Below are 107,872 nucleotides of genomic sequence, written 5' to 3'. Positions count from 1 at the left end.
TTGTACAGTCCAAACCTCCAATTCCCCATCTTGCATCCTAAGAATAAATAATTTATCTATATTGGCTATGTACTGAAAGTTCAGGACATCCGTTTAAATTTTTTAAACAAGTATGAATGTTTCATATCTTTCTTCACGTCAGCAGAACATGGGGAATTCTAAAAATGTACATATGGCTTTTACAGAGAGAGCAAGTGCAAAAGAAAAGAGAGAGAGAGGCAGATTAGCCATGACTTATTTACATGTTCATATCAATGTTGATACAGGCCTTTCCTCTCAAGCCTCTCAGAATTTAATGGCTCTGGCTTTGGGTAAAGAGGAGCTGAAACAGACTTAATTTCAGTTCATATCTGGACTGGAATGAAACTTATTTTTGATTGTCTGCCATCTGATGTAACATCTGTCAGACCATGAAGGATGCAGAGGAGAGAGGGAATGAGCGCTGTTGTTTTGCTGCTCAGAGCAGGTCAGTACATAAGTGCTCATCAGCCTCTCGCAGCCCGACGGTCAGTCTGGCCTCTGCTGAGGAGCCTCGGATGTTGTGGGATGAGGGAACATGTTTGATGGTTCTGATGTATAGTCTATCTGATGGAGAGGGAAGGGTCTCCCGAGGGATGGCTCTGAGCTCGGTGTGCTGTCTCTCAGAATATCATGGCTTGTCACAAGTTCCTGTATAAGGAGGAGTGCCTTCTTCTCCAGCTTTCATGTTTTATTTAAAATGCTGTCTTAGTCAGAGAGTGCTGCTAACTCATTGAATGTGATCTGTCTCAGCATTGCTTTTCTCTGTCTTTTTGGGTCTCTCTTTCCCCCTCTCCGTCTGTGGCTGTTTGATCATCATTGCTGTGGTGTGTGCACATGGTCTTCACATGGAGTGTTTCAGCAGTTTAATTTGAACAAGGTGTCAGTCAAAAATGCATAATCCATGTGCAGCAGTTTGATGAGGATTAACCACAGAATGAACAGCACTTTAGGTGCATCAGAGCCACGTAATTAACTTCTCTCATTGAGGAGGAACTAATCCTGCGCCCAAAAACTTACTCACTGTCATAGCTGCAACCGTTCTCATGTGCTGGATAGGTGACTCATTCTGTTGTTTCTGTTTCCTTTCTAAAAAATGCATTGAGCAGTCAAAAAAAAAGTCTTTCCCTGACAAAGTAAACACGAGGTGATACTGCAGTCTATGTGGAAAACACAGCAGTCCAGTCAAACTGGCTCAACGGGAACATCTGCAGTTTTTTTTGGAGAGTTGCATGTGTGTGTACGTTTGCAGACACCTCATCTTTTATGCACGTGAGCTGTCCACACCCATTACCTGGCAGAGAGAATCCATACCAAAAGAGTGATATGTTGAAGTCTCACAGTGTGTTGTCACTCCAAGCCAACTCCATGACAGCCTGAGAACCTGGGAATGTAATTTAGGGCTCAAATGTATGCAGAGCACTAAGCAGTCCTCCACCAGATGCTTTTTTTAAACATCCATCCATAAAGCAACTTTGCGATTCTTCCACCCACAGTTTGTTCTGCCTGGTCCTCCTCTGCCAGCAGATTGAATCCTATAAATATTTCATATTTGATAAATAAATGAAACAACCTCTTTTCTTACTTCTGGGTTGCGCACTAAGTTGCTCCCCTACCTACATATGCAGGAGCTTATTATCACAGTGTTGACACTATTTTAGTCATTGCCTGAATTAGGTTTGGCTCAGGGACATTTTCATTTATTTTTGAAATAAGCCTCAGATCCATTGATTCTGCTGGTAACACCTCAAAACATTTTTTTTTTTTTTTTTAATTCAGTAATGTTTCCTCTAATTGAGCTTTGAGCCATTCTGTAGGCAGTTGAGAAATGACTGAAGATGTTCCAAAGCATGTCATGAATTTAATTTTTTTTTTACCGAAACAGCATCAAATCACTTCTTTGTTTGTTCACAAAATCGGTAAAAGTACTATCCCACCTTTCTTCTGCATCCTATGAAAGAAACACACTGTATTTGTGCGGTTGTTTGTGGATAGCAGAGTGACATCTTAGCCAGACATGTCATTATTGACCTCCTTTGACTGCTCTCTCAGCTCCCATACGTTACTCACATGGGACATGGCTATTTACAGCTGCCTTACTTGTCAGGCTTAAGGCGGGGTGCATCAGCAGCACTCTGGGTCATGTGACTTCACGCTACACCTCACCTTGGTGTTCATGTGTAAAAGTAATTCAAACGCAACCTGAGGGAAGCAGCACTGAGGGGGCAGAACTTTTCCCCCTCTCAGCCGATTACAGTTGAAACACCTGAGCCGGTAAAGTCAAAGCTTTTCTGTTACATTGATTTGTATTTGTCTGCAGGAGATGATGGTGCTCAAGTCTTTTGGTGTGCAAATGTTCCAGCAGCTGTTTGAGTTGGAGATGTGCATGAGGGAAACTAAAAATAGGACACACACACCTCTGAGCCAGCTGCCTCTTCACCGCCTTTGGGACTGCCTTAGCGTCTCCCCTCTCTCTCCTCCTTTCAGTCCTCTTCTCCTCCTCCTCTTCCTCCTCCTCTCAGAGTGGCTGTTGTTTGCCCGCTCACTCCATTTTCCTACTTTTCTCAGTACCTGAATCAGGCCTTGTGTGTCTGACCGGTCTTATACTGGTATGAAAGACCTGAAACAGGACACCGCTTCGCCCCTCTCTGTGGTCCATTATCCAACCTGATGGGAAACTGGAACACTATGATAGTCCCGAAAATGTCTCTGTCCCATGAGTCTGGATCCAATTATTCAAGGAGCACAAAAACATTCATATCAATCCAAACAAAGATATGAAAGGACTTTATTAACAGAAAATATGTGTTTGAAGAGAAACCTACTCCAAACATTTTTGTCTTCCAAGGCTGGCTGTACATCAAGCATGCTGTGGTGCATTTGTTGCAGAATTTCTCTGTCAATTTTGCTGTATAATTATAAAACTTCTCTCTACCTCACGGTAAAAACCCTCCTGGGAGTGACTGTTAGGCGTTTTCCGTATCTAGTATATAAGTAAAAAGGTTGGCTTTTTTCATTTTCAGCTGGATCATATTGCTTTTTTTGTTGCTGCAGTAGACTTTCAACATTGTCCAAAAACAATAATGATGCATCAAAAAGCAACACCTTTGCACTTACCTTTGTAACTGCTTTTTGTCTTTGCCAACTGGCAGAACAAAATGCATATATTTATAATATTTTCCTAATTCAAATAGAAACATTCTTCTTCTTCAAAATATCAGCCTAATTAAGCTTGGATGTAAATACACTGGATGTAATCAAGCTTACAGATGTAAATATATACTGTCTTCTTTCTTTTCACTGACTCAGAAATGTTCTGATATTCAATAATGTTCATGTGATATTAAGCTCAATGAAAACACATTCCTCTGTGCAGTCTTTACACAGATTACATTCAACTCAAGTTTTGTCAGGTTAAAAGACAGAGATTTTTCAGGATTCTAATGTTAGCTGTGCTGTGGTTGAATATTAACATTATAGTTAATGGGTTAGTGTCTTTATTTATATGACATAGTAATGTGAGAGTGTTTGGTTATTAGGTCTGACATCATGGTGCTGTAAAACTCTCTTCTGGGTCCAGTCAGTACAGTTTGTATGCTGTTGACTATAACATCCCTCCTAAATGAGTCATTGATCAAGGTTCAGAAGGGGCTAAATTACTTTATCTAAGTCAAGTAGAACTATCAGTGCCACTTTCCACAGTCAGTGTTTTAGCCACAGTGGTTAGACTGGGAGTTGAAGTGTTGTAAATACTGTTTAAGATCCTGCTCAGTTCACAGCAGTGCATTCCTTCACTTCATGCTCAGTTGTGTATTGACATAAATCTTTATTTTATTTACCTTCCTCTGAACTGGACAGAACATATAAAGAGCCAACAAATAAATAACCAAGTGTGAAGATGTAAAGCACCCTGTAAGTGTCTTATTCTGTGTCAAGATTCAAGACTTTTCAAGATTTTTATTTGCCATCAATGCACAAACAAACAGTCCAGACACATTGGAATTCTTGTACAGGGTTCTCTGCATCAAGTGAAGAGCTTAAACACCGAGGAAAATAGCAGTCTTAAATAAAAAGCACTTAGCAAACACTGTGCAAGAATTATAAAAATAAAATAACAAAAAATACTAAATAAATTAGAAATGCTGCAACTGACCCCCCCCCCCCCCCCCCCGCCCCCCAAAAAAAAAAAAATGCATCAGTTTCATTGATGAAAATGTAACCATAGCAAACTAATCAGTGGTAATGAAGATAGTTGAAATTTTCCAGAAACAGCAAATATTGCACATAATATTGCATGAGGGGTGGAGTTGGGTAGTGAGGGGTTATTGCACAGATTATTTTGTTTTTGCCATCAATCTCACTGACAGGGTAATTGATAAAGATCTACTGTGACAGATGCAGTGGGAGCTAATGTTAATTACCTGATGTGCACACATTAGCCAGAGCCAAGTTTATTTTTTTCTCCTTTTATTAAGACTTGTAACTTTATTTATCACCTTAATTAATGTCCTCTACTCTTTATCATCACATGTAAATTAGTACAATGACAAATAGGTGGTGTTTTATGGACTCAGAGACACTGAAGTCTAGCATATTGAATACAGAGGAATGGACAAGTTTGACCCATAAGTAGGAAATGATGTCTCGACTTAACTGGACACTTGAGAAGACAACATTTGACCTTCAGAGATCAGGGGCAAATGGCTGCTCTGTGAATATGGCCTATGAGAACTTCAAAATGAAAAAAAAAAGTCTTTCTGTGTAAAACAAAAAAAAGAGAGAGACGTTCAAAATATAATGTTTTGAAAGTGGGAAATAATGTCATTTGAGTTTGTTGCTAGTTATGTTACATTAGCTTCATTAACTGACCTTCATCCATTCTATGCATTGGCAGAAAAATACATGTATTCAACATTGGTTTGACAGTGATGGAGTCAGTAAAATATAAAGATGCATTTTATAAATGTTGGTGTTAGGGAGATTTTGTCTTGTCTTGAGCTGAAAAGGTTTAGGAACATCTGCTTTGTAATATTCATCACTACAACTTTTTTTCCATCTCATTCACATATACATTTTACATTCTTATTTGAGCCCTGAAATTCAGGGTTTTCAGTCATTCCCCATAAATAGAAAAACCCTCTTGTTGAGTGATAATTGCTAAAACCTGCAGTGGCTAAAAGGGTAAACTTTATTTTTAGAAGAATTTTTAAAGATTTAAAGTTCTCAGCTGGAGCTTTGAGTAGAAAAGCACCGACAGACTGGAGCATTGTTCGTGTCTGTCTTTGATGAGATTTGTTGACAGTAAGAAGAATGTAGAATAATACCCGTCTTATCCTTTAAGTAGTGAAACAAGATGAAATTGCTGAAGGCCTTTTGTGCGTGTAATTCTCCCTCACATCAATGCAAAGGTGAAGCAGCAGCAGAAACAAAGATTTGGCTCCGCTCCATGAAGGGTGAAAATCAAGCAGGCCTATCGACATGTACGTCGCACAGCCTCTGAATGAGAAAAGAAGTGGCCTCTATTTATTGTCCCTTACGGATTTGTGAACAGGAAAATTCACTTTCACAAAGTAAACACAGTAACGTGATTATTATGGCCTGCCGTATGTGTGCAGATGATGAAAGTCATTCACATATGAAAAGACTGGCTGAGTTTCTTTCACTCATCTCCTGTGGAACAAACCCTTCCAATCACACCCTTTGATGTGCTGTTGTGTGTGTCTAATTCCCATTCTGTAGGCAGATACATGTGTCACACTGTTTGCTTGCTATCAATTTGGAGAAAGACTGGGAGCATTCAAAATAAGTTATGCAACCTCTTCCTTCTTCTTTCTTACATTGTTATTTACGCATACTCACTATAAAGGCATATCAATGATAGAGCACCCCAATTAAATGCTTCTTCAGGAAATTATCTGCTGGGCCAACCTGAAGTCTGTTAGAAGCATTAGGGTTCAAGATGCAATATATATACCACCAGAAATCTAATCTAATGATGGGAAATTATATCTAGCATCAAACAGAAATCCTCTAATTATAATTACACAACATCAGTTCACTTTAATCTTACTTGATTGTCAGGATCTCCAACCCTCTCCATGTTTGGAGTGTCTCCTCAGTTCTTTTTTGTTGGTTGCACTCAAGACCTCCTATAGGAGAGCCTTTTCCCTCTTTGAGTTATTCTCTATTATTGTCCTATTATATTTAATTTTTTCTGTCTACATTTCTTTTGCTCCCTCATGTATTCACCCAGTTTTTTCATGTTTACCAAAAACACACTGTTGCTCATGTTGGAATAATTTTGTTTTGACACACTTTCTTCTTTTTATTCCTGTTTATACACAGTAATCACCTTTGACCAGTTACACTTTATCTATCAAAAATAAATCACATTGTCACAATTGTTTTATTAGAAGAGGTAAAAATATTTTATTCCAGCTTCCAGGGAAACAGCGTATTTTAAAAGGTTCATGTGATATTCATACTTATGTTTTCATCAATGAATAATAATAATCTGAAAATATGAATTGTTGCATCCGTCTTACCTAACATGACACTGGTGGCCTTTTATTATTAACACAGGTGTACTTCAATAACAAAGCCAACAGTCAATGTGGGTCAAACCATGGTTTTGTGAATAAAAATGATCACTAACAATTCAGTGCAACAAAAAATTCAATAAATAGAGAAGTCAGTTTAACTTATATTTCTGTTGTAGTGTGATACACCAATCAGCTAACGGACTCACTGAGAGTGTGGTACCAATAAGTAGCCAAAACTACACACAATGATAGTAAATCACCAAAATTATACACAAAATAAGCCTAACCTAATACTCGTATCTCGTAATCATCAATCATATAGAGAGGCAAAATCCTGCCCTTTTCATTGTCATGTGATGTTTGTTGTTTTAAAAGATAATTTTACAAAATCAAGAAAGTCACTGTTTGTCATGAAGATAATAAAGTAATATCAAAAACACAGAAACAGCCATTACACCCACTTATTAACATATTAACTGCATAAATACAAATGTAGGTATTTTATAAATCAACCACCATATATCAATATTAAATAAATGGATTGAGTGAATTCATCGGATTTGAATCTTGCGGTTTTAAACAAGGTGAAAATGATGAAGTTCATGATGAAGCTGTAATGATACAAGAATCTTCAGCAGCTCTGGACAATTTGTGGAGAGAGATATTACAAACCTGTCACTATTAAATCATTTGGGTGTGTAATTTTTAACCGTAGGTCTGACATTTCAACACTTTCACTACAACCTTCGACTCTCTTGACTTGTAAAATGAACTATTAAATTAACAGATATCATATGTGTAAATGATGGCATAAGTCTATCTGGATTAAAATAATTACATGTCTTTCACCATTGACTGGCATACAATTTTAGTCCCAAATGAGATCCCTGGGGACCCAACCAGAAGTGGGAGGGACTTAGCATCTGTATAATATCACCACAAATTAAAAGAATGAACTCCCACTGCATTGCTATGACTGTTGGCTAACACCAACTGCAGATCGAAACAAAGACAAAACAATATTTATGCAATGAATAACAAAAAAGCAGATTAATAATATGAACTGCAACCAGCACTTTTGAAAATAAAGTTTAAGTTTGATTGAGCCCCCAATAAATTCAGCAATAATTTTACATTGATAAATCATTCCCTCAAAGTACATTTGCAATCATTCATAACTTTAACAATAAACTCATCCTATTAAAACAGCACTATTAAAACAGAGACCTTGGTCCAATCCCTGTTCACCCCTTGGCCCTCCCTCTTACCCTTACCCCACCCCTTGGCCCTTGCATTTGGCATTACCCCTTGAAATGGAGTTGAAACATTCCCCTATGAAATGGGACAACCCTTTGAGACCAGTTACGTCATCAGGAGTCATTGCTGCCTCTATAAACAGATGCGACAACTTTTTTTCCGAAAGAATTCATTATGCCGTCACCAGCTGTAACTGTCTCTGTTGCATGGGCTTTGGGCATCTTTTTGCAGCTATCAACCGCAAACCGCAGAAATGCGATCTATAGCATATTGAAACAGCATTGAACAGTTAATCAAATGATTTAAGTTGTTTACGAAGAAAATACATACATTTGCGTGTTTCTTTCATCACACTGCTGCACTTTTTTGCTGTTTGCCTCCATCTTGCAGATGATTTGAACAGAATTATGGGAGCTTTCTCATACCCCTCCATTTGTAGTGTGGTCTTGAAAAATCTCCTTTTTGCCAAACAGCCCTCCCCCTTAGCCCTTCCCCTCTGACTCATCAAGAATCGGGACAACCCTACCCCTTCACATGTAAGCGCAAAATAGAGGGGTAGGGGTAAGGGGGAGGACCAAGGAGTGAATTGGGATTGGACCCTTGTTTGGCTTATCAAAAGGAGTGATGATCAGAATAGGAATGAAGGTCAACACCTGTGCTTCATGGGCCTTTTAACACTTTTTCTCACCTTGGGTAGCCATATTTTTTTTTGCCTGTGTTTTAATGTTCCCCTGCTACACTAAGAATGAGCCGTTTATATCTACAGAAGGAGCAGGTCACCTTTCACAGAGTCCACCGTGTTCCAACAGGAGTTCAGAACAGACTTCCTCCTCTTCTTTTTTATGACAGATAGCATCCAGCATTAAGTTGCATTATCATCCTCTGCTATTTCTAAGTGTGGACAGGCCTTTATGTCCTCCTCACTAAAAAGCCCAGAACTGAAAAGACAAACACTGGCTCTAACAAGGGATAGGTTTTTGGCAGCTACCATAAATCAGGGTGAGGGCAGAATGGCATGTCTGCTGTGTTGCCAGTAGATACCACTGTTTTACACACTGAACCTCATAGTTAATAATGTAGGGCTGCAACTAGTGATTATAGTTGTTGTTTATTAATCCATTTATTGTTTCTATTGCAGTGTTAAAAGCAGCAAAAATACAAAAAACAAAGTGCAGAAAACAGACTAAAACATTCAAGAGTGAGCATGAAATATAAAAGACAATTTTCTATTTATATTATTTGTATTATACATATTATTTACATAGTTGCATATAGTTGTACATGATGTTGGTACTGATACGATAAAGGGAGATTACTGTGAACTGTTGTATAATCTGATGGCTGTGCTTAGTTATTTCATCAATAAAATGTTAGAAAATGGTGAAAAATGTCAGCACCAATGTTGCAGTTATAAAGCTGCAGTCAAATGTAGTGTTTTTGACATTGTTGGGGAAACATCCAGTAATTAGTGTAGCATGATCACAGATAAACACAACTGGTTCCTCAACACTTGAGTATAAAGGTCACAGGTGTCAAACATGCGGCCCGGAGGCCAAATCCGGCCCACCAAAGGTTCCAGTCTGGCCCGCGGGATGAATTTACAAAGTGCAAAATGCAAAAATTACCCTGAAGATATTAACAGTCAAGGGCATCAAACTCAAAAATAACAGCATAATAACCTAGAAATAATGAGTCCAAATGTTCTTCTTGGTTTAATGTGAGAAAAATCATGATATTTTGCCTCTAAATAATGGCAACACCAATTTTTTGTCTTTGATTTATTGCAAAGAACATTAAATTCTGATATCCTTTAATAATAAAATGTCAATAACCTGAACGAATATGAGCAACCTGAAATGTCTAAAGAAAAATAAGTGTAATTTTAACAGTATTCTGTCTGTTTAGTGTCTTTGTAGATCCAATCCGTAATGCACATGTATAAATCATAAGTTGAGGCATAATATTGATCAAATTGTACTTATTTTTCTTCAGAAATTTCTTCTTTTTTTTTCGGTTATTCACATCTTCTTTGTTTTGGATAGAAATAGTTTCATCATTTTCATTCATCATTTTTTGCAGTAAAAAATTTGGAGTTGTCATTATTTATAGGCTATTATGCTATTATTTTATTGGTCTGGCCCGCTGAAGATCAAATTAGGCTGAATGTGGCCCCTGAACTAAAATGAGTTTGACACCCCTGGTACAGGTGATTGAGTGGGGGTTACATCTGAGTCATGTACACTGATGTACAGAAACTAGATGTTCCCTATCACATGCATATTGGTTCCTAGATAGTTGATGCTAAAAAGTTAAATACTATCTGCTTTGATTCAGTCAGATGTGATTATTTTGCTCCTCTCCATACTTTGACATGGAAGCTTGGCTACGTAGCCTCTTTTTACTGTAACTTGAAACAACATCATGTCATCTGTCATATATTCACACTTTTCATTTGGACTGAGAAGAGAGAGCAGATGAAAAAGGTGTCCTTTTTTTCCAATTCAATAGTTTTTCCCCTTGATGTTAGTTCCTGCAGATTTAAAGGAATATAAAACATTCAACTACAGCAGCTGGAAACAGAGAATTTTGACTACACCTAAACAGATGCTACTGATCTGAAATGTTTAATAACTTTTGAAGCACTAATCCAATCCACACATTTACATAACTCAGGTAAAATGCAGTTTCTCAGCTTTTCATTGTCATCAAATGTTAGCCATTTGGATGTTCAGAGCCTCTGTAGTGAACATGAAAACACCATCATCTTCTGTAACGATTCACCGGTAAAACCCGTGGAGTGGTTGTAGACATTTGCTTTTATGAAGTAATAAAGTATTATGTTGAAGAAGTCACTTTTTCCTCTCTGTCTCATTTAACCCATAAAGACCCAAAGAGCCAAAAGCATCTACTGATCTAAACTGTTTAATACCTGTTGATCCACTAATCCTATCAATACATGTAAATAATTGGTGTAAAATGCAGTTTGTCATCTTTTCATGGTCATCAGATATGACCCATTTGGACATTCAGAGGCGTCGTAGTGAACGTGGAAACACTGTCATCTTCTAGAACATTGATTCACCAGTAAAACCCATGGAGTTGGATCAATGATAGTGGATGGACACATTGGTTTTTACATTCACTTATTGATATCATTGCTGAGAAAATTACTTTTTCTTCATTTTTTTGCCTGTTTCCAATATAATAACCTTTGAATTTACTGTGTGCTTTAATGAACATCTACATGATCAGTGAATTAAATATAGGAAAATATATGATTTACATTGAAAAATGCAAAATACAGAGGATAATATTAACATACATGGTGACAAATCACATAAAATGGTTAAATATAGAGGCAAATTAATTTGGGAACTGCCACAAGTAGCACTAGGTCTTTATGGGATAATACTCTGAATTTATTCTGAGCTTTTATGAACATCTACAATGCTGGAAAATTAAATATAGAAAAATACATGATTGTCACCTTAAAAAACATATAGATTAATTAGTAATATTAATAATATATTCATATTATTATAATAAATGGGGTAAATCACTTAGAAAAGGTGAAACATAGAGCATAAATCATTAGGAAGTCAGCACAAAAATAGTTCTAGATCTTTAAGGGTTAACATCAATATTGATTAATTGATCATCAATACAGCAATTAATTTACTGGCTGACAAGTAAGTGACAGATAAATTATAACAGTTCCATATTCATGTTAGTGAAGCAGCACATTATGTCAGTACCTCTGACTTAGTTGCAGCAAATAAGATAACAGATCCTGAGGTAATCCTGTCATATATTTATTTTAGTAGGAAATAAGATCTCTGGGTTTCAGTTTGTCAGATATGTAAAAATGTTCTTTACTTATGTTAAATATCAATTCAGAGTCAGTTAACACTGAGATCCCTTGGTTGTCGCTTTGCTTATTAGGACAAAATAAAGTACATTTAAAACAGAAAAACCCTGTGTGACGGCATCATTTATTATCCATAACAACACAGTGTAGAAAAATGTACCAAAAAGTCCAATCTAATTTAAAACTGTTAAAATATACACCATGAATCCTGTGTCAGCCAGGCTTCAGTCTCCGGTGACAGTTCTTGTTAGGTGGTGGATGTGGTCATGGCAGTGATGAAAAGTGTGTCAGAAGTGATTAAGGTGACACCGAATGCTGTCTAGAGGCCAGATCACGACTCCTGTTAAACCGTGGATATAATCTGTATGGCGCACAAAACCCCAGAAATGTCACCAGTCCCTTGGAGCAGTTTGTGCATGTGCTTAAGGCACTCATACACATCTCTCATACACATGCCCACTCACACAGAGCTGCTTTTGTCAGAACCTCTTTCTGCCATAGTGTGTATTCTCACAATATTTTGGGAACAGTTCTGCTGAAGTAGCCCAGCACCAGATTGAAACACTGAGTTCTGAACACCCTCTGTGTGTTTTCCTGCTGAATATAACGGATGAGGACATAGTGACCCTGCACACAGTGATCTGTGCTTCATCCTGCATGTAAGCCTCCTCTCTGTTTCCTCAAGGAGCTCTGATCCTGGTTGGCCAGGTCTGTAGTCTCCCTTATCTAAAGTTAATCACACAGCAGACTTGCCCCTGACTCATGGCTGACACCCAAACTGGATTTATCACACACACATACACACTCACAAAGCAGCTCAGTATTACCCACCTAATGCACCCGCCCTTAACACACTTGTCTTTCCTCCTCTTTCACCTTGACTTTACTTTCCTGGCCTGGCCTTCCCTTTCTTAAGTAAAGCCCTGTCCAGATGTTTATATTTTATCCAACAAAATGTGACAATGTCGCACAAATGATGGACAAATGAAAGTTTAATCGGTGTTACTAAGCTCCGGTTCAGCTGTGTAAGAAGCTTGTAGGTTAAAACCACACCAGTAAGCTCTTGATTGTGGACTGTGATAGACTGCGGGCCGTCCTCATGAGGGTGACTAATTAACAGTGCCCTAATTTAGAAATCAGTCATTCTTCAGTGTCGAAGCAGGCTGTGATTTAATGCCACAATCAACATCAAACCAATCACCCAGGCTTTCAGGGTCTGCAGGATTATTTTTGAGTTTGTTTCCATGGCAATCAAGCCCATCCCAACATGGCATTTCCAGAGTGTAGTGAAGGATTAGATGGTGATGTCAGACATCTGTGTCAAATCCCTCTCCAGCTCATTCAGTCGTTTGTCATGTTCTTGGATGACAGATGACAGCCTGACACTTCCAGAGGAAGTGAATGTACAGTTCCATGATGAGTTTCAAACTCTTGTTTATACCCCACTTCCTCCTCCCGTCCATTGGCTTCCAGGCCCCATCCCTCTTGCCTGAGGTAATATGGCCTTTGAGGTAAATATCATTTGTTTTGTGGCTTTCCTATGATGGCTGAATAATGGCTTGAAGTATATGGCTAAATGAGAGTCTGAGGCCAGGGATGGGAGCAATCTCGCTTTTCTTTCTGAACAGTGACACAGTCCAATAGAGATTAACGATAGTGCAGGGGTCTTAACAGTTTCACCACAACGGGAGGAAAAACAGCATCTTTTCAGCTTTTTGTTGTTTAGATTTTTACTCACTAGCAGACAATCACTACAATACTGCACTACAGTAGCATGAATACTACTCGAGAAAACTAGGACACTCAGAGAACACAGACCTCCACCAAGGCTATATGCTCCTTACAACAATGTAAAAAACAAAACATAAATTATGACCTGTTTTCACTGCGTTTGTGAGTTGTTGACACTGGTTAGTTTAACTGACTGTTGCCATGGTAGCAAAGCTCTTACTTCTATTTCTTTTTTTGGTGGTTAGTTTATTTTTATCTCCACCATGGTGGGTTTGTCCATCTGTATATCTGCTTGTCTGCCAGCAAAATTATGCAAAAATGTTTCATGAGTTTTGATGGGATGATGGGCATGGGTCAAGGACGAAGCCTTTTAATTAGCAGATCCAAATATGATCTAATTAAAGGGTAAAGATGTGAAACTTAATGTGTAAACATATCACCACCTTGTTGTCTTCAAAGGGAGACCAGAGTCTGCTCTGTTTGAGTGGAGTCCTGTGGGAAATCATTGCTCAGTTCCCTGCATAAACAAGTACTTTGTGGAAACAGTTGGTCTTGTAACAATCAGACCACCTCTGAGATGAGCTATAACATGTTATTCGTAGACCAGCAAATTATGATGCCACGTGAAAAGAATCCACAATGAACGTGATATTGTTTTATGAGGCGAATGACAGCCTGAGGGTGTTGCAACAAGCAGCATAATGGATACTGCAGTTGTATGCCTCTTTTCCTCATCAAAAATATATTTAAAGCAGTCCAGCACACCAACACAAGGTTCATCCTCATCCTATATCTTACCCACATATAGAATTCACTGATCCATGACCCACCATCCTTTGGTCTTGGAACTCCTGTGTTGAAGCCAGGAGTCTCTGATTTAGCCATCGCCATGTTGACTCCCACCATGCTGACTCTGGAAGTGACAACATTTGGTTAAGGGGGTGGGGTTCCAGGGGTGTGAGAGGTCAGAGCTGACTTCCAGGGATAATGGGCAAAATTATTCAAAACATTAATTTGCTGACTCTGTAAAATGGTACACTTTATTAGGGTTTGAGTGACAAAATCACTTTATTGCCTTGTTAGTGAAATCAGTTAACAACAACTCCAGTGGAGCTGTCTGTTAGAAAAAAATGTGTTTCGTTAAATGAACAGAATCTCTGAAAGTCCAGTAAAGCAGATGAGTTAGGTGTGACTCAGACCTGTCAATCAAAGCCCAACGTGGCAGACACTGAACGTTCTATTCAACCTGAGATCTGATTAATTGAGGAAAAATTGAACGATGGGCTTAGACCATTTACCGCTGTCTATATTTTTACATTTTTCTGTTTCTGGGATAAAATGTGCTAAATCTTATGTCCTCCTGAGACCCAGCAATGCATTTTTGTCTTCTGTAGGGGACAAGAGTTTCACAGCTTTGCTTAGAAAAAAAATCCTGTCCACTGCAAAGGACATTCCATAAATTTTTTTATAAAAATAAAAATTGTATCTTAAAAAGTGTTGTATTATGTTTTTTTCCAATCAAGACGATTATTTAATGTAAAAAAAAAAAAAAAAAGAAAGAAAAGAAAAGAAAAGAAAAAGCCAGAACACTTACTTTCCTGGTTCTCAGGAGGATAAGGTTTGTTATGATGAATTGGAAAACAAGATGAAAAGTGTTGGTTGGCCACTGATTTCAAGATATATTATTACATGCATACATTTATTCCTTCATTTATTAATTGATACAATTGCAAATTTGCACCCAACACTGTGTATTGGAAACTATGGCCAACTAGCACTTTGACTGAATTTGTCTTTGTGAGTGATCAAAATTTGATTAAAAAAAAAATTGCACTATTTTTATTCCGTAAGCATTTTGCTAGTAGACATCTGTTATTAAAAGGTCCAAATAAAATGAATGAGAATGTGTACTGGAAAACAAATGTTGGCTTAGTATTTTTAGAGAGAACTCCTTTGTAAGTCAAAGGGAGCCAGATTTTTTTGGAGCCAACCCCAGCAGTCATCAGTGGAATTACTACCCTAAGATACTTCCACATAAGCTTCGTTTTGGAGCTGAATTCCTTGGCCACTTAGCCCTACCCTGTGCCACGTCTGAAAATCTATGTTTTTGCCTAACCCTGATGCCAAACAAACCTCTGCCATAGCAGGTATAATATGTACAGTTCAAAGATTACCCATTTCTACATTCCCATCTGTAACCCCTTTAAAAAGTCCACAGAAAAACATGAAAACAATGGGCAAAAAATGTTACATATTTGAAGTTTTCAGTTTACCTTAAAGTATAAATTAGACTGAATAGGAGTTCTCCATTCTTGTCAAAATGAACTCTAAATCAGAATCCATTTCGTTTCACTTTGCTGGCATTCCATTTATGTTGAATGTAAAAGTCTCAGAAACGGTTATTAATATTCACAGAATGCAACCGCCTCTAAATTTGTACAAAAACGTTACAGACATGATTAAGTATCCTAAGTGTTACGGTTGGCTCTCGTACCGAAAAACAAAGTAAACAGAAAGCAGTTGATTAAGAGTCTACATAAAAATAGCAGAAGGACTGTATGGCCGTTATTTATCTGAGTCTAACCTGATAAAATGCATGCTTTATTTCAACTCAGCACAGGGAACACTAAATGATAAATGTGCAGAACTTATTCACTGTATGTTTTTTGGCTCGAAAATACTTTAAGTAATCCATGCCGATATGTTGGCTATAATAACAAAGCGGTGGTAGAAGGTCAGTCGATGTAGATACAGCGTGCCCACCATCTGTGTACAACATTTAATCTCTGTAAGGATTAATCTGGCACACCATGGTAATATGAGATGAGTTTTCTTTCTTACAAGCATAATACACTCGGCTTTGCAAAAATGCTCAAATACACCCTTCAAAAATATCCTGCAGGCCTGCATTGGAAGGTGACAATGAGATAATTATTCCTCCAGAGAAAAGAATGCTAGTTAATGAGTGTAGCTGGGACATGAATGTATTTGGCATTAATATGCGGCTTCTGTTGGTACTGCTGTACCCCCCATGCTTTAAAAAACAACAGATTACTGCTGAAAATAGATTGGATTATATTCAAAGAATTGTGACAGACTGAGACAACATCTTTTCCTCCGCCTGCCACTTGATAGACACCTCCGGGTGCTCATGATTGAACCTCCCTCAATACAATTTTCTTTCTTTAAGACAAATCCTTTCACAATACCTTTTGTTCTATTAGTGTGTTGTAAGCTCACATCACACAAGCTGTGTGAAGGATTTGTTTTAATTAAACCTGAACCCGCTCTATCGCCTCAGAGTCAAATTAAATGCCCAAATTTAATACTAAGATTATTTCCCTTATATCGTAATAGTTCTGTAATGCATTCAGAGCAGGGTTTCTCCCAAGGCCCTCATTAAATGAAAGAAATTAACAGCAAGCAGCATCTTTATCTCACTTCTATGCTAAAAAGGGTTACACGTACGGAAGGTCCTCCGAAGCTATTTGAGGATGTTTTATAAAGCAATAACACCTCAAGGTAGGGATTCAGCATGCAATTCTAATTGCACAGCAGAGGGAAAATGTTGGGAGGAATTAAGACAATGTTCCCCCACTGATTATTTAACAGGCCGACACATTAGCTGAGTGCAGCACATTTTGACTCTACAAAATCTGTCTGAATGGAAGTCTGAAGTAAGCTCTTGTACAACATACTTACAAAATCCATCATAAAATTTCAAAGTATGGGTGAGTCTAACCATAATTTTAGGGTCTTAACCAACTGGCTATATATAAGAAGGTGAGCAAGTCCTTGTCCATTCTCCCATAACACCATAACTGTTTATCTGTCCCGCTGTATTCATTGTCGGATATCACAGCTCACAGACAATCAGTGGTTATTTTCCAGATTTATGATAAGGTGTACTACAGTATTTTATCCTCTGCAATATACTCTGCACTCTTCTTTTGATTTATAATAGCTGCTGTCCTGCTCAGCAGCACACTCCACTGCGTGCTCTTTACACTGTGCTGTAGCAGTGCTGATCAGTAGCCCTTGGAGGTGATTTATGAGCAATGGGATTTCCGGTCAGAACAGCTTAATTGAGCCTGTATATTCTCCAGAGCAGTCCTTGAGAAAGGGATAAGGTAATGAGGGAGAAAATGACAAGTAGAAGACACTTTGGCTGTAAATCAGCATCCTTACAGCTGCTGAAAAAAAAAGTAAAAAAATAAAATAAAATGCATACTAAGTACACCTGCACAAATGTTTCAAGTTCACGCAACTGACCTCTTAACAAGGCAGGGGACTGGCATCTCTACTGGATCCTCATTTTTCTCCCCTTCTTCACCCACAATGTACTCTTGGTCTCACAGGGAGTCCAGGTGAGTGTCAACATATATGATTTGTCCCCCCCGTACTCAGGACCCTTCACCTCATTAGGAGCTTTGCACCTGGATTCAGAACCTGTTTTTTTGTGCAGTGCAGGAGGCTGAGGTGGATCCCAGCAGAGTTTGAAGGCATGTCTAAGTGACTGGTGCATCACTGCTAATATAGGCGCAGTAAGTAAGTGTGATGCTGACAGTGGTTGTCTGAGGAGCTGAATGATTGTGTGTCCGTTGCTGTGCCTGAGTGCTGGCGCCAGAGCAGTGAGCTGTGGGAGGAGATAGGGCGCCAAAGAAGTGCAAAAGTAGACTCACAATGGACTCACTGCCTGCTGAAGTCAGCACTATTGACTGACACCTGTCACTGTGTCAATGTGTGTGAGAGGACACATAACATTTTACTGAAGTTAGGAGGAAATGCATTTGTTTACATACACACATTATGGGAAAATGTAGATTCCAAAATGGAAATTATTAAATGCTTAATCTTACAGTTCAGAGAGGGAAAACAAATAAGTTCATGTTAAGCTTATGGTTAAAGCCTTGTGTGTGTATGTGAAGTTGTGTTGGAGTCAGAAGTTTATTCAGAAAGAGGCACAGTGATTTCCTGTATTCACATTATGACCCATTCTTTTGCCCTGTAGTCATCTAAGTGAATATTGGAGCCGTTTTCCCCAAGCTACATATCTTCTAAATATTCTGACATTAAAATGGCATTTCACAGAGAACAGGAGTAAATTGATTTTGCTCGATCTGGCAACACAGATGTTGTTTAAAGGAGATGAAACCATGCATATAAATAAAGCAAATGACATTATGATTTTAACAAAAGTTAACATCCTAAAGAAAAACTATGATATTCATCTATTATAATTAATCTACATTAACCTCTTGAGACCCAGCAATGTGTTTATGTTCTTTGTAGGGGACAAGAATTTAACAGATTTATGCTGTCCACTGCAAAGGACATAAAAAAAAGATCTGAAAAAACTGTTATGTTCTGCTTGGTGAGGTTAATTTAATATATGTTAATTCATCTTCTTGACAGTCTCAACTCATCTGGTCTTAAGGGACAGGAGGTGTACAGTTTCATGTCATTGGTGAGCTGCACTATTCGCCATATTTTCTGAAAGGTTCAGGAGTGACTGTAAGGATTAGCATGGAAAAATGAAATCTAGATGCCATCAATTTACAGGCTGTCATCACCATTAAGCTTGAAAATAGAAGCAAAACATCACAAACTGTATCCCAACACAAGACTCCAACACAAAGTATGAACCTTTAACATTCATTTTTATAGAGGAAATTATTGCTCTTAAATGTGTGAAAATTTTGTGTGACTGATAATAATCCAACAGTTCTGACACATCATCAACATGTTTACTGTTTTTACATGTGTTATAGTTCTGAAAATATATTCTACTTACCTGACTGAACATAATTTTTTTGAGTGTGAGGAAAGTTTTATATGTTATTCACCCTAAGTTACAGAAAGTAAGCTGAAACATACATAAATATCTTACAATGTAGCATTCATCAGTACATATTGTATATTGCAGTGGTATTCTATTAAGCCAATGCTTTACTAGATAAAACAGCTAAAACAGTGACTTGGTGTACCTAATAAACTGGTAATTATCATGTCCTCTAACCTTAAAAAATTGCAAACAAGCAAAGAGATTCTCAGTACTGGGCCAACCAAAGCCAAGCTATCAGCATGACTGACTGCCACTGTAAATAAGAGAAAATATACGTATTTTTGACTTTTCTTCCACATGCAAAAGAAGAGGACAAAATGGTCATGGCAGCGAGTTAAAAAAAAAAAGTAGTGTCCAAAAGCTATTAACAAATGTGCATGTTGTTGGCAGTCATATGCAAAAATGGTTAAGTGTGGATGACATGAAGGGGACTCAAAGACTCAGTGTGTATCTGTATTCACATGTGTTTATATATTTTCATATTTATTTTATTTTATTTCTGGCACTTCCCTTCGAGTCGGCGAAGTCCCACCATGGGTATCACTCCCAATTTTTGCACAGGCTCATGGTGATGACATTCACCGTAATTTTGTCATTTCTTCCCCTGGATTCATTTGTAATCTGTTCCATTGGTATTTCCACGCATTGGATTTGGCAGAATCAGGCCAGAGTAGGACCCCAAATGTACTCTGAGGCTGTAAATTGGATCCTATGTCTCTAACTATGTCCCTGTAGGCAACCCATGAAAGAACACTGTATGTAGGTTTAGTATAATCACAGCTCAGAGCACACTGTGGAATCCAACAGGGAAGTTAACCCTGTTATTGCAAAAAGTTGACTAAATATGTGCTTTTTAACAAATAAATAAAGTGACACTAAGGGGGAAAAGTTGGCCCAAGAGATGAGATGGCAAAGAAATATCATGGTAAGTTATGCGATGATTTCTGAAGCCTTTTTTTAGCGGTACCTGATTGGCCCTTTTTCTTGAATATTAACAGTGTACCAAAGTACAACTCTGGGAATATCCTTTTTGCCATGAAAAATATGCAAATAACTAAGATGTAACTGTCAGGAGGTTAGTCAGCCACATTTCTATTCACTTTCCTAGCTCCTCTAAAACTCCATCAGTCATCTAAAATTAGATGAGTGAGCAGAAAAACACATCTAGGATATTTATGGAGGCATTCTGCTAGCTACAATACCTCTCCCAGTAAAAAGTTCGGATGTTATTTTTTCACAGAGGAAACAGATAAATGACATATTTCATCTTTCTATTACAGATGTCAAGTTTGGCAGAAATTATGAAGCACCGGCTGTGATGTATAGCTCCAGACAATTTCCGTGCTGTAACAATAACAGAGCTATCAAATTTATAATGGAAGGGGATAGTGAATTACTGTCTTGTCCAAGTCTAATCCCTTCTTCCATTGTATGAAAAATTAAATCCTATTTTCTTGGTTTTACATCATGCCTCTATTATTCTATGTGTGAATAACAGTCTTTTCTTGTTACCTAATATCTGATAAGGAGGGTCACTCTCCCACTCTTGCAGCCATTGCAGTAATTTTCTAATTCAAGGGTTGTAATCATGCTGTCAGATCCATCTCAAGCTAAAGAAATCTGGGAAATGCAAGGCCTGCAGGCAACCCTGCTGGATAATTGAGGGCAGTTAGCGGTGGCAGTGATGTTTTTTGATTGAAGATTTAATGTTGCTCTGCATCCTAGAGGAGGATGTTGGTTATCGACCATCTATAAAGATTACAAGGCCGACATTCAGCCAGGGCCAGGATCTGAAGCTATTGATCTGTAAAGAAAGTAGAGTGGCAAAGGCCACTTTCAGGTGGGTCTGTGGGAGAGGCCAGCAAGGTCAGCTGAGCCAGACCAGGCCAGGCCAGGCCACACTTTGACACTGGGTACATTTGATATGCAAAAACAGATAAATTGATTTTTCATTGGGGTATTAGGATTCAGATCATGCTAAGTGTGAGACAAAATGCCATCCAGAACAGATCTGGTTTTCAAAGATGAGGAAAGGGGCATTGGATTTCAAACTGAAAGGTTTCATGCTGTGTTTCTATTGAATGGTGGCTGAGAGGAAGAGATACGGGTCTGAGTGCAGAGCAGAGCAGAGGAAGAGTGGCCACTATACCCCTGACAAATTCATTATGTTACAGTCCTCTTCCAGGTTTCTGCTATTTTATTCTCTGCTGCTGCATTAAGAACCAAATGCTCGTCTTCATGACTTTCTAAGGCCCATGTGTTTTCTTAGTTTGAAGAAAAACACACTTTTAAGATCTGACATCTTAGACCAGTATCATAGGTTTTACTTTAAATGTATTATATAGATACTAGTGCGTTGACCTGTGGGGAACCACAGGTTCTAGATCCTCTGATACAGTTCATTCCTTTACTTTCTTGGTAAATTCCACTGGCATTTTCAGTTCAATATGCTCTCAGCTGGCATGTCTGTTTCTGCATATGAAATTTAACACCATGGCAACATGGCCCTATTGTTGATCTGCTGCTAGGCAACCCACTTCAATGATAATTCTATGATTCTGGGCATAGCAACGTGATTGGCCATTGGGAGGCCATTGTATTCCAAAATTACTAATATACCCAAAATACTGGTCCTATCAACTTGTCGTTTTCACTAGTCTCTTCCTTGACCAAAAATACATTAGTATGCCAAACTGCAGCAGTCAGCTCTTTCTGGATTTTGTGTGATGCCCGAGACACACAGAATCCACATCCCTTTTATAATATGGGATAGGTTTTATCCAATAGCTATAATCAGCTTATTGTTGCATGGTTTTCTATATGTAAAAGGAAAACTGTGTTACCACTCTGTGTTTTCTAAAACCTGAACAAAACTTTATCCTTTGAACTTGTGATGGAGGACACTCGCTGTCCCAAGAGAGAAACAGTTCTTCATTTATCATCACACTGGCTGTTTTTGGGGGGTTGCAGCACTATGGTCCTCAAGCCTCGCTCCTTATGCAGTGTAGCGACACTGCAGAAGTCTGTCGGCTAAAAATAGTGCTCCCTGTGGGGCTTAGGATGCATGGCTATAGTTCTCTTCCTGTTTCTTTGGGATCCTCTTGAGAGAATGGAAGACACATTAAAATGTCAACAAGAAGGGATCTATTTCACTCCTGCACTGAAGCCAGTTTTGTTGGGGGGCGTGGGTAGGTGATGGAGGGCATAACACAAGGCAAAATGGTTTAGTTTTCAGCCCAGCGGAGTGTCTCTTTATAGAACACCCCAGATGATTCAGGGTGAAAATCTGAAACAGCAAAGACTCCTCATTTCTCAGGCTGGAAAAGGGTGTAAAAATGATAAAATTGCTCAACATGAGATTACTTCAAGGTCATAAGAAGGTCCACTAAAAATAAATACAACTCTAATCCATTTATTAGCTTTTTTTGCACACTTACAATCAAGGATTAGTCAAATATTCATTGGCATTATATACTCTACCTACACAACATCATCTATCCAACACATAATGACAACATTGGACGAAAAGTTTTACAATGGCAAACAGATCTAGGCAGTGCTTTCCTCACTGAAGTTTCAGTCAACACACACCATTTTTACCCATCACACAAAACAGTGAATTGAAGTTTGTTTGATATTGCATAATTATGCTAATGGTGAAATGACATGCAGTGCTGTTATCAAAGCCTACTGTAAGTATATGTGTTATCAGTGGAGTATAGTGATAATCCATTGCTAACTCACAGCACCATCTGGGTACATCCATTAAAAAAACAGTTATTGTGGCCGTTCATTTCCACATATGTGATAGTCTGATGACTTGAAACGATGTTGCCCCTGAGGTTACTTTGTTGCTTCAACTAACAATACAGTAACTTTTAGTATGACTGGCTCCCAGCTCTCTGAAGTGAGAACAGGTATAGTGATGTAAGCCCCAACAGGAGTAACCTGATTTACACATGTGCATATCATACACAACACTGTGCTTACTTGACAAATCAATGACTCACGCTGCTTCGAACTGTGTGTGCTCTGCTTGTCATGCTGGCGGGAAAGTGACTTCATTTTCTTTTCTTTCATGTTTTAAATTCTTTTTTTCTCTTACAGTACGTGTCTTTCAGGGTGCAGTTTATAGCCTATCTATCTGATATCCTTTATGGATGGCAACATGATATTACCATCTCTTCTTCTTTTCTCTCAAATTTAGAGACGGTATTTTCTCAGGAGCTCTGATTGCCACATGTATTTCCTCTCCGGAAAGTGATCAGGAATTCTAATGCGACGGAAGTCCTGAATACATTTCTCCAGCTCCTGCTCTGGAGTCATCTTCTCCTTGTTTGCTTTCCTCTTTGCAGCTTCTCTTTCCCGGACCCCAAAGGTTCTCACACGGAGCATGTCTGTTTTGCGTCGCATCTCTGCATGTTGCAGCATGTGAACCGGTCCTTTAGGCATGGGGCGGTCCAGAGTCTGGACGTTGGACTGCCGGCTCACCGGACCACAGATCACAGTTCCATGAGGGGAACTGGCCTCAGACTGGGACTCTGAGCAGGATGTTGAGAGATCGTTGAAGGAAGTGCCGCTCTCCCCCTCGTGCTCACTTTTGTGGCTCTTGCAGCAGCAGTCACAGTGAGAAGACGACCACTTCGAGGGCCCACCTAGAAAACACACACAGGCTTGTTATGACCATGTGCACTGTGTTGCACAAAAAGACCTTCCTTAATGGAGAAACACCATGTAAGCTAACAGCTGTGCTGTCTTTAAAGTAACAGATTCCAGTGGTAATCAAAATGAACAGTTGTACTGATCAAGCAAATGGTGACAAATGCCCACACAGTTATTTTAGTGTCTTACAAATATCTTTAAAGGAATGTGAGATGAGTGTGGGTGGTGATGTATTTGGGTGTGGAGTATTTAGGGGGTACAGATGTAAGAACATCGAAGTTATTGCCTTTGACATTTAATTGCTGATTCTCAAGAGCTGGTGGGTTGTGCATATTGCTTCCTCTGATAAGTAACTCCAGAGCTCAGTGCTTTCCCAGGGCAAAGCTTGTCTCAGAGCCAAACCAATCTGCTTTGAGTTCACAATTTCTTATTAGAACTGTAACCTGGCTGCCTTGTATTAAGAAGGTGGTTTATTATTTTCTGTTTTTAAATCTCCTCGTCAAATAAGTCAGAGAGGTGCGTTCTACCTCCAGGGAGGTAAGCAAGTCTAAAAAGTCTGTAAATATGAAACCTAATTTATCTCAGGTGGTAAAAGGACCTGGTGCCTCCCTGTAGGCATCCTGAGCTCCAATCCTGAAGACTGGATGAGCACCGAAGCCAGTACTAGCAAAAGATTTTGGTATTGTTCGTACTTCCTCCAGTTCTTGTCTCATCTCACATCCTCCTACACTGCTAATTGTGAAGCAGGTATACTGTATTTTTTCTGCCCGCTGGCTTGTGAAGTGTGCAAGTAAGGACAGTCAACGGTGTAGCTGTCTTTTACTTCCAAAAATAACTATGAACTAAGATCTCATTTAGATGTACTACAAGGTAGAACAGTACAGTGTTGAAAACTATGAAGCTGACTGTAGAATAAACAAATAAACTCATGCACACACACTCTAAAAACCTCTTAATGGCTATTTCCAGTATGATGATGCAGACTCAATAGCAATGATATATCAGAGGGAGCAATAACTTGTCCATTACCTCCTTCCAGTGCATGAACCAATTTATACTGAACAGAGTTCAAGGGATTTTAACCTCTCTGCGTTCACTGTAATAATGACCTTATCTCTGGTGTGATGATTGCATTGAGCTGATAGTGAGAGAGTCACTAACAGCTTTTTAATGGCTAATCCATGAGTAAAGAGGCCAATCAGCGCACCAATTTCCCCCCGCAGAAAATGAATCTAGCTGAATCCAGCAGACAAGCAGCACCAGGCAAATGGATGCAGGCGCTTTAGTGAGGAAGATCAAGAAGAGGGAGACTGAGCATTGTTTCTAAATGGATGGATGCTGTAGTCCAGAGGGGCAACCCGTTTAGGAAACTAGCCAACACCCAATAATAGCATCATAAAATTTTCAATCCATGCAGGAAAATGAATTGTATCAAAGCCACTGACAGACTGGAAAATACCTTGGTTTAAGTTTGCTTAATCCAAAATGTGTGTAAATAGAGCCTGGATACTGAAAGGTCTGATACAAGCTGTAGCTGTACTGAATATCCTATTTTTTAAAAAATGCCTCGTTATGTCTTTAAAGATGTAGTGACAAATTCAGGCTTGTGTCGAGCTTTGGTGTCCTCTTCAGAGCTGAGACGGGAAAACTAAGAGCCTTGTCAGGAAACACAGTTACACTCTGAAACATTTAAACAACTGATTGTGTATACACTTTGGTATCTTTTCAGGGAAGCTATTGATTGCTATGTGTTTTTCTCAGATCCATAGAGCCTGTCTAAGAGATCATATTCCAACCACATTAAAACACTGGGGCTGGTCCTCAGAGCAGATTCAGGCTGTGTCTGCACTTCTCATAAATAACACAGAGAGAGGGAGTCGAGTTCTGCTCAGAGCGCAGAGAGAGAACGGCATGTCACATGAGGGTAACTCCTCTCCATCTCTAATGAACGCAGGGATGTTTGTCTTCCTGTCTGAGACTGGTCAGTGTTTTATAGAAATGCAGCTGCCAAAACTTTAGGTTAAAATCTTTACCCATTCAAGTGTTCTAAATGGCAGCAAAGTAGGGCATGTTGAGAACTGAAGGCAGAACTCAAATGCAAATGTCAGTGGGTTTTATGTCAGACATGAGTGTGTTTGTTTTATTTGTGCCTCTAAAGTGACTCATCATTGTGCGATGATTTGTGGTTTAACAGTCATATCGTCACACGCTGAAAGTTCTAGAGAAAAACTTCAAGAAAATAAAGATGGAAGATTTACCTCTAAGAAATATCTCCTTGTTATTGCAGGGCAGTGTTTACCACTTTACATTGTATCTGGACTTGAGACACAAAGCTACTTGTTTTTAAATAATGAATCTAACTAGTGATATCAACTGTGCCCTCAATCTAAATGAATGAAAAAACTTTTGAACACAAATCAGAATTTCAGATGCGTGCTGTCTGGGTCAGAAAAACACACTTTAGAATATCTGCAATGAACACGCTTCACTCACTGGAGTTTTATTACTATCTTGTTATTTGCTCAAACTCAACAATAACCTGTATGGCTGGTGTGAATCATCTTTATTGCTTTAATTCCTATGAGTAAAATAATATTCTTTGTCTTTTTGATGACCTATGTCATGAAACAAATAAAATGGAGAAAAATATCACATCTGGTTTTACTTTTCAGGGGATAAAAGCTAGTATGTGTTGTGCATAAATTTATCTGGCAGGTTAAATATTCAGATTAATGTATTCAGTCAGTCACAAGCTGATCTGAGCAGAGGCGCACTGATCTTAGACACATGCTTGTATTCTCCAGTTCCCATATTCACTTACACAAATCTTTTTTTTTTTTTTTTTTTTTTTTGTCAGCGCCTCAGGAAGAGTGTAGTTTACAGCTTGTTAGTTCACAAATTAGGCCAACACGTCCTTGCAGCAGAAAAAAGGCTTGTCTTGCAAATGCAGTGACCGTCCTTATAGGAAAAGGGAAATCCATTTCATCTAGATAGTTCTATTTGCTGTAAAAGTCTCACTTCAGCAGTTTGTGTCCAGCCTAAGCGATAGCCACAGCTATCCATCCGCCATGTGTAATAATGTCTGTCATATCTGCTTGCATTTGAATTTGTCAATATTGATTATGTCCACCGAACTAGCCCACTTGGGTGAAAAAACTCTTATCAGCATCACCAGTGAGAAAGAGTTGGTGAGGTGAGGATAACCACAAGTTTTACATGTCCCAGTCCAAGGACAAAACACTGCCCTGCTCCTAATGATCTGCTTTCTCTGAGGAAACTGACAACTCCTCTCACTGATTATAAATGACAAACATGAGATTGGTGCTGTCTCCCCCCAGAGTCAGAGGGTATAGCTGCCACTGAGCATCTGCCTGACAGGGAGATGAACAAGCAACACAGACAGATTGAAACGTCTATATCAGCGTCTCCCTGTGGGCCTGTCCTCTGACCTGGAGCCACACCTCTTTCCTGCACAACGATGAAGCAAGACAAGCAGGAAGGAAGGCAGGAAAAAAGACGGGCAAGTCTGGTGACACCTGGAGACTGATGAAGTAAAGTGTACAGTAGAATCAACTCAAGAACAACTTCCTAAAAGCACTGTTCTTTCATTCAGTAACTTTCCTCATAGTTGAAACAATTTATGTTGGCAAAAACAGTGAGGAACATCTCTTGACATTTTCAGCAAATTAAAAGGAGATGAACATTTTCCAATCTGATCAGAATCAAAATATCAGAATATCACTGAAATTTTCATATGATTCCCAATAAGAGGTTGTAATTTGGTAAACTTATGCAAAATAACAAATTTCATTGTATTTCAGTGCTGAAGTTTAGGAATACAGGATACTTTTTATTACCTAAAATCCAGACAAGACTAAAACAGTTCAGCTGACAAAGATATTATAGCTAAATCAAATTTCCCGTTCAAATGCTGCTGTTAAAATACGGACTTAAATAAATCCTGGACATGCTGTTATTTCCTCATGTCAGAAATGCACTTGCCATCACAGTCACCATCCTCCAAAGCCTCCCTCCTGCATGCCAGCACAGGGGATCCCCCTCCATCATCACAGAACTCACTGCCCTGCCCACAGTGAGAGGAGCACCACCATCCAGGTACCCATTAAGAGTCTCTGGAGGGATAATTAAAGTGTTAGATGTCAGATGGCCGGGCCGCTGTAAGGCTACAGGGAGATTACTGCAGAACTACAGGGACAAGAATCAGGGAATTTAAATTACGACCGAAAGAGGCTATTAACTGGGTTGTGGGTTTATCTCCTTCTCTTTTAGAGGAACATGGTCATTCACTGTACATTTAATACATTGTACAGCTTGTTTGTCGAGCCTTACAACAGTCTTTTGGGTTTTCACTGTGAAGTTTTAAAAAAATCACTTCAGACAGATAATCCATCAAAGTCAATGTTGTGACTTTTTAATTGCATTATCATCACTCTGTAATGAACTTACTGGGAGGTTATTTGAAAACTCTTGATGTGGGCAAGGACACCCTCAACATATGGAACTGTAAGCCAGCAACAAATGTATTTATTTATTTTTTTAGTATTGTAGGACAAACCAGCTAGAATAGAAAGCATGCGGAATGAATGATCAGTTATTGTTATTGTACAAAGTGCACAATGAAACTCTGTTGGCTTCTCTTAGTAAACTTTCAACACAGTAAAAGGAGGAATCCTAAAACAACACAAACACTAATAAAAAAAGTAGCAGCATTAAATATGTCAGTTCAGATTATAAATTCTGAATAAATACATCAGTGTACAAGTGTTAATGTAATGGACCAAAAAAAATGCATATTCACTGTCTAAGCATAATGTCTCATTAATCATCCACAAGAAGTGAGGACAGACATTTATAACTATTTCAAAAACGTGTCTAAAACTTGCTCAGTCAGGTGCAAGAGGTGTGGAACTTGACATTCTTGTTGCTATCTTGTTAGCTTGCAATATTAGCTATCAGCATCATCATGAGCTAAATGTGTTAACAAAATCTCAAAGTCAGACAATCTTAAATATTGTCTAATAATAGCCTGTAAGTTACGTGCATGTACATGCAGTTAGTTAGCAGCTACTAGCAGTAATTAGTATTTATAGGGATTTTTTTTTTTTTTACAGTTGATTCACAGAATTAATTACATAATAATCCTCCAGTGAGAACTCAATATCAGAAAGTTTACAAAAATGTAATGGTCCATATTTCAAATCTGGAAGTGATTTAGTTTACTAATGTGTAGGCCTAACTTTCTGAAACTTACTGGCACCCAAAATGGGCCACGGAGCTTTTATTTATCTGGTGGCAAATTGAGTGAAATGAATAGCAGTAAGATGATAGCACCATGATATACTAATTCATTTTCATAAATAAAATGAAATTAAATTAAAGGAGACTGTTCTCTAGAAGTGTTTGACTTCAACAAAGACATGTGAAAAGCTTTGTAAAACTGTAATGCTGTAAATGACATAACATTTCAAGTATGTAACAAGATGAAAACATAAAAAGTGAAATAATGTAAAAGAGGCAACAAGCTAAAAATTACATAAAATACAAAACTAAAGATACATAAAGATGAAATGACACAAAAGACCAAAACAAAGTAAAACAAACAAAAAAAACAAAAACACAAGACAAAGCAACATTAAATGAAGTAAGAATAAGATGAAAACATGCATTTAACATTATGTTTTGACGATGGAGGAGACAGTAAAAATGTAGACATTAAGGTGATTTATGATCTATCTGGGTCCTAAGGAGACATGAAACATTTGTTTTTTTGATTCTTGAGCTAAAAATGTTTGGTTATCATTGGGGTTAAAGCACAATCAAAGATTAATAACCCCTCTTAATTAGTAGTTCTTCTTTGCAACTTTATTGTCACACAGTTGTGAAAATGATAAAAAATGAAGAAATTGAGTGGGCACACTAATATTCACTGTGTTTATATATAAAAGCCACGGAAACACTGTGAAAAGGTAGCATTTAATCAGGATTTATGTAAAACAGCTACTAGGCTATTTGTGCAAGAAACAGCATGGTCTATAAAAATTCAGAGCGTACCATCTTCTAACTGTGATTGATATAAAATACATACTTCTCTGAAGAACTGCAGCTTTTCAGATTTACTCCCAAGGTTAGCCAGATTGTCTACTTGAACTGATGTAGTGCACCCAGTTCTGCAATGTGAGAAAAATGGTACGAGCAAACGCCACGCCGTACTCCTGACCATTTTTCTGCCCAGGTGCTCTTTAAGACCTATATGAGTTATTCATGGGAGCACCATCCATCTCTTGAAGGCATTGCCAATCCATCCAAGCCCCAAACCCCGGCTCTCAGGGAGCTCTGGGAAGGCCCAATCTCTGCCTCCATTACACCCAAGCAATTGATTAATCTCCTCCTTCTCTCCTTGCCGCCTTGTGGCTATTGTTCAGGAGCTATTATTGCCACACATCACCTCGTTCTCAGGCCAAACGAAGGCTGCACAGTTATATTAACAGTGGACACCTGGCTAGTGTAATCATTCTCCATAGGTGTGTTCCATTTTGAAGAGACACTTGTGGACAGCTTTTTCAGATTGGGGAAGATGAAAACGCCTATGTTATTACCAGGCTCCTCATTCCATGTTGATTTGTTCTGCTACTGTGATGTGTAAGAAGGAAAGTCAAAGCTGATTGTGTTATAATAGCCTATTTCATCTATTAATTAGCTGACTTTTTTCTATTTTAAAAATGACTCATTTTAGAAGTGCCTTAATAATAGCTCAGCATTTATCTTTCTAAATTGCATCTCAAGCACATGACTGGAGTGGGGAAATATTTTGGGATCCCAGATTGCTTTTTAATTAGCCAACGCTCTCCCCTTTCCCCAGAGATAATTAGCAATAAGGAGACTGGTCCCAAACATGAGCCAGGAGGTCAGAGTTGTTAATCACTACAGCAATAATATTGTCACTGCCAGTTGGAAAAGTAAATGTCCTGATCATGCAAAATAAGCCTGACAAATACCTTAAGGGTCACCTATTCCTCTGTGGTTGCAATGCAGTGCAAGACAGCTGATCCTCTACACCAGCTCCTGATCTCAGACTTGTTCAGTCTGCCGTATGCTGGCAATCAGTTCTAATATATCTCTCAGGCTCAGTTGTTTATTCAAGGGGTGAACAAGTCATGCCCAGTTAAATGCAAATTATTCATCACGGTCATCAGGTGCAAAAGCTTTTGTCCATGATGAATGTTTGGACTCTGTGGCCTCTTGAAGAACCTGCCCTTTTGATGAATGTATCATTTGTTTTAGCTGAAAAAAAAATGAAGAAACCAGTCCTATCAGTCAGCTAGCGGAGAGTCAGTAAATTGACTATTAATACAGATTATACTGATACCACATGGTATAATGATGAATATTTACTGTATGCAGTTTGGAAAGTGAAGTCAGTGTAGCCTGCAGAGAACAACTGATGCATTTAACAAGAAGCCAGACGCAGATGACGCTAAGGAACTGACAGGCTGGAAGAAAGTCTCAGTTTGCTTACTGCACTGGATTGCACTTTTTACAGTCTGAACTAACTCACTCTCTCTGCTACCACTGGAGACAGTGATTGGACTGGAGGATGAGGCAAGATGCATGACAATCTGATGCTAAAAACAACAAACAACAATAAATCACATCTGTTTCTGGGCCCCCAAAGGTGCACTTGTCTACATGCATTCTTAGTTTAGGACTACCTGCCCTAGGCCAGCCAGTGTCCCATATTCAGAATCAGGTTAGTTTGGAAAGTGGATGCTGGCTGCTGCGCCGTTACGAAGCAAAGGCTCTCACGCCTGTCTGCCTCTGATGTGTCCATCCATCATCCTGACCAAGTCCCTGCCTCCTAAAACTTGCCCTGTGTGCTTCCTTTCACCATCTTCTTGTCTGCTTTCTTTTAATAAAAAAAAAAAAAAAAAAAAAGCCAACCTCTGCCTCTGCTGTCTTAGGACCAAAAAACATTCCTCTCTGCTTCCTCAGAACCAATGAACTTTCCTTTCTGATACTTACTTTAATCTATTTTTTGCTCACTCACTCGCTCTTCTTTCTGCCTCAGTTCTTTCTCCCCATGGCCAGGTCTCATGCAACTTTTACTCCCTCATCCCTCCTGCTCGCTGCTCTCTCCTCCATCTGCTCGCCTCCCTCCCTCCTTCTCTTACTTTTAACTTGTTCCCTTGAATTCCCTCTCTCTTGTCCCTTCCTCCCTACACTTCATTTGACTTCCTTCCATATTGTGCTTAATTCAAATGCTAAAAATGTCCCCTTTAACTTTACTCTGCTGTCCTTTGTCTTGGGACAGTGTCTTTTACTGCAGCTTGAGCTCTTACTCCATATGTGCTCCACAAAGTTGAATGACTCAGGGAAATCTTATGCAGCAGACCACTGTGTTATAATTAACCTGTGATAACAAAATCATTGGTAAACCATTAGTAAACCATATGTCTTGTCTTCTCATGCCTACCCTCTTACACTTCCAACCCTTGACCCTCCAACGGGGTTTTCTTCAGTTCTTCCAAAGGGAGCCATTGAGAATAATGAGCAAAGTGCTTTTTAATTGGCCATATGCTCTGCACCACCTCCCTCCGCAAAGAATGGAAGGAACCATATTTGCAGCTAATTAACTCATTTGCTGATGAATAAAATTTGTCTGTCTTGAAGTGAAAAGGAAAGCTGACTGAAGTGAACGCAGCAGCATTAATGTGTAATTTTGCTGCCCACTGGTGCTATATTATTCATAACCCATAGGCTAACAGTATCTGAGCAATATCCCGTGTTTACGCATGACGCATGAGTACTTGAAATGTAGCAGTATTGTGATTCAAGCCCCTTAGGCCAGTGGACAAGTCCGCCTCTTATAGACACGTAAAACACAAGTTTAAAGTTAGCCACTGCCGGGGAAGCAGGGATCCAAAGGGGATGAGAGCTGTAACCCGACCATGCCTCCTGGTGGTATGAGATAATATATACAAGTTTGTGTAACTACAGCCTAGATCTAGAATATTATACCATTTAGATGTGGTAGAAAAGGGAAGTTTTATTTATGGAGACGTTAAATGTGGACATCATAGTGCGTTGTAACAGTTTATAGACTGGTATATCATCAGTGGGAAGGGAGGGGCACTTGGCACCTTTGGTTCACGTCCAGTGTCTGTATGTGTGTATGTGCGTTTTGTTTTTGTTTTTTTGTTTTTGTTTTTGTTTGTTTGTTTTTTGCACGCACTTTTTCAGACTTTCAAGAGGTCTAAGTCGCAAATTCAGCACACTTTTCCTTAGAGCATATTGTACAAGAACATACACAGTTACTCACGGTAGAAGATGTACTGTGCGTAATTGGACCAGACCCTGTCATCCGTGTAATGACCGATGGAGGACGCAGTCAGGGATGAATTACAGGCTACAATGTGAAAGCCGCTCTCAGAAAGCATGTCAAAGGCTCTTTCCAGGTGCCTGAACTTGAGGTAAAACCTGCAGGTGTAGCGGTCCGGTGGTCTATCCAAGTCCCTGTTCTCATTCAGGGCGTCTCCAAACACCTCTTTCGCCAAGCCGATCCTGCTGCTGATAAAGATCCTCGGTAACTTTTTGGCCTTGGCATCACTCTGACTGTCTTTGCCTCCCGCAGCGCAAACACCTTTAAAGGCGACTGTGATGTAGCCATACCTCCTGTCTAAGGAGTAAGAGGGGTAAAACCTCTCGCTGCCCTGCGACGCATCATCGAAATCACTGTAGTATAAGTCATCTGGAAATAGTTTGGATTCCTCGGATGACAAAAGTTTGACCAATTCTGGCAACTGGAAGTATTCCGCTTCTCTTTTTAACCTCCCTCGCTCTGGGAAGTGGTCAGGCAGAACCACTTGCTTGTCTCTAAGGTAATCCAACACATACCGAAAAAGAAAGCCATCTCTGTCAATAAAATACCGTCCTCTCAGGTCCCGGGACAAGTCATTCGAAGATCCCTTTTTGTTAGAGAACAGCTTCCCAAGTAAGGAATTTGGAAAGCTCGTCAAAGTGGCCTGACGAGTGTAATACACCTGTCCACCTACGTTAAGTTCAATAACATCCGATGGAGGATTTGCACTGAGCCTTGTTCTTTTGCAGGTTGGGTTGTACAGTTTTCGCTCAGTGCCATTTTTCAGATCTTGCACGAAATCTGAGTCCTGATAACGGAGAACGCACGTCCCAGAAGTTTAGGGTGTGGAGTGTATCTGCATGGTGTGGATGCTCTCACAACCAAAGATTAGTCTTGATTCAAGCTGCAGTCCTTGCATCCAGTGTCTCATGGTAAACAGTCCCAAGGTGTGCCTACAATATATCCTTTAACCCCGTGCGTAAATGTTCCTGCCCACGGTGCATCCTTTTCAAAAAGAATCGATTATCATAACCAGTGAGCGCATCATGTTACAGACATCTACTGCACCGGGTCATTAATGTGACTTCAGAGACATATAATCCCAGCTTCATTTGGAAAATTTATCGCCGTCAGAAAAGTAAAAACATCTCAAGTTTTGGGTGAAATGTTCATCTTCTTGCGTTCGCCTTCTAGTTCAGCCACATCAGTCCAAAGCAAACTGAACAATGTGCCTGTATCCCATCATTGCACTAATAAGCATGGCTCTGTTCACCTAGGAGGCTGACACACACTCCGAGGTTGCTCACGGAGAAGCGGATGGAGCTGGAACTCCCGTGCGCACCCATCTCTCCAAACTGCTGAGTGAGGAAACGGCTGGGTCGGCAGAAGGTTTAAGATAATTTTGCTCCAAGCTGTGCAAGAGGGGGAAAAAATCGTCCCATGAAGTAATGTCTTGCATCATCTTAAAGGAAAATGACATTTTCAGACCATAGACATAACGCGGACTGATGTGAGTGCATCTGTGCAGTTTTTCATAAAATTCTGATCTATCCAAGGGCGGCGAGCAGCTGGCGGAGAGGATTCAGGTCTAATGCAGTTTTAACATCCAGCGTTGCGGATTTTAATCCCTTCTTCTGAGTCTTCACAGAGGCTTTCGCATTTATATTAAACGCTTTTAGCTGACGCACTTATCCCGAGAGAGGGGGTTTAGGTCTCAGTGTCTTGCTCAAAGACTCATCGGCAGCCGTATGGGAATCGAGCTCTTGTATGGCTTTCATACCTTCTCTACCAAACGGACACACTTTATACATCAAAAACTGAACAGTATGAGCTAAAATGAAAAAAAAAAAAAAAAAAAAAAAGAGGCACACTGCGCTGCTTTAGACTGAACCCACAAGCACTAGTATCACTTTTGTATCGCTGTCACTGTATTTGTAAATTGATCCCTTTCTTATTGATCGGACAGAATAACTTCTCATTTCAGCACCACGGACAGATCTCAGTCTGTTCCATACCAAATGCTCAGGCACACTCAAGATGAGGAAAAAAATAAGTGTTATGCCCTTAATAGCCACAAGAATGTGTTTTGCCATTAACGAAAATGAATACACAAATATAAAATCCACAGTGAATCTAATCATGGGGTTTTTTTCACAGCTCTTTGGAATAAAAACAACAGAACCCTCTCTGCTGATCCATTTCATTCAGGATTATGATGGCAGGAGGACAGGGGTTTACTTGGAACTTGTAGGCTATATTACGACACAGGGGCCCTCTCAGTGAAATTGTCATAGAGCCATCAACTCCACAGAGAACCCAAGCACTCTAAAGCAGAACATTCAATTTGGAGGAGGTGAGATACAAGAGGCTCAATTTGAGACAAGGCAGTGTCATACATATCATTCATACGTACATGAAAGGTCAAAATGGTGTTGGATGAAAGGTCAAACACAACACATTGGCTATACAATATAGTGAAATGTATTCAAACACTGTTCAGCATCAGGGAGACTATGTAAATGTAAGATGTTTCTTGAAATTTGTGATTTGGAGTAATTCGGCCAGCTGTTTTCAGGACCTTTCTGTCTGCTATGTCACTTGGATTTCAGATGATTTTGTATCTTTTGTTGCCCTACAGCTTGTTTGTTTTGCTTTTTTGAAGGTGTGTTGTAATAAATCAGAGGCTTTTATTGCAGCAGAGCAGAGAGAAGGCGTTGATGATGGGAGAGAACCCTTGACTGGTGGTTTTGAGGAGGCAGCGGTCACGCTTTACCCTGTTAATTCAGAGTATATTGTGCTGGAGAGGGGTTGCTAAGCAGCCACAGGGGACTGAGTGGGATTCAAACGGTGGGGATTTAGAGCTACACTGAACACACTACTGATCTCTTTTCCTATAATGTGAGGTTTTACTGCCATGTTATACAAATAACATAATGCGCTGCAGATTCTGTGACCTTACCATTGATGTATGACAGTCGATTTAATAATACATCACATACTTAGAATACTACCCTACTACCCTATGGTGTTTGTTTGCTGGATTTGTTCAATAAATTCATATTTATGTGAATATATAACAGCATGGTTGCTCCTCAACCCCCTTACTCGCAGTGAAATCTCTTCCCATATGTGCTATAAACCTGCTTCTTATTCATCTCACTCATCCCCCCATTAGAGCCAATTTCCCTGTCTCCTGTCTTCACTTTATTTCCTGTCCATGCGCGACTCCCCGGTTAGATTCTATCTTTTGGATGGAGTTGGATTTCATGCAACTTCAGCATGAATAATGTAAGACAATATGGGTCTCAGCTGAATGTGAGGTCAGAAAATATATATGTGCATTAACATTAAACTGAAAATTATTATTTTTATCCATTTTTGCATAATAAACCTCAGTGTGACTTGGAACCTGAACAAACATACATGACTTATGTTTCAAAAATAACAAAGCAATATTGTTCTCTGGTCTGTAAACATCAGACATAACTTTGTCTTTCATATGTGGCAATAACCTCTGTGACCTATTTCCTCTTCACCTTTCCACTTCACAGTCATTCATTTTTCTGGATGAAAGAGGTCATGTGTAAATGTCATATCTAGAAATAACTCAGTTTTTACAGTGTCTTGCATACATTTGGGAGCATCATTGTCTTAAAGATTGACTCTTCTAAATGTTGATTTGATTTGACCTATTAAGCACATCATGCTGATGGTTTACTATTATGACATGGTATTTCAGTGACATAAGGTGTCCTTTCCCGGAGCAGCAAGCAGCTAAACAAAAGCAGGGACTTTCAAGTGCATTTCTAGTATCTTAAAATCATCATTGCATTCATCAAGAGAACCATTCAGAAAGGAAATCCGGACACACACACACACACACACACACACACACACAATTATTTTATATGTTTGTTAACATAAGTGATTACCTCAATGGAATAGCACGAGCAAACAGGTTAAGAGTGCGTGACGGACTGAGCCACGTGACTTCATGCATCACTGTTCTTTATTGGAAAATAATGAGAATTTATTTGATCTCATTGTTTATTTGTATTGATCTAGCTCAATAAACACTCTCTCTGACATAATTTAACATATACACCCTTTGGTAGTTTTCACAAGAAATTCAACTTGCGCCATCAGTTCCTTTAACAGCCCACACATCATCTTCAGTGCATTGTGGATGCCATTCACAATTTTCCTGTACGCTGTTGTGATATATCTGTCTGCCTCGGTCTGTCTGCACAACACTTCACTGAGCAGCTGTGAAACTGTGGAGATTGACGCTGACCAGCTGTATGAGTAGTTATATGACAGACAAATGCTCGTTTTTTTATTAGTATCATTTGTGCGCCACGCAACGATTGCATTTTATGTCATTTAGCTATTGTTTAGTTTTCTGACTGCGATTAATCACATAATTAAAAGGCATTCAGTCGCGTGTTTTTTTTTCCTGAAGGAATACTTTAACACTTATCGCTAACTAATGATTTTGTCATGCAATAAACAATGACGGACATCATTTTATTGTGAATGCTTAAACTCACTCACAGATCACTGAGCGCTTCAACTCATAACAAAGTGCAGTTACGAGGCGCGGCCAGCAGGCGGCACTGCACGTTGTAAACAGGTCAGGATGGGGCTGGCTTGCTCGGTTCTCCATTTTGTATGTTTTTCCTGGAGGTTAGCGCCTACTTTCCTAATGGCTAGCAGCGACTCATCTTAGCACAGCCTCTTCAACAATTTGTAAGACAAAACATAGCTAGGTAAATTTGGAGGACTGGATACTAAGAAAACACCTCCAACTCGGCGTGTTATTGTTTTATTTAGCCATGTAGCAAGGATACGACGCATGAGGCGTAGCGTTAATATAAATTGAGTCAGTGTTGTGGACTACCACTTGCAACCAAAACAATGTTGACAGTCGACTTGTGCACACATATCAACAAACAGTCATTTGAAGGGTAAGTATGCTTTTTTAATCAGTTGTGAATATCTGTTAGCCTAAAGCAGATGAAACAAAGAAACACACTGAAGATTTAATATCACAACATAAAGGCTGTGTTAGCTAGCAAGCTAAGCTCACTGTCATCGACATTCAGGCGAAATGTAGGCACGTAGTCAGTTAGCTGTTAGCCACATAGCTACTTACCGTACCAACAGTTAGCAATAAAGCTGCTACTAGCGCACATATGACTACGGTAAAGTTTGCGTTTTTCTGCTTGTGTTGTGTTGTCAATCCCGTTTATATTACGGTCGCCTCAAGTACGGTGCATAGAAGTATAGTGTAAATGTATCAATACGTATTAGCATGTTGCCACTTGGTGTAGCTAACGCAGCTAACATTTAGTATCTTTAGCCACGTTAGCTATCAAGGGCGCGCAGGGGGGCAAACTTGGCAACTTTACCCAGCCATATATCGACTTGATTATTTAATGATGTTATGCATGTGCTTGACCTACAGTCATATCAGACCCAAACGTAATTAAACTTTCTTAGCAGCGATAGTTTTCCACGATATGAGTAAATCTCTGTAAATCCTGCTTGGATGTTTTAGAGGTTGTTACTAAGCTACTTTTTCCATAACTATTTGTGTCTCTCTCTTTGTCTCCGATTGTAAAAAGATGGACAAAGGTGGAGTGAAGAAGATACCGTACAGACGAGATGACCATTTAAGTAAATTGGTCTACACTGAAAGTTCAGAGGAGAGAGGTCTGTTGAAAGTGGCTCCCCATAGTGCCATGTCCATCACCTCTGCCACCTCTGTCGTTCTTCCATCCACTCCCTTAATGCAGCCTGGACAGGTACCCAACGGCCTCAGCGACAGCCCCCTTCCAGAGGAGCTCACCTCCGCCTCAGTCACTGCCACAGTAGGCTCCTTGGTGGACGACTCAGAACCCAGGGGCCTGACCAAAGATCAAAAATCTCAGCAGTTGCTCCAGGCATCCGCCACCTTTGGTCGACAGATCTTAGGGGATTGTTTGCCCCAGTTAGAGGCCACCATAGCAGACATTAACCAGTCCTCTATGGATTCACTTATTGGGGGATCGGATCCCAACTTTTTCCCACTGAAAACAGAGGATTTCTCCATGGATAAAGGAGATCAGGATCCCATTGACCTTGATCATGCTTTTGATCACATTGGGAAAGATGTGGATGTGAACCAGAAATTGTTCAGTGATAACACACTGGATTTGCTCCAGGACTTTGAGCTCACTGGTTCCCCCTCTGATTTTTATGTTGGGGATGATGCTTTCCTCTCCACTTTAGCAGATGATTCCCTGCTTGGGGATGTCAGCTCAGAGAGGGACATTAAGCCTGCCGTAGTTGAGAGCACTAATGGTTGTGGCACAGTCTCTGTTGCTCTCAATGGTAACAATATTACAAGTCCAGATCAGTCCAGCTCTGGCGTATCCTCAATTTCCTCCTTAAGTCCGGCATCTAATTTATCTGCATTGGTGAAGAAAGAAAAAGATGCTGGATTTATTCAGCTCTGCACGCCAGGTGTGATCAAACAGGAGAAGACATCAGCAGGCCAAAGTTACTGCCAAATTAGTGGCACGCCCACTGCAGACCTGCCCAACTCGAACCCCATCTCTATCTGTGGGGTCAGCACTTCAGGAGGACAGAGCTATCATTTTGGAGTCACCACTGAGGTGCAGCAGCAGAAGGATCAGAAGCCTGTGTCCAGTCTGTATCTCCCTGTGACAACCATCAGTGGGACCTGGAACAGAGTCCAGACTACCGGGGACAACACAGGAGTACACAGAGCCAGTGAGACTTTCTCAAGCTCTCTCTCCTATCCCACAAACTTTACCAGGTAAGATAAAGGGTAGTACTCAGCTACATGATCTGACCTGATTTCATCCATCCCAGGTGATCTTGCATATTTCTCTGTTTAGCTCATAACTTCTGCATCTCCAGAAACACTTTGTAAATTGATCAGTAATACCCGTGTTTGGAATTTGTCATATGTGGCATGACCAAAAGCTCATATCGATATAACAATACATACTGTGATTTAGCACGTTTTCTAGAAATTCAGTGAGCAAATGTGCAATGAATCAGTCATCCTAGAGCAGGGGTCACCAACCCTGGTCCTCGAGATCTACTATCCTGCATGTTTTAGACGTTTCCCTCTTCCAACACGCCTGGCAATCGTTATCAAGCTTCTACAGAGCTTGATGATAGGCTTATCATTTGAATCAGGTGTGTTGGAAGAGGGATACATCTAAAACATGCAGGATAGTAGATCTCGAGGACCAGGATTAGTGACCCCTGTCCTAGAGACATAAACCCTGATAGGGTGATGAAGGACTTTGATTACCCTGATGGGGTTTATTTCATTACATAGCCTTACAGTACTTTACAGTACGTTATCCCATTTATTACATGACACCAATACTTTTGAAATTATTTTATTGATTTTAATTGTTATATTTTGAGTGTATGACCATAACTTATGTCTTAGAACTAGTTTGTTATTGATATTAATCAAGTGTGATATAGAAATAACAAACTGTAGAATGCAGTTATTGACCAATTGCCATTGAGTATTCAGCAATTCCCTGTAATGATGCATTTTGAATTATATATCTTGCAAATGAAATTCCTTTAGTTTACTTTATATTTGCTTTTTATTCTCCTGCTGTTGTTTAGAACAACAGGATGCTTTGCACAAATGTAAAAACATAAACATAAAATACTTTTCAACTCTGCAGTACTCTCTCTGAACAGTTTGGCCTGATTTTTGTGTAGGTGGTAAAAGAGGTTAGTGGAGTCTATTGCGGGGAGCAGTCTGTGGCATAATTTGCAAAGCGCAGAATGTTGTGGCTTGTGTCAGATTTTTCGTATCCAAACCTCATCCATGTGACAGAAGTAGCCCCTCTTCTATGTATGAGATTCTCATTTTGTCTTGGCAAGTCAGAGTCCTATTCAGAATGATTCCGTTCGGTGTCGTCATCCATCCTCTTCCATGTCTATCTGTCCCCCTAATGCAAATTACCTGCCTGAATGTATTTTCCATTGTCATGTGATATGTATTGTCCTATCACACAGACCTACTATCAAGAATATACTGTATACGAATATCTTTTGTGTTATACTTTCATATTAGAGCTGATATAGTCCATTAAATAGATTATATTATGTCATATGTAGTTATGTTGGGTATGCATTTCCCCTTAGTGTGAACACATCACTGATTACCAGTTAAATTCATGCTTGAACCATCAGCCTTACCTGCATGGTTAACCAGAGAAACTACCTGTAAAACGTCAGCCTTTAAGCATATTTGCTTTCCTGATTCTTGCTGTCAGGTTGAAAATCATTAATTAAAAGTACTGGCTGCTCACAGCTTTATGGTTCACCTGTTCATAACCTTGTTCAATAATGAATGGTTCCGTGGTTTTAATTGAGGCATCTTCAACAGATTATGAAGCTGTAATGCAGTCAACAAAGGATTAAAAAGGCTTCAGCTTTCATTTGGCGGAGGCTGATCCATTTAAAAAAAAAAAAAAATCCCCATCAGCCCCCGATGTAAAGACATCCCTTTTATCGCAAGTGATTTTTTTTTTTTTTTTTTTTTTTTACTTTTTGTTTATTAATTTTCAAAAGAACAAACAATGAACATGAGATCATCATGGGTGTTACAATTAAACTTAAAATGTTCTTTTACATCATGCACACATACATCATTGTACAATTATGGTTGTATGAATCAAGGTGCGTACACAGTCCATTTTTCCCAGCGTTCAGTACATTTCTCCAACTCAAGTCTTAAAGCAAAAGTAAGTCTGTCCATACAGTAAATTTCTTTAATAATCCCACACCAGAGGTCCAAAGTTGGAGGGTCGGGTTGCAACCATTTTCGGGTTATAGCTTTCCTAGTACTTGCCAAAAGTATCTTCAATAAGTATTTATCCTTCTGAAGGACTGTTTCCGGTATTTTACCAAGATATAATATCACAAGTGATTTTTGATTAATATTTTCAGCATAAATAACATTATTGTTCAAATGAATGTTGATTGCTTTCCTATTACTGTTTTGCCGCTCAGTCTGACTTACCTGGTTTCACAAATCAAACATTACAAATATCAAAAAGGTGCTTCTGTTGCTGCATGATTTCTTAGTTCATGAGTACGCAATCGTAAATCAAATCTGTAAGCGCAAATCATGTGCAATAGCATAAGAGCTGCAACAATTCATTCATTATTGAGTCAGTTGACCACTATTAAATTGATCAACTACTATTTCGATAATTTTTAATGGTAAAAGAATTGTCAAAGCTGTCTGATGCTATATTTCGTATTAACTATTATTCCTGTTCATTCTGTTCCTATTACTTTTTAGTGTTTTCGTCTGAATTTTTTTTTTCTGCTGTGGCTGTAAACTGAATATGTGAATGCACTTGTTTATGGGCAAAATAAAACTTTTGAAAAGGTCAGCTTGGACTGTGGGAAATACTAGTGAAGATTTCCCACCATTTTCTTTACAGACCCAATAATTAATCAGTTTGTCAAGAAAATAATCAGTACATTAGATTTAAGTGAAAATAACCTGTAGTTGAACCCCATTTCTTATGTGTGAAGAATGGAGGGGGTTCAGGCTCCTCCCTGTCATGTATTTACCCCCACTGTAGGTTTCATTTTGCTGCATATTGCTGTATAACCAGAGAACCAAATGGTGACTCAGTTTGTCCTTGCAGTTGATATATGAGGTGGTGGGCGTGTTGAGTGTGAAAAAACAGTTAACCCTTAAGTCAGGTTCTTAACCTGTTAAGTCTGCCTGGAAGGGCAGGGCTGCAGCTTGAGGCTCAGTTGTAGAGAGAGGATGTGCTGTCAGATATCCAGGGGAATTCCACTGTCATCCAAGTCAAGACTTTGAATGTTGTTTTGTCTTGCATGCTGGACAAGCCTGAACACTATGTGTGTTTATAACATGTCATAGTTTCAGTGTGTGATTCAGAGTTTTCTAAGTTATCTAAACTACTTTTAATCCAACAAACTAGCTTTACTTGTTCCAATGTGTATGGGGCGTCTACGTAACTATTGTGGTGTGATGAGGTGATTATTTTTTTGGGCATTTCTCTCTGCTCTCCCTGTGGCCAAAAATAAACCTGAGATGTTCACTTTGTTAACTTGAAGCAGACTGGTCTATGAGGAGCAGCAGAGACATTTCATTCAACAAAGTGAATCAATGAGTTGTGGCGTTTAGAGAATGGTCAGGCCTGTGAAGAAAGAAAGGAAAGTCTTCCTGTGTAGGGAAATGTTTTTTTGAAAAAGGCTGCTTGTTCACTGACTTACTCATGTGATACTGCTGAATCTTAATTTATGCTGCAGTTTCTTTGCAATAAGCTCCCATTCAGATGAATGTAGTTTGTCCACTCGCAGTGTTTTCACTTCCACCCTGATCCCACAAAGTGTCTTTTGTTAAGTTATTGCTTTGCTACCCTGTAGACTTGTTGGAGTTCAGCTGTGATGTGGGCTCTTGAGCCCAGTTGTGAAGCAGCCCTTCATCACAGTCACATGACTAAAAGGCTTTTTTGTGTGTGTGTGTTTATGTCTCTCCTTGCATTCTTGCCAATGTAATTAACAACATCTGACAGGGAGTGATCAGGTGAAATCTCGAAGATTGGCATGCAATCCTGCAGTGTCATGCCAGTAAGGTCTCAAATGCTGGTTATATTATTTTTGTAAATAGAACCACCTTCACAAGGATTTCACAGTGGTTACAATGTCAGATGACCTGCACATACTCCTCATTTTCATTTCATATGTGGCTTTCATTGCCCTCACTTTGTGTTCTGTAAAGGTCTGTGTTTAAGAATAGGATTGTATCTTTGCCTGTGGTGTGAGTGTGGATAACTGTGTGTAGGTGTGTGTGTGTTGTTTTGGTTTTGACTTATCAGTGTGTAAGCTTAGCGTTTCTGCGTGTGTTTGCTTCTGCTGAGTGGGTGTTTGTTTTTGTGCAGAGCCTGTTCACTTCAACCTGTGTGACATTTAGCGGCTTGAAATTAGCTGCGGTGACTCTGTGGCTGTCAGGCGGCTGCCATCGAATCACCAGCTCCTCCAGCTTGTCACGCTATGGTACTGCCGCTGCTTCCTGCCAAAGCTCAGAGGATCACGCATTGGCAAACACTACCTGACCTGCTGTAGGCCCCAAGTGTTGCTGCTCTTTGTCTTCTAGCATTATTTCAGCCTGCTGGGGCTGACAACCACTCCTCTCCTACAGCACTAGTGTTTTAATCTTCCCATGCTCTGTCTGTTCATTATCCCAGTTTTATGGTCTGACTCAGTGCTCTGTCACAAACAACTGCACTCACACAATGAAAACGGCTTCACCTTAAGAAATGCTTTGTTCTTGTTTGGTGAAATACACACCCTCATTGCATGAAAACTAGTTTTCATGCAGAATGATCTGATAGCTCAGGACTTTGCCTTAAAAAATACCTGAGGCAATATACAGAGATATAATTCCTTTGGTAGATAACCACACAGCTCATTTAGTAGGCCTGTGTTATGTAACCTTTGTTTTTAATGTGGCATTTCCTCCTCCCATCTGTGATTGGCCCAGGACATTAGAGAAGGGATCAGTTAGTGGGTCAGATGTAATGACTTAGCCATATATCCTGCTGCTGACTGCAGCCACTGCCCCATTTTGTCTCTAAGTGCTTTAAGAATGTATGATCTATTAAAAGGTACGCTGTATGTCACAGGAATTTGTTGGACTTAATAGATTTTAATAGAGGAACATTGTTTGCAGCAGTGAATAGAGCTGTTCTCACATCTCAGACCAGACAAAGCCATGTTGTGTTTTCTATTAATGGCGTGCATGTTTCTACTTCAAGTGACGCATGGTTCAGCTTCTCACACAAGAAGAAGGTCATTCATTCATTCACTCTTCCCTGCAGGGATGGGTTCACAACTTAAGTTTTTCCTTTTATCATTGTGATGTAACTGTTCGAAACACGTTGATCCCTTTTCAGTTTCTTTCTGAGTTGGAACTGCTAAACAAATACTTAGTAGTTGTTTGTAAATAGTTCAGTTGATCAAAATAAGCATGAATTGGAAACTAAGGAAGTATATTGGCCAAAAGGGTTTGATATGGTACTTAGCTTTGACACTGCTCCCTAGATACTTTATTCAATATCAGTTTTACACTGAAGCAAATAGAAAATTACTTTACACGTTACCGTAAAGAGGATTCTTTTATTCGTCAGCTCGCATGAATTTTTACACACTTGAAAAAGTAGTTTGAATAACGAAAGTAGTTTCATTACTCAAAATATAAACATCTATTTACCTCACTGTGGTTTAAATGAAGTTGTCTTTTGTAAACTCACATTTTATACATAAGCACTTTGGAGCTTTTCCACTAAAAACACTTTTACAACTTAAAACTAAACAACCTTACCATGACTTGAAGTTGTATCTGAACAGAAAATCATTCATACAGACATGTATAAAAGCTGTGCATTGATGAGACTGGGGTTTTGAAATATTTTCATTTATATCTTAAATATATGGATATTCTTCCTTTTTGTCCTAAACAATAGTATTTTAACCTTTGTTGGGGGAAAAAAAGGCAAAGAAGAAAGGCCTTTTGATAACTATTGTATGGAATTTATTGTCCATAAAAATGGTCATTAGTTGCAGCCGTCACATTACCAGAGGAATAATGCATGAGGCATAGTTGCAGAGTAACTTGTTGTTGGCTGTCAGAGGAACCAGGCCGAATGAAGAAATGCCCAAGCAAGTTTAACAGCAGATCTCTGTGTCTTCACTTAGATGGTAAGACTCCAGAGAATATAACATGTGGGAATATTGAGTCAACTTTGGAAACTTGCTGTGACTCACCACTGCATAAAGCACAGGAAGAACACTGCTTGAAAACAGACAACCAGCCTGACGCTGCTTTAAAGACATATGCTGATTTCTTTTCTTTCCCAGGAAAAGTTTTCCCCATTCTACAAAAGATAAACAACTAGTATATTTGGCATGCAAAAAAGCACAAGTGCCTATTTAAGCTGTAAAAGCAATCAAATTACATCCTGTTGAAATGAATGTATGGTTCCACCCCTCTGGGCTCTCGGGAACAGCTGCAGGACTTTGTAAACGACCTGTTGAGTGTGTTTGTTTCATTATAAATGACTCATGATGATAGTGGAGCTGACTATACTTAAAATATACATTATTGGCTTTGAAATGTTGTAGTTTATCAAACCATAGTAGTGACCAGTGTGATAGACTTTGATTTCAAGTCTCCACTACAGGATATGAGATTAGGCCAGCGCTTGTGAAGTACATATCAGTCTGTCAGATGTATTAAGATTGGGTTTGGTGCTTGATTTATTATGTTGGTACTGTTTTCTTTACATGCAGGTTATATTTAGTACAGGCACCGTTCCTTTTGGCACTGTGTTTTGAGACTAATCTGTGGTCAGAGTCACCTCTCTCTCTCTCTCTCTCTCTCTCTCTGTCCTCTATTTTTGCTTCCTGCAGCCAAGGGTACAGACCTTGACTGTCAGCAGAAGCTTTCAGAGGCTGTAAATCACCTTTTATCATTCCACCAGTGTGTGTGTGTGTGTATGTGTGTGTGAGAGAGAGAAATGCATGTCAGTTAGCGTTCTGTATTATTCATGAGTGTGTATTTGTGCATGTGTGTGCATGTGGGTGTGACATGAGCTGTGTAGCATGCAGGCAGGCGGACCACAGAGCACTGCTGTAAAGCTCTCACTCTCCTGACCTACTTTCTCTCCCGCCTCCCCACAGCTGGCGCCGAGTAAACGCACCAAATCAAATGCCAGCCATTCCAGTCTCTTTCGCGTTATTACCGCATTCCCCTGTAACCACAATTTTGCTTTTTTTGTCAAGTTTTTGTTGTGTTTTGACACTGAAACAGCTTACAGAAATTCCCCATATTGAAGTTAAGAGGATATAGCTAAGTCTGTGTTTTGTTTGTACTTTTCCTTCTAACTTTAGTTTACAGCTGTCGAGTCAGCAAAGTCAAACTTTGGGAGTGGGTTCCTCCCACATTCCAGTGGTATCCAGCTGCACACAGTAGCAGTGAGCCTTCAATTCATTTTACAGGCATTGAAGCCACCTCCTACCTCCACTCACAGCCACTAACTCTTCCTGTTAGAGACAAATATGGAACCTGAAATCCTTTTCACTTGATTTCTTCTTGTGCTCGTCGACAGGTTAGGTTTAGTCTTCCTTTCAGGCTTGTGAAGCCAAGTGTTAAAAGTTGCTCAGGGCTATAAAATGTAGCTCCCATTGAAACAGGTTTGTCAATAAAGAATGAAGGAGACAAAGGCTCTTTGCAGACAGTGTCATGGAGCATCACAAGTAGGACATGTAATGACCTGAAAAATCAGAATAGGAATGATTATAATGGAACAGTTAATGCAACACCTATCCAAATCATATAGCTTTCCTGTTGGATTGATTTGCAATGATAGAATGGTTTCATTTCAGTAACAATGCACCAATGTCATGCCTATGTGGCCTTGCTGTCTGCTTTTAATAGAGGGCAGTTGCTGCAGATATTTTAGAGAAGTCCTGCCAAACAAACCAAGTCTGTCCACTCCCAAATATACACTGTGTTGTTGTACATGTGAGGATGATTCAGAGCGTGCAGACCAAGTTCCCCTTTCTACTTTCGTGCCTCTTACTTCAGAGAGAGAAAGAGCGAGAGAGACCACTTCTCTAAGGTAAAGACCGGAAGATGTTTGTACACGGCTGATTAATGTGAGTAGCACAGATTCAGCAAACGTAACTTTCTTTCACTTGTAAAACAGATTGAGGTTGAGGCCTCATTTATTATTACCAAGTACAAGAAACACAATGAAATAGACAATAAAACAAATAAAAGGCTATTCAGTAAAATAATGAAACTCTTACAATAACTGTGGCCATTAAGATCCAAAACAAATTAATCAGCTAAAGCCAAAGTAGCTAGAAGTAAAATGTGATTAAAAATTTAAAATGCCCTAAAGGTAAAAGTTTGAAATCTGTATGCAATTTATTCCAAGTAGCAATTTCATAACTAAAACTTGATTTTCCAATCTCATTTAAAACAACCTGCAGCTGCGATATAATTCAGTCATGTGAGCATGTATAAGAGTCCACAGTTAAAGCCAATAGAGAGGTGACATGAGGTAAAAAGCCGTTATGATCTTATTAATAAATAAATAATGTCCCAGGTCTTACAGATGGCTCCCCAACTATGGCCTACAGCTCAAAGTGATGAACATTGTCATTATCACCAGTAATAAATCTGAGAACACACAGAAGACATTACAGCCTGACATTTTGGAGTATTTTCTGTTTTATTGAGGGGAGCCTCACTATGTTCATATAATGCATACATACATGTTCATTTTAATGTTAATCTCTGAAGGGGCTCATTAGCAGGGACAGGAACTGAGGTAGGAGGATATAGGCAAGTGTACAAAGTAAGATGCAAAGATCAGTCACACCTAAAAGGAAATGGGGTGACATTTTTCCAACACTGCTCTAACTGCTGTATGTACAATATGTGGTGACAGAGAAGCTGGACCTGCCAAGACACTCGTGACACTGACGCTAAGAGGAGATTATGATTTGTTAAGCAGGGCACTGGGCCATCAGCATTATCGTAAGTGCATTAAGTGGCTTGCCTCATTGAGACCCAGGCTGATTGATCACACTCCAGCAGACCTCAGTGTAAACTTTTGCAAAGCTGCTGGTGTTGAATTCGAGGCCCATCAGAGGGAGGTTGTGCTTTCGTGCAGTGGCTGTACCCTGACCGATAGTAAACTCTGCGGGAATGCGAGAACTTCCTGTCAATGGCAAGCACTCAGTTCAGCAGATGGTTTCAAAAAGAGGAAATTTGGTCTCCCTACATTGCCGTGCAGCTATGACTGGTTTGTCTCTGACAGTCCACAAGAATGCATTTGTAACTTGTGTTATGGGCTGGTTTAATGTCAGCAACTGAAACCAAAGTTGTGCGTAAATACTGGATAGAAATGACATCACTTCAGGCCTACTTTGTTGTTGCACACACAAAGAGGCTGCAGTAATTGGATTTGGACCTGTGGCAGTAAAGCTGTGCTGCTGACATCATCTTTGTAGGCCAGTGAAGGATACACCGGTTACTCCTGCACACTGCGCCATCAGGCGCTAGACTTATTAGCAGCATGTTAAGGAAACCCCAGATAAATGTGTTTAAGACAGATGGCATAGTGGGTACATCATCACGGTGGCACAGCTCTATTATATGAAATGTATGTTACGTACTCATTCACCCAGCTGCTGCTGTCTGTGTTTACTGTAGCACAGCAGGGAGCCAAACAGCAGGTATTCAGAGCTTAGAAATACAGTTCTGATTTATAATGCAACAGGATGATTAATAATTCACAATACCTTTGACAAAGTGCTGATAGGACCACATTAAGAGGAAATAAAGGTTATTTTTTAATTATTGCTCATTCCCAAAACTAGATATGAAGTATTTTAAAACTATTTCTTGCAAATCAGTATTGATTTGTTTGATTTCCTTCATGTCAGTTTTCACAAACGGTTTTCTTATGTAACTTTAAGCACTGCATGATATGGTTAAAAATAACATAACATGCTGCGCACCTTTAATACCCCTCGGCCAAATGTAGTGTAAGATTCTGTTTTAAATTACTGCCCTATAATTTAGATTAGATTGTCTTTGTGTAAAATTTATTACATACTTATTTATGTGAAAGTACTCAGATATTATACTTGCACAAGTACATTTGACCTTGAAAAAATACATCAAGGTGACCTATTTCCAATAGGCTTCTGCTCCATGCCGAGATGCATCCACAGTATAAATTTGGTGCAGATATCTCAATGCATTCTTCAGATAATGCAATTATGTTGTTTAATGGACAGACAGACGGACAGACATTAACAAAGCAATTACAGTACCCCTCGGCCGAGGGGTAATAATCCAATTTTTTTTTTTCAATGTTCTTTCTAATTACAGCTTTCTAAATTTGAATAATTTTGTTTTCTTTTTTCCTCTCTGACAATAAACTGAATATGTCTGACTCAGCTTTTCTGACATTAAGTAGGCAACACAACAAGGGTGATACAGTTTGGTGATAAACAATATTATGAGGGAAAATTCAACCATTACTAATAACTTTGAAACATACTCTTTAAAGGTGGAGTCTGAGATGTTTTTCTGGAGCATTCGTTACTATATTCCTTAAAATCCCCTTCACACCCCGATTACAAGTAATTAATTAAATGCTCTAACACAAAAATTAAAAAAATCAGTCACCTGTGGAACGGACAGGACTGAAAAAACACCAGCCAGTCATTCTGAGCGCCCACTCGAAATGATTGAACGGTGATATGTTTATCAAACTCAACTGCCATTCACCCCTCCCCCCTCTGCACGTATCCCTCTTCGAGCATGAATCGCACGTTCCCAGAGGCTGGAAGCGCTTGTACAGGAAGTGAAGCCATGGTGATGGTTCACCGGCAAACTGTTTTGTCGCTAACATAAATCACTAGGAAATGTAACATTAGTCACATAGGTATGAACTGGGGCTGTTCTGTAAGAGCGGGAGTGTTGAAGGAAACTGAATGAGGTATGCATGGATATGCGAGCCGGAGGCTCAGCCGGGGCCGTAGTTGGTGTCGGAGGCTCAGCCGGGACCGTAGTTGGTGTCGGAGGCTCAGCCGGGATTGTAGTTGGTGTCGGAGGCTCAGCCGGGGCCGTAATCGGTGTTGGAGGCTCAGCCGGGGCGGTAGCCTGTGACGGAGCCTCAGCCCATGTAGGAGATGGAGCTGTGGCCATGGCTGGGCCTGGTCTGGACCACATACGCCGTTGGAGCCCAACCCGGGTCCGGAGCAGCAGCTGGCGTATTATTGCTGTGCAGCGCTCGTGAACCCTCGGGAACAAGCATTGCGCGTGCCACTACTCTGGAGGCGTGGCTTTGGAGGGACATCTGAAGAAAGGGGTTTGGACTTTTAAATTGAGTATTTTCAAAATGTAGCTTGCTTGAACCGTTTTTCTAAGATCTCAGACCCCACCTTTAAGACAAAAAAATTGCTGAAAATGTCATTCCGCTCACTGTAGGCAGCATTGTAATTTGCCATTGTATTATGACTCTTTTTGCTTAGGTACATGCACACACAACTAATTTTAATTGGTGTTTTTTAAGCTAAAACTTGCAAACATAAAAATAATGACATAAAAATAAAGAAAACTTTAAAACATCCAATAAATGTGGTAACTTCCATTTTGCATGTTTTATATGGTAGCTACCTCTCAGTATCACTAAATCCACAACATCACCCTTCGTCAAGTAACAATCACATTTTTGACAGTAATGCAACTAGATCACCATAAATCTTCCTGGATATTGACATTTAAACTGCAACCTTAATTTAATTACACAAGCAATTACAATTTGATTAATAGTGTAGCCCTAGCTGCAACTTTAATTTAGCATTTTTTATACAGTACCTCTCTGTGAATCCAAAAAGTCAATATACACACATTAGATGTTTATATAAGAATGCACACACTGAAACTATGAATTAATTGTGCAGCTCTATAAACAATTAGGCTAATTGGTTAATCATTAAAATAGTTGTTAGTCACAGCCCTGGATAACTAATTGTTTGGGTTTTTTTCTTTAGCGTAGTAGAAAGAGGTGTGTCTTTTTAGTCAATCCGAGGTTTCACTTATCATAGCTGATCCAGCAGGAGGTGTTTAAACAAAACCCCAGAACAAACCCCATGAAACTAAGGGGAAACACTCAACAGAAGATTGAAACATTGCAGAGTGAAGTTCATAACACTTAAGAAATGACAGCCCCTAACTGTCAGCACAGCAGAAGGAAATGGGCAGACGTATTATTGACCACAGTGTGTTCAGAAAGCTCTTAGTTCTGTCACGGCTAGACGACCTCCTCAGAGGCCTCTGTCTGATGTGTTTTCTTTTTTTAATCCACTTGCTGAATGCTTGTGGACCTCAGGCTTTGATGTTTCTCCCAGGTTTTCTCATCCTGCTACACCCACTGACTGCTAAAGTCTGTCCTGCTTTCATGCTAATAACCCCGTGTTGTATAACTAACTGTGAACTTGGTTGCCCTGATCGAATCTGCATGTGTGTTAGTGCAGTGATGCTTCAGAGCAGTGCTTGTCAGATAAAGAGGTTAGTCTCCATTGTGTTGACAGACGTAGAGGCGGACACATGGACTGACAGACGCGGTAGCTGCCCAGCTCAGGCTCAATATCCTCTTAGAGTGGGTGTTGTTGTTGCTGAAGCCACTGGGTTTGAAAGGGGGTGTGTACCTCTGTCGCATGGATGCAGCAAAGCCCAGCGTCCTCTAGTGGCTGCTTTGAATAAGTGCATCTGTCACAACAATTGACGTGTAGAAATATTTGTGGTTCCATCAAAGTCACAAGTGTTGTTTTCTGACAATCTCCAGCTTTAGGATGTGACCACTGGTGTTCACATAATTGAGGCTTTAAATGCTTCAACAGGAACAATGGGGCTCACTTTTCTCCAGTCAAGTTGCGGAGAACTTGAGGCAGAGTTGAGAAGAAAGAGCACATTGACTCTAGCAAGAGTTTATCTGTGTGTAGTGTTGGTGCTGTTTATTTGTGGAAGGTTCCAAACAAGAAGGGTCACTGGGTTGCTATACCATCAGACGTGGACAGTCGACTTACTATATGTATCATGATATGGGTACGGTGTCTGTGCCAGAACATATTTGCAGTTATTTGACTTGCATGCACTCTCAGCTGCTCCTGTATGTTGCAAGTCAACTGTAGAAGTGTTCTTAATGTACATATAGACAGTATAAAATATAATCTACACAGCAAGATCCACTGTTATTAACTTAGAAGGAGTTCTAAACTCAACTTCTACTTGATCACAGTGAAGTTTTCAGTTTGTATCAAGGCTGAAAATGTGGTGAAATCACTTTATTTTCTGTGGGCTGGTAACTTATGACATTTCTTTTCTGTGTCCTCTTTCTTTCTCCAGTTCTTCCTCCAGACAGGAAGGGGGCACTGCTGCATCCCCAGCACAGGGAAAGAGCGCGACTCATAAAATCTGCCTGGTGTGCTCTGACGAAGCTTCAGGCTGCCACTACGGCGTACTTACCTGTGGCAGCTGCAAGGTCTTTTTCAAGAGAGCAGTTGAAGGTACAGAAGGGTTTTTTTTTTAACATGTGAACTAATCACTTGTATTAAACCCATTCAGCTGATACCTGTTACATTGTAATCATTATTGTCATCACAAAGTAAATGACTCTGCTCCAACTAATTATTCTGTCCCCATAGAGAGTGTGCTTAACAAATGAGGGTAAATAACAGTTTAATCTTCTGCTCTGTGGGCCTCAGGGCAGCACAATTACCTGTGTGCTGGGAGAAATGACTGCATAATAGACAAGATCAGGAGGAAGAACTGCCCAGCATGCCGCTTCCGCAAGTGTCTGATGGCAGGGATGAACCTGGAAGGTACGCATTGAGGACAGTTGTATGAGTTTCCCCGTCTCCTCTTCTTCTCTGAGGCTCTTTTAAGTCTTAATTTTTTCCTTGGCAGCACGCAAAATCAAGAAGAACCGCTTAAAGGGCGTTCAGCAGAGTAACCCACCTGAGGTCATTCCTTCTCCACCGGTCGAGGCTAGATCCCTTGTACCCAAGTGCATGCCCCAGCTCGTCCCCACCATGTTGTCCCTTCTGAAGGCCATAGAGCCAGAAACCATATACGCCGGCTATGACAGCACCCTGCCCGACACCTCGACCCGCTTAATGACTACTCTGAACCGGCTGGGAGGCCGACAGGTCATCTCTGCCGTCAAGTGGGCCAAGTCTCTGCCAGGTTAGTACTGTAGTAGGATTAGAAACCGGCCTGCAGTGAGTGAGGGCTAATCCACTACAGTTGTTTACAGAAAGACTTAGGCAAAACGTTAGGCAGCTGATTGACATTTTTCTGTGTCCCTCCCCTCAGGTTTCAGGAACCTGCACCTGGATGACCAGATGACCCTGCTGCAGTGCTCCTGGCTTTTCCTCATGTCATTCGGTCTGGGCTGGAGATCCTACCAGCAGTGCAACGGCAACATGCTTTGCTTTGCACCAGACCTCGTCATAAATGAGTATGTACTGTCCTTTAATTTTCGATGTGAAGAAGGGCTAGTATTTTATATTTTACGTCTGAAAATGTAGAATATTTGGCTGCAACTGTCTATAAATTGATTAATTAAGTAGTTGATTGGTTTAGAAAGTGTCAAAAAGTAATACCCTTAAAATTTCTTGTTTGTTTTTTTCACAAAGATTGCCACAGAGGAGTAATGAAACCAGGAAATATTCCAACTGAAAAGGCTGGAGTTAGAGAATTTTGATTCCTTTTTTTTTTATCTTGAAAAGTATACAAACCAATTGATCAGAATCATCAAAATAGTTGCTGATTAATTTGACAGATGTCAACTAGATAATGACTGCCATGCACAGTGACGGTGCTGACAGATAAATTCACAATTCCACTGTGTTCATGTTGTGAACATGTTTGATAAGCCCATTACAAAAGACTGCCAGAAACACAATGAGTAAGAAAAATCACTTTGTTTACATGCAGAATACATCCACTCTCAGAATGCAAACATGGTTAATCAGATGAAGCCCCTGCCTGCCATCAACTAAGCTCAGATTAACAGTCAATTAGGTGGTGACGGCTAGTCTTTTTTTGTTTCATCATCATCATCACAATATTGAAGAAAGTTTCAAATTGATGATTTCCCCAGTATTACACCTCACATGTATTGTGAATACAACATTTCCATGATAGTCATATTGCCCTCTGCCTCTGTGTTTATGTGTTTGCTTATGTACAGTATATCACTGCAGCTTTGCACTGTTTATGTATGTTGTATCTCCTAAGGATCAAACAGTGTCTGTCAGCTGTCACCAGTAATCAGTGTTTCAGCCCTCAGACATTACACACATTATTAATCTGGTAGGAAACGGAGCTGTGAGTGTAAAGAGCAGTTGGCATAGTTACTGCGCTCAGAGCTGTAATAACAATGTGGTGTTTTTTTCCGTTGTACATAATGATAACATATGAACTGATGATCATAATTATTATCTTAAAACTTTGTCATCTCAATTTGTCAGTCTGCTGCAGGGCATCATAAAACATTTATTAGTTTTTTTGTCCAAATTGTTTCATTTGGAAAACAAAGAGGATTAAGGCTCAGAGCTGCAGAGCTGTGAAGTTTTAAAGTATTGAGAAACACTTAAACTGTTTTCATATTGTTTTATGTACCATAAAAAATGGAAAACATCAATGTTCATTTTGATGAATAGTAGTCTTACTGTTTTTGCATTCTTTTTTAGTTTGACTTACACTAACGAATGAAAAATGTCATTTTTACCTCCGCCAAGGAGGTTATGTTTTTGCCAGGGTTTGTTTGTTTGTTTGTTTGTTTGTCTGTTAGTGTGCAACATAACTCAAAAAGTTATGGACAGATTTGGATGAAATTTTCAGGGTTTGTTGGAAATGGGATAAGGAAGAAATGATTAAATTTTGGTGGTGATCGGGGGTGGGGGGGCCCACGGGGGGGGCACTGATCGTTAGTGTGCAACATAACTCAAAAAGTTATGGACAGATTTGGATGAAATTTTCAGGGTTTGTTGGAAATGGGATAAGGAAGAAATGATTACATTTTGGTGGTGATCGGGGGTGGGGGGGCCCACGGGGGGGGCACTGATCGTTAGTGTACAACATAACTCAAAAAGTTATGGACAGATTTGGATGAAATTTTCAGGGTTTGTTGGAAATGGGATGAGGAAGAAATGATTAAATTTTGGTGGTGATCGGGGGTGGGGGGGCCCACGGGGGGGGCCACTGATCAGCCTTGGCGGAGGTCTGCGCTCTCCGAGTGCTTCTAGTCTGATATATTTTTGCTTATTCTTGCACTTCATCAGAATATGAAAACAAACTCTTTGACTGATTTCTAAAGGAATACTGTGACTTTGTGCAGATGCCTAAATCAACATTGAGTTTAAGATGAAAGTTTGTCCTGCTTTAACCATTTTTTGTGTGATTGAAGGGAGCGGATGAAGCTGCCCTACATGGCTGACCAGTGTGAGCAGATGCTGAAGATTTCCAGCGAGTTCGTCCGTCTGCAGGTTTCCCACGATGAATATTTGTGCATGAAGGTCCTGCTACTGCTCAGCACAGGTGAGAGTCATGATCCTTCACCTTCTTCGACCGTTACACATTAATACAATCATTACAAAAGCCATTAGCTCAATCCAATACTGTCCACACACACTGAAGTGTAACATTGATGCATGGACAGCAGGGCTCGTGACTGCGACTGAATTACGGTCGCATGCGCCTGAGAATTTCGGTAGTGCGACTGTTTTTGAGATTACGATCGCACGGTGCGCCAATAAAAAAATGAGCGAAAATTAATACGTGCGCCTAGAATAATGGCTGCAGAAGTAACTCGTCAGCTGAAAATAAACAAGCTCCACGCCCCGCTGACTGAAGCGGAAAAACTAGTCCCCGCCCCCTCGCGTGCGCAGGCGGCATAAACAAAGGGATCAAATAACTCCACCGACGTTTGAAACAATCTCCCGCCAAACCCGGTTAGTAGCGCTGGCGTTGTTCCAAGTATTTTCCCATGACGTAATGTATCCTGCAAGTCAGATGATCATGTTGCGCGAATCAACTTGCTACACGATCAGCTGACCGTAACCAGCGAATCGAGGGGCTAATGAATAAACAACAAGCGGTATCCAGACGTGTACATGATTCGTCAAAAGTTTGACTTGACTTCAGGCGTGGTGTAGACCACAGTGACTAAGGGCCTTTAGGCCGTGAAATAAAAAAGTTGGTTGTTGCAAATAATGGTGTGATTCGTCTTTCTTCTCCAAGAACCAACTAAAGTATATACCACACATTGACAATTGTTTTGCACCTGTGTCAGTGTAAGCTTTTTCTTTCATACTCTATTCAAATACTTTATTCTAGGTTGTTAACATTGCTTAAATACATATAGGAATATTATTTGGTATGGCCAAGAGTTTTGCTTGTTCTCCAAATTTTTTATATAATAGTGGTGCGCCTAGATTTTAGCCTGTGCTCCTAACTTTTTAGGGTTAGGAGCACAGTGCTCCTAGGTCAAAAAGTTAATTTTGAGCCCTGATGGACAGGACAAGACAACACTTCACAGCATTTTTCCCATCTCATTAACTGACAGGCAGTGGATGTAAGCAGTGTTTTTCAGAGTTGCCGGCTTTAATACAGACATTTACACACACACAGTTTTAAGTGAACACAGTGATTGTTGAAAAAATTGTACAACACTCTTTTTTTCTGAAAAGCAGTGGAGATGAAGACAAACACAATTATCACCCCCAGGCTAAATTAAAACACTTCTATAACTATAATTACCAACTAGGGATAGTAATCATGAGCCAGTTCCAATATGTCTGATCGGAATCATGTGTTGCTGAGCTCCTCGGTTACTTCTTTTTCTTCTTACATGTGCACAGTTCAACACAAAGACTTTCATGCATCTACACTGTTGAAAAGTTGTGACTTTAAAGTGTCATGGTGAGCAGGATGAAAGGGTCCAAAGCATTGTTTCATTTCATAAAGCAAGATGATGACAGTGCTAATTGTAGTGTCTGTAAAGTAATCTTGTCAAGTAAGACTGAAAATACCAGCAGTATACTGAAAGATCTCTCTACTCAACATGTCCTGTGTTTAACAGTACGCACCATTTCCACTGCTTCTGAAACTAAGCAACACATCGGTTTCCCCGGGGAAATATCCTCTTATATTAGCATTAGCAACACGCAGGCAAGCTTAGCACATATTTTACTCAGAAAACCTAAATGAAAAGAAACTGTGGAAATATTCTTTAATTTCATCCATTTTAGGTGACTACAGACTGATACAAAAAAAACATCTACAGTCACGGAAAAAATTATTAGACCATCAAAAGTCATCAAAAACAATGGTTATGCAGTCAAGCACTAACTCCTTTGTGTATCATGTGACTAAAACAGACAGAAAAGAAAACATGGAATGCCTAAAAGCACTGTTTTTGGCAGTACAGTGCCATAGCCATTGATGTAAGAACTTAAGTGATTTTAGTTATTATCAAGAAAACATGGAAAATGGCTAGATATCAGCTATTGAATTAAAGTCTAATGAGCTATTTTTGTTATCATTATATTTGCCCAAACAAATGTACCTTTAGTTGTACCAGGATTTAAAATGACCAAGAAATTGAAGAAAACAAGGAGTGGTCTAATAATTTTTTCTGCGACTGTACCTGATGTTGTAAGCCTACACAGAAATTAGACTGGGAATCAATAGTGGAATCAGTAAAGAATCAGGCCAATAATCCAAATTCAGAATGACATTGGTATCAATAAACTGAATCACAGTCCTCACAGCTCTCATCAGTGTGCCGGATTTCTTCCATGTGTCTTTTCCAAGTATTGACCACTTCCCACCAGTACAGTATGTCATCCTTCCTTCTGTCCCAGATGTTGACCTTGAGTTTGCCCTCTGTTCCAGTGCCAAAGGACGGCCTGAAGAGCCAGGCAGTGTTCGACGAGATCCGGATGTCGTACATCAAGGAGCTGGGAAAGGCCATCGTGAAGCGGGAAGAAAACTCGAGCCAGAACTGGCAGCGTTTCTATCAGCTCACCAAACTGCTTGACTCCATGCATGAGGTACAAAAAGCCAGAAAAATCCTCAACTGTGCCTTTTTAGGAACAAGTTTCATGTATGTGTGCATGTTTGGCACTTATTTGTTCTAAGTGCATCACATATCTATCGACACCTTTTTTAAGATTAAGGCTGTAATTGTAAAAAAGGAATTTGATCGTCATAATTATGTATTCATCAGTGTATAATCATGTGAAGTTAGAATCATTGTGTTATTTATATCTGTAGATACAACTATAACGTATGTCTACAAAAGGGTGTACGTCCTCTTCATGTTGTTCCTCCTTGGGTCTACATTAGCTCAGGGAAAAAAATACAGGGGCTCTAATGATGACCTTCACAGTTTTAGTTATCACATAGGAGGGGGTGAGGCATGCAGTTGGTTACAATCTATAACTTCATTGCTAGACACCACTAAATATTACACTGAAGAGGTGGGATAACACTGTTTTTATTGTATCAGTCCTATTTGTAGTTTCACTTGATGTCACACACTCGTACTAATCCTGACTAGGAGGCGAAACAAGGCTTTCTTCTACGCCTGCCAGTCATTTTACCAGGTGTGTTTAGCTAAAATGTTCCATGGTTGTTGCTCAGTCAGATGCACTAACTGATGAGGAGATGCACCTGGGTTATGAGTCTACAGAATCCCAGAAGTCTAAGAAAGAAACCTCAGACATGTGAAGATATTTTTATCCTCCTGTTAACACTGCTGTTCAACTGAATACAGACACATTAGTCCGTCGTCCACAGCAGCAGACTGTCATCGGAGACTCATTTAACTACTTCTTTTACCAGCCTTTGCTGGGTCTCAGGAGGATATTGCTCTGAGTGCCTTATATAGATCACATGTGGCCAAAACATTTCTTGTTTTAATTATTTTAAGAGTTAATCTATTTGGCTTGAAACAGACATTCAATTGTCAGAGCTGTGCTCTGCGTCCAGGATCCACCTCACATTGAATCAGTGTTTTTACTCTCCAGGGCTCTGAAATGACATGACATAAAACTTGTTGACCACATGTGCATTTTGTACATTTTGTTTTGATGTTCAAACAGCAGTATTTGTGAGTTATCATGTTCAGTTGTTCTGGTTTTACCAGCTGAGTTACTGATGAATCTGCCACTTACTTTCATGCTTAACTATTTAATTGTTCGATAAAATACTTTCGTCAGACCACAGATTAGAAACACAACTAGTTAAGACAACAAAGGGCCAATGGAGAAGAAGCAGGAACAAGCTAATGTTTGGTATTTTACCTTAAAAAGTTAACGATATAAAAAATATCTTTAATGTCTTTAATATCTTTAACCTGTAATAGTCACAGCATAGATGATTGGTATCTCTGCAGATCTGGTGTACCCATTTAATTTTCATTTATTCCACATCTGCTGTTGTGTTGTTGTTTTTTTGGACTAACATGTTGCATTTGCATGTACAGATGGTTGGCGGACTGCTCAACTTCTGCTTCTACACCTTTGTGAACAAGTCCCTGAGCGTGGAGTTCCCAGAGATGTTGGCGGAGATCATCAGCAACCAGTTACCAAAATTCAAAGCCGGGAGCGTCAAACCTCTCTTGTTCCACCAGAGATGACTGTGTCCCATACCAGATGCAATGCCTTAAACACCCCCTCTCACCGCCCAGCCACCCAAACACCCACCCACCCAAATCCACCAGGAGCAACAGCAAAACAGCAGGAGCACTGAGGACCCAAGAAGAGTTAATAACGTTAGTGGGAACGAGCGTGACCCTTGTCGTTCAGGTCTGGAGGGAAGCAGTGGAGGGACTAGAAATGTTTGTGGAGAACCACGCAGCGAGCACAGAGGTTTTGTTTTTGTCTAAAATGTGGTGTATAACACGTAGGAATTGTTTTGTGAGTTCACAGATAATCACAAAGAGAAATAGGCTAACATCCATGTTGTCTCAGGTTTCTTACCTTCAAATACAGAACGGTATCTAAAATAGATAAAAACAAGTATCTATGTACAGGTTCTGATAGTATTTTCTACATTTTCAAAATCTAACAGTTTATACAGTTTTCCAGGTCATTGTTACCTGAGCAGGTAACAAAGCGTAATTAATAACATGCTCTTAAATAGGCTTTTAGACTGTATGTTCGTCTTTTAGTTTTTATAGGAGGTTGTAACAAGATGTTTTAGTCACATGGGGGGATTCTGCTTTCCAGTCATTAAAAAAGCATTATGTCATTGCTTTGATACTTTGGACATGGGGAAACAACCGTCTGTGTTTACCCATGTGATCCACTCAAAGGATGATTTCTCCCACAAGCTGACCTCTTCCAAGTTTACACACACGTGTATAAAAAGGGAAAAATTATGTGCCTTTTTGCTTCAAATATCATCCTATCCATCTCTTCCTACTGGTCGAAGGCATGCTTCTCTTCACCCATCATGGTCTACCCTCAGCATATGTTGATTGTACTTTGATATAACATGCACTTGCAACGTTTCCTTTTTGTTCAGTGGCTGTGTTTATCTTTAGAAGTGGCAGCTCAGTCATCCTGCGTGTGAAGAAATGATCTTTATCATCAAGAATGAATATTCAAAGCCTGCTTCCTCTAATGCAATCTCCCGCACATCTGATTCCTTAAGTGCGATTTGAGCACTTTGTATCCTGCTAAAGGCTTTAAAAGACTGTGAAGAAAGACTGTTATGCTGTCAGTCTTTACTCTGACTGTAGATGGAAGTTTCTTTTCTTTGTTTTTTCTTTTTAAAAAAAAAATAGCCCACTTTGATCTTTATTTTAGCCCCACCGTTGCCCTAATGATCTAATAATGGAATGTGACAGATACCTGCGTCTACCAATCAAAAAACAGGGCATTTTGTGTTGTGTTGTGCAAAGCATTTTAACCTCAGTAGGAAAACTAATTGCTCTTGTTTTAATGTGGCTCAAACTGGTTGAAAAATAACCGTCCCTCACTCATTCATTTCCTTAATTGTTTTTTTAATCTGTTTTGTAAAACTGACAAATATTAACATTCTGCCATGACTCTGCCGGTGATGATCCCTCTTCAAAAGAACGTGCATTCATTCTCTCAATGATTTACTATGCATCTTTACTTTGTTCCATTTGTCAAAGTGAACATTTGTTTGACAGATAGCTTGTGTACAAACCGGATCAGGCAGTGACACATTCGTCGCCAGGTAAAACACCCCACATGTGCTTGTGACTTTTGACCCCTCCTCCTCTTCCTCCCAGTTCAAAGCCCTGTAGCCACTTTGTCTTATCGTCTATCACACAGTATGTGTTTCTAGTATATTTGCACGTTTATTTGTGTAGTTGAGCCCCAGTGTTTAACAGCTCTTGGCATCAGTCACCTCACAGTCACCAATCCTAGTCGAAGCGTAGACTCACTGACCGGCGATTCAGGCAAAAAGGATCCTTCACTCTCTGGGAAGTATTTCAGTGCCAAAATCCTGTTTTGTCTGTTTTCAGTGATGCTGCAAGTTTGTCAGTGTTTATATTGAAAAAGAATCCAGCGGTGAAACGTCCAAATTTGTCCAGTGCTCTAAGTAAAGATGGTCGGAATTACAAGAACTTAAACTCGCTGAACTAAGTTTGTTAACTGACACACACACTCAGTTGTGTTGTGTAATACACAGAATAATGTGGGTCGTTCTCCTTTTCCTTGTGTTGTGCAAGTTAAGTGAGAATTTGAAATGTGTTGCTACATTTTCATCAGTTTAGCTCCATCTGCATGTTTCAAAACCCCGTCATTTTGTTTGTGTCTTGAGCACAAAATCATTAAGGTTTTAAGTGAAAAATCAACTTAAAGGTGAATTCATGTCATAACAGATCAGAGCTGATGCCCTGTCAGTTACGTACACTCAGAAAATATCTGATTATTCTCCTGTTAGTCAATGTATATGTAGCTTTGGAAACCAGCTTTTGCTACCACGACTGCAAATGTCAAAGCACTTGATGGAAATGATTTAGAAACACTCTCCATTCTCAGGTTGTTGAAATCTGATTCCCACAACACATTGTTGTCATTTTAGTGTTTTATGTTCTGACTGTAACAACCAAAAACATCAAGTTGAAATTCCCCAAATTGTCTGCCTCTGTGCTTTATGGTTTGTTTTTTTCCTTTCGTTTTCTCTTCTTTTCTTCAGGATACAGTTCACAGATCAGTTTTCCATCTGTCACACACACTATAGCATCAGAAAAAGACACTTGTTAGTTTTCTTCCTGGTGTAAAAACCATCTTCATCCACTGCCTGTGGGTTCCTCATGGGTTACTTTCACATTCAGTGTATCCAAATCTCTGCTGCTGCTCTTCATTGTAACAGGTATATACAAATATATATATATATATGATACAAGAACACACACTTGCCTCTTCTTGCTCAAAAATGTACCGTATCTTACCCTGTACATTTTTGAGAACAACTAAATATGCAATAGAAATGACATAATCTATCACCATCACATTACAAGATGTGGCTGCTTCCTTTTTTTTTCTGCGTTTCCGATAAGCTATTTGCATACAGGAGATTCACGTTTAACTTTATCTCTGCAGGCCAGATTTTTCAGGAAAAGATACACTTCGTCAGAAATCAGTCCACCCAGACTGCACAGAAAAGCCTATTTGATGTTTGACTACAAGGTGACCAAAGCAACTACAGTTCAATGAAACGTGTCAGCGTTGGCTACATAGCTCCTAGAAAACAAATGTACAGATCTTTGTTCTTTTTTTTTTTTTTTTTTTTTAGGAAAAAAAAAACATTTTTTACTCTAACGTGATGGCTTTGGTCAAATTGTGTAATACTGTGAATAGGATAGGAGTCAGTCTTTTTCACACTCAAACTGTTTGTGAAAGTAATCAACCAGCTTGAATCTAAAAAAAAAAAAAAATTGCACTACCCAAATATTGTTTGAAAATCTATTTTGTATAAAACATATGCAGACATTAACTTTTGAGAACTATCAAGGGCAGATCATGTTTCACTGGTATATGCTTTCTCTAAAGCTTTGTTTTGCTTACAGATTTGAATATGTACATATAATCCATTGTAAAGAAAATGTGGTGTATTTGTCTCCAGATAATAGTTTTTCTATACCCTCTGTATTATTTCTCCTCTGTAGTGTGAAACCTGTTCATCTTTTCCTCCATTGATTAAAGGTCGAACTGTTGGTCGTCGTCATCGTGTGGTTTTTCTTGTAGGATGTTGTGTTTTTTTTCCTAAGTTTTAGACCTAAACAAATCCATAATGTCTACATTTTTACTTTACTACCATCAGCACAACATTGTATTAAATGTACTTGACTGAAATTTCTGGATGTTTATTGCTAAAAGATCACAGTCACTTCTAATATTAATATTAACATTATTTACCACAACACACCATCACAGACACAAATACACAACAATTCAAACACTCGACTGACTTTCCACCCACAAGATTTCATCTTGTATCTTTTACATCTGTGGTTTGGTTGCGTATTTTATGCAGGTTTCATTTTGTTTTTCTTTTGTGTTTCTGTTGTTTTTTCATGTTCCATCTTTCATATTGTTAATGTTTTAATGTTGCGTCTCCTGCATCATTTTCGTTTTAATATTCTAGCACCCTTTTTTCTTGTTCCATCCTCTACATTGTTATTGTTGCATCTTAATTTTTTTTTCCTTTTGTACTTTTCATCTTTTTTTATGGTTTCCTTTAGTTTTTACTTGTTTTCATCTTCTTGTATCTATAATGCGTTATTTAATATGCTTTTTATTTGTCCTGTATTTTTCATCTTATTGCAACTTTTATGTCATTTTCACTGTTTCGTCTGGTGTCATATGATTTGCCTTTAATGTGTTTCTTATATCGCTTATATTTTGGTTTTTTTCCGTTGTTTTGTTGCGTCTCGTATAGTTTTGATTTTTTCTTGTTTTGTTTTCATCTTTTTTCGCTTTTCCTTTTGTCTTTTTACACCATTTTGTCTGTCTTCTACATTGTCATCTTATTGCAGCTTCTACATTTTCATCTTGTGCATTTAACTCTTCCAGAGATCACTCATCTTTTTTTTTTTTAATTAGGAAAATTAATTCACAATCATTGCCCTGCAGTTTACCAATTGGCGACCCAGTAAAACCACCTCTACGACCTGTTTTAGGCCTCAACCCAAAGACTGAGAGCAGTATCCATAAAACTATAATCCTGAACAGGCTTATTTTATGCTAATTTTTCATGATCAAACACATCCAGTATCTTCTGCCACCTGTTTTGTTCTATCTGTAGATTCTCACCTCTGGGTTTTAGTTTTGAGGATCATAATAACTTCATATTAAAACAACAGAAATCCTGTGGACAAAAACAGACTGGTTCACACTGTTTTACTGGGACACCTAAACACAACAGTCATGCTAATGCGACTCAGAACACCTGTGTTTCATAAAGTAAAAGACCAGATGCTGCTGTGAAAAGGTCAAACTCTTCACATGCATCCAGTAAAATAATTAAATGTGCACGACATTATAAAGATAATATTCACGTAGGACCTCTAACCAACAACAGAAATTTATGTCTAAGACTCTTTTCCATCAGCTGCAGGTTTGTTTTCATAGTTTCTGAGACGTTCACTGCCACTAATATAAAGTTTATGAATACTGTTTAGGTTTTTTAGAGCACAAAGCATCCCAGCTTCTCAAGTTAGTAAATTTAAAATCATCCAAATGTATGTTACCATCATGGCTTGATATACAGCTCTGGAAAAAATTAAAAGACTGCTGCAATTTCCTCTGAAATCAACATGTGTGCATGTATGACAGCCATTCCATTCCTGTGTCTGTTGAATTCCAACAAAAGCACCCCTTATTCTACTGAATAAACACCTGATCTACATCTTATTTAAGACGGAGAAGTATAGAAACCACTACTGGGGCCATTACTATCTTCCAGTTGACAAAAACAGTGCTATTAGTGTCGCAAAAGTAATTGGAATCCAAAAATAACTATTGAAAACTACTGGACCTCTGCTCTAAATATGTTCCCAAACTCTGAGGACTGGTTTTTCTGTCAGGACAATGCTCCTGGCCTCAGATAGGTCAATAAAGGTGTGGATGACGGACCACCAGGCGAAGACCCTGTCATGGCCAGCCCAGTCTCCTGACCTGAACCCACTTTGAAAACTTCTGGAATATAATCAGAGGAAGATGGATGGTCACAAGCCATGGAACATTGCTGAGCTTCTTGAATTTCTCTGCCAGGAGCTGCATAAAGTCATCCAACAGCAACGGAGGAGAGCCAAGACACGAGAAAGCTGTCATTGAAAATCGGGGTTATTCCACCAAATATTGATGTCTGAACTTTTCCCAAGTTACAACATTAGTATTGTGTTGTTTAGAAATGAATATGAACTGGTTTTCTTTGCATTATTTGAGGTCTGAAAACACCTGCATCTTTTTATTATTTTGACCATGTGTTGTGTTCTGCAAATACATGCTCTAAATAATATTATTTGGAATTTGGGAGAAATGTTGTCGGTAGTTTAGAGAATAAAACAAAAATGTCCATTTTACTCAAACACATGCCTATAAATGGTAAAATCAGAGAAAGTGTTGATTTTGCAGTTTTGTTTGTTATTGCAGTACCTCTATAGTGATGATTGTGGTGGGGGTAACAACTCTTATCAATGTTTTTTTTTATTGTTGTTACTGCTGTTATCACTATTATTGATGTTAAGGAGGAAAACATTATTGAATGTTATACAGAAACTTCATAAAGTTCCACGCAGCCTCCCATGTGAATGCGCACACACTAAACACACTTATACTCTACCAGTCCAAACTTTGGACTCACCTGGTTTTTCTTTATTTTCATGACTATTTCCATTGTAGATTCTCACTGAAGGTATCACAACTATGAATGAACACATATGGAGTTATGTAGTTAAGAAAAAGTGTGACATTACTCAAAGCATGTTTTATATTTTAGATTCTTCAAAATAGCCACATTTTGCTTTTATTACTGCTTTGCACATTCTTGGGATTCTCTTCATGAGCTTCATGAGGTAGTCACCTGAAATGTTTTCCAAAAGTCTTGAAGGAGTTCCCAGTGATGCTGAACACTTGTTGGCCATCTGAGGTCCATCTCATGTCATTTAAATTAGAGGGTGAGTTCAAACTTTTGACTGGTAGTGTACATTAAGTACATAAATACATATACATACACACCTGGATAACAGCTGTATATAAGCTATCCAAGTAATTTATCATAGTTTCAGAGAGGCCATTAGTCTTCTCTTTGCATCATTTTGTCATAAAAAACAAACACAAACATGATCGAAATAAAGAATAAAACGAAATTAAATTAAATGTTGACAGTAAAAACTAGTTTGGATATTTCCAGTCCAGGTCTATGTTAAAAGGGGATACCTTTTTAATTATTTTGGAATATTTAACCTTATGTTTAGCAGTCTACTGAACAACCTACCCATCCAATGTATGTTATGGTTTTTCAGGTGTTTTATCTTTTTTTTTTTTTTTTTTTTTTTTTTAACCTCCTAAGACCAAGGAAATGTCAGCAAAGTACAATTTTTTTTAATTAAATAAGTGCCTATATTGGAAACATCATGATGCAACAGTTTTTTCAGATGCAGTTTTTCTTTTTAATTTTTATGGAATGTCCTTTGTGGTGGACAGTTTTCTTTTCTTTTCTTTTCTTTTCTTTTTCTTTCTTTTTTTTTTTTGTATAAAGTTGTGAAACTCTTGTCCTCAAATGTGGACAGAAAACCCAAAGCTGGGTCTGAGGAGGTTGATTTTATTTTATTTTGTGTGTGTGTTTTGATGTAACTGGCCGCTGTAAAATCTCTCCCTTCACGGATTAATAAAAGCATCTACCGATCTACTACTCAGTTTATTAAAAAGTCTAAATAACACAGTGAGGACAACATGTGGTCCGGAGTCTCCATCCGGACTCGGGAACGCGCATCCCCCTGCCCGTGCGGTCTCCGCGCTCGTCCACGTGGCTGTGTGAACACCTGACCGCCACCGGGGACTGAACCGATCCGGCACCGGAAACCGGACCAAACCTCGGTCTCGTCTCCCCGTGTGCAGGAGGATGGACGTGGAAGTGTCGGTGGACGTGGACGTGGCCGCGGGTCAGACCGTGGACAGAGGCCCGGTGCTGGACCACAGGCGGAGGACGCGGCTGTACTGCATGAATGGCGGACATCACCTCCAGATCCTGCCCGACGGGACGGTGCAGGGCCAGAGGGACGGCGAGGACGTCCACGGTGAGGATCTGGGGCACCACACAAACACCAGAGGAGATCCAGACACATGCAGCTGCAGGTGTGTCAGGTCCATAGAGGAAAACACTCACATCCTCTGGAACTAAACACCTGATCAGTAGTTGATGAAGTTCCTCTAAAGGCCGTTTACAGGCCTAGACCATCACCAGGACCACATGGAGACAGAACCAGACTCATATACATGACACCTAGCACTTTACTGTCAGTTTGATAGCACACATACGTGGATTTTAACAATCTATGAAGGACATGTGTGGATAGAAAGCATCCATCCATCCATCCATCACCTTTAATTGAATATTATAATAAAAACAACAAATAATGTGAATGAAATACATAATATCAGAATAATCATCCATGATCACTTTCCTGTTTCTCTCAGCAACGATTATTCTAATATTATTTACTGCATTCATATGGCTTGTTTCTCTGCAGGTTTTGTTAGTTTTTAATACTGTATCACTGCAATAATGTTGGTGCAATAGTGACCTAACAAATGTGCAATATGTAGTAACCTGCCTATGCACTTGTTCTCCATGTATTTGACACTGTTTTTATTCCATATATATGATACTATGTTTTAATTTGTGTATTATTGGTTGAAACATACACTATGTCCAAAGATAATTTCCTTAAGGGGACATTATAGTGTTTTGTATCGTATCATATGGTATTGTATTGTATCATATGGTGCATTCATTCATACGTTAAAGACTAAAGGGCCTGGCCAAGTGAGTAATGGAGTGAGAAAGCACCCTGCAGCAATACTAATCATTCCATATCTGTTTTAAAAATTCATTTAGCAGTAACCATAATAGCTCAAATTGTAGGTCTAAGTAAGTACTTTAACATGCCATTAAGGAATAATAATGTTTTAATAAAAACATGAATTTGTCATAATTGACAAAGTAACGGAGTGAGGAATAATAAACAGCAGTTATTCAAGGTTTAGAAAAAATACCAAATAGTGCTGTTCCTCAAGAAAAGTGCAAATATTTAGCATACCACACTTTTCTTAATATATGAGTACATTATATCCAAAAATGAAACTGATATCATTGTTATTTTAGTTTTAAAAGACATTCATTCATGGTAACAGAATGAGAATCTAAAAAAGTGACGAGTGAGATGTTTGTTCAGTGTGATGCACCATAATAATAATCAAAGATTTTATTAAGATACTGAACAAATGATCAGTTTTTGTTTCATTACTATATTTAATAGACATCTTTCTGCAGTTTTTTTTTTTTTAACATAATGAATAACATTCAAAATCATTACAGTATTTGATTATTATGAAATATAAGATTAGACACAGGCATATATTTTTAACATATTTACTTACACATTGCTATTTACATTCTCAATTCACGCTGTATACATTCATTTACAACCTTTAATGTTCTTCATGTACACTGTATTCTCATATATTTTCTTATATATCCAGTTGTAATTCAGCTACAAATTAAATAAACACAGTTTTAGAAACTAGAGATATATGTCTTTCATGCTGAGTGATCAAAAGTATTGTTTTAGAGAAAAAGAAATTGACCCTGATGTTCACTTTTGCTTGGCTAGGCCCTAAACGCAGGCCGGGATGTGTTCATCCTTTATTATTTCAACCTTATAGCCTACTTTTTTATTAAACACACAAGTACATTTAACTTCTTCTATCAACTTTACACTACTTGGCTTTTTCCCCCATTTGTGCTTTTGAAAATAAAAGGATTAGAGTTGAAAAAGAACTTAACGCTTGTGTTTTGATCATTTTCATTTAAATAAACTGGTTTTCACTACATTAAATCAAAATGAAGAAAAATAATCAACTCAAAATGGACAGACATGAACAAAATAAGTAAAAAAAAAAAAAAAAAAAAGAATCCAAACCAAGATGATCAAAATAAACATTAAGTCATTGTACAGTCACCTCAGCCTCTTAGGCAGGGGTAGGTAACTCCGGTCCTCATGGTCCAGTATCCTGCATGTTTTAGATGTTTCCCTCTTCCAGCCACACCTGGTTCAATTAATGATCAGCTCATCATCATGCTCTGCAGAAGCCTGATAATGATGGAATGACTTCCAGGTGTGCTGGAAGAGGGAAATATCTGAAGCATGCAGGATACCGGCCCTCGAGGACCATGGTTTCCTACCCCTGCTATAAGGTAACTGTACTGTGCTGGTTTAGAACAGGGGCCACCAACCCTGGTCCTCAAGAGCCACTATCCTGCATGTTTTAGATGTATCCCTCTTGTAACACACCTGATTCAAATGAAAAGCCAATCATTAAGCTCTGCAGATGCCTGATAATGACCCTTCGGGTGTGCTGGAAGAGGGAAACGTCTAAAACATGCAGGATACCGGCCCTCAAGGACTGGGTTTGGACACCCCTGATCTAAAACATGCAGGACAATAGCTCTGGAGGACCAGGATTGGTGACTCCTGGTTTAGAATGTTGACGTTTTCAAGACTTCACATGTTTATTACCCACTTTACTTGTATCAAACATTTACGTATATTGGTAGTGAATGAAAACACACAGAAATTCAGGGTTTTTGGTGGATGAAAATCTGACTCTTAATCTGATTTAATTTACTTGCATTTCATATATTTTACTATTAAATTCCCTGTTTTTTCCACATATCACATATACCTATTTATTGCATCTTAACTATTTACCTGATGTTCAGACTGATATTTGAGCTTAGGTCAGGGGTAGGCTTTAGGTTTAGTATAGTTCTTATTCTTAATTTGGTCGTACATTTGTATGTTTTTTTACTATTGTCTGAGCTTGTGTGTAGTATCAAACTCAAGATTAGATTTTCAGTATACCCCATTTCACTTATGTCTTTTATTTACTGCATTATTGTACTTGTATTTGTTTGTGAATAAACTGAAACAGACCTGGTCTTAAAGCCTCTAGTTAGAGGTTACTAAAACCATAAAGGTCGTCCCGTCACACTGAGTTATGTGAGTGTACATTTATGACATTAAAGGAGGGAAAAACTGCAAAAGAGAATTAGAACCACAATGAGATTAAAAAATATAATATTTGGAAAATAAATTCAAACTATTACAAGAATAGTCATATTTTTAGACAAAGTCCTAATATACAAGAATAGAATAAGATAACATAAGCTAAGACTTTATTGATCCCACCAGGAGGAAATATCACAGTTGACAGCAGCTACATACAAAAGTAAAGTGCAGGGTAGACAGAAAAGAGGCTGAAAATATACAGCTGTGAAATATAAAGAGAAAACAGAAATCTGCCATTTATATAAATTTAGATTAAAATAATACATTTAAATAATAATATATTCATATTTACAATATAGATGCACATGCTGTTCTTTCTCAAAACGTTCTGACTTTCTTCTTAATCCTCAAAGACCTAAACAGCCGCTGGCATTAAAAGCATCTACTGATCTAAAATATTTAATAACTGTTGAACCACAAATCTTATAAATAAATAATTCAAGTAAAATACAGTTTGTCATCTTTTCATGGTCATCAGATATGATCCATTTGGATGTTCAGAGGTTCCGTAGTGAACATGAAAACATTGTCATCTTCTACAACATTAATTCACCAGTGAAACCCATGGAGTCTGACAAATGACAGGGGGTGTAGATGTATGTTTTCATGTTCAGTTAGTGAACTATTTTGCTAAAAAAGTAACTTTTTCCTCTGTTTTCTCTGTTCTGATATTAAACTTTGATTTTACTTTTATGATCACTAAATGAAATATAGTAAAACACCAGATTTTGACTGAAAAATTCAAAATACAGAAATAATATTATAACTGATAATAAATTTCTAAGGAAAGCTTAAATGTAGAGAAAACATGATTTCATAGTTGCCACATAAATCCTTCTAAGTCTTTAATGGTTAAAGTATCTTATTTTGTTGTGTTCGTTGAGGCCATAATTCTCCTCTGTAAAATAAATACATTTAAAATAAAACTCTGTGTTGAAGAAATAACCAGTAGGAATAATCCTATGTTCATCTGACAGGAATATTTCCTTATTTTCTTGTTTCTTACCATGTGTCCTTTACAGAAAAAGACTTATCCTGTAAAACTGGAGCTGGTTTGTGAGTTTGTGGCCACTTCCTGTTACTTTTGTCTTGTTTCTCCAGCTGTTCTGCAGCTCAAAGCGGTGGACCGTGGTGTTGTGGTCATCAGAGGAACAGAAACGGGCCGATATCTGGCCATGAACAACGAGGGCCGTCTCTACAGTTCAGTGAGTAGACGTTGACCTGATCTGTGTGATCGAAGTGGATTTGAGTTTTCACGCTCAGTCCCAGCCTTAAGTCTCATCATCATCATCTGTTTGTTCTTTTGTGTTGCTGTGTCTCAGCCCACTGTAAATGATGAGTGCTACTTCCTGGAGAAACTGGAGGAGAACCACTACAACACCTACCAGCCCCAGAAATACAAGGAGATGAACTGGTACGTGGGTCTGAAAAAGAACGGGAAACCCAAACTGGGCCCCAGAACCCACATCGGACAGAAGGCCATCTTCTTCCTCCCCCGACAACTGGAGCGTTCTGGAGACTGACGCCTCAACCAACATGAATGTATGTAATGGATCTGATCTGGTTCATCACATATGATCCTAAAACAGAATGTGGAAATGATGAGGTGGAGGCCAAAAAACAAACAAACAAAAAAAAAAGACTTTGCAGCCCAGTTTAACCTCATTTGTTTTCTCTTAAAGGAGTGATATTTTGCTTTTTTAAATGGAATTATGCATTTTAAACCATTTCCCTGTGGTCTACATAACCTGTAAATGCTATGCTTGGGTCTGAATTCTTCATTAATTCAACTCCACAGGTCCATCTTCAACCCTATTTCTGAGTAATGACACCAGAAAGGTGGTTTTGAGCGCTGGCCCTTTAAATGCACACGAGCCACTTCAGGCCCCGCCCCCTCCAGGTTGTTGACTGTGCTGTTCTGTCCTGTTCAACCAACAACTGAACATTTTAGGTAATTGGCTCAAAGTTTGGACATATTTTCAGTATGGACTACAACCGCTGCTGCTGACAAATAATTATGGCGTACTCAGAGAAATGTTCGTTGGAAGTCTTGACCTTATATGTATAAATGTCGTGACGTAATTATAGACGCAACAAATTAAGCAGGAATTAAAACAGGTTGTAGAAATCCACTTGATTTTTGCCAAAATGAATATAAAGATAACTTTGCAGCACCTGGAGAGTTCAAATAAAAACTTTATGAACTATTAGGGTCCAAATACACAAATAAATGTACCAAAGACTAATAAAAGTGGGTTTCACAAAATATGACCCCTTTAATTAATGCATCACATCTTAGTTTTTGCTGACTGTTGAGACATAAGTCACTATTTATGCAATAGTTTCATATGTAAACCTTTCACTACATGGACTAAATGTATTTATTTCAATGCAGACTAAACAGCAATATTTAATTATTTTCATATTTACTTAAAATACTGAGAAAAATGATTAAGCCAAAGAACTATTTTCTGAGCTATTTTAAGAAAAATAATAATATACGTCAAAATTAAGCAGCAGAGAATGTTTTCTAGTCAAATAATGACAACAAAAACTAATTCCAGCTCCTACACCTCCACAAACCAAAAGAAAACTCTGATGTTGACTGTTTCTAACATTTTTCCTCTCATCAAATTCAGGAATACAAACATCAGGGTATAAAATAGGCTAAACATGAGGAAAGTTTCTATGTGTTAAAATATGGATGTAACATAAATTTTGGCATCATTTTGATCCTAAAAAGGCAGCTTTCACTTAAAAGTTACTATTGACTTTTTTCACAGAATTTCAACTATATTACTTTATTTCATTTGTCAGAAAATTAGGTTTATGTCATTTGAGAAACCATAGACTCCTCATTGATGGTAGAAATGAAGATAATTTTGTGGATTTTGCTTGTTCTGTGTGATAACTAAACCAGAGAAATGAATGAAAATCAACAAAATAAATACAAAATATACCAAAATGAGGAGAGATGAACAAAATAATCAAAATGAAGTAAAAAAAAAAAAAAGAGCAAAAATGAACAATATAATTGACAAGATGATCAAGATAATTAAAATATTGTGCTAAAAAAAAAACAAAATAATGAAATTCCAAATGCTTCAATGTTTGAGTGTATAAGTTTCTGCCAAAATCATGTAAGATTGTGTATTCCCAATTCATCCCACTGTGTGAAATATATCAGCTGTATGTTTGTACTTTCAGGAACAAAGCTTCAAGAATCTGTTTAAGCATTCAGAAAAAACTGTAACATTGCTTTAGATCAAAATAATGTAAATTACTATTATTGTGATTTTGTTTTTAGCATCGTCTGTCTTCAGTAACCCGTCAAAATAAGGCCATGTTCATAAATCCTTTCTAATTCAGGATGTTGTATCAGTAACTCATTTGTCACTGTGTAAACCTTCTCCGTCCACTGAACATATGTGAAATACTTACCTTAAAATGTACCACTTTTTTCCTGTCTTCACTAACATATTGTATCATAAAGTATCCAGTTTGTTTGTGAATGTGATAATAATGAGACAGAAATCCAGACAAAGACGCATTAAAAGTAACATTTATTTAACACTAAATGTCCTCTGTACAGATTCATAACAACAAAACCTCATGGATGCAGCTCTACGTCACACAGAAAGAAGCATGTGGGTCTGTATCAAAGCTGTGCAGGAGTCATGAACATGAAGAGGTGATGCAAACGCTTCAGTTTGCTGCACCGCACTGACCTAAAGCAAAGCCTTCTGTTAACATCATCCATTTATCCATTATTACAGTGACATCCCCTTTACCTACAACATAAAACACAAAGTAAAATCCAGTATCAGTCATTCTTTGTTTCATTTGTCAAATAATGATGGGATCCTCACCTGGATTTTAGCGGTTACGTTTCTAAAAGTGCACCTGCGCAGACATTCTTTGATACAGTTTAACACCCACAAGATAGCTAATGCCTTACACCTTATGAATATTTTCTTTAAAAAAAAGAAGAAAAAAAGAAAAATATATTTCCCTTCCCTATTTAACAATTAAATCAAAAGGCAAAAATCCACCTGAAAATGGAATTTGAGCTACTGTGATCCAAATGTCTGAGCGCTGCAGTCTAGATGGCCGAGACTAATCTATAACCACGGAGCTTCTGCACTGACACCGAGAGCTGAGTGAGTCAGGAAAAGGTCAGGCTGTTACATCCACATGAGCTTTTTGAGGATGTGAACCAGAAAATGTGCTCATACGCCCATAGAAATCATCACAGTCAAAGTCGGTGCCCCCTCAGCGTGGACCGACCTGCTCCAGGGGTTTTGATTTTTTTCGCTTGACATTTTGACCATCTGGTTTCAACTGCAACGCGTTTACATTTCTATATGTAAACCAGGCCGTCTGACATCATACAGTAGCCATGACTTAAATTCTGTTTTCAGGGTGGATTTAATTTGACCTGATTTAATGTAGAAATCAAAACTTCTAGCACATGGATCCAATTTTGGTGTGTTCCACTGACACTGCATTTCAGTTCAATATAACATCTGAATCACAAGCATGTGTTTCATTATGAGAATGCCCTTAATGAACAGTTTCTAATGACTTCAAAGCAGCGGACAACACTGCCCCCTTCTGTCTACAAAAAGGGAAACACTACTTAAAGCCAACAGGTGAGTGAATCATGTGCTTATGTGTATATTAGCATTGTCATTTACAGCCTCGCGTAACTGTTTAAGTGTATGTGGTGTCTAAAAACAGGCGTTTATAGTCACAATAAAACCATATGTTGAGACGGGTGCAGACTACAAAGTGTTTTGCATGCTTATAGTGGATCTAAAAAGTGTTGTCTTAATACCTGTTGGCTTTCAGCCAAGTGTCACCAACATGAAACGCTCCCTAATATTGACCATAAGGGCAGATGCATGCTTGTATGCTACCATCAAATGATATAAGGCATTACTTATACATTACACACAAAGATGTAAATAGCACTTAACATTCGCCACTAATGAGTACATTTAGGGACTATTACTGTTAACCATTATCCATTAATAAAGTTTCAAACAAAATAAAAGAAGTGATATAATTCCTGAATATTTTATTGGGATTCGTCTTCATCTCTAACTCGTCTGTCTTCATTTTAGTTTGAAACTCCACAGAGTTATTGTTTGTCTTGGACTTGTCCAGTTCTTCCACACCTGAAGTCAAGGAACACAAATGGTTTAGAAGTGGTTTGTGTAATGTGTTGTCTGATGGAGTTTGTCAAAAAGTGCCACCAGAGTTTCAACACAGTAACTGAAGCGTTGTGTGTTTGACAGGCAACGTTCACACTGAAGATCTTAATGATATTCTTTTTTTTTTTTTCTTTGCCGAAATCTGATTTTTTTTTTGTTGTTCACATTATTTAAGTGCAATGCCATTAGACTCGTGTGAACAGTCTACCGTCCTGAATCATGCACAGAAAAAGACATTATGTCACATGCAGCACACGTGTTTATGGAAACAAATGTGGATCTTTCCAGGTCCCACCTCCTCCAGTGCAGAATTGTGATGTCTGTCTCATTTCAAAGATGTGAACATTGAATGAAATGTGACATGACAGCAGTATCCAATTTAGGACCACATATGAAAGTGACTGAGTTTGATTTGGAAAACTTGAATTTGTGCTGTCAAGAAAAAATCAGATATGGGTCACATATGGGCAATGAAGTCAGACTTGAGCCATTTGTGCCTGTAGTGTGAACATAGCCACAGACACCTGTACTAGGTTACACCAGCCATGAGCAAGGTCTAACAGCAACAAATGTAATTTCTAACTCTGGATGCACATCATACACTAGAGGCGTTTTAAATAGTTCTGTCAGCCGCAGTAGCTCCATAAGTTACAACTTGATTCTTAATGAATTCTCTGTGATAGATTAAACCAGTAGACCCCAGTAACAGAACACACATCAACAAAAACTGCAACATCGCACAATGTAAAAGGGATAACAAGGCTGGTGATTTCACTAAATGACACATACATTAGTGTTACCAAGAAAATATATCTGGCTGCTCAACTTTCTGCCATTATAATTATATTTGTTGTAATGCTACTGTTTAATCTGTCTAGTAATCAGGTGCCATTACATTACCACATGTTTTAGTTGATGGTTTTACCACTTGATGTTAGTAGGTGTGTTTCCATAAATGTATTTTCTGTGCATTTTAAAATACTGCTTTGAAAAATGTTTACAGAAATGGTAAAAACTTCCTGAATTTCACAAAAAAACTACTTTCTTGAGGTGATATTTGCCTTTTTTCATAGGTCACTGATGATATGGAGATTATTCCTTTTCTCATTTGTGAAAACTAAAATTGCAGCCATTTTAGATGGAAAACAACAACAGAATGCTCTGTTCATCAGTCATATATAGCGCATCCTACACCACCACCTGCTGATGACACCCGGCAGCCTAGTTTACTCACTCCAAATGGAAATGCATATAATTTACCCTTTTTTTTTTACTTTTCAAAAGTTCACTCGACATTTACAGACACACCGCTACTGTTACATCCAGCTTGTACAGTTATCACATAACTTTACTGTGTTAGTTTACAGAGTTTTTGCTATTTGTTGACTAAAATTAGACTTAGAGTTATTAACCTCCAAAGGGTTCATGATCAGGCACAAGACTAATAAAGAACAGTACCAGCCATAAGACTAAACAACAGTATTTTGGTTAGTTCGGATCTGAAGCAAGATTAGTAAAGATAAACTGTAGATCTTTGTTATTAAATCAAACATTGAAAAGACATTTAGTGTTGACTAGTATCAGCATAATTTCTCTTGTGAATCTGTGTATATCTGATGCAAGAACTACCATGTGATGGGTTTGACCACAATAATAAAACTTACCTCTAATAGATGAAGAGTACCCTTGTTCGAGGGAGAGTGGCGTAGGTAGGATCAGCCAATTTACGCACTCTTGAGTAGTTAACAAAGCCTCTGATAAACAGCATGAATCCTGGAGCGCAAAGAAAAGACATTGAAATGGGAAAACACACGGTAGAGGCTACCATCACAGATGCTCAACATCTTAGTTTCTCTCACTTACCCAGGGCCAGAAACACCCACCACAACCAGTACTGCCCATCAAAGTAACCAGGGAAGTAGGTGGAAAACTAGAAGGCAGAAACAACAATCGTTCAGTGAACTCATACGTCTGACCCTTACACACCACTGAGCTGGTCTTCAGTGATGTAAAAGCCATGAGTTCTTACCCTGACGATGAGAACCCATTTAATGAGGGACAGGCCAAAGCCAGAGATGGCCCCGTATCGGCCAGCGGCTGATGTGGTCAAACAGAATGACAAGAAGAAGCCGATCCAGTTGAAGAGGAATGCCACTGGGAAAAAATGAAGAGGATACTTGATACACTGAAACGTGTTTGGCCCAGACGTTAAACTTAAATACCAAAAGTTGACTTTTTCAGAAATCCTTCACACAAGTCAGTTTTTATACTGTCAGAGGAAGTCTTACTGAAGAAAGTGAGCATAAAGATGCCGTCATTTCCTATTCGCAGCTGATCAGCATCTTCAAAGTCATCCCGAGCCACAAAGTCCTCCTCCTACACAAACAGCCAGAAACAAGGAATTTAATACATGAATAACTCACAGTATGCAAACTGCAAAATGACTGCATGTGTTCAGTTTGAAAACTTAATGAAGTAATAAGTGATAAGACACACAGGGATGAAGAGCATTTCTAAAAACTCTTACTGTGACTCTTCCAGTGACCAGGGGGATTGTAGCCTCTGCTTTGCTTCTCTCAGCTTCATCGTAGGAGGGCAAAGTAGTGGCAACACTGTAGGAGGGAGGGTTGGGAAATCGTCCTCCATCTTCTTTGTATTCAAAGAAAGCTGTAACAAACAAACAAGCAGATACTCGTGAGAACAGAAAGGCCTTTTTTCAAAATATATAAATACATAAAGCCTGGTAACTACTGTTGCTTTAGTGTATTTGCAACAGCACGTAGTGAAAATGTCACCGACTGACCATTAATCATGAGTAGTGAACTGATGGAAGTGGCCCAGGACTGTGCAGAACAACTGAAGGGACATATATCAATACCTTTTGCAGAAAACCTCTTCATTCAGTGTCACTTTTTGTATTTCAACACACTCCAAAACAGTAAAGATGCATTACATAATAATATGTGCTGGTCTCTTTGGTGGTGTACATCGCATTACCTACTAATTTTCTCCGGTGAAACAAATTTGTATCTAGAATATAGAATGTCTATGGTAAAGCAGAACCCAAGGTTAGTAAAACTACTTCAACAGCTAATATGAGTTGCTGACAAAGAAAAAACGTCTTTCATTTCCTTTAAAAAAGCACCAAATCATTTTAAATCAGACCAGGAAGGACTGAAGCAAAAGAAAGGCAGCGATATTAGATGCTCTGCACCATACAAGTCTTACAATACTTTTATCTAGGTCATCAAGCTGCTACACTGAAACCTTCTTTGTGACTTCGAAATCACTGAAACAGGTGCTCAGGTTCACCCAGGAAGAGCTGAAGGTTACACCCATTTATATAATGTGCTGACCTATGCCCTCTTATGAATGAGTCTGCAAACATCAGACCTTCTAAACAGAGCTTGAACTAAAGCTTCTGCCCCAAACAACACACAGGTTAAAGCCAACAGTAACAATGATTATTCACTAAACAAGGCACTAATTACTTGTTTTTATTCAATTTATCTTAATTTGAGCAACAGCACAACTGAATTTACTTCAGACGATCAATTAAGTTAATGTCATCTCAATCTGTATTTTGCATGGTTGTCATGCATTATTACTTTATTGTTACTGACTTTCATGTAAAACACTATATTTTGTTCATTTTCGAAAACTTGTCTAAGATTATATTTTCATTTAACTTTGTACAATGTTTCACTTGACAAATAAAAGGATGGTTCATACATTTTGAGGCACTCATAGTTGTGCAACAAACTACAATAATGAAATTCTTGTAGGTTACAGATAGGACCATACACAACATTGTTTTTGGTGCAAATATTATAGCGTGAGAGCCAGATGGAATACAGTGATCAACAGCATTGTGGCTGTAAACCACTGTTTACAATGATTACCAGTACTTTTGTTTTTATATCTTCATAACATGTTATTAATAAACACTCTCAGAAAAAATGTGGTGCTTTCAGTTTTGAAAGAAATTCATTATAAAGTGGTGGCAACATCCTCATTTAAGTAATTCATCCCCCTCTGTCTTGCAGTGATTTGACTGCGTGTTGCGGTTAAGGTTCCTGACCTGCATTTGCTGCAGCAATGCTGCTGTAGGGAGGTGGTGCATCCTGGGTAGTACCCTCCTGGGATGGCTGTGCTGGCTCCTCTTCATTCACCAACTAAATAAACACAGTTCAATAATGTCACAACTGATCTCAAAGTGGAATTTGCAAACATTCTATTGTAGTAAAGCTCTTAGTGTGGACGTAAATAATATTGTGCTTGCAGTCACTGTTAACTTGCACTTGTTATTTGCAACTTATGCAATTAACATACATAAAACAGATGAACTGAGGCAATCTAGAGAAATATGCCTAAAACTGTGCTGACTCATGTGAAGTACCAAAGCTGATCAAAAACACTGATGTACTGTGCAACAAGTGGCCGTGATAACAATATCTGCACCCAGTCCTCAGCCACGTAGCTGTGATGGTTTTAGTTATTCGATGTGTGTTTTCACAGTATCCTTACACATCAACAAAAATGATTAAAGTGTAAACAGCGAACTGAGAACGTAAACATCTCATATCAGTGTCAGTTAATTTCAGTGTCCACCACAGTATAAGGTCCTGTTGTGTGCCTGGACTTATTGACAGATCGGACTGGTCACCTCTCATGTAATGATCTAGGATAATCATATCAGGGTTAGACAACAATGACACGACACTGTAATCCCGTATAGGCCAACAAACACTGACTACTAGCTGCAAACTAAACCAACGCAACCTGCTAAATGAAAATGGGTCATTTAACGTTGGCCTTCGGGTTACGACGACTATGAAACATGACAAATGAGTTTAGCTCAGCTTGAGAAATGTCATTGATGTAAAATGAGATATTTAAAGCCAATTAAGACCCGCCCGTTAACACAAATGTCGGTCGAGCTCGTTGTTTTCCTTTAGTGACAGCCTGATGTTGACTAAGGTTAGCTAACTGGGCGAAGCTAGCCGTTACAGAGCTAGTTAGCTTGACAACTAAACACTACCCACCTCCTGGTACCGCACATTACTGTTTTGTTCTGCCATTGTGGAAGAGGAATGTTGAAGACGTCCTCTTCCCACTTCAGTTATGAAGATGTGCTGCGTGAAACAGATGTCGGTGAAAGAAGAAGCAACGAGTAGGAAAATTACGGCTGGCTCCTAGTCGGCCATCTCCTTCCTTCTCACCCTCCCAACTCCAGCACCGTACCAGCCAGCCTATGAAGACGCCTTCACATACCGTCGGAAATACGATATCACACCAAGTTATCGAGATCACACATTTAATTACGAGAATAAGAATCAGATCGTGCACCAACATGAAGCTGTTTCACTTGTTTCTCTTAAAAATCTATGTAAACTGTGTCAGTGGTGAAATCAGAGCTATACACGATATGCTTTGATTGCCGTCAATATTTAGGAAATCATGAGTGCCTAAATGCAACATAAGTCGTTCCTTTTTTTTATCATGTGATTTGAGACACAGACCAGTTTGAGCATTGAAAGAATAACAGTCACAAAAACAGAGGCACAAAAGTATAAAAATTAACCACTTGGCACCTTTATTTAAAACAACACATATAAAGCAAGACTGTATGAAGAAACACCTATGAACCTGAAAAATTACTCCAAGAACCTTGCATACAATGACTGATTGTATCTGACTTCAAATACTGTTTTTATTTTTAGCTTCTTCAAAATACAAAAATGATCTCAGTGTCCCTCATATATGAACCCAAAATTCAGAGTACAACTCCTCAGTTCTTCTTGGACCCAGAGGGAAGAGGATCAACCAGTTTATTGTGCACATGCATCATCCCTAAAAAAAAAAAAAAAAAAAAAAGACACAAGAATCAGCATGTTCTGTATGATTAATGTCTGTTCTGGGGATATCATTGCACTGCAAAGCAGACTGGGCTGAAGATGTGTTTCAACATGAAACATGAAAAATCTCTACATAACAGTATTAATCTCACCTTTAAAGTACTTTACAGTTTTAACCCGTAGTTCCAAGGTGGCATCTTCATCACATACAAAAACCGTCTGTGGATGTTGCTGGAATGCAGACACTGTCCACATATGATTCACACCTTCTTCTATAGCTTTGTATAAAGCAAATGCCTTATGCGCTCCAGTGATGAGAATCATGACCTGAAAGTAATTGAAAATTAGAATTTGAAGCATCTATGACTGAGGAGGAGTACTTACAGTGTTGGTGATGCTGCTGAAGAAATTTTTAAAAAGGACATTGGATTAGCATTTACACAGGCTGCTAACCTCTTTGGCATCCATTACAGTGCCCACTCCCACGGTCAGTGCCATGGTGGGCACTTTTGACAAATCTCCATCAAAGAACCGGGCATTAGCAATAATTGTGTCCTGTGCCAGGGTCTTCACCCTGGTTCTGGAAGCAAGGCTGGATCCAGGCTCATTGAAGGCAATGTGGCCATCTGGTCCAATACCTGATAGGTGGCATAGTTTTAATCATAATATTTCAGACCTTAATACATAAACAAATGACACGTTGTAATTCTGTTTACACTGTGGAATTCTGACCTCCAACAAAGAGCTCAATCCCCCCAGCAGCTTTTATCTTGTCCTCAAAAGCCTCACACTCTGCTTGCAGGTCAGCAGCATTGCCATCTAGGATGTGGGTGTTCTCTGCTTTTATGTCTATGTGCTTGAAGAAGTTATTCCACATGAAGGAGTGGTAGCTCTCAGGATGATCTCTCGGAAGTCCTACACAGGGTTTTATGACAGGCTTTACATAAGACCAATCTTTCCACTTTATCTTGTAATACATTAAAACATTATCTATTTTATGGAGGGGAGAGGAGGTGAGGATGACTTACCTACGTATTCATCCATGTTGAAAGTCTTTACATACTGGAATGAGATTTCTCCATTCTTGTAGTACTCAATCAGTTTTTTGTAACAACCCAGAGGAGTGCTTCCTGTAGATAGACCAAACAATAATATGATCCCAAAAAACACACAGTTGAAAGTACCAAAAGTGCAGTACATAAATCCCTATAACTTTTGCTTTCACAATAACTACCGGAGTCGTTCATGTTTCCATTGTTAAATGTTAGATATAAGCTAACTGAATGTATCTGATGTCTGAAAGTAAAATATGTGTTGTCACAGAATACTATGCTTGTTTTATTTTTATCTCTCATCTTACGTTTAAAGAAGTCGGATCAGCTATGAACATCCTACTGATTAATTTATCAATGGTTAAACTTTCTGAATAATTAGTAGCATCACCTCTGTTTACAGAAACGTGTACATTTAAATCACATCTGGGCAAACTACAACCAGGAAATTATCTAAAGAAGCAGAGTAAGGGATATTTTAAGAACTGCATTACTGTAAACCTCCTATTATTTAAGTTATGTTGTGAAAAGATTTATCCTCCTACTTACCTGTTGGGAGACCCAGTGTGAAATGTCTGTCTGGACCAGGTTTGAACAGTAATATTTTATTTCGTATGTATTTTGCAGCCCATTCGCTTGCCTGGTCATAGTCATTGAGGATGATCAGCTTCATTGTTCTGCTAAAAACAAGAAAACAAGTCGATTTGCTTCTTTGTTAGAGCTTCTCCTCGAAGTTATTCAGGACAAAACACACCTAAATCAGACTTTGAACTCATTAAGCTATATATCCACCGAGAGGACAATGAGATCACTGTTAATGCAATCGTGTGGCTAACAGCAAAGACGGAAAGATACTTTCTTGCTAACCAAAACTTTTCATCGTGTTATTAATAGACTATCTTAACAAAGGAGCAGAAACATACTTACTGCTTCAGCTTTATGTCGGACTCTGCAGCTTTTATCGGAACAGAAAGAACCTGGACTGATCATGTGATTTCGGAGGTGGCGTTCACTGAACTCATGTTTATTAGCAGATTATAGTTGACAAGCTAAAGGGCTAAGCTAGCTAATCACTGATTTGAGAATTAAAGCTCAGCACTGCTAGAGACTATTACTGTTACCAACCCTAAACATCATTATGTCAAGTGGTCTTAAAAATAAAACCTGTCTACGTATATTAACAGCGTTATCTTAAAAATAGTGAAATAGCTATTCCCAGTGTTCCAGCTGTTTCTGTTATCTTACCTCTGGTTTTCCTAAATCCCGCATAACGTAATACGTAGAGTGGTTGCTAGGCGACGCAAAAAGATAAGTACATTTAGTTAAATATTATACTTACAAATTTTAGCCATCTTAACCACAAATATTTGACCTTAAACACTATGAAGGTAGATTTGTTTCTTTATTATTCAATCAAAACAAAAGTTGCCTTAACCAAAGAAATATTTTTAACTAAAAAAAAAAAAAAAAATTCACTTCAGTCAAATCGTTTTCAAAGGAAAAAAAGTGTTTGAATGCTATATATATATCTGAGACCCCCAAAATTGCATTTGGACACTTTTCTTGACTGAAAAGGTTGCTTTTTTAAAAGAGTTTAGAGTTATTTTTTGATTGAAAATAATTTTTTGATTTAAGTCATCTTTTTTGTATTTGGGCCATATTATGAGTAGAATATTTGTGTCTTTATAATTCAACCCCCAAAAATATCATTTCAATCAAAAAAGACATTTTTCAATTTTATATATATATATATATATATATATATATATATATATATATATATATATATATATATATATATATATATGAATCAATAAAAAAAAAGTCAAAGAAAAAAAGTGTTGAAATGGAATTTTTTAGGTCTCATATATATATATATATATATATATATATATATATATATATATATATATATATATATATATATATATATATATATATATGTATGTATGTATATAAATATATATATATATATATATATTTTTATTTTTTTTTTTTAATTTATTTTTTATTTATTTTTGCATTCAAACACTTTTTTCTTTGATTGAAAAGTTTTGTTTTTTTGTTTTTTTTTTTGATTGAAGTAAAGTTTGTTTGTTTTTTTGATTGAAAATATGTTTTTTGGTTAAGGCAACTTTTCTTTAGATTGAATAATAAAGAAACAAATCTACCTTCATAAAACACAACCAAAACATAAATTCATGTTAACTGTTCTGTATATACGTTTCCCAAACGGAGGTTTGTGACCCCCAGTGAGTTGCACAGCAGCTTTTATTGGGTCATTAAGTGGTGGACAAAAATATATGGCAGTAATATGATATATATGTTCATTTTTCTGTTGGAAATATTAGTGTTCTCTGGAAAATAGAAATAATTCCCTCAACAAAGCCAAGTGAAATGGCTTCAGTTGTTGAAGATGTAACAAGAATAAAATGACTATATGAAAGATAGGCTATAACTAGATAAAAACATAATTCATGTGAAAAGGTAAAATTAAGAATGTACGCAAGACAAATTTAAAATACAAAACACGAAATTCTGTACAATTAAAAAAATTTTTTAAAAAGACTGTGTTTTGATGGCAGAAGTGTCAGTGAAAACATATGCACAGTAATTCATTATGCACTTTTTGTAAGTATGGGTTCTAAAGAGATAAAGGGTCTCAAGGAGAAAAAGTAGAGAATGCATAACTATGGTAAAGACGTAAAACATTACCACTTAAAGAGTATTTAGATAAAAAGGTTGTGCTGCTTTCAAGGTAATAAAAAACGTCATGTGATTTTCAATACCTTTATTAAAACCATATTGTGACACAGACCAGAACACACAGAGCACACAACAGAAATAAATACCATCATGTGTACAGCGCTCATTGTCAAACAGGCTTATTGCAGCTGGCTTTTTATTTATGTCATCCAGAAAGAGAGAGGGCATGCTATGTCATGAGACAGAGATACCACCAGGAACTGCTCAGTGTGCTAATCACCCTGCTTGCTTTGAGTGTGGAGTGCAGTTTCCTGAAAGCCTGCACTTGCTCTCTGAAATACACCGAAGCTGCATCTCAATCTGAAACAACCAGCTCCCATTCAACTTTGCGTGGGGAGGGAGTAGGGTGGGGGCGGGGGCGTTAGGCTGCTTCAGTCAAGGTCCATGTCAGGCTTGTTTTCTGTGGTTTCTGATGTAGGGTTGCCTGTGTTCTCAGTTGTTCCCTTGTCTGTGGCTTCGTCTTGGGCTTTCTCCTGTCCATTGACGGGCCCGTTCTGCTCTGCAGGTGTGTCCTCCTTGGGAAGCTCCACTTTGGGTTTGGGCTTGGTCACAATAGGGTTACAGGCAGAGAAAAGCTCCTGGAAAACAGAATGTTTTTTTTTTAAATTACAAGGATCAGATGTATGTTTCCCAATGACTAAAGGAACATATGTCTCTGGGGAATTTATACACATTATTTAATGGAAAAGATGGTAGGAAAAACCTTAGAAGGTGAAGATTCACAAACCGAGGGATATCACCATCTTAGGTTTGATTCAATCACTTCTTTTTGTCATTTGTGATTGGAACTGTTGCAGTCCCTCTTTAAGATTCACTTGTGGATGATATGGTGTTTTAACCTTAAATGTGAATCTGCCTTAAAGTTGCTAAGCTTAAAGTTTTTTAAGAATTCACTGGCAACAAAAAAAAAAAAAAATCAATCATAACCATAATTACCTTTCAGTATTTTGTAATTCAAATAATCTGAGATGACATGAGTTTTCTGCATCTTCTCTTTACCTGTGCTTTCAGGCTGTAGGAAATCTACTCTGAGGTTTCTGGACGATCAGAATCAGTCACATTCTACCTGGATGTGATTTTACAGGTCTTGTGTGCCTCTACATAGAAGCTTAGAAAAGATGCTTTGCTTTTCACAGTCATTTTCATATTTAGACTGGTAGTTGTACTGAGAGGGCAGGGCTGCTGAAAGAAAGGTCTGTATTTCCAAGGTCTAGCATTTCATCTAGGGATGTTCTAATCTGATGTAAAGATCGGTATCGGCTGCCGATTTGGCATTTTTTAGAAGATCGGATCGGATTTAGTCACAAGATAGGGCTGATCCAGACCTGGTTCTGGGGATGGGGGGGTAAACACATGTCCCGCTCCCTCAAATTAAAGTTTCCAAAGGTAGGGAAAAGGAAAATTAGCTTCACAACAGCAGGAGGTTTAGAGGAATTAGTAAAGCGCCTATAGGTTTCACTTTCATTTTATGGACTGGTAGTGATGCGCGAGTTGGTTTTTTTTCCAACCCGCAGGGCTTTTGTGGAATTATTTGACCCGACCTGACCTGTCCAGCAAATAAACTGACATTCTTTTGACCCACCCCAACCCAACCTGCCAGTAACCCGCTGATTCGCGCATCACTAACGTACAGCATGGAACATACCGCCATTTAATCCCTGGACAGACCTATCCATAGACGCACAACAGCAGTGGCAAACATACGGCCCGCAGGCCAAAACTGGATTGCCAAAGGTTCTAATTTCACCCACATTATGAGTTTGGAAAGTGCAAAATCATACTAAAGTTATTAAGAGTCAAAGGTGTCATACTTGTTTTAGTTCAGGTTCTACACTCAGCCCAATTGTGATCTCAAGTAAAATAATAGCATACTAACCTATAAATAATGACTCCAAATTTAAATCAAAATTTCATTGTGAAAAGTTGATATCAGATTGGTATCAGATTGGTATCAGCAAAATTAATCCTGAAAAAAATCAGATCAGAAGCAAAAAAATACAGATCAGGACATCACTAATTTTATCTCCATGAATCTGGCTCCTGCAGGTTTTAGTAAATTTTATTTTACACAAGAATATTAGTACTTGTACCTAGAACCTCAAGATCAATTCAGGATCTTTCTTCACTTCAGACTTAACTATTATGGAATTTGTGTATTTCTTTATTCTTGTACTGTTTGACAATTTTTGTAATATGGCTGATTTCAGATTCCAGTGTGAACTGCTCAGTGTCCCCCACAAGCAAAAGAGATGCCACATGCAGCACATTATCAGACTGAAGTAAACACTGGAGTCTGCATTTATGGTTTCATTTGTGAGTTAATGTGCAGATGAAGCCAGAAAATATATGAGTACAAGATAACCACAAGGAGAAGAAAGACAGTTTCAGAGTCTCTAAAGTTACCAGTCGCCTAAATTCTGGTGTTACAGCTCAGGCAGACACGTGAGCTTAGCTTCCTAATGGGTAGAACATATTGGATGCTTTTTCTGAACAAAATCCTTACCCCTGTTTTTGCTTTAATGTCTTTGACTTTAACTGAGGGATCCACTGTCAAACTCTGTTTGCTCTGCTGGTTCATGGCACTGTTCATCCAGATCATTGCATCATTGACCAGTTTATCTACTTTGGTGACGTCGGCCTCATCCAAGTGGTCATACTGCTCGTCCTGGAAGACAAAAGAACATTTTAAAGATTGATTCCATTGTAATGCATGCACAACAGGTGAGGTGACAGATGCAAGTTTTTGTGTTGTACCTTCATTTTGTACGCCTCAACAAATTTCATGTACTGCTGGATTTGTTTTCCCATCTCATCAAAAGCTTTAGGTCTCTCCTCAGACTCTGTAAACCTCTCCTGGATGGGCTGGCCAAGTTTCTAAAGGAGATCCATGTTGATTTAAATCCCTCAAAATCTCAAACAATCTTAAAGAGGAGAAAAGACTACTAGTTACCACTATTGCCGTTTACCTTCAGCTCTGCTAGTTTGTCAATGTACACTTGCTTAGGTTGGTCCTCTCCATCTTCATACAGCCAGTTCTCAGTGTCCTCCAGTTTTAATGACAAAGCATCACGGTCCTAAAGTTAACAAATACATTGTACAATATGAAAAGCAGAGTCTAATCTGTTGTGCATTGGGTTACATGGTGCAAACTTTGACCCCTTTCCTTACGAGAAGTGACTTATTACTCACAGACTCGCTGACAAACTTCTCAAACATCCCGTGTAGTTTGTCCCTCATGTCATAGACATACTCTTCTACATTATTCTTTGCGTCATTTCTCTCTTTCTCCAGCTTGTCCTGCATGATCATCTTACCCTGTGGAGAATCCAAACAGCAACTGTAACTGCCAAACACTTCTAAATACATCCCGTAATTAAAGATGATGGATGAATGGATGGATTTAGTAATGTGTGCGGGGACTAGTTACCTCATTTTCTACAAAAAGATTAAGCATGTCATCTGCTAGCTGCCATTGTGGACTGTTTTCAATCGGAAGCTCCAGTACTTTTGTTTTGACTTTGGGCTTTTTGGCTTGTGGGGGCTGGTCAGACTTCTTCTCACTTTTGCTCTCCTCTGTGGTCGTCTAGGATGGAGAAAAGCTTATTAGAACAGCCAAATATGTCCTGCACTACCCGTCAATAAACCAAGGTAAACATTTTAATCAAGTGTCGTAAATTCATTTTTCATTCAATATTTTTCAGCCAATTAAAAACAAAGGAAAACTAATGCTCCAGCCTCTTGAAATGAATATTTTATGGTTTCTAGATGACATTTTAGAATGCCGTCCTGATCAAACAACTATTCAAGTCAAGAAAATGACTACAAGATAAATCAAATGTGAAAATTTCTTGCAGCCCTATTTTATATTGAGAACAAGAATGAGACCAAAATGCACAGATTGTCATTATACAGACAGCTTCAGGAACTGTTACTAAAAACAGAAAAAGAAATCCATACTTCCATCTCTTCATTTTCTCGTGGTGTCTTGTCTTCTGTGTCTTTCGGACTATCTCCCTGTCCCTGTTGCTCATCCTGGTCAGTCTGCATCGTGGTCTATAGGAGTGAAAAACAAAAAAATCAGTTGTGATTTTTGTATCAAACAGGGACACTTGTAACAGTTTGGTTGTTGCTTCATGGAAATCAACCGAAGTACTAGGCTCACATACCTCTCCTTCTTTGTCATTAGTCTGCTCCATTTCCATGGGTTCCTCCGACTCATCCGACTTCTGCACTTCGACCAAAGAGGCGCTGGACACACTGAAAATTCCGTGGATGTTCACTCGCACCTTTACCTTCACTTTGGAGCTCTCCCCAGATGCCTGTGGAACGACTTTCTGGATCAGAAACTGACCTGGATGGAGATGGGGGAAAAAAAAATTCTCAAAAAAAGCCAATCAACCATTGTCCATCTTGAAGGAAACGAGTAGTTTCCAAGATACATTAGCTGACTGAAACATTGCTGAATACATAAGTAGGCACATTAGCTGGTGCCATTTCATATGCCGATAATAAATGGGCCAGTCCAAGAGCAAAAAACAAGCACTTAGAGATCTGCTTTAATTTTCTTACCAATAGTGGGATCAGGGTAGGGCAGCTCATTAGGGCAATTATAGTAGGCCTCCAAAGAGAAAGGCTCTCTCCGGTAGAAGGTCAACACTTTAGAGAAAGGTGCTGCGTGGTTTTTAGGAAATACCTCACAATCACTGCAAAAAGGGAATATAACACAGTGGTTATTATTATGTTATTAATAATGGCCGTTGATATAAAAAAATAATAAGTCTGTGTTTTACCTCACTCCTTCTTCAGCAGCTGAATGCCACTTCAAGGAGATTGGATATGGTACAATATCCGTGATGGAGAATTCACGAACTTTAAAGGCAGGTGACAGTATTGCACACTGCAAAGACAAAAATAGAGTTTTAATAAATGATATATGAAACCAATATAAAAACAAACAAACAAAAAAAATTTACCATCGAAAAACATAAAACACCACTTTTACATGACTTATGAATTTCAACACAGAACTTAAAGACTTCCCTGTGGCTGGTGAGCAAAGGAAGGAAACTGAAAACAAGAGGAAGTCATACCTGCAGAGCACATCCTCTGGCCACAGCTTCGTCAGCATTCAGTGTGGTGCTTAATTCCTTTCCAAAGAATTTGCTGATTCTCTCTTTGACAGCCGGGATCCTGGAAGCTCCACCCACTATCTCTACTGCATAGATGTCCTCCTTCTTTAGTTCTTAACAAAAGATAGAACACACTCATGAAGAGATGCTGAACTGACCATAAAAAATGTAAATGAACAGTGAGTATAATAACTCTTCAGGAAAAATTACATACTGGCATGTTCCAACAGACTCTGCAGTGGAGACTCTACTCTGCCCAAGAGGTCAGCACACATCTCTTCAAACTGACCCCTTTTACAAGAGAAAAACAAAGACACACCTTATCTTTAAAGTACATTGAAAAAAAATAAGACACAGGCATTATAAAACATGAATACAACAGAAATATGAATTTGTTTTTGTTGTTGGCCTACCTGTTCAGTTTTCCAGAAACATCAATGTCATTCATGAAGCATTCAATGTTCAGTGGCAGGTCAGAAGAGTTGGCACTCATCAGCTTTTTCAGTTTTTCACACTCCTGGTAGAGCCTGACCAGAGCCCTGGGTTTGGACTTGACATCAATCTTGTACTTCTTGCCGAATTCCTCACAGAAGTGCTGGACCAAAAACTCATCAAAGTCCTTTCCTCCCAGTTCTGGATCACAGGCTGTAGCAAGGACCTGAGGAGACAGAGGTAGAAATAGCCACCAGATGGATACAGAAAAACTCCCCAAGAAAAAAAAGGCCCATTTAAGAACAAAAGACTATTAACTACACACCTTGACTTTGCCCTTATTAAAGGCACACACTGATGTCTGGTATCCAGAATGGCCCAAGTCCACAAACACCACATTCCTGGCTTTCTCCTCAGGAGGAGGAAGATCCTGTTTATAGATTCCGTATGCCAATGCAACTACAAAAAAAACAAAGCATGAATTCAGTCAAGCATTGTAGAATCAGTGTTAAAGCAGTTATTTCACAGTTTTAAGTTAGCTAAATCAGCTAAATCAGTACCAACAACATGTGCATCCTTGCCCCGGCCCTGCCCAAAACATCTAGTACAGACCTGCAGTCGTCTCATTCATAAGCCGCAGGCAGTTGAGTCCAGCGATCTGTGCTGCATCTACTACTGATCTCCTCTCTGCATCAGTGTAGTAGCAGGGAACCTGGTTAGATGCAGAGAACAGCATGTGAACAAGGGTAACATTTTAGACTTACAGGTCCCACACACACACACACACACACACACACACACACAGGTTTTCAATAAAACAGAGTTGAATTCTAGCCAGTCTGCAGATGCTTTGTTATGGCCTCAAACTGCACCAATCTGAACAGAGAAAATAATAGGTCTAATCAGGTACCAAAAATAAAAACAGCTGTGAGAGTGTGTAGAGGTTCAGCCTTATTTATATAACTAGGGCCGTCACAATAACAGCATTTTAGTTGAAGTCCAACAGCATCACTTTTTTCTGTTCATTTTATGCCATATAGAGTGTAAGCACTGGACACTGGCACGTGGAAAACTTTGCATTGCATTTTTGTGGATTTTTAGGATTAGTAAGCAAAAACTGTACAGGGTAAGATGTAATATAAAAAAGTAATTACAGCAATCCTCTTTCCAAAACCTCCAGAGAAATGACTGATTATGCATACAAACATTAACAGACAGATGCAGCTCAATTTATTCCCTTATTATAGTTCATAATACAGGCCCTCAACATACATACTGTGTGACTGAATTTTGTCACAGAGTGGCAGGAATCTGAAAAAAATAGCTAAAAATATTATTGACACCATATTTAGTGTCATATAATGAAGTCTTAAGACATTCCAGTGAAAAAGCTGCAAGTAACATTTAATGTTACTGTTAGCTTAATGGAGAGGACATGACACACTGATAGATGACAAAATCAAATGTTCAGTTACAGTGGATAAATTGTTATTACGTCAGCACACAAGTTAATATATAAAATGGATCCAGCAGTTTTAAGATATTTTATTCCAGAAATGTTACAAATTGTGAGTTTGAGAACCTCTGAATGAAAGAACAAGATGACTTCATTGAGTGCAAGCAATTCCCAAATGATAGAAAATGATGTAAACACAGTGATGAAATATGATATTTATGTTTCTAAGCTCAAATTGAGTTGTAACAGGTGGATACAGGTGAATGCAGACAATTATAAAATATAATATATATAATATATAAAATAACTGAGATTAGCTAAAATAACTGCAATATCATGATTATGAAAACTGTGACAGACTTGCATATGATTTATACAGACTGCATGTACTGTATAGGTTGTACTTACAGACACAACACAGTCGGCCACAGGCTTTTTAAGTGCATTTTCTGCCGTCTCCTTCAGCTTGGTCAGCAGCATGGCAGTGACCTGTTCAATGCTGAACACCTTCTCCTCCTCCATGTACATCACCTTCACAAATGACAAGTATTTACATCTTACATGAATCCAACTGCATGCGCTCTCAGTTAAGAATTATGTACAGCAAGTGAGTAATCAAAGTAATATTGACACCTGAACTCTTCATCAACTAACAGCATCCCTAAATCGGTCTCTTCATTGATTCCTGACGCTACCAAAACTCGTATCAACTGAATGTAAATGTAATTGCTTCCCACAGCCAGTATTGACACATATGGGTCTGATCAAGCGAAAGTGAACATCAACATGAAACTTTATATTTGCACACATCATTTATCAAGTGGGCTCAGTTTTTAGCTAAAGATATCTATTTTATGGAATTGTTATCCTTTTTAAAATACAAATTACACAGTACAGGAGAAGTTCGGAACCTTCCGATAGGCTGCATTAAATTAACAAAAAGACATGCAAAAGACTGTCTATTATTTTGACAAATTAAAATTCTGAATGATGAAGTTTGTGAATTGATACACTGGTCACATTTAAACAGACTATCTGTGAACTGTTACTGAGAAATTACTCTGTATTTGTAATTTATCTATATCAGTATGGATCAGCACAAGTTGGAAATAATACTGTGATAGTATTAAATACAGTAAATAAAGCACTGTGATTATATCTTGCTTGTTTTAAAGAATAAGTCAACATTTTGGGTGATGCATAAAATGGTAAAGAGTCGTCCACGTGTTACTATGGCAGCCTGTCCACGTGTTACCACATTCTCATGTCAATAAAACAGAGACTTTTCAATATTTTACTCCAAAATTTATTTTCAGCATAGTTGAACATAATATCTAAAAGGTTTTGTCCTACTTGATATCAGTTTCTGTCGTACATAGCATGTTTTGAATGTTTGAATAAAGCTTGAAAAAATACATGTCCGTTTCAAGTCCATGTGTTACTGAGCAGTAATTTGATATTTTTCACCTGAAAATTTTATCTCCCCAAATTTTGTTATACATAATGTTAAAGCGCTTATAAATACCTACTCAAATATGTATAATACATGCATATAAGTTAGTCTGCTTACATGACCGTGTTACAGCTTGATCGGATCCATATAATCAAAAATTAGGTAAATAATTACATTATTTTTTCAAAACTCTTCACAGCCTTATTTCTACCCAAACTCCTACACTTTTATGAACTTATTTCATACATAGCCCAGCTTGTGAAAACATAAGTGTATTTCACAACTCGAGAGCACATAAGTGTTGCATCATATAAGTGATGTTCATTGGCAAGCTTTCTGTGCTTTCTTGCACTAAAATTTTACTTCATTCAGCAGAAAAAACCAACACCTCACATGGCCGAAATCAACCCTGAAAATTAAACTAGTCTCAGATGTGATTCAATAAACAATTATTAAGATTATAATAAAAAGTATCACTGCTTCTTTTATTGACTGACGGTGTGTAATATGATTTGTGTGAATACTGGCTAAATAAATTGACAAAGCCATTCCTTGTCATCCATCTATGTGACAGAAGATGGAGTACCAGATGTTATCTCGGTCTTTTACCTTCTGCTCAGATGAGTCACAACCCACTGGTGTTTTGCATATACCATGGTGTTGTAGTGTATCCTCTGTGACTTTGTTGTGCTCAGACCCTTCTATACTCCACCACACTACCCACTTAACTCCCCATTTATTCTCTCACCTTGATGCCAGTTGTTCCTGTGGGCATCTGTGCAATATCATAGACCAAGCTGGATTTGAGACGCTGCACAAAAGGATCTGAGAATGCCCTGCCATGAAATCTCTTGAACCCTTGGACTGTGTTCTTGCAGTTTGTGACGACCTATTCAACAGGTAAACAGAAATACCATCTTATTACTGACATGTGCATCAATGCATTTGTGATTTGAAAGCTGAAATCTGATGTGCTCTCCACAGTGTGCATCCATATATACACAAAAACATACCTGGCTTTTGGCTGCTGCACCGATCGATCGGTTCCGTGGTCCAAAAGAAACGCATGCTCTATAAACAGGAAAGATCATTCAGTTCTTGCTTCTGCAATCGTTTTTTTTTCCTTTTGTACAACTGGGCGGTTTTGTATGAGGTGTGTAGAGGCAACGATGGTCATTTACTTATATATAATACTTATTCTGAGTACGTAGTGCGATGTAAGGTGACGATCGTGATGTCTACTTGAATTGTCTTCTGCTGAATATGGCCGAAAAATTGAGTATCAATAAATGGATCAAGCCATTCTGATTTCAGGACTCGGCCTCCTCCCATCATGCGCTCTTATCGATGCTTACTGTCATAAACATCACCTGCTCGACCAGGTCATATAACAAATATCAGGGCGCAATTAATCATATCTTTGCAATTCTGAGAACAAGACACCACTGAAACATGATACAGAAATAAGTGATACCGGGATTTCTTTGAACTCACAATGGTATCGGCTCAGCTAGCTTAGCTTTAGCACTCACATGCCGTTTCCTGTTGTGAAATCCGTTAGCATGCTAACTAGCTAGATAGCGATGCTAGCAGATTCATTCAGTAATAAACACAAGCAGTTCCGTTCCCACTTTGAGTGTTTCAATATCACAGAAGATGTATTCACACCAGTATAAATATAAAATACTGATATACTTACGGTGTACACCGGTCGCTGTATTCATTGGCGACCGTTTCAATCCCTCCGGCTCTGGCTACCGCTACATAGCAGCTCATGAACCCGACGTCAAATCCGACAACTGACATCTTCACTAACTAAATAGTGCAGAGAGCAGAAACTACAAGGAAGAACGAAGGCGCGAATAAGTGCTAAAAGTGACAGCAGCAGTGGCGGCTACAGTGGGTTTAACTGAGCGGACGGTCGGTGATCCACCCTTGTTCTTGTTCCATGAAGCTGAGCGGCAGCATGCGGTACGCCGGGCCGGTTGATGCGTGAGAGCGTTCAGGAATTTTCTCTGTCCCAGCGACCAATAGCATCCGACTGCAGAGACAGCACCGTCAAGCACCGCGCGCCACCTAGCGGCCAGGAATGCCACAACCCCACCACCAGGGTCACACACACCATTTACACTGGTCTACAGTAGTTTAGAAATTATCTGCGTTAGACATTAACCTTTCAAGACCCAGGGGTATTTTTGTGTTGACTTCTAAATAGCATTCTCTATATCTTATATTTCCCCACTGATTTATCACCAAATGTTATCTTCTGCATTCCACACGTTACTGTGTAAATCGTGTATTTTCCTCTATTTAATTCACTGATTATCTACATGTTCATGACATCCCAGAGTAAATTCAATGGTTATTATATCAAAACTGAGAAATAGACGAAAAATTGACTTTTTCATCAAATACTCCATTATCTGAACATAAAAAGCGTCTACAACCAGTATCATTTGTCAAACTACATTGGTTTTAATGGTGATCAGTGTTGTAGATGATAGTGTTTCCATGTTCATTACGTCCAAATAAGTCATATCTGGTGACCATGAAAAGACAAAATACTGCATTTTATCTCAAATATTGGCATGTATTGATAGGATTAGTTGATCAAGTTAGACATTTTAAAACAGTGGATGATTTAGATCGCAGGTGAACGTTACTGGGGGTAAAATGTGTTAAATCTTACATACTTTAATGAGATGAATTGTAAAACAAATGGCAAAAGTGCTGGTTAGCTGATGTTTTCAGTGTATAAGATAAATTATTCTATTAGTTCATGTATATTCATTCAATAGATTTATAAATCTTCCACTAGAAAGAACCTGAAAAGTGAATGTATTATAATAAGCAGCCAGTGTTTTGAAGTAGATCTGGTATCTCTGAGACAAACATTCCATTAATTCTCAATATTTCACATTTTGACACAAGACCATGTCTCAGAAACTACAGCCAATCAACATTTTTGACTTAATTTTTCTTTAATAGTGACTCAAACTTGATAAACTTTCACTACTAAGCATTTTACCTGTAGACTAGTCTTATCAATATATGTAGTATTAGTTTAACTCATTCCTTATTCTTGTCTCCTCACTAGTGTGTGGTATATGTTATGGTAATACTATAATTTTAATGAATAGAACTACTTTCAGTCTTTAGACCAGGGGTGTCAAACTCATTTTAGTTCAGGGGGCACATTCAGCCCATATGACCTGAAGTGGGCTGGATCAGTAAAATAAAAACAGCTGGAAAAAGTAAAATTGAATTATAATGTTTACATCTACAAAGTTTCATTAAAAATGTGAATAACACGAACCTGAAATGTCTTAAGAAAATCCATATGCCCTTTTTAGTAGACTTCTAACAAAGGTTGTATCAGGTGTCTTTCAAGGATTACAGCACAAATATAAAGTCAGGCTAATAGTCCAACTTTCACAAATGCAACAAGAGGTAATTGTCTAATTGTCTGTCAGTATACATAGTAAGGGTCACATTGAGAATCCTTCACCACAACCCAATTTTCATTCTTTGAAGCAGAGTTCATTGAAGAGTCCACCATCTCTGCATCTTAACCGCACATGCGAAGTTTCAAGTCAATCTGACTTCAGATATCTGGGAAAACTGATTTTGACCATGACAACAGATGGACAATATAGAAATGCATGGACATATCTAAAAATGAGACTTCATACAACATACAGTATAGCTGAAGGACTTAATCTAGTACTATATATCAAATTGTAGGAAGCTAATTTTTTAACACAAATACTTTTTTTTTTTGGTAAATTGTAAAACAAGGACCCACATTTAAGGATGATAAAATGCTTAGAATTTGTTTTTCTTTTCATAGTGTGAAACAACTGTGACATCAAAGACAGTGGCTGAATAAGAGAAGTCAGAATTCATTTCACATAAATATTTGTTTACTTTATTATTGAAAGATATAGACATGGAATCAATAAGAAGAGGCTGACAGAAAGGTGGCAGAGATTCACTGATTTATTCATCGCTGGCGTAGTCAGCAGGATTCTTCCTCTTGCTCTGCTGATGGACGCTATTGCCCCAGGTGTATGTCAGGTACATGATGATCATTGCTGTGAAAAAGAAGCAGCGTGAACCAGAATAGAACCTGGAGCTTTAGAAACAACTAAACCAGAAGACTTAAAGTAATGTTTCACAGACTTAAGTGCAAATCCTGTTTCATCAAAAATGTTATTTTGACTCCACACTGTCTGAGCAGAGAACAGGTTTATCACACCATGAACAACTCTTAATGACAAAATACAAGTATCTAGTAAAATCAATCAAACTTTATTTTACATGTTGTTATGACTATAAAAACAAAGGGTTTTTCTAACAAAGTCCTCAACCAAATATTTATGAAATAGTCAAGGGGCCACAAACAACAGAGGTGGTGCCAGAAACTTTCTTTTTTTTTGCTTAACATGACAACACATGAAGAACTCACTCAACAAAAACACATGTAATACTTAAATGTACATATATACAGTATACTAATAAACGGGTCAGTGTACTTTAAAACATTTGCATACTGTAGACCCTGGTCCTCGAGAGCTACTATCCTGCATGTTTTAGATGTTTCCCTCTTATAGCACACTTGAAGGGTCATTATCAGGCTTCTGCAGAGCTTAATGATAAGCCCATCATTTGAATCAGGTGTGTTGGAAGAGGGATACATCGAAAACGTGCCGTTTCTCAATATCAAGAACACAGAGTGCAGTCTTGTGAACTTGGCAAGTGTGGTTTTAGTAAGAACAGTCCCAGAGAACATACTTCCTAAGAACTTAAGTCTATCTGTAATTGGAATGGCTGCGTACTTGTGAACTTTCCTCCCTGTCTCTGCTGTATTTCTGCCATCAGCTCCCTAACGTGGTTCCCTCAAATCACCACAATGTCACTTGATTTGATTTCAATAAATTTGTACTAGTATTTACATGTCATTTATACATTTTGTATATTTTTCAAAACTGCAATACATTTCGTCGGTTCAGCTGGGCACAGCCGTCCAGGTCCCAGGTGAGCCGGTGGGCTCACAGCCGGGCCGGCACAAACTGCATCTTGGGAATCATTTCCCAGCCAAGTCTACGTGAGTCACTAACCAGTGCATCCTTGGTTTAAGCTAGCTGACAAGAACAACATCCAGGTATTCCATGCGTTCTTGGTTTATGCTAAGTTGCAATTGGAACAGTACTTGTACCTCGACTGATGACATTTCACGAGAACAGAAGAACAGACAAGAATTCATACTGAGAAACGGCCATGCAGGATAGTAGCTCTTGAGGACCAGGGTTAGTGGCCCCTGCTGTAGAGAAATGAGAAATACACTTACGGGGGGCAACTTTGAAGAAGGAGGCTGAGAATCTTCTCCACACATTAGGGATTCCTTTGGAGAAGTAGTTGGGGAAAGCCTTCTGCTCAAAGGGGGACAGACTGTAAGTGATTACATGCCTGACTTTGGCCAAGTTTCCAAAATGGAGGCCCATGATCTACCAGAGAGCTGATCTGAAAAGACAACAACAAAAAATATATACACACACACACACACACACACACACACAGTGTGTATTTAGTAATCATCATCCTAAAATGACATGGATCTTCGAGATTTAAGGCTCAGGTTTGAGTTCAGGTACTTAAACTAAAAAAAAACAAAAAAACAAAACAAAGACACTGCTGTGCTGTACACTACAACTTAAGATAATATAAATTAGGTTTAATGTTATTAGATTGTATGAACTATTTAAGTTAATATTCAAGTAACTTTCATGTGTAGAGTAGACCTTTGCATGGATTTATCAATTAATTCTTATTTCTTTTATCTCAGGTTCCCAAAGTTCTGATTAAAGAACAGATAAAAAGAGGGAACTTAAGTCATTTGTAAGTCTCAATGTACAATAGTTTTTGCCATCATTTGACAAATATACAATCATTACATTGCAACATATAGGCTAATCCAACATTTCTGGACTTGGTTTTTGATCTATTTAAAAAAAAAAATCTTTCCTGACACATGAGGCTTTGGCCACTAACATTTTTTCAGAGGAGTAACGGTTAAGATTCAGTCAGATGTTAATCTATCAGTCTACTCTGGAGACACACAAATGATGCATTTTTAACATTTGGTGTTTTGATTTGGATTTAGAAGGGAGAGCTGCAGAAGAATTTCTGACGTTTTTTTCCCCTGATTTCACCTCTGGCAGTTTTAAAGCATTGAGAAAACAATACTCTAGGTCAGTGCAATCATGTCAGAGACTGTAATAGTTTCAGCCTTGTTCTATGATTGTCTATTGACAATATGTTGTGTTTACTTGCCTTTAATACAGTATGTGACAGCTGCATTTACCCGTTTGCATTGTTTGTTTGTTGTAATTATATTTATAAAGTTTTCTTAGTCTACTCTCAGAAGAGACACACATGAGTAAATGAAGTAAACACATGTGCATATGCTTAAATTTGTGCAACTGGCTGGATAAAACATTCACCATATTTATTTTTCCCCGTATCTTTTTCAGTTCTTGGTGACTATCATCTCTCCAAGGCATAGAAGCTAACAATTCGCCCATTTCTAAAACATACAGATGTGTAGTGTTATAATTCATGGCTACAGGCAGCTGTGGTCCTGGTGAACCAGTGCAGATACATTTTTTACACTTTTACTGACCTGCTAAAATCGGCTTATATAGACTAAAAATGTGTCTAATATTTGAATATTTTTCACGAAAAACTATTATTAATAATCTATTAATAAAGCCATCTATTCATTATCTTTTCGTAAATATTAAGTTATAATTGGTGGCTTAAACTCTATATATCTATTCAAATAGGACGTGAAATATAATCATTTCGGCTTCTCTGATCATTACCTATTTAACTTATATATTGTAAATGCAACGTGTAGTTTCTCAGTGGTTTAGCAGTGGCACAGTTACAAAAAAGATAATCGAGACAACAATTATTTCTTTCATAACTACTGTGTGTGGAGTTCAAATTTTAACAAAAAAGTACAAGGACCTCCCGTAATTATAATTATTTGTTTGCGTGTAATTTTAAAGCTTCAATGTTTTGATGCTAGCATTTCAAAAACAGTGAACCATGGGGCATGGATTCGGGTGTTACTGTCATAACATTTAAATAATTATCTAAGTTTATGAACACTTTGGATACTACAGGTTGTTACCTGTTTAATCTAACAGCGCCAACTCTCCGAATTTAGCGTCAATCCGCAGTGGCTAAGCTAACTGTTAGCCGTTAGCTAATGTAGCAGCAGACCTTGAGTCTTTTCCTTGCCTAAAAATGATATAGTTTCCAAAACACGGAACTCACATAGATCGTAAAAATAATACCTAAATATATCACACTGTCATGTAAAAAAGCACATAAACCCCGACTACAACGTTTACCCTGTGACATTGAGACTCACCGTGCTGCTTCTCAACAGTGTTGTGAAATGTTCTTCCGATGTCCTTGCTTTTTATTCAGGCATAGACAGGGCCTCCACACTGACAACACTACCGCCACCTCCAGGTCAGGAGTGTGGACTATTTGTACTATATCAGAGTCCAAAAATGTAAACCAAAAATCCCTACATTACCCGATTTCGTCAAGCTTATTGTCATTTGGCATCATTTTTGCTGGTCCCATGTGTACATTGATCTGTTTATATTGTTTTCAATGGGTTTCTGTGTACAGTGCATGAGCAGGTATGAAGAGATGACCTTTGACCCCCTAAAAACAAAACACAACATATTTTAGCAGTTTGTAGATGTTCTTTTTCCAACTCTCCTCTCAGATCCCCATTTCAAAGACACATTTTCAGTCAAGTGTATAAGCAAAGACAAACTCTATGCTTGCTCTTTTTTTATTTTCCAACTTTTCCTACATATTTTCATTCTTTTGGAGATCCCCTAGCTGAGCACACACACAGTGAATTCATTCATTTTGCATAAACAGACATGACATGAATTTTGTCACATTCAGCCAGTAGAAATTCATAATTATGCAGTCAATTCATACGTATGCAGTCACTCAGTGACCAGAATAAATACACACTGAAACCTTGTCAACTTTCATTCTGGATATTATAAAGACAGATGCCATTCAGTTGGCTGTCTGTAATCCCCAGGAATAAAACGATATGTAAAAGGTTTGATAAGAGTTTGTGACTGCTTCTTCATAATTTGTCCAGAACAGGGCTACTTAAAACATGGCCATTGTGTTAAATTAAAGAATAACGACAAACCACCCACCCAAAATAAGTTAACAAAAAAGAACTTAAAATAAATCATACAAATTATACATCACACATTTTCTTCTTCAAGTGTGTCAGATTCCATATTACAAAACACAGTACGATGACGAACAGGATGCATTTGGACTCTCTTCTGCCATCCTTACTGAAAAGAAATAAATGTCATGTTTCCACATTTTTCATTAGGATAAAATACTTTTTAAGTAAACAATCTTGATTAAGTAACCACACCTGCTCCAGATCCAGATCTTTCATGCACAAATGATTTTAAAGACTCATGAAATCACTGAGCGTCGTCAGAGTATCTGATACTTTGGTAATAAGGAGGCACTCTAAAGTAGAGTTCACATGTGACGACGGTGTTGTGATGATGTTCTCTTCAGCTTGTAAACAAGGTAGAAAAACGAAAAGCCAAATGTTGGTAGCTGGGGCTTAGCGACATGTACACCGAGTGGCAACCATGTCTTCAAACTCCTTGTAGACATAGGAGCCATCCTCTTCAAAGATCATGACGCTCAGCGGGCTGTAATGGGAGGGAATACATGACGGTCTGGGCACAGAGGAATCTAACTTCTCATATATGATGTTTTGCACCATGGTATGGACAGGGGAGCCATATATAAAGCCCATGGTTCTTGGGCAGATACCTTTGCAGTACCTAGGGTTGTACTTGGGAGGAAAAACAATCCAGTGATCAAGTTTAAGCTGACTAAATCGCACCCTGAAATCATACAAGGCACAGTCAGTTGTTGGAAACTCAGAGCTGGACAGTAGCTCAGGCAGGTGGCTATCGAGGCTTTTATCACCTCGTTTGCTTTTCGGAGATTCCCTTTTCCATCTGCTTTTGTGCCCAGTCCTGTGTTTTGCTTTGAAAATCACCTGCTTGTGTGGTTTATCTGCGGCAGTCGTCGGTTTCTGGTCTGCTTTAGTGCTAGATAGTAACTTCTGATGGACAATTTTACCAGTGTCACTGAGATACAAAAGCAGTGGAGGGGACCTCAGGGTGAACTCCATTGTGCCTCTGTGACCATCAGCCCTGACTATTTGTTCCTCTGGGCAGGTGACATTGATGAACAGGTGTATTTTGTTCTTCTGAAATTTTAGGAGAGGCATTAGAAATCGCGTCATGTCCACCTCCACCCAGTTTCTTCCGTTCCATTGGTCTACGTTGGCTGTGAAGTTCACAGCCAGGTGGACCTCAGGACACAGCTGACACTGGTTTGAGTGTTCCTGCTCCTTGATGCTGAGGAAGCACACAGAGTTGAAAGATGCAGCATCGTCAGGGTCAAAACTGTACAGTAGGGTTGATTTCAGAAGCTCCTCTTTTTTCCGAATTTGATCCAGGCTGTAGGAGACACCCTGCGTAAAACTCTCTGAAAGACAATGTGAGAAAACATATGGTATTATGTCTTTATTTCATGCCACTCTCAGAAAGAATAATCATCACAAAACTACCTGTGAACTTATAACCCTAAATGCAATTAACCACAAAAACTTTTCACACAATTATTGTACCACAAGAACATGAATAACAAATTCAAATAGGGTTAAAAACAACCCATTTAGCCAATTTCTCTGCAAATACAGTGTGGTTAGTAGCAGAAAAGACTAGTTTAGAATAAAACACTTTTTATTGTCAGTATGCACATGTACAATGAAATTTAAAAGACAACTCTCTTGTAGTGCAGAGTACAAGTACTGAAGGGAAAAAAAAAAAAAAAAAAAAAAAAAATATATATATATATATATATATATATATATATATATATATATATATATATATATACACACACACACACACACACACACACACATCTTTAAATGCATCACAAGCATTGAAAAGAAAACATTGGGGGACATACTGATATAAGAAAATTATAATGTTGAAAGTAACTAAAGCTGTTAGATAGCTCAAGTCGATTTAAAAATTACAATATCTGTTCACAATGTGTAGAAGAAAAGTATGTGTGTCTATGAAATGAAAATAGATTTTGTACAGTACACTATATTTAACACCAGGTATTTCCATGAGCACCAGTGGATGTGTAAACATTTTGCACATAGTTGACCTATGACCACAGGCACTGTAAGAGGAAAAGTACTGATGATTCTAAGGGCTCATGGCTCAAAATAGGAGATTATTAGTCAATTTAAAAAAAAAAAAAAACCCTATCAATATATTTGCTTAACAAGATTCTAATAAATATTTGATTCTTTGCATTACTTTTGACTTATTTTTGGCTGAAAAAAAATACAGTCAGAAATGTTTTGTTCTACACACTATATTATAATAATATAGTGTTATTATATTCCATGTAATGATAAACCAAAACAACCTACATTACTTTGTGGATGTTGGTCAGAGATATATTATCAAGTGTATCATTGTATTCGACAAAACCAGGACCATGTGTAGGTGACACTGTTATGAGGGAGAAGATGTGAGAGAAAAGAAAAAAGGCACACAAAGTGAAATTTACTTCCATCCAAAAACTTTAAATATATGTATGTGTCACTGTAAAAAAAAAATTAAAAAAAATCTAATGTTATCATTAACCTATATGGACCCAGTCAGTCACTGGCAATACAAACCATATACTGGTCTAAACTGTTTAATACCTGTTGATCCACTAATCCTACCAATCCATGTAAATAATTGGTGTAAAATGCAGTTTGTCATCTTTTCAAGGTCAACAGTTATGACCCATTTGGATGTTCAGGGGCTCCATAGTGGACATGGAAACACAGTCATCTTCTACATTAATTCACCAGTAAAAGCCATATAGTTTGGAGTTGTTTCAATGACAGTGAATAGAGACACTTTTTACATTCAGTTAGCAATACCTTTGCTGGAGAAAAGTAACTTTCTTTTTTTTATTTCTTTTTTTATTTTTCTGTTTTAAAATAATTAACTTTGAATTTACCCGGGTTTTCATGGACATCTACATGATCTGTGAATCAAATATAGGAAAATATATGATTTACACTAAATAAATAAATAAATAAATAAATAAATAAATAGAGGACAATGTAAAAAAAAAATAGTGATAACTCAGTTAAGAAAACTATAAACAGAGAAAAAAAAATCATTTGGACACTGCCACAAAAGTAGAAAATGTAAAAACAAAACAAAACAAAAAAGGCTTATATTGTAAACAGCTTATTGATTCATACCTTCACTGTGTTGTAATATTAGGGTTTGCGGTGGGGTCCCCCCCCAAGTATGACCCAGTATGACAGCCTCATACTCACCTTTGTTACTTTGGGCCAGACATTCGTCTTGGGGCTTCATCAGTCGGACTGTGTTGTAGGTTTCCGTCCCGTCCAAACTACTCTGCAGTCTGGATTTCTTGAAGACCTCCGTCAGGTATTTGATGTACCTGTGCTCGGGTTTCATCTTTCTCCTCATGCCTGGGTTCCACCTCGACCCTCCGTGCTCCTCCAAGGCTTTGAGCAGTGGGGAGAAGATGCTTCCAAACGAACGCCGACTGAAGTCTTCCGGAGTGTGCACGGCCCCGGAGGCGGCCGGAGTGGGCCCGACCCCCGGGCAACTGCAGATCACCACCAGCAGCAAGACAACCGTCCGAAAATAAGGAAGGACAGTTGACACCAGCATGTACTTCTCCATGATAATAAAGAAACCGGTGAAAACTCGGAGAGACTCTTCCTCAGAGCCCGAGGTCAACACGGCCGAGCACGTGCCGCCAGTACACACGCGCAGGTGTTTCCAATCATCAGTGGTGTTTTCAGGTAAACGGCCTGTTCTGACAACACCCCCCTTTAGTTTATGCGTCTCACTACGCTACATAATGCACTATTCTAATCCTGAAAGGCTGTTGTGCACGTTTTACGCGCTTTTCATGCTTCCTTTTTTATAAATGTATAATTTTTGTTGTGTTCATGCCTGAATTGTGGCTATATTGTGTAATTTTATTTCATCTTATTTCCACATCAACTCCTACACTAAGTGTCAAATGTGGAAAAATGCAAAAATGTTCCATTGAAACCCATTCAAACTGCAGTTTTTGATCTCACTTTATTATATCTGGGTATTAGTCTGGGCTTTTTTCTCAGAATCGATCATTTTTATTGCTCTCCACCAGGTGGCGTCACTTTGACAATATTTAGCGTATTTTGGAGAGAAAAAACATGTTTTTTCCACCAGATGTCACTGATCTCCCTCTCCCTTAAGCTTTAACCCTGAGAGGTTTGTGTGTATAATTATTCAAGACAAAAATTTTTTATGTATTTACTTGTATACTTGCATATAATAGGCCTATCTATCTATCTATCTATCTATCTATCTATCTATCTATCTATCTATCTATCTATCTATCTATCTATCTATCTATCTATCTATCTATCTATCTATCTATCTATATATATACACACACACACACACATATAGATAGATAGATAGATAGATAGATAGATAGATAGATAGATAGATAGATAGATAGATAGATAGATAGATAGATAGATAGATATAGATATATCTCTATCTATCTATCTATCTATCTATCTATCTATCTATCTATCTATCTATCTATCTATCTATCTATCTATATACTTTTTTTTTTTCTGCTTTTCCATCTCAAAACATGGTGGCATTCTGACAAATGCCTGGTATTCAAAGGGTTATATTATATTATATTATATTATATTATATTATATTATATTATATTATATTATATTATATTATATGAACCGCATCCTCATAAGGGTCACAGGGGTGTCAGAGCCTGTCTTGGCTACCTATGGGTGAAAGTGGGGTTCATCCTGGACGTGTTGCCAATTCATCACAGGGCTGACATATACAAACAACCATTCATTCTTATATTCACAGCTATGTGCAATTTAGAATTATCAGTTAATTTATTAAGGTGCACATCTTTGGATGGTGGGAGGA

The 107,872-nt window shown here is 38.5% G+C and overlaps 8 protein-coding genes across 9 annotated transcripts; 2 read left to right on the top strand and 6 right to left on the bottom strand.

Moving 5' to 3' along the window:
- Window positions 1–33,252: 33,252 nt before the first annotated feature.
- Window positions 33,253–35,074, bottom strand: LOC115427232 (BTB/POZ domain-containing protein KCTD16). Its single transcript, XM_075353494.1, is given in 2 exon segments — window positions 33,253–34,019; window positions 34,022–35,074. Coding segments are annotated over 2 exon segments (825 nt in total). The 5' UTR covers window positions 34,080–35,074.
- A 2,887-nt stretch (window positions 35,075–37,961) lies between these two features.
- Window positions 37,962–64,192, top strand: nr3c1 (nuclear receptor subfamily 3, group C, member 1 (glucocorticoid receptor)). Its single transcript, XM_030146254.1, has 9 exons — window positions 37,962–38,266; window positions 38,927–40,122; window positions 53,329–53,489; window positions 53,688–53,804; window positions 53,890–54,168; window positions 54,298–54,442; window positions 56,396–56,526; window positions 58,885–59,042; window positions 60,479–64,192. The coding sequence occupies exons 2-9, from the start codon at window positions 38,927–38,929 to the stop codon at window positions 60,629–60,631; spliced, it is 2,340 nt and encodes a 779-aa protein (XP_030002114.1). The 5' UTR covers window positions 37,962–38,266; the 3' UTR covers window positions 60,632–64,192.
- A 3,794-nt stretch (window positions 64,193–67,986) lies between these two features.
- Window positions 67,987–72,946, top strand: fgf1a (fibroblast growth factor 1a). The gene is made up of 3 exons (XM_030144835.1): window positions 67,987–68,278; window positions 72,434–72,537; window positions 72,655–72,946. The coding sequence occupies exons 1-3, from the start codon at window positions 68,104–68,106 to the stop codon at window positions 72,853–72,855; spliced, it is 480 nt and encodes a 159-aa protein (XP_030000695.1). The 5' UTR covers window positions 67,987–68,103; the 3' UTR covers window positions 72,856–72,946.
- Window positions 72,947–74,877: 1,931 nt separating this feature from the next.
- ndfip1 (Nedd4 family interacting protein 1) lies at window positions 74,878–81,786 on the bottom strand. The gene is made up of 8 exons (XM_030144833.1): window positions 81,594–81,786; window positions 80,630–80,723; window positions 79,076–79,215; window positions 78,837–78,924; window positions 78,578–78,702; window positions 78,412–78,478; window positions 78,213–78,321; window positions 74,878–76,512 (listed from the first exon to the last, which is right to left on the bottom strand). Exons 1-7 carry the CDS (start codon window positions 81,627–81,629, stop codon window positions 78,215–78,217), a joined length of 657 nt encoding a protein of 218 aa, XP_030000693.1. The 5' UTR covers window positions 81,630–81,786; the 3' UTR covers window positions 74,878–76,512; window positions 78,213–78,214.
- A 333-nt stretch (window positions 81,787–82,119) lies between these two features.
- gnpda1 (glucosamine-6-phosphate deaminase 1) lies at window positions 82,120–84,405 on the bottom strand. 2 transcript variants are annotated; one of them, XM_030144831.1, is made up of 7 exons: window positions 84,386–84,405; window positions 84,008–84,138; window positions 83,435–83,536; window positions 83,139–83,321; window positions 82,860–83,044; window positions 82,559–82,733; window positions 82,120–82,401 (listed from the first exon to the last, which is right to left on the bottom strand). In XM_030144831.1, the coding sequence occupies exons 2-7, from the start codon at window positions 84,129–84,131 to the stop codon at window positions 82,340–82,342; spliced, it is 831 nt and encodes a 276-aa protein (XP_030000691.1). In that variant the 5' UTR covers window positions 84,132–84,138; window positions 84,386–84,405; the 3' UTR covers window positions 82,120–82,339. The 2 variants fall into 2 exon arrangements, with proteins under 2 accessions (XP_030000691.1, XP_030000692.1); XM_030144832.1 differs by having other exon boundaries at window positions 84,008–84,135.
- Window positions 84,406–86,234: 1,829 nt separating this feature from the next.
- On the bottom strand, window positions 86,235–96,698 carry hspa4b (heat shock protein 4b). The gene is made up of 19 exons (XM_030144823.1): window positions 96,394–96,698; window positions 95,708–95,765; window positions 95,443–95,583; window positions 93,650–93,772; window positions 92,398–92,497; window positions 92,111–92,244; window positions 91,767–92,011; window positions 91,568–91,644; window positions 91,315–91,466; window positions 91,015–91,121; window positions 90,794–90,927; window positions 90,391–90,575; window positions 90,182–90,277; window positions 89,652–89,807; window positions 89,414–89,539; window positions 89,191–89,298; window positions 88,979–89,098; window positions 88,728–88,889; window positions 86,235–86,802 (listed from the first exon to the last, which is right to left on the bottom strand). The coding sequence occupies exons 1-19, from the start codon at window positions 96,498–96,500 to the stop codon at window positions 86,596–86,598; spliced, it is 2,538 nt and encodes an 845-aa protein (XP_030000683.1). The 5' UTR covers window positions 96,501–96,698; the 3' UTR covers window positions 86,235–86,595.
- A 1,897-nt stretch (window positions 96,699–98,595) lies between these two features.
- On the bottom strand, window positions 98,596–102,218 carry uqcrq (ubiquinol-cytochrome c reductase, complex III subunit VII). The gene is made up of 3 exons (XM_030144837.1): window positions 102,136–102,218; window positions 100,045–100,217; window positions 98,596–98,788 (listed from the first exon to the last, which is right to left on the bottom strand). Exons 2-3 carry the CDS (start codon window positions 100,196–100,198, stop codon window positions 98,694–98,696), a joined length of 249 nt encoding a protein of 82 aa, XP_030000697.1. The 5' UTR covers window positions 100,199–100,217; window positions 102,136–102,218; the 3' UTR covers window positions 98,596–98,693.
- A 1,177-nt stretch (window positions 102,219–103,395) lies between these two features.
- Window positions 103,396–106,591, bottom strand: gdf9 (growth differentiation factor 9). The gene is made up of 2 exons (XM_030144829.1): window positions 106,216–106,591; window positions 103,396–104,336 (listed from the first exon to the last, which is right to left on the bottom strand). Exons 1-2 carry the CDS (start codon window positions 106,589–106,591, stop codon window positions 103,396–103,398), a joined length of 1,317 nt encoding a protein of 438 aa, XP_030000689.1.
- Window positions 106,592–107,872: the final 1,281 nt, after the last annotated feature.

This window comes from Sphaeramia orbicularis, chromosome 10 (assembly GCF_902148855.1).
Source record: "Sphaeramia orbicularis chromosome 10, fSphaOr1.1, whole genome shotgun sequence".
NCBI classification, from domain to species: domain Eukaryota; kingdom Metazoa; phylum Chordata; class Actinopteri; order Kurtiformes; family Apogonidae; genus Sphaeramia; species Sphaeramia orbicularis.
The sequence above is the reverse complement of the archived record's forward strand: the minus strand, read 5'-3'. Positions and strand labels throughout refer to the sequence as shown.

Excerpts from the sequence above, each read along its gene's own strand:
- gdf9 (XM_030144829.1), bottom strand. The coding sequence starts at position 106,591 with ATGGAGAAGTACATGCTGGTGTCAACTGTCCTTCCTTATTTTCGGACG. Across the intron at positions 104,337-106,215 it reads TCTGGCCCAAAGTAACAAAG|AGAGTTTTACGCAGGGTGTC; the intron begins GTGAGTATGAGG and ends ATTGTCTTTCAG.
- gnpda1 (XM_030144831.1), bottom strand. The coding sequence starts at position 84,131 with ATGAAGCTGATCATCCTCAATGACTATGACCAGGCAAGCGAATGGGCT. Across the intron at positions 83,322-83,434 it reads CAACATGGATGAATACGTAG|GACTTCCGAGAGATCATCCT; the intron begins GTAAGTCATCCT and ends AACCCTGTGTAG. Across the intron at positions 82,402-82,558 it reads AACTGTAAAGTACTTTAAAG|GGATGATGCATGTGCACAAT; the intron begins GTGAGATTAATA and ends TTTTTTTTTTAG.
- nr3c1 (XM_030146254.1), top strand. The coding sequence starts at position 38,927 with ATGGACAAAGGTGGAGTGAAGAAGATACCGTACAGACGAGATGACCAT. Across the intron at positions 53,490-53,687 it reads TTTCAAGAGAGCAGTTGAAG|GGCAGCACAATTACCTGTGT; the intron begins GTACAGAAGGGT and ends TGTGGGCCTCAG. Across the intron at positions 54,443-56,395 it reads CCAGACCTCGTCATAAATGA|GGAGCGGATGAAGCTGCCCT; the intron begins GTATGTACTGTC and ends GTGTGATTGAAG.
- fgf1a (XM_030144835.1), top strand. The coding sequence starts at position 68,104 with ATGGACGTGGAAGTGTCGGTGGACGTGGACGTGGCCGCGGGTCAGACC. Across the intron at positions 68,279-72,433 it reads GGACGGCGAGGACGTCCACG|CTGTTCTGCAGCTCAAAGCG; the intron begins GTGAGGATCTGG and ends TTGTTTCTCCAG. Across the intron at positions 72,538-72,654 it reads AGGGCCGTCTCTACAGTTCA|CCCACTGTAAATGATGAGTG; the intron begins GTGAGTAGACGT and ends GCTGTGTCTCAG.
- ndfip1 (XM_030144833.1), bottom strand. The coding sequence starts at position 81,629 with ATGGCAGAACAAAACAGTAATGTGCGGTACCAGGAG. Across the intron at positions 79,216-80,629 it reads CATTGCTGCAGCAAATGCAG|CTTTCTTTGAATACAAAGAA; the intron begins GTCAGGAACCTT and ends TGTTTGTTACAG. Across the intron at positions 78,322-78,411 it reads GTGGGTGTTTCTGGCCCTGG|GATTCATGCTGTTTATCAGA; the intron begins GTAAGTGAGAGA and ends TTTGCGCTCCAG.
- hspa4b (XM_030144823.1), bottom strand. The coding sequence starts at position 96,500 with ATGTCAGTTGTCGGATTTGACGTCGGGTTCATGAGCTGCTATGTAGCG. Across the intron at positions 95,766-96,393 it reads TACAGCGACCGGTGTACACC|AGCATGCGTTTCTTTTGGAC; the intron begins GTAAGTATATCA and ends TCCTGTTTATAG. Across the intron at positions 93,773-95,442 it reads CAGGAACAACTGGCATCAAG|GTGATGTACATGGAGGAGGA; the intron begins GTGAGAGAATAA and ends TCATTTGTGAAG.
- uqcrq (XM_030144837.1), bottom strand. The coding sequence starts at position 100,198 with ATGGGCCTCCATTTTGGAAACTTGGCCAAAGTCAGGCATGTAATCACT. Across the intron at positions 98,789-100,044 it reads CTTCTTCAAAGTTGCCCCCC|CAATGATCATCATGTACCTG; the intron begins GTAAGTGTATTT and ends TCTTTTTCACAG.